Source organism: Xylaria bambusicola (assembly GCF_022495145.1).
Source record: "Xylaria bambusicola strain CBS 139988 unplaced genomic scaffold F5B22scaffold_3, whole genome shotgun sequence".
Classification (NCBI taxonomy): domain Eukaryota; kingdom Fungi; phylum Ascomycota; class Sordariomycetes; order Xylariales; family Xylariaceae; genus Xylaria; species Xylaria bambusicola.
In genome coordinates, this window is record NW_025953556.1 from 36,322 (window position 1) to 171,553 (window position 135,232).

Here is a 135,232-nt window from a genome sequence, read left to right on the forward strand (position 1 = left end):
GGGCCAACGTGGAGAATACGAAGTCTGTTTCCATTCTCCATTGACCGGTCCCATTTAGCTGCTGGCTAATACAATTTTACGTGCTAGTCTGTGTTCAGATACGCGTGTAAGATGGGGGGGAATCGTCTAGTCAACTACTGCGTATACATAGTATAGCAAACTATACGGTGTAGGTAGACACTCCAGGGTAAGCTTTGGGAGGTACTGAAATGGGCTTGCGGTACACAACAACTTTCTGTGTTATACGAGATAAGTGCTCAAGATTTTCGTACTAATATGACGTTATATCTCATTGATGAGAGCGTCAGACAAGCTCAGCTGAATTCTGCTTTTTAGTCTCAAAACATACTGACTTGGTAGGCAGGTTAGAGTCTAGGATGGAGTGATTCCGTACTAAATTATGGCAATGTCAACACTAGAGACCCTGCATGAACATTTCGATGCCCAAGGAGGTTTTATTTGTATGATCTATTGGAGGCTCCTGTGTCCTACCCACTCCCATACGCCTAAGTTAACATATGCCAACGACAACGACGCTAGGCAGAACAAGCAATGATAGTATGCCGTCATGGATTATATCATTTCACGAAGTCGGCTAAAATCAACGATGGCGACGATGATGGTCGGATTTCAAAACATACCATTGCGGCCATTTCCGGTCAATGCCCAATCATGTTGCATGATATTCCATATCTTCGCTTACTAGGGTTATCAATGCTGATGCCGCTTTGACAGTTTCTCAAGAGTGGTTTTTTTTTATCTCCTTGTCGTATCCCCAACACACATATGAAAGACGCGGAAAAGGCCCGTCTTCTGGCCCTTTGTTTTCCCGCAAGTGGTAGTGTAGCATGGCGTAATAGAGGACCGATCCCCCCGAATCGGTGGTAAGGGACCCATTCCTCTCACCGAAATTTCTCTCACCGCCTACATGTGAAACAGGGTCCCAATCACTGTCGACGGCGCCGTCGTCCCGATGGGTTAATAAGCCACATCGGCTCGCCTTACGCGAATTCCTCTTTTTAGTGCCCCCAGTAGGGCAGGGCTAGAGGAGACATAATGCATTGCTGCAGAATGTCAACTCGAGACGCACACACCCTCTACGTCATCACGATGGCGATTCCTGAGTATCATTACCTATCACAGGGGGTTTAGAAGATTGGCTAGGTTTGGAGATATAGTTTATGATGAAAGACGCAGGTCTTTAACCTCTGACTATGCCTAGTATGTACCTGATCTGTCGTCCCGCGCAGAGTCTGTCGCCAGGCCGCCATCGGCATCATGCAACAATGATGAATTAGACGGCTCAGAGCCCCTCATTTCCAATACTTCTTCCCGCTCATCGTCCTGATGATCCCTATCGAACACGTCGCCTTCGGAGTTTTGGCGTTCTTTTTCCTGGAAGGTGAAAGCATCGGACAAATTAACTGCCAAGAAAGTTTTCGGCAGTTTGACCCTGTGGTATCCCGTATAAGCAATCTGGACTTTGAAGCCCCAAGCGAGACTGGAAAGAGAGACACTTACTGGTGGAATTTTGCCCGCAAGGTCTCGATGATTTCCTTCCAGTCGCCATGAGGCGTAAGGCTCCGCCGCGGTGCGCATCCTATACAGTGCTTGCTATCCAGTTGAATATCTAGCGGATCAAAGATATGGCAGCCTGGGCTGATCGTAATTCGAATGCTGTAGTTGAAGGCTGGCTGACCAGGCAGTGGTGCGTCTAATGCGCCTTTGTTCTCAGACTCATACAATTCAAAACAGATCTGGGAAAGATAGTCTAGCTCTGGGATGGTACGACGATTGATCTTTGTCTCGATACCCCCTTCAAGAATACAATTGAGTAATGTGTAGATGTGTGACTCCTTGGTAAAGTAGAAGAATGATTTGGCATCTTCCGAAGCCTGCATCTCTTCGAGGTCTTGGACGATCTCCTTGAGAAGAGGCAACGAAGTTAATAGTCCAATCTCGAGCTGTTCTAAGTTAGTTTCTTGCGGAAGATACGGGTGTGGTAAAGCTGACCTTTTCACTGTCTGAGATACCGTACTCTTGAGGACATATAAAATCAAACATCACCTTCGCCAGCTGATATAACTCTCGAAGGGGCTCGAACCTTGCATCGGTTTTCGCCTTGGTCCGATTATTACCCCTCTGAAGATGGAAATATTCATCAGGCTGCGCAATCTCACTAGGGTGCTTCATCCACGACCTCCGTCTAAAGATTCGCCTCATGGCATTTTGCGCCTCTGATCTCTCCCCCCTCTCTTCAGGCTTGTCGGCTCGCTCATTAGGAGGAGAAGCCCCAAATTGGTTCTTCTCGGACTTGTCGTCGTTTGTCCTGCTGCTTTCATCCCCCTCCTTAAGTACGCTCTTGGTATCGCGGCTGAGTGTGATGCCAAATTCTTCCTCTAGCATGTGTTTCGGCGGCGTGAACACCCATTCGAGAAATTGGCGGTTATGTAATGCATCAAATTTCATGGTATCGTACAACTCGGAAATCTTACTTGGGTCAATTTTCTCGTGATCACAGAACTCGGCAAAAAGCTTCTCCCAGCGTTCTCGGAAAAGCTCAGCATCTTCTCCACAGCACCACCGGGTCTGAATATTGTTAACAGTATTAACCTGTGAGAGTGACGAAGCGATTGAAGCGCTGGAGCTTTCGCCAGGAGCTTTGTCTGAGTTATTGTTGTTGATCGCATTGAGTGAATTCACAGCACCGCTATACAGCTTATTGTAATTATGCTGCATCACATCGCGGTGAAAATTCATCAGCTGAACCACCCTTGTCTGAACCTCAGACGGCTCAGGCATGCCCTCAGGCCAAGCAAACTGCGATGGACGCTCATTACCCTTACGGAGTAATCCCTTCAACTTCTTCTTAACTTTGTCCATTTCATCTTTAGCCGCGTTGGAGTCGTCAAGAAGGTCCTTTCGAATTGTGATAAAATCCTCTGGAAGTTCTTTCTGGTCTAGAAAAGACGTCGCCCATATTTGAGCGCTCGTAGTGACCCGACGCTCCGAACTGCTAAAAACATGAACTTCGTCAAGAATATCTCGATTTAGGAGCATATAATCGTTTCGCATATTCTGTGCTAGCTCCTGGGCTTGATACCGTGCTGAGTGGGTCGGTTCACCACCCCATTTAACGATTAATTGCAGCTTGTCTAGCACAAAACTGTTGTCCGCTGCGGTGAACTTGGACATAGTTACGCCAGACATCGAGTCCTGGCGACGTGGCGCGCTCTGTCGACCCTTATCTTGAGCCTTCGTCTCTTCGTCACCATCTACGTCCTGAAAGCCATGGTCTTTCTCAGAAGAATTTGCCTGAGAAGCTAATTCTCCTTCTTTTCGATGCTGGGGTGCGCTTCCAGCCACTAAATCAGCTTCAACTGCTCCGGGAACACCAGCTGTCGACTCGGGCACCGCCTCTGCTGACTTCTTTTTGCTGAACATTGGCTTGATTTGCACCTTTGTGCCAGCCCATCCTCCCTTCTTGATGAGGACATTCCGTAGAGCTTTGAGTTTGTTACGATCTTCTTTTCCCTGCTTGATGGCCATATCAACTGCGTCGAGGACACTTGCAAGCGCTGCCTCACCGACTAACAAAACTTCTTCTTGGTGGCCCTTGAGGAGATCAATGAAAGGCTGCGTATGAAAGGTAAACTTATACTTTTGTTTCGGTGTACGATCAGCGTGGCGAATGACTGAGACAAGGCCTTTGAGCTTCCAAGAATGCTTTGGTGGTGGAGGAGGTGGAGTAGGTCGAGAGTCCGTTTGCTCCTCCATCTCATGAACCGGAGTAGCTGGGTGTGTTGGCGGGGCAGTCGCAGGAATACTACTCGAAGTTGACCCGCCCGCAGCGAGATGAGCAAGAGGACTGAGAATACCATTTTGCAGTTTCGACGCTATATGAGACATATTCGTATCAGATCTCACTGTAGTGGGGCTTCCTGAAGATTTCTCTTCACCATTCGATTCCTTTGTGGGATCTTCCGGGGCGAGGGTGCTAGTAGTGAGAGGCAATGAAGATTGATGCACTGTTTGTGCAGCTGGAAGCGCTTCTTTCTCTTTAGTTGCTAGGAGTGCCCTCGTAAAGGGGTCGTTCATATCACTAAGCGCCGGGGATGGGAGCGGGGGTGTTGGACCGCCTCGCTTGAGCCTCTCCGTGATGAACATTTCTTTGAGAATGCTGGCGCAGTGGTCGTAGTACGTTTCATTATCCTTGACGAAACTCCAACCATTGACATCAATGACACAGCTCTTGCCTCCGGCGCGGAGCAGGTCAAACCCACAAACTCTTTGACCAAAAGTTCTGGCTATCTTGCTAGCCATTTCCTTCTCTTCCGGACTCAGAGCTGTTACATAGCGAATTTCTTTGCCATGTGTATTGCGTCTGACTATGCCGTCTACGACGGGTGATTTTCTCGTCTCGGCATGGCAGTAGTGAGATCCAACCGTGTAGGCCTTGACATCTTCTGCATTATCCACCTGCATGAATTTTTCATATATGAAGCTGCCATTAGGCTCGGTAATTGCCCGGGGAACGACGAGGTCCTCAACGAACTCGGAACTCTTGTTACCGATTTTTCTGAAAAGCTTCCTAGCGCCGCCGCCGGCTGACCGAGGAAAATAGATGATAATGTTGTGATCCTCTCCACTTGTGGGTTTTTCGACAAAGGGCTTTTTCAGAAGTGCGCCATCAACGCTGAGAATATCACCATCGTCGAGCAACTCGACTTTTCTAGGAGCGCGGTACTGCCCAAAATCTGTGGTTTCTAGCTCAAGGCCTGAAACTTCCCTGGTATGTTTAGCAACCTCGGGAGTGAGTAGATCTGGGCCCCCATCACGATTCACCTCTATTCGCTTTGGTGTTGGAACGTTGATCTTATCTAGCATGCGGAGGCAAAGCCGTCGGTCCCATAAGATTTTTTGCATAGGAACATCGTTGACGCAAAACGGCTTTCGCGCCTTAACGTATGCAATAGCTTTGTCCAACGGGAATCCATCTGAATAGAATGAAATCAGATAGTCACATATCGGCCAGTTCTCCACGCCTATTGAGATGTTAGGTATACAGTTCACTCAACCCGACTTAGCTCACACAGTTCACGTGACATACCTTCATCTAAGATAGTTTTATCTCCGAAAACGACAACGTCAAAGTCACGATTGGCAATGATGCGGTTAAGGATATTCCTGCTAGGTTTGCTGCGTGCTTTCGAATCCAGGGCACAAACACCGATGATTCCCCAGGGCGCTGGCTTTGTGTCTTCCTTCTCTCTGGATTGGGCACCTCGTTCGCTACTTTGGCTGTGACTGCTAGTCGCAGTGCTACCGCTGAAACGACGTTTGGTCCTGCTACGATCTCTATTCGTTTGAGATCTAGCGGTGGGATTAGAAGTCGGTGGAGGAGGATGAGAAGGCACCGGGCTTCGCTTTACTACGTCAAGCGAGTGGGTGTGGTGAGTATTCAACGGCGTGAGCTGCGGGCCACTGCCAGCTTGACCTTGGGGATTAGGACTGGAAGAGGTTGTGACAGTGACATTCGAGACACCGGCTTCCGACTGGCCTAGGATGGGGCTCAGACCCTTACCCGAAGCCATGAGGGCCTGAGCAGACACAGAACGCTGCGCAGTGCCACAGTCAGAATCAGCAGAGGAAGGAGCCGACGCCAGAGACAAGAAGGATGAGATAGAAATGCGCTTGTTACCGTCCGAATCGGAGAATGAAGGACGTTGGCCGAAGTTAGGATCGAGTAACTGGCCGTAGTAGTTTGGGTCTTGGTAGGATGAGAGCCGCTTGGTAGAAAAACTTCCACGGCTTGGTTTCGCGCTTGAATTTGGGTTTGGGTTTGCCTCCATCTTTAAGAAAGAAAAGCTAAACCCAAGACCACTTTTTCCCGATCTTGGTGCTGACTTAGTCCACTTAGTCAGTCACGCGGAGCCCTCTTTAACGCCTATGCCGGCCAGTGCGGCCTGGAGTAACTGGTGAATGTCTCACTACGGACTACGGTGATAAGGTAGAATGTTCAGAGCTGTTGGGCGGTAAAAAGAGAACAGACAACGTCGAGGAGGGGGGAAAGGGAGTAGATTCGATATAGATTCTTGGCTGGATTGTCGTAGAGTCCTTGTACAACTATCAAGATGTTGTTCTATTCTCCAACTGACGCAAAAAGCTGTACTTGCGCTTTCGAGCTCCCTATCCCTAGGTGTCTTAGTTGCAAAGAAAACTAAGACTGGGGCCCTAGGGGCTCTGCATACCTAGCTTCGCAGAAGAAGAAAGGAAGAAAGGACAATTGAGCAGACAAACCAAAATGATGGCAAATTGTGGGTGCTGTATTAGGTGGGATAAGGTACGTGCATTTACAGTGCCTTATAGGGTAATGCCAAAACTGGGGCAAAAGACGTAGATCTACTGGGCTCTTGGAAATATCAGCATCTGACAGGTACGTGTCAGGTGGGAGTTGGCAACGGGCTGTCGTTATCGCCAGTCATCAGCTAAATTTGTTGGGTGTAAACGAGCACATAAGAGTCAAGTAGGTATAGCCGTCGGTGAAGCCATGGAGAAAAGGGGATGTTGTACCGAAAGCTGGGTAAAGTGACTGAGCTAGGCCAGTTCTTCCAGGTCGTGTGACTTGGCCAATAAACAAAGAGAGAAGAGACCTCGGTGAAATGCCTATGGTCATTTTACAACGGCATACTCCTGTGATATTGCGATGGCATTTCTCGCGAATTGGATCGATGTTGGGCTCATGACTGGGCAGAGTGATGCAGGTAACGCCAGGGTGGACAAGATGGCGACTGTTGTTTTCTGGCTACAGCCCGTCACCGCCTCTACACATGGTTTCCCGGTGTCCACCTCGCCAAAACACGTATTGATAGAAGCGCCTCGCGACGGCGGAGGGCCAGACAAGAAAGCGGGCTTGTTTTCCACATGGTCGACTGTCCCAATTGTGTCGTATTTCTTGTATCGTCACGCACGTGCCAGGGCGTCGGGAGCAGGTGCCGTGACGTCTGTATTCGTGTGGGAGGATGTCCCCAACAGGGATTCAGCCATCCATGGATCCTGGGCAGGGTTTAGTGAACAGTTAGCGAACGTGCAAGGCAGCCAATGACAGCGCCATTCCTACCACAAGATAACTGTCGTCTTGTAACTACTCCTGCCTTCATGTAGCTATGTAGGTGCCTATCCGTACCTATCCAAATAAAAAAATATTGTGGGAGACAGTCGTGAGGAAGCTTTCAAGAAGCACAACTCGGCACACTTATATCTCTCTGTATCAGTACTTACTATGTAGGTACCTACGTACTGGGCTACCGGCATACCCACATGAGTTAGCGGTGGCTTGCAGGCGCGGTCCAAATTTATGGGAACTGTGGAGGGGTCAAAAAACTGTGGAATGAAACCGCCTGATTGGCTCAATTGGCGACTCAAAATATTTCCAGCTAAAAAAAAGTTAAGCCATACTCTACTTGCACCCATACACGGCTCCCTCAGTCCCTGTGCTGCCGCCCGAACGAACCAGTGCCGTTGTTGCTTCCAAAGCAATGTATGTGCGCTTTCGAAGAATCTAGCAAGCGCCGACAAGTCAGTCTCTGCGGCAATATACAGACAGACTCGTGAACGACACACGGACCCTCTTCAGCGCCCCTGTCCAAGACCACGATGCCGCATTCCGACCAAGATGGACGCCTTGTCAAGCGCCAAAAGCTAGGCTCTGTTGTCAAGACCAAACCCGAGACTGCCAACAGCTCTCGCATATTCGCTCCCTATCGGGTATGTAGATGGCGTGTCGCTCCCATGAAAACAGGTGCTGACTGATATTTGCAGACTGTAGGCTTAGTCTCCCCAACTGGTGTACCCTTCACCTCGACACCCTTGGGCAAGACCACATTCCAGGTCACCACCTCGGCCGGACGATCTCTCCAGACATACGACTTAAAGCGTGGACTTAATCTTGTGTTTATGACGCGGCCACAGACGCCTTCTGAAATCACCGCCACCTATTCATGGAGAAAAAGGGTCTTTGCAGCATGGGGTGATGTAAGCAGCGGTGCCCCCCAACAGGGCATCTGGATTTTTGAGCGGGGAAGGAAAGTTGGTCACTTGGAGCTGCCCTCCGACCTACAACAGCCCATAAAGCAGATCTTGGTGTTCGGCTCCTGGATAGTGGCTTGTTCGGCAACAAGGATAGAGGTCTGGACGATGGCAACGCTTGAACATTACACTACACTCTTTACAATGGCCACTCGGAAAGGTGATAACGAAATCACTGGGGGTATATGCACAATGCCGACCTACCTCAATAAAATCTTCGCTGGGCGTCGGGATGGCTGGGTAGAAATATGGAACGTGTCGACCGGGAAGCTCATCCATACCCTTCTGCCTCCCTCCTCTAACTGTGGTGCTGTTACTTGTATGCAGCCTTCGCACGCACTGTCGCTTATGGCTATATCATATGCCACAGGATCTCTTACTATCCGGAATATTCTTACCGATAAGACACTCATCCAAGTCGATGCCGGTACAGAGGACGCTCCCGTGACAAGTATCTCATTTCGAACAGACGGCATGGGGGCAGGGCATGACGGTCGTAAGGACGGTGTTGTGGCAACTGCCACAAATACGAGCGGCGACATTACCTTTTGGGACTTAAATGATGGGGGGCGAGTTATGGGAATTTTGAGAAGCGCTCACAACCCACCATCCCGAGACGGCACCAACGTGCGTGGCGGCGTGAGCAAGGTTGAGTTCCTAGCAGGCCAACCTGTTATCGTCACAAGCGGTCGGGATAATTCCCTCAAGACGTGGATATTTGACCAGACGCCGTTCTCGCCCGTACCTAGGATACTGCACACCCGAAGCGGTCATGCAGCGCCTGTCACGTGTCTTCGTTTCTTACCCTCAGACTTTGACGGCGCCGAAGCAGGCAACAAATGGCTTCTTAGCGGAGGTGAAGACAAGAGCTTATGGGGTTGGAGTCTTCGCCGAGATGGCCAAAGTACCGAATTAAGCCAGGGCAATATACGAAAGAAAGCCAAAAAGCACGGGATTTTGACCACAGGCGCCCTCGGTCACGGTCCAACAACGACCCTCGAAGATTTAAAAGCTCCAGAAGTCACTTGTATCGCTTGTTCACTAAATCGAGATGGTGGCATGGGCGCTCTTCCGGGCAAGCAACCGCTGTGGCAAAAATCGCGAGATCCAAAGAAGTCCCTTGATGCTGAGATCAGTGGCATGACTGGTTGGGAAAGTGTCGTCACTGCTCACAAAGACGACTCGTTCGCTCGCACGTGGTTCTGGGGACGAAAGCGTGCAGGCAGGTGGGCGTTCCAAACCGGCGACGGCACAAACGTATCGACGGTTACTATGAGCTCCTGTGGAACCTTTGCTGTTGTTGGGTCCGTTGGTGGGTCGATTGATATGTTCAACTTACAGTCAGGGCTACATAGGCAGAGGTTCCCATCTAAGTTAACACCCGCGCAAGCTAGACAGGTCAAGATGCAGCAAGCGAGGCAAGCAGACACAGTTCTCCAGCTACAAGCTCGCACATCTTCCAAGTTCCTTCCCGGAACAGGCAAGCATGTAAAGGCCGTTACTGGTATTGTCGTCGACTCCATGAACCACCTCGTGATAAGCTGTTCTCTCGATGGCCGAGTCAAATTTTGGGAGTTTCTAACGGGGAATCTAGTTCATGAGATCAATTGGGCTCCAATGACTGCGATTACTGGATGCCGCTACCACTCTGCAAGTGATCTCATAGCCTTCTCCTGCGACGATGGGTCTATTCGCGTGGTAGATATAGAAACTAGACACATCATTCGCGAATTCTGGGGCTGTCAGGGCAAAATCAATGATTTTACTTTCTCGAACGATGGACGTTGGATAGTGGCCGCATCTCAAGACTCCATAATACGGGTCTGGGACCTACCTACAAGTCATCTAATTGACGCAATCCGGCTCGAAAGACCTTGCACTGCTCTGGCATTTTCAACCACGGGTGAATACCTTGCTGCTGCATCTGAGGGCGAACTGGGCGTTCAGATTTGGAATAACAAGAGCCTTTTCACACATGTTCCAACAAAACAGATATCTGAGAGTGCTATATCACAAATCTCTGGACCTACGGCCTCGGGAGAAGGTGGCCAGGGGTTGCTAGAAGCAGCATTCGAGGATGAGTCGGTGGACGATGAGGATCAAGTCGCTGCACCCAGCTTAGACCAACTCAGCGTTGACATGATGACTCTCAGCTTGGTTCCTAGGAGTAGATGGCAAACTCTGTTACATCTTGACTTGATCAAGAAGAGAAATAAGCCCAAAGAAGCACCCAAAGCTCCGGAAAAGGCACCTTTCTTCTTGCCATCCACAACTGGGGCGGCGTCGTCAACTCTGATTGCTCCCGAGACAAAAGCAAACGACAACCCGAACGAGTCGAGACTTACGAAATATGACCAAAGCAGGATGGAACAAGCATTCACGGGCAGCTTGCGGGCTGGAGCTGCCAGCGGGAACTGTAAGATACCCTATTTTAACTCCACTTACTCATGACATGCACTAATTTCTCCTATAGACGACGATTTCATTGAACATCTGAAGGCTCTTGCTCCAGCGACCGCAGATCTTGAATTGCGGTCTCTTTCGTCAGATGGAGACGAAGAGTCTAATGAGTTGCTACAATTTATCCGAGCTCTTACAAGTCGTCTCAGGGCAAGGCGAGACTATGAGCTTACCCAGGCGTGGATGACAGTCTTTTTGCGGCTACACTTTGATTTGATCATTGAAAGCGATACCCTCATGAACGCACTCGGGGAGTGGAAGCAGAGCCAGGCCAAGGAATGCGAGAGATTAGACAGCCTCGTAGGGTATTGTGGCGGTGTGGTTAGCTTTTTAAGAAGCCCAAGAACATGATACTAGTCTTCTACCTCAACAGATAGGATATGTAATACTGAGTTGTAGAGTGTGGTGCTCCATACCATGATCCCATGTGCTCCATTTCACATGTCATTAAGTGCGCAAGTCGCCACAGACGCGAATCTCGATGTCGATCACATGTATCTCACCAAGCCTACCGTCAGAGATGTCACGGAAAAGAAAAAAGATAAGTACTTGTATGTATGGGACGTCAATGCGACTCTCGTATTCAGGTCTGTAGGCTTATGGCTCAGTCTTGAATCAGTGCGTTGTCCCACGCAATACGTCACGATGGCTACCAGGCTTTAGACAACCCACCAATCCGAATTTTTGGGGTCGGATAGTGATGAGTAATAGAAGCACTCATTGTGTTCCCCAACTCATATCGGTGGCGCCGAGAAGGCTTTTTGCATTGCGGCGCCTACAATGCTCGACCTAACCATCTATTTCTCACGAGATGTCCGGGGATTCAATAGCAGTTTGGAGATGCTGAGGAGAGACAAGCTAGACGGTTAGATACTACATACCCCTCAGCAACCTCCGTCGTGTTCCCCGGCTTCTTTCATACCACTGATCCAGATCTTGGTACAACCAATTTTTGGCATCAGCTATATATGAGTTCCCATTGTCTACGTCAATCGACGATAACAAATTCCATCATCAAGGACTTCTCTTCTCATACTGCGGAATGAATAAACACGGTTCCGGTGGTAGATTAAACATTCTTCGCTAATTCGACATGGTGTCTCCAAGCCTCATCTACACATTCGTCAATGCTTTGCATATACTTCATTACAATGGCGTGCTCGACGCCTACGGCCACCTATCAATGCGGAACCCAGACAACTCATCAACCTTCCTCATGGCCCGCGGCGGCATAGCGCCCGCTCTTGTGTCTTCTTCCGAAGACATCATAGAATTCCTTATAGCGGATGCATCACCGGTCGACCCCAATGCTCCAAAGCCCGTTATGGAGCGTCATATTCATTCCGAGATCTATAAGCGTTTCTCGGGGATCAACAGCGTCGTGCATAGTCATTCACCAGCCGTGCTTCCATACGCCATCTCCAACGTCCCTCTAAGAGCGGCAATCCACATGGCAGGGTTCGTGGGTACGTTGTCTTTAGCCCACTTAAACTCAATGGGTTTAATTAGTTTACATCGGACAGCTAAGCTCTGATAATAATCTAGGCGAAGAGGTGCCCGTCTTCGACATATCTAAATACTATAGCAACAACGACACCCAGGACCTTCTTGTGACCAACGTACGCCTAGGCGCAGCTCTTGCGGCCGAATTCTCGGCCAACAGCAGCCAGGCAACGGCTCTGCCTAATCACTCTATCGTGCTAATGCAGAGCCATGGTTTCGCTGGTTGTGCTGCTGATATCAAAACCGTAGTGTACCAGGCGATATACACACAACGCAATGCACAAGTTCTGTCGGACGCGTTGAACCTCGAGCACGCATTCGGTGGGAGCACAAATGACATCATCTATCTGACACCCCAAGAGGCTATAGACAGTTACGCAACGATTGGCCAAAATTTCGAACGACCTTGGTCTCTCTGGGTCCGTGAAGTCGAGGTATCGCCATTATATGAGAATTCTGTAAACCCGTAATAGCCACAGCAGGCACTGGAATACCAAGCGAAAGAAGCATCTGATCTATGATTGGGAACATTTCTACAGCTAGGGAATGAGTTAGTAGGCAACACTGTGCACATATTTTAATTACGCTCCATTTTTACCATACTATTGGTTATATTCAATCTATCCTAATTCCCAACTTAACACTCTCTCTCGCATCTTTAAATTTGTACTAAGGTATGAAACAGAGAGGAAAATGAGGCTAGTCAGTTTCAAAGCGTGTAGACCGGGTATGTGATTTAAGCATGTGTTGATGTATGAACCGATGGGCCTAATCCTTGATGTTTTGTTAGGTTTCTATTTCTCCTCCGACTTGGTTATAGACTAAATTGTCTAAGGTTAGCAATATAAAGTAATGACACTTCCGTAATCTTCCTCCAAGGTAAAAGGACATTTCCACCGTTAGTCATATGTAACCCTGCTCATTACGCGGCTCATTTAAAAGCTGCTTCAAATTAGCCAGTTTAATATCTGGAGCCAATTTGTTCGGTCGAATGTTTAATATATCTGGAATAGTATCATCACAAGAAACCCGAGAGTCGGTTGGCCGGAATTATAGCAAAGCAACCTGTTACTACACTATAATTGTGGCAGACGGTGTGTTCAAATGCCTTACCATGATGCGTTGGCTCGAACCTATGATTAATTAAGAGCGAAGCTATATCTGCAGTCAGTCCCATACTATATCTGCAATTGTAGGACCGTTCCCATCGTGCATCATCTGTCAGCATAGTTTAATTATATGCTATAATTATATATATATATAGTGTGGGGTTGACTGCAGAGTAAGCTCTGTTGCAACAATCAAATATTACACTTTTTCTCATCCGAGACCTAAGCTCGACATAATTTAAAACTACTCATTTCCTTTCCTTTTCTACTTCCTTCTTTTATAACAGGGGCAGAGATACTGGGCTTGGAACCGAGCAATTCAGATTATAATGAACAACTAGGGCTGCATGAGTCCTTGACCAACCAACCCCTTCTTGGCTGTTGGTGTCTTGACTCGACTCTATATACAACTGGTCTGCTAGCCCAAACTGCCTAGGTCTCTGAGGTCTATTTCAAGAAGCGAAGTCTGTATAACCTGACTTTCTAATATTGCCCAATATTGCCTGCATGTCTCTGAGAGATCATGAACAGGCTGTAATGGCCTTTCGTACGGCCGAAGTGCAAGGTGAACTGTATGTTCAGCTGGCACAGCGTTTGCACGTGTGACATCTTTCGTTCTTTATTTCTTTATTTCATCTTTCTTTTTCTAAGAGGTATATGATATGGAGGCCTTTCTTTGCTGTATAAATTTTTGGGGGTGCTTCAATTTCAAATTCAGAAACCTGAATATCTAAGACAACAAACACCTCACCTTTTTTTTAGCCCTGTCTACCATTAACTTCCAAACAAGTGATCTTCCCACATGTGGCGGTGGCTCTAGTTACGTCACGTTTTTAGTCGCCGATCATCTTTGCCTAACGATCTGTTCCATTCATTGGGCTGTTGCCGTCCGGTATTGGTTTAAAAGAGCCCAGGATGAAACAATAAATACACGAAGTTGCTGGCAGGTGACCTTGCACTGATAAGAGAATACATGTGGTGGCACAAGGGAGAGGGAGGGGCGAGGCGGGGGGCTGAGCTATCCCTAGATTTGGATGAAACTGTTAGGAGAAAGTGGACGGGGAGAGTAGGACCCAACAGCAAATGTTGTTGTTGTTGTTGTTGTTTCTTTACTATATAACATCAGGGGGAGTACGCTGCGCTTCGTATGGGACCTCCCGAAGGATAGGTGGGACGTGTTAAGCTAGGAATCACTCTTCATTAGAACCCTATTTAGTAACCTAAGCAGCAGGGTAGCCGTGAAGCTATTCGTATTGCCCTACATTCCTCTGTCTAAAGGGCGTGAGCAATAGTGTTGATTTCTATAGAATCATGCCTTAATTATACCGCTCTTCTTAACTCTCTTGAATGTTCACGTTACGGGCTAACCTCCTTTATCTAGGCTTGTACGTTCTAATAATAATGGACCATATAATAAATCAAGTGATGATATCGATGACAGTTTGTTATACAAACTGCCTCCCTTCACTCATGCTCGAGACTAACGAGACCGACGTATATTGATTGGAGGCATAGATAACGATCAAAGGATGACGATGAACAATTCCCTCTGGCTTGATCACATGGACATCAAGCTACAACGCCCTCTAAAAGACCAATTTGGAATGAGGTCATGATATCAGGCCAACGCAAATATCTGAAACGGCTTATTGACAATCTTTATTTCCGGATGGAGTATTTCTATTTGATTAGCTGCTAGTGAGTATCCCCGTCTTTAGAGGCAGCCAAGGTATCATGATGACTTGTGCGCCTTTCGCCTTGCCCTTCTGACAGCCCGTGAAACAGACGCGTCATGGTGTTAGACAGAATGACTTCTACATAAACAGGTGAAATCCTCGTCCCCGGGTCTCAAGAAGTCTCTACTGTCATTTAACCACCACCTCATTCACTAATAGCAAATACAAACACGAAAGAGGCTTTGAATTGGACCAATGCTGAGAATCAGAGAGATTAGGGAGTACAAAGGAAAGCCTCGTACGATTTCCAGCTCCACCACCCGCGTCGGTAAATATCATGAAGCTGATGATGCCGCTTACATGTTTGTTATTTTCTGATTTCCTGGTTCCTCGCCATACTCTAACGAATTAATAAAGGCAGTCTAGCTCCGGCTATGGAACACCTTCAAGTCAATACGACAATTATACGCATGGCGGCTCTACGATAAGGCAACATCTTCGATCTTCGGACAAGCACTCTTACCCTACTCACAGAGAATATTCCGACAAAGAAAGATATGAAAGTGAGAAACCCTCGGTCAGCAAAGAAGACAAGCTCTTAAGGGAAGGGCACAGCTTGCAAAAGGTCTCAAAATTGAAATGGAAAACACAGGACCGAGCAAGACAGAAAATTCAAGATGAGTGGAATCGGGACCATCAAGAGGAAGACGATTATCCAGAGGCAGAGGAGCGCTGGTGGGATGAAGGCGCAGCACAGCTCCGCCGAGCTCCGGACCCAGAAACGAGAGAGGTTCGAAGAACAGTTAACCGATCTGTGACTGTAAGCGAGCGGGATGATCGCGGACAATCTAGTCATTATGGATACTCCGCAACAGCACACTACCCCCACCACTATGGAACACAACTTGCCGGAAGATCTACCTGGTACTACTTTGAGGGTAACGACGATCGCGATAGTCACCGGCACAGATATCATTGATGACCACTATCGATCCCGAAAAGGCTGTCACTCGTTTAGCTGCTCTCATTCCTGTTCACCGCCATATCTCCTCTCTTTCAATGAAGTTCTAGCCTTAGTATGCCGCTGTGCATACTAAAGGCACTCTTCATGGTTTAACTGACACTTCGTATAACTCACTGGAAGCTTTCTAGGTAGAAGAAACAATCTTTCATCAATAGCTGCTTATTTATTATTGCTGTGAGACCTGACGGCTCAAAGTTGCTCTGATTGATCAGACCCAGATTGGGCCATCAATCAGTAGGCGTATACTTAAAGAAATCTGTCCAATGTATCCTACCGAGGCTAAATATGAACAAGTTTGATGTAGTACATATGAATGCAGCCCGCCTTACACCTTAGGTACAGCCAGTACTTATCACCAATCGTATATTAGCCCAGTAGCCAGTCGTATGGTCAAATATTAGGGTAGGTTATCCATCCTGTGTTTGCCATAACGCAAGGGATAAGGTCCCCTGTTACCAGAGATGGTAACATAAAACGGTAGGAAAGGGGACAGGGTAGTCAGTATAGCTTGGATATTATTAAGCATAGGCGTCATAAGCCCGGAGACACACACTCTCACAAGCCCAGTAGACACGGTCATGGGCAAATCAGCAAACGATAGGCACGACCAACGGCACCGGCACCTACATGAGAGAGCTGAGAAACTAAAGACCTTATTAAAAGTTACTAAGAAGCAAAAAAGGAAAAGGGGGGGAGGAGGGTAGCGAAAACGAGAGGTAGAAAAATTAAACATTCCGGAATTGAGTTTCAATGCCCAGTTGTACGTATCTGAGTCCCCATTGAACTCGATGCCCACTATCGAAAATTTGAGGGAACACGCATGCATGCAATAGCATGAGGCATACCGAAGACAATTGAAACGTATAGATATGAACTTCCTACTCGTATGTTGTATGCCAGAGTAAAAAGGATGGGCCTACCTAAAATAAGCCGGCCGACTTTTTTTTATCGTACACTTAAATCACACCCCTCTCTATCCTTTCCTAACCTGATTGAGGCAGAACAAGTTCTACAATTTCCCACCCTTCGAGCCATCCACCAACTCAGCAGCGGCACCAGAAATGGCGAGTTTGCCCGTTTCCTTGACCTTGGCCTGGAAGATGACCTTACCACTTCCTTCCTTCCACATCTCCGTCACGAGCGTTTGGCCAGGGAACACAGAGCCGGCGAATCGGACCTTGACGTTCTTGTAAGGACCGAAGCTTTCGTAGACGGCCTTGCCGGCAATTCCCATGAAGCATAGTCCATGTAGGATGGGTTCCTTGAATCCGCCCATCTTCGCAAAGCTCGGATCGATGTGAAGAGGGCTACAATAAATTCATTGTTAGTCGATGAAACAAATATACTTTCATAGCAGCTGTCATAGCAGTAGGTGAGGCCAAAAAAAAAAGGCCAGGAATGGGGATACTCACTTGTAGTCACCACTCAAGCGGTAGATGGCAGCCTGCTCAGGCGTTGTTTTTGATTCGACAACGACATCAGGGGCCCGTTTGGGAGGAATGTTGGTGGCGGTGGCGGGACCACGGTCAGCGGGCTTCTTTTGGCCACCAAACCCACCGCATCCTCGGAGAAATACTGTTGATTCATTGTAGAAGAGCTCTTCTCCATTTTCAGCATTGACGGTGGTAACGCCGCTCTTTAGGATGGCGGCAGAGCCCTTATCGACCACCTCGATTAACTTGCCAATGTTCTTTGTTCTTGCCGCTGTGGGAATGGGATATTTCTTGACTTCAAGATACTGTTCGCCGTGGAGCAGCATCATAGGTGAAAAGTTAGGGACCACATCGTCGAAGCTGAAGGGCATGTTTGTATCGAACTGTGGAATAACACCATATGTTGGGAGCACTTGAAAGTCCTCATGGCCCTCAAAGACATAACGAAGATCGGTGCGCTTGGCGCCAATTCCCAGATTATACAACATTGAATCACGGTCTGTGTAGCTGAACTCGGTTGGCTCAGATTTCGCCTTCTTGGCCTTCTCCTGCGCTTCGAGATATTGGTTGCTCTCGCTAGATTGCTAAATTGAGAAAATATTATATCAACATCTGCATAATTCGAGCTATTCTAGTGTAATATTTATATATACAGTAGAAGGAGGCATCGAGGAAAAAGAACAGCTCATACCTTAGATTTTCCTCGCTTGTTATTTAGGTTTGCCATAACCTTCTCTATTGAAGACGATGTCTTTTCAGGATTATCTGCCCGGCCATCGTCGAATTCGACGATCTTAGACCAAGTTTTAAGGACTTCCTCGGGCTCTAGCTTCACATCAAGAGGGAAACCAACACCGCCGGAACGCTGCCACCTAGTCCGTCCACACCAACCGGAACCAACTTCGTATAGGCCGCCAGTGGGGTTTTCGGGGATCTTGTCGCTAGAAAGAGCAAGGACAAGAGGGGCTATGTAGTCAGGTTTGAAAGCTTGTACTAGGTCTGGTGGTAGAATTGTGGCTGTCATTGCCGTTCCAGCGTTGGGTGCGATGGTATTAACATAAATGTTATACTTGGCACCTTCAAGCGCGAGAGCTCGGGACAAGCCTAGAATACCTAATTTCTAAAGCAAATGATTAGCACCTAACATTGAAAAATGTCTTGTATTCAACTCACAGCTGCAGCATAGTTCGCCTGGCCGAAGTTACCATAGATGCCACTTGTCGAGGTGGTATTGATGATGCGTCCGTATTTCTGTTTAAGGAAGTAGGGCCAAGCAGCTTTGGTGACCTTGTAAGTACCTCGGAGATGTACGTTCAGAACCGGGTCCCATAGACTGTCGTCCATATTGGCGAATGCCTTGTCTCGTAGTATGCCAGCATTGTTAACAACAATGTCGAGTCGGCCAAAGGTATCAATAGCACCCTTGACGACCTTGTCGCCATCTTCGGAAGAAGCCTTGACACCAGCCGCCTTGCCGCCCATCTTCTTAATCTCCTCCACAACAGTATCCGGGTTCACAAGATCATTGACGACAACTGACGCACCAGCCTTGGCAAAGGCGAGACAGTAGGCACGGCCAATACCTGCCCCACCACCAGTTACCAAAGCTACGCGCCCTGTGAAGTCAATCTTCTCCCCTTGAGGGCTGGGACCTAGCTTCATGGATTCCTCCAGAAGACCTACGAAGTCATTGACCCCAGAAGGATATTGGGGATTTGAGAAGTCGGACACTTTGCTCCACTGCTTGATTATGGCGCTGGCTGTGTAACTCTCGTCGGCCTTGAGCAGCAGACCACTTGAACGCTCCCATCTGAATTTGGCAACGTGGCCACCACCGGCCTCGAAGATGGAGCCATTCTCGCTGGTGTTGTCCTTATGTACTAAGACAGCGACGAGGGGCACAACCCAATCTGGTTTTAAGTTCTCCAACATCTCCGGAGGCATAACAGTCTCAGTCATGCGGCTGGCAGCAATAGGTGCAATGACATTGCAAACAATGTTATACTTAGCGCCCTCCTTAGCGAGGGTCTCTGTGAAACCAACCATGGCCAGCTTGCCGGCGGAGTAATTGGCCTGGCCGAAGTTGCCGAATAGACCGGCAGCAGAGGCGGTGTTGATGACACGGCCGTACTTCTGCTTCCGGAAGTGAGGCCAGGCAGCGCGGGCACACTTGTAGGCACCCTTGACGTGCACAGTCATAATTAAATCCCAGTCGGCATCTGTCATATTCTTAAAGCTGACATCGCGTAGGATGCCGGCATTGTTGATGAGGATGTCAATGCGGCCGAACGCCTTGATAGCGGTTTCGATGATCTTGTCGCCGTCTGCCACGCTGTCGTAGTTGGCTACGGCCTCGCCGCCGGCGGCCTTGATTTCGTTAACGACTACATCGGCGGCCTAGGAAACCATGATTGTGTTAGCCGAGAAGCATTGAATAACTCCCAAGGGGAAAAGCAATGTGTACAGTACCTTTGTCGAGTTACCCTCACCCTTGAAGGAGCCACCGAGGTCGTTGACAACGACCTTAGCTCCTCTCGAGGCGAAGAATGTGGCATATGCTTTCCCCAAACCACCACCGGCGCCAGTGATGACGGCGACCTGGCCGTCGTAGCGCAACTGACCCGACATGGTGTAGCTTTAGCTTGCGAGGCTGGGTATCAACAGAACACAGAAGACAAGATGGAGATAATAACTAGGACAAAGAGAGGAAGATGGGGGAGAAGCGACAGTAATGCTGAGTGGTGAGAGGACGAGGAAGATGATGAGAGCGACGAATGGTTGTTGCGGTTGTAGCCGGATAAAGTATTGGCTGATGCAGACAGACAGACAGCTGAGCTAGGTACGCAACTGGTGGCCGAGTGAACATTGCCGCACTCCGCTGCAGGAATCAGCCGAGGCAGCTTTGGGAGCTGTGGTTGGAATGCCGAGGGCCCCATCCATATTCAGTTGTCCAACGGCCGAAGTACGCGGCACCTGGGTCATGCCCGATCCGGCTAGCCGCTGACCCCCCGGATTCACATGTCAGCAGCTTCAGCAACTTCTGGGGCAAGAAGGAAGGATGAGGTCATGCACGCGACTCGTTATTTTTTTGCAGCTGGGAGACATGGAAGTATTGTGCCGTTGCCGCAGTTTTCTAGACGACACAAGCCAATGAGGACGTTTCCTTCTCAGACATGGCTAAGCACCATTGGCAATTGAGGCTTCGGTGGCTTTGGCGCAGCACAAATGATTGTCATCGTGAATGAGTGATAGTAGGTACAGAGTACCTAAGCATCTATCCCCACATTCTGGGCCTATTTATTCCCCGCAACGTGACACTGACAGAAGTTAAGAGTCTGCTAAGAGCATAGGTATCATCCATGTGCGTGCTACGAGTCTGCTACGAGGTATCAATACCTACGAAGGATACCTACCTATGTACCTACTCGCCTACTTACCTACATAGTTGATACTCATATATTCAGGCATATCTAGATGGTAGGTAGGTCGTTGGTCCATGGCTAGTGCCGCGAAGACGACGACTCTTCCTTCAATGCTCCGCATCATTGTGCGACCAGTCTGTGGATATGGTCCTCAACTCAAAGACCCCTCGGCTACCAGAACTACCAACAGCAACCTGAGCTGGGCAACCAGGAGCTGAGGGCTGAGTCAGTCTAGTCGTCTCTTACCGAGGCTCACTAGGTAGGTCCCTGAAATAGAAAACTGGCATAGAAGTCGTGTGGTTGTGTCAATATAGCCAAAGATGAAGATTATATGCCTCGCCTAGAAGGTATTATACATTTAGAGTCTACGGCGTACTTGTGCTAGAGTCTTCACTTTAATCATAACCATTTCGGCATCTAACATACTGCTACAAAGCCCAATAGTGACGTGACGATAGGAAGACCATAGCCATCTGGACTTCTTTTCTCACAACTTTCATTCACTATACGTGGTGCGGGAAGGAGATGCAAATTGGCCCAGTTATACCTGACGATGTCATTAGGTAAGTAGGTATGTATGTATGTAGACGGTCCACGGAAAAGAATATCCACAACGACCAACAGCAAGTCTCGCCACCAACAAGAGCGCCCACGTCATTAGTAAAAATAGAATAGCAGCAGCAGCAAAACCTAATCTCCCTCAGGCGCGCAATTCGTCTCAAAAGTTAAAACAAATGGCTTCCGCCGCTGGCGCCGAGATACTCGATGACAAAAGCCAGATTTGCATCCCCTTCATACTGGAGCGGCTGCAATCGCACCTGCAGTCGGGGTCCACGCGGCCCTTCATCATCGGTTTGAACGGCGTGCAAGGCGTCGGTAAGACGACGCTGGTTAGTAGGCTCGCCGAGGCATTGCGCCAGGATGAGGGTCTTGAGACCTTGGTATGCAGCATTGACGACTTTTACCTGGCGCACGACGATCAGGTCGCGCTCGCAGAGTCCATGCCGGACAACGCGCTGGTACAGGTCAGGGGCGAACCGGGTACGTCTGTATAAACTCGCATCAGCATCATCTTTGTAGCTGTTCTTCGGTATCGTTCCTGATAGCTCAGGCTCCAAGTCACTTGCTATATTGGTCCCTGCAGTTTTTTGCATCCCGCGCTGGGGTTTGCATAGGCTGACCATCTGCAGGGACTCATGATATGAATTTGGCCAAGGACTTCTTCGCGGCAATCCTAAGCGGCAGCCCTACGCGGGTTCCTCAATATGACAAGTCTCTATTCTCAGGGCAGGGGGACCGTCTACCGCGCTCCAGCTGGCCTGAGGTTAATGCTCCGGGGCAGCCCAAAGTACAAGTCGCCATCTTCGAAGGCTGGTGCGTCGGGTTCCGCTCGCTCTCACCCACTGAGGTGGGCGTCAAGTATAACGGGCCATCACGGACCCTCAAGTCCCACGACCCAATGCACTTGCAGTTCATCAATGCGAAGCTGGGAGCGTACGATGGCATTACTAATCTGTTCGATGCCTTCATTCACATCGATGCCGAGAATATAGAGTATGTCTACGACTGGCGATTGGAGCAAGAGGTCATGTTGCGGGCGCAGCGTGGCACTGGCATGAGCAACGAACAAGTTATACGCTTTGTCGATGCCTATTATCCTGCATATGAGTTGTTTACGGATAAATTGCGCAGCGGTGTGTTCGCTGACAAGCTGCGGTGTCAGCTAAGACTGGTGGTTGGTAAGGATAGACGCGTAATGGAAACAATCATCATCTGAATTTGGAAAGTTACTTTCCACCTCTTCAGAACATCGCTCGATTCCTCCTGTTATTCCTTTAAACTGCTCGTAAGGACCACGAAGGTATATCTAGACTGTGGTACAGTAGCATATTGGGAGCCAAACAAAGCCGGCTAGCCACCTCCATATGATGCCATCTAGCACAACAATCCCTATAACAAGCTGCCATGCAAAGCAGTAGTAGAAGCAAACTCCGAAACGCCGGCTCATGCAGTCGTAAATCGTAATAACATTATATAGTCCCAACCCAAGTTGCTTTGTGATTACTTCACCTCACGGTACTTTCTGATTGTTGTTTTTGTACAATTAGTTTAGTAACATCCGTGGTCGTAGATTTGCGCACACCAGATATGTCTTCTAGGGTCAGATCTCAGTAGAGCTCCTTCCCACAATACTCTCGCCCTCACTCTTCAAATCGGCCAAAGTCTGACCAATCCCGTGGATCTTGTTTCGTACCGCTTCCTCTCGCTCGGCGATCTCGTCTTCGAATGCTCTTACCATTTCCCGTTTTTCCTTGCGGGCCACTTTTAGTCGAGACATAACATCTCCAAATTTCTCGAGGATCCAGTCCCCCGACTCCTCCCAGTCATTGATAGACATCTTTGTGAAGAATTCTGCTTGATTCACTTCGTCTTTGGCCAGAAAGTGCTCTAGTTTTTCGGATAAAGTACCCCGAGGCGGCTCATAAACTGATCGCGCTTCAGCCTGAGCTGGATCAAAATCAAATTCTTCTAGCTTTAGCATCTCATAGTTCATGGCTGCCAATGCTCCATCATCGTAATCTAGCTCGTAGGGGCGTTTATTCGTGGCAGACAGACGTTTCTCTGTCGACGATCGAGGCATAGCACTTTCGCGCAGACTAGCTTTGCCTTTGCTAGATCGAGTAAAAAGCTGCCGGTTCACTTGAGCCTTCGCCTTCGCGATAGTCTTTGCGGGAGGCATAGGCGTCGGTTCTCGCTCAACACTTGCAACTTCTGATTCGTCCTTGTTACTAACCATGGGGGTATCGGTGTCAGCAAAAATAGTTGACCGATGTGGCTGGTGTTCCGGTACTTGCAGTCTGGGTAAGTGCTCCGACTGTGCTTGCACTAGTTGGGCGACTTGCGCGGCTTGGTCGGGCTCTTTATGGCTCGGGTTCACATATACTTGAGGCTTAGTAGGCTGTGGTATTACAACAACATCACCGTCTGAGTGACCGTTACGTTCAGGGTAGGACCCGCGCCTAGTTGGTCGAAGCGGTATAGTCCTTGAATGCTGGAGCCTTTTCCCAGATGGTGTCTTTTCTGGGGACCCATTATATGAGCTTTCGTCGGTATATGGGTCACGACCATTGTCAGAGATGATTTCCTTAAAGCCACCACGCTGACTCTTAGCGTCGGGGGTTGAAGCACTCCTAGTGAGGCCATTTCCATTTTCGTTTCCCATCACATTAATCAAGCCATCAGCACCCACAATGAACGGAGGCGGCTGATCTAGCCGGTCGAACTGTCTCGCAGCAGCGCGATGACGTGTACTTTCATGCTGTTGGTAGCTTAAAGCAGGATGTGCCTGGGCGGGCATTTGACGATAGGCAAACGATGCATTAGAATCATTGTTACTAGCAGTGTCACTAAACGCAGAGCCTTCTATCGTTGACCCCTCCCAGAAGGGTGCTGGCCGCTTAGATTGCTCGGAGGAGATCGTCTTGCTGCGTGTAAGGTTCGTGGGCCCATCTCGGGTAGGGGCATGGATAGATCGAGAGGACAAGGGGATTCGCGCAGCTGTAACTGCGGCGGCGCGTTGAGAATTCGCATGGACTATAGGAGAACGGGAACGGCCTGGTGAGACTTGCTGTGTCGTCGAAATCTTCGGTTGGGGTATGTTTACGTGGCGCATCGGTGCGAGAGCCTGAGCCTGTGCCTGTGTCTGCACCTGAGTCTGAGGCTGAGATTGAGACTCCGGTGGTGTTTGGTTTCGGCCCGGAGTAGGATCGTAGGTCGTCGCAGGAGCAGAAGTGGCAACACCGGGCTGGCTATGGCCAAGACCCGGGTTGTTAGTCACCCATGCCTGCATCTTGTTCCTGGACTGCTTGAAGAAGGAGGCAGTAGCTGGCGGCATATGGACACAAGAGGGGGCGGATTTCGATGACCACGGTGGCGCAGGCAGATAAGATGTCAACACGACACGACACGACGGTCTTGCTTGCTTAGTTGGGTGTGGTAAGGTCTAGACTATGCATTCATGCGATCATTGATAGGAGTACGTGTACGTTCACGACAAGTAACATGTTCATGTGTGTAGATCTGCTATTGGGACTCATGGGGCTTATAGGTGGTCGATTCGAAATGGGTGGATGAGAGAGGTTCAAGCGCAGTAGTTATGTATCATATTCCCATCCTGCCCAATTCGACGACGAGGTTGGGTCGCAACGTGAACGGTCGGCAGTCTGGATAGACCTGGAAGAACGACTGTGTGTCCGGAGAGTCTGATCAAGCTCGGGTGTGGGATGCGGGATGCGGGATGCGGGATGTTCGAATGGCGGGGAGTTGTTTGAGGAAGAAAGCCTCGCACACGGAGGTCTACACTACGCGCGTTGTCAACCTGTCAATTCGCATTGTCAGTCTGGGGAAGTACGGGACCCCTGTTCGCTCTAGGTAGTGCATACCTCCTACGTACCGGTAGAGGGGTCTGGAGGGGGGCATTACAGAGGAATGTGCGCTGTAACAGGCCTAGTCAGAAGCCTACCTACAGTAGGGGTAGGTGCGCCTCCTCAACTACCTACCTAGGTACCTAGTGTAGCGCAGACGTGTTCCACTGTACAAAAGGTAGTACCTACATACAGTACTTACGGTATGCCTAGGCCAACTACGTAAGTCCTTATACCTAGGTAGTATATGTAGGTACCTCCCTACATGTACATAGGTACTTACTTAGGTAGGTGTGTGGCGTATCCACCGGGCCCGTTTTCGGTGGTGGGCGATGGTGGGGCGCACGGCGGACCCTGGCGAGCCCTGGGACATCTCCAATCTCCAACCTCGCCGACTGCTGCATTTCCTACAGGCTCATGAAATGCGATCCAGCAACCTCTCTCCAAACGCCTCATCCTACTCATCGAACCGTGTCAAGTGATAGCCTCAATCTGTGTGCTTGTCTCATTGGCTCTCACACCTTCATGTTTGATGAGTTGTCCTGCATAAGCCACCCGACCGCGTGCTTCGTCGAGCCATTGACATTCCACCTGGCGTCTATCTTATTCTTCAGCCCACGTTGCAACCCTTCCTGGACGTTTCATTCGCGCTTGTAACCCTTGGTCGACATGTCACGTCGATGAGGTGCATTATGGTCTCAACGAGAAGCCGTCATACATCATCTCAATTGCGACCGGAAATATTCAAGATAACTTACTATTGTGCACCTTAGCTTCGTTGGTTCTATCCAGCTCCTCCCGGCTCTCCCCACCATCCCGCTACCTACTCTACTGCGCTCCATATCTTGTCCAATTCGCCCATCCTAGAGCTTACCCAGCTCGTTCAAAAAGACTTCCAATTTTCTCTTATTGGTCTATGTGTTGCTTAAGCCTGGGGTGGCACATTTTGTGTCCTCTCCGTTAATTCTTTTTTTCATATAAGAAACCCGTAGCTGGATGTTGCGTCCATCTGGAGCTTGGTAAGTATAACCATGCCCTTGTCTATATGTCTCGTATCCCTGACGAGCATACCATTCTTCCTTGGACGTCTGTGAACATGTTAATACCTTTCCGCATTACTTGCATGCCATTTCACTTACCACCGGTACGATGTTTCCCATTCCTACGTCAATGGTCATGCTGCCCATCTCCGCCGGCACCTCCTTTGCTAGAGTGTCCAATGCCATCCATTTCCCGTTCATTGGTTCTTGCGCTGCTATGGATTCAACTTTAGCCATGGTAGCAGCGCCATATCCGCCGCCCTGTAGCGCATTTGATATGAAAAGCTGGTGCACCCAAACTGTGCCTGCCGGAAGCCCTAACTTTGCATCCTCCTCAGGGTCATGGACGTCAAGCGCCACATGACCGACAGGCAGGAAGTCTCTGCCCGTTGGCTCCCGTTTTGCGAGCCGTACCTCTTGAGCCGTATCTCGAAGAGGCTCTGCTTCCTGTAGGACTTGAGCAAAAATGCCCCAACCTGCTCACAGGGGGCTTATGAACCTTGGGTTGTGTCGCAATATGCTGTGCTAGTAGCTCGTTCCGATTCGGAACATCTTCCGCCAAAACCTAAGTGTTGTTCTTTGTTTTTAGAATTGCGCCAGTGCCGAAGAACTTCAAATTGACATACAGCCCAGTAAAACATCTTCCCTCCCCTCTTCGCGGACTCTATCCACTCCGGAACTTCATCTGCTCGCCATCCGCAAGCGACTCGTTGGTCATGCATACGCTGTACGTGGTCGGGGCTTGAGTGGTCCCATGGGATGACCTGCTCGGAATTTTGTTATCTTGAGACGATCGCAGTTGAAACACAGGTTGCATGTCCGTAGAGTTCCAAGCATCCATGTTGGATTTCAAAGCCTACCTCGATTTTGCAAATGTGCTTTGACGTCATCACGAACAATTATTGTGTTGGTATTCTTGACAGGAGTTTCGTTCGATCGCCTTTCTTTTCCTCGTCCTACCCCGTCTCTTTTATCAACCTCGGTAATCATAATCGAAACATGCTAGCCACCGGTTTTCGGCCTCATTACGAGCCTACCAATCTACGCAATCGACGGCATTTGATCAACAAATCTTGAAGCGATGCGGTAGCAATTCCGCACCGGGCTTTCAGGGATAGCTTTCCTCAGGTCAACTCATCCCTCCGCTTCTAAGCACCGCCATGTACTACTGTGGATGTATATAATTTCAAGGTTTTGCTCTAAACCCCGATAGATTGAAGCGGGCCGAAAATCGGCAATCGCGTAGCTGAGGTGTGCTATGGTCGATTTACCGAGCTTCGCATCTACTTCGTACTTAGGTGCAGCATGTAACATGCCTGTCTAATTATATCAAATGTACCTAGGTATGATTGCATTTTCTCAAAGTCACTAGACTTTCTTGTGACGTCTACTCGTATGTCTCGGCTATCATCGCCTCCTTGGGGGTTATAGAGATCCCCGTTGTTGACTTGGATCTGCCGTGACGTCCGGTGCAATACCGAGGTTTTCATTTTCCTCCCTAATCACTATTTTCGGTGCGTTTCCTTGCGTGCCCAGTCTAATAAAGGGCGAAATCACGACTCCAGCTGCAGCCAATGCCACCGTAGTCTGGAAGGTCCTGACGTACTTGAGCATTGGATCTGCAATTCCAGCCGGTGTTGACTCGACGGAGCTAAATACCGCTGTTGAGATTCCTAGGACAACCGTGTTCGATAATCGTATTACCACGTTAAATATCCCTCCTGCCAAAGACTGCTGATGACTTGGAAGCGATTGCAAGACGTACATCTATGAGATATCAATGTGACGTTTGAAACAACGACAGTAATGGAAGAAAAGCAACTCACATTGGCGATATTGAACTGCAGATCTGCACCCGCAACATTTAGGACCAGGGCAGGGAAGATAAACGCCCAATAACTACTGTCGTCTTCCATGAAGGAAAATAATAGAGCAGCCGCTAGATAGCTGACGGCACCGAAGATCATCAAAAGTGTATTATTAATCTTATGAAGAATTCGGCCTGCCAGTATATTCCATAGCAAGCCGGCAATGGCCATTGGTAGCAGACGCACAGCTACATTCAAGGTTGACAATCTCTGGACTTGTTGCATGAAGAATGCAAGCCAGAACCCCGTGGCTTGAAAACTCATATTACCGAAGACAACGACGACGATAATCTGACAACAGTTAGCAATCGTAGAACCGGGCTTGACTTAGAGACTCACCAAGCTGAAATTACGGTCTCTCCAGATATGCGGCGGCATCAGGGGTGTTGGGAAATTTCTCTCCCAGAAGACGAAGACTAATACTATATTAGTGCCGTTAGCTATCGTTATATCGAACGTGTCTCATTTACGTTCAAGAGGAACAAAAGATCTCGGAGAATTGGATCTATCCAAAGAGGGACCTATACGATCCCAAGGCAGCTATGATGGGAAGAAGGAACCACGGATATTACTTACGAAGCACAATACCTACCACAATAAGCGCGATCACATGAGCATGTGACCAGCCATCTTGAGGACCAAGTCTATAAATATTAAGCACACAATCGGTGACACAACAAGATGACACGTACGTGAGACCAGCACTAAACATCCCGGTTCCGAGAATCGTGAGGATTGTCCCTACATAGTCAAATTGTCTCAACATACCCAATCTCTGTCTCAATGGGGCCCGCTCGAAGGTCTCAACGTTGGGCACAGCCCAGAACGCAAAGACAGTGAATACGGCCCAGATAATCGACAACAGAAGGAACGCGGCGCGCCAGTTGAAGAGTTGTGTGGCAATGCCGCACAAGATAGTGCCGAACACGAACCCTAGCGGATTGCCAGCACTGAAGCACGAGAAGGCTGCGTTTTTGCGTTTCGAAGGGGCTCCGTAGGCCGCGCCCAGGATCCCGATCGCAGGCGGTACAACCATTGCACTCGGGATGCCAAGGATGCCGGACACAATCAGCATCCAGTACGGATTCTGTGCGAATGCGATGAGGAGCGCGAATAGGCTAAAGCCCGCCATGCCTGCGATGAACATTGGCTTCCGGCCGAGCAAATCGGCTAGCTGACCGAGCGCAAGCTGAAATGCTCCTGCAACCAACCTGATATAAATCACATCTGTCAGCAAGCTTTTTTGCGACAGATGACAATTATACGCATATTTCCCAGAGAGTTGAGCAGGAGGCGAGGAGCACATACGAAGTTGAAGCGCTAATCCAAGAAATCTGCCCCTGCGTCATGTGCAAGTCCAACGACACAGGAACCGTGATAATGAGTGCTGTGCCGGCAAGAAAAGCAGAAGAAGCCATCGCCACCGTCGCCTGTGCCACGAAGGCAATCTCCTGCAGCGTGTTCTTGAAGCATTCCGGCCGTGCCCCAAAGCCCGTCGTGATCCTTTCGACCTGCGACATGGCGGACTCCTGCTTGTTATCTGCCACTCCGCCGGCTCCAATTTCCACAGCGGTCACTTTTACGTCTTCCACTTTCAAGTTAGAGCTCGCCGCCGAGCTTTGCGTCGTTTCTCTGTCCATTGCCCGCTGTTTTTGTGCCATTCTCTGTGGATTCGAATTATTGCTTTTTGCTCTTCGTCGTCGCCCACTGGTTCCCAGCGACGACAGTCACTTGTAATCCCAATGGGCGGTCAGGCATACCGACTGCCGCTGCTAACCCCGATAGTCGCGGAAAGGGCGACTAAAAGGCCAATCATTCCGGCCATGCAGAAGAGACATGCAGAAAGAAAAAAGTATCTGCTGATGCAATGCATAGAGGAGTCGCGCGCTCAAGCTTTATAAGGCTTACCGATCACATCAACGGCGTGGGATCCATCGACATTCTAGATTCATTCACATCTCCTTACAACTCAGGTTAGAGCCTGCTCTAACCGTGGGGGTTCGACAACAGGGTAGGTAACATGAGATATACTACATGTAAAGAATCTGAGGAGGGCATCTATTGTCCTGTAATGTAGTGGGTAGCCAGGTAGGCAAAGCAAAGCTGGATACGGAGTACCCCACAAACTCCTCCAACTATGAGTTTACGCCTACTTTAGATAGGTACTATGCAATTTTATATGTATTATTCACTTGTGAACATCGGGAAACAAGCTTTCAAATAAATCAAAAAGTACCAAGACCAGCCAGTTCCGAACGTAAGGAAACATTACTCCATTCGTTCTCTCAGGTTAGCATATCCTTTCTACGGATTGTAGGAGCTTGATAATCAGCCAGATAAGGCACCATTTTGCTTATTAACTTGAGGACGATCCTAGATAATTCATACGCGGCAATGACCTAGAACCCTAGCACGCCCTTTGCCCGACATTCTCGGAATTAAGACGAACAGTGCAATATATTTGACGTACACGTACTTGCAAGCGTCGTGGCCCAGAGAACACACTTACAGGATTATTGAACATATGGAGCGAGATAAGTTGCCACCATAGGAGCTACTCCTACATTACAATCATGTATAAGATATGGATAGATGCTGCATGCATAATGCTGCTCTGGCTGCCTGGGATCGTCTGTGTTACATTCATAAACACATAGGGGTTACCTAACCTAGGTGCTTACATCGTACGTAGTTTGATCCAAACCATACCAGACCATCCTCTGAATCTTGTCATGAAGAACCAAAATAATGACAAAGCGTTCTTCTTGGGTATACTCCAATCTGCCAACGCCCAACCAATGCAATGCAATGTGTATACCACAGCTTCCATCTAACAGGATAATGAATAATAAGGAAATGGTGTCCTGTGGACTGAGTATTAGCCCCAGATAAACAAACCCCAGTCTCGCCTGGCTACTGTAAACCCCATAACATGTCTCACGACACAACTAAGCGACGAAGTTGTCAACAACGAAATCACAAATCTCTTCCAGGGTCGGAATTCTGCAACCAGAAAGGCCAGAGCCAAGAACCCCCTTCTCTCTGCCAGCAAAGCTCAGCCCATTACCGTGGCCGGCGCCACTTTCGAGGTACGCCTTCTCCGCATTTGAAAGTTCGCGGCGTTCTGTCTTCTTCCATCTCCGCTCTGCATCCGCCTTGGCTTGTCGCAAGATAGCGTCCGTATTCTCTGTTTCCCAGAGATTGCATCTGTCGCACTGCGTACACTTCCTACCATCCCCCTCAGGCCGAAAGTGTTGACAAAAGTGTCGGTAGCCCTCATTCGGAGCTCCAATATCCTTGCGGCATACATAACACATTTTGTAACCACAGGGACAAGTCAACTTGTTGCATCCTTCTGTTTTCACGAAGCACGTGTTGCAGCGCGGACACACACGCTTGATTGCCATGGACATGGCCTGTTCAACTTGCGTGCGCAAGGCGATGAGAGATGACTCGTGACATAGGTGAATGTCTACCCACGCTTTTGAACATGACATACAGGACGCACGCCCACAGTCTGGGTTTTGGCAAACAAATCTCGGCCCACGACGCCGGCGGTGAGAACGACTCAGAGCTGCGGCGAACTGTTGAGAAACGAACAATCTGAACGAACCATTCAGGGCTAGAAATAGAGAGATCAGAATGGCGCTAAGTAACAACACCGAGACCGGGGAGAAGAGAACAACGAGCACGATAGCGGTCGCATTCGGAAGCCCGGTCAAACGAAACCTGGGAGGGCGGGTATTAGCTGGCATATATAGTTCATCGACTTCCGCATAATTGCAGAAGGGACACCGAATTAACGGTAATCCACTGGCGAGAAGGCAATGCTCCGCTAGGCGTTGATCGAGTTTCTCTACTATCTCAGCCCCCTTCTCAGTTCCGTCCATTGCTCGCCGAATGTGATCCGAAGAGATACAACCTTCACAGAAAGTGGAGCAGACAGCAGGACATCGCAATGCGCCTGTATCCTTATGTATACTACGTTGCCAACCTTGACCGAAGACAGCCTCTGTTATAGACTGCTGAACGCAGCGGAAGCAGACCATGTGACCCTCAGCACTACAAGTTGTCATCTCCTCAAAGACGACATCCGTGTAACAACAGGCACATTCATACGTAGCTTCACAGGCCTCGGCTTCTTTTGTCTGTAAAGACAATGCCAGAGCACGATCGGTCTTTTCCCTTGTATCTTTTTCAAGCGTCTTAAGGGGTAATATGAGCTCATCAAATAACTCTCGATCGAGCTCGGCATTCCCCGTCGCTCTCACTGAAGGCACTAGCGAACCATCCTCGGATGTTCTCCAAGAAATTAAGGGATGTGTTTTGGCCTCAGATGATGTCACAGGCTTCCGGCCAAGTATTAGGGACGAGAAGGTAAATTTCCATGATTTCGACGAAATGTCCACCAGGGTTGGACGTGCGTCAAGGTAAGAGTAGTTCGATTCGGAAAGCACGGCGTTGATGGTCGACCTAGATAAGCCTTTGAATTCTCGGAAGGCTAACCTTTGAACGGCGGTCTTGTATTCAGACGTCCTGAAGGCTTCGGTTTTGGGGATTGAGGACTTCTGTTCTGTTTGCTGATCCACGGTGCGCCGGCGGCCTTTGACATAGAGATGGGGATTCTTTAGCAGCATGTCTGTAATTACGAACAATTTTGACTCGTCGGATAGTTGGGAGAGCATCTCGCGGAATACTTCTATTTGTATGTCTGGAAACAGAGATGATAACCTCTCCAGGTCGTTATTCAAGCTAAGGATATCGTGCGGTAGCGGAGCTATTGGCTCAATTTGGGACTCATCAACGATATACCTCGACTTCTGGGGGCTGTCGTATGACTGTAAGTGTGACTGCGACTGCGACGGCAACTCTGACGATGATTCTTCTGATGTCGATAACGAGGGTGACGACTGCCTCGGGTTGCGATTTTTGGAAGACGTTGTCTTTTGTCTCAGAGACCTCGAAGAGGCTCCAAACAGGCCGGAAAGGAACATGTCTGCTGGTCGGTCTGTAATCGAAGCACTTCCGCAAACACCATGGTCGCGTTAGATGGAGGGAGCTCGAGGCAGAAGGGGACAAGGGAAGAGAAACGTGAACAAGGATGAGATTATCGAGCTATATTCCGGCGATGTTCGGGGTCAGCCATCACGCTGTACCATATCGGAACGACTTAAGAAGAGGAGCTAAAGATCACCAATAGACCCCAAAAGGTCGATGGGAAGTGTACGTATTCACATGTGAAAAGTGGTCAAGACGGCCCGCGTTGAGCAAAAGAGATTATTTGAACAGAAATCCGGGCAAGGGTCCATCTACCTACCTACTGTAGTCAGGATTCCGTTCCGCGGGCTGCGACATGCGCATGCTAAATTCAGTACCAGTATAGAGGATAGAGTGTGCTTGGTAGGTACCAGAACCTTGACCAGACTTGACCTTCCCAGCATAAACCCGGTGGATAGTAGGTCCCTATAAGTACCTAGGTACTAATTGCCGCTAGTATTCTACCTAGCTTTACCTAAGTACTTAGTAGGTAGGTAGTGTAGGTACCTGTGGGATCTGCTGTGGGTATTCGCGACCCCCATGACTTCTGCCATGATTGATGTACTATGTATGTACCTGGTAACGTGATGTCTGCAATCATAGAATGGCCAAGGAAGAAAGAAGGTATTATCTACATAAGGTAGCTTTCTATCATGCTTTTCCAGTGAGGAATCTCTCTAGATCTTCAAACTCTCCACTATGTCTCATCATGTCATAAAACTGCCCCTTCGCTTCGTACAAGTCCTTAGGACTGCCCACCCTGCGCAGCAGAAAGAATCATGGTCAGCAACGTATTTCTCTGGAGTTCATGGGTAAGGGTTAGGTTTCCGAACATACTCTAGAACCGAGCCAGCGCTCATAACTACCACGCGATCATAGTCAACAATAGTTTTCAGTCTGTGGGCAATAGTAACAAGCGTCCTGTCGCCTCCGTGTTCCTTTAGCTCTTTCCGCAATACCTCCTGGATGCCTTGATCAGTCTCGTAGTCCATGCTCGCGGTTGCTTCGTCAAGCAGCATCAGCTTGCTTTTACGAACGAGGGCTCTACACAGGGATAAAACCTGGCGCTGACCGTGGGAGAAGTTCTCGCCCTTGGCCTTCACAGTTGTAGATAAAGTAATGCCAGGGCCATGTGGAGCAGAGCTGCCGTTTCCATCCTCGTCGCGGTGGAATTGGAAGGATGCAATCCCGCCGCAGTATTCAAGGGCTTTTTCAACCATCTCCTTGGGGACTTTGTTCGTCGGATCGAGGTTCGAGCCGACGTCTCCGTTGAACAGCACCGCTTCCTGTGGGATGATGGTAATAGCTTCACGGAGCCTCTTTCGCGGAAAGCTCGTTATATCAATACCATCAAAGAATATTTGACCTGACACAATATTGGTAAAGCGAAGTAAAGATAAAACCAGCTAGAACAACGAATCAGCTGTGTTCATTCCAGACAGATAGATTGATATTTGCTTACTGTACTTTTCCCCGAGCCGGTCCGTCCAACTACGGCTACTCTTTCGCCGGCTGCGAATTTAAGGTTGACGTTTTTCAATATTTCCGGCCCGTCCTCGTCATATTTGATGGTGACATTGCGGAACTCGATTTCGCCGCTTCTTGGCCAATTCTTTGGCAGAACTATCGATGGGTCATCCGAGTAAGCGCCTTGTTGCTTATAATCTTCCGGCTTTTCTTCAGGTTCAACCTTGGCGTATTCGTTCACACGATGATACTATACATACCATGTCAGTTTATCTGAAACATTAAGTGATATTTATGGCAAGGCCTACGCTTTGGAGCTCAACCTCGACTTCATTCATTGCTCGAACCAAGATAACAATCAGTGTGTTCAGTGTCTAAGCAGAGTAAGATTAGTAGAGCGAACAGTGATATTTGAAGAGATCACTTACCGTTGCATTCGACAGAGAGAAGCCAACTATACCAGCAGCAACAACACCAGCTTTAGACACAGCAATGGCCCCTGCAGCAACAGTGACAAGAGTCGTCATCATGTCGATCCTGAGCGCTATCCAGCGATTGCAGTTGAATTGAGCCTCCATAGCCTGCTCAAGTACTCGTAGCTTCTCTGCGAGCTGATTTCCAAAAGTCTCTGGCATACCGGCACGAGCCCTGATAACCTGGAGTCCGGCAAGACTGTCTGCGAAATGCGCGAAAACAGGTGACTGTGCAGAGGACACTAATCGCTTGATGGCCACTGCTGTCCTAGTATATATCTCTCCCGCAATAACACCCACGAAGCAACACGCAGCAACTGGGAACATGAAGACCGGTAGAACAGCGCTGACTGCAAAACTTTGGAAACAAAGGCGAACGGCGTTCTCGATGGTCATCCGCAGCATGCCTATGATATTCGTGTCGAGGGAGGCCATGTCCCGCGAAAAACGATTGACGATGCGGCCAACTGGCGTTGTCTTGAACCAAGACAAAGGCACATTCACAATAGCCCGCATGAAGTTATTATGTAAGGTGCGCGCCGCGCGCCAGCCACCCAGCTCGTAACATACGTAGGTCAAGCCATTGAAGAATGTATCACCAAAAGTCCATAGAGCATATATACCTAGATAGAAAGCGACATCATAGGCATCGTCCTTTTCATACGCGTCTACCCAGACTGCAAGCCATAGCGTAGTTCCCACGAAAGACGCATTGCTTAATACGCTCATCATAATAGCCAATAAGGCGTGGAGAGGGCTTCCAAATAACCGCATATAAGAGAAGACTAGAACTAAATTAATATCGAAAAAAGACGAGCATGGAGCAGGGAAAGAGAAGAAAACACTGACATTGTAGGCGCGCAGTTTGACCTGTCTTTAACGCTTCTTGGGTGACTTCATCTTGCCGCTTAGACGCAGCAGACTTGACATGACCATTTAGGCCATTGCCGTTGAGGCTCGTCTCGTTCGCTTCGGCGGTATTGGTAGCAGCCACTTCCACTGTAGCATCCATATTGCTTTGATCGAGTGCAACCTCATCTATACTTACTGTGTGGCGAGTGATTCCTATATTATGTTGCAGATCTTTGACCTGTCCATTCTCCAAGACGATTGTGAGATCTGCTTGGGGCGCGATCCAGGGCAACTGGGTAATGAGCACGACAGTCCGCCCTCTTAGAAAATCGCCGCAGAACGCTTCCTTCCAAAGCATTGCCGATGTCTTTGCGTCTAAGGCGGAGAAGATATCGTCAAGAAGGATAACTGGCGCTTTCGAGTACAGAGCGCGGGCTAGGGCCACTCGTGATTTTTGACCACCCGATAGCGAAGCGCCGTTTTCACCAACTTCTGTCCCATCTCTTTCGGGAAACTCATCCATGCTAAGACACAGAAGGTTAGTAATTTTAATTCAGGGCGTAATTGATGAGCGATTTGGAACCGCTGAAAGCTTGTAAGGAACGATTTCGGCCAGGAAAGAAGTTCTCATTCTCTAAGCAGGGGGAAACCTGAGAGCAGGATTGGCGCATGATTCCGCTACAGGCCAAGAGAATGGCTCCTAGGGTTACTCACTCAACAGTCAGGCCACATGCTTCTATAACGCGGTCATATCTTACTTGCTCAAAAGGGCTATTGAACAAAATGTTTCCGCGGATCGTCTCGTTTTGTAACCACGGGCTCTGGGACGCATAGGCGATATCTCTGGGACAGGTAATCGAGCCGTTTTCAAGTAGAGTTTCGCCCAAAATTGCCAGAAGCAAAGTTGATTTTCCACTCCCGCTAGGACCAGTGATCACGTTCAAGCCTCCTTCGACGAAATTAATAGAAATATCTTTCAGGGAGAAAGTAGCCCTTTTGTGACGCCTCAGTGAAGCATTTGTGATTTTCAGAGGGCCATCGGGGTGGTGCAGTATAGGCGTGACGTTGTCAAAATAACGATCTATACGTCTTAGAGATACTAGCGCTCCCGTGAAATGCCTTGAATATTGTGCGGCCATAGATAGATTGCGCCGTAGCGTCCTGACTAGGCTGATGGATGTGAAAGCAATCTCGTGAAACTAGTTAGTGGACACTGTTCGCAATCTCTTGAGATGGGTAGAATACTCACCTCGGCCGTCAGCTTTTCCTCCCGTACCACAGTATGAAGTCCGAACATGAGTAACAGCGCTAAAGTAGGGATACATTCAGTGAGCTGTCCCAAGCATATGAACCTATACGATCGATTAGTCTTGCCGATGAGTTGTTGGTGTGAGGAGTTAGTAAGACTGACAGTACATTCAGACCCCATATCTTCTTTTGCTCGCCTCGTCGGATTGCCTCGATTTTTTCAATAATTGCATCTTCCCAAGCGAAGTATTTGATGACCCTAATAGAAGAGAGGTACTCGGATACGGCTGAAATGCGGGAGTCCTGTATCTGCTTCATCTCTCGTTGGTAACCCATCATTTTTCGGGAGATGAGTAGCGGAAGCGGCGTCAGAGCAAGCATAGCCGCAGCACCAACGAGCGCTGGCCATCCCATCAGCTTGTATAGCCCAATCAAGACGAATACCGTGCCAGTAGGGACTCCGAAGAACACCATCATGATGTCTCTGCCATACGTGATCGCGTCAACATCAGAGCTCATGAGATTAGCAAGACGACCTGAGGCCGTTGCAGCCTGCAGTCTCCTCGACTTGCCATTATCGCTCCCTGAAGCTGCAATTTCCATGAAGACTTCATCGTCTAGTTCCATAGATCCCATCGCTTTATAGTAGAGTTCCTGAGTTAGAGCGGCTTTTATTCGAACAATCACACGGGTTCCTACGAAAATGTATTGCTGGAAAGCGACGGTACGAGAAAACGGCCCGATAGACAGCATGATTAGCCATAGCCAAGGTCTCACACTAGCAGCTTCGGGGTTGCCTATGTATCCTAATAATTTATACATGGCGAAGGGGGTTAAAAGTTCCACGGTAAAGGATAAGATGGCGAGTATAGCCATCGAGGTTAATTCTGTCCTTAGATACCGCAATATCGTAGAAAAACTCCGGCTTGACTTGGCCCGCGCCACGAGGATCCTCGACAGGAGTACAAAAGGCTCATCGTACCATGGGAGCTTCGGCAACTCTTCTATCGTCATCTGACGGCGGAATCCTCTGAGTAAAAGAGGAGTAAGCCATTCATAGGTAGCATAATATCCAATCCAGCTGCAAGTTTCTTCAGGAGAAGGCTCTCGAGTGGGGATTCTGTCAGAGAGGTCTAAGCTTATGGATGGGGGAACCCATTCTCTCGGTGTGCTTGCGGCGACAATAACAGCGGCAGCCAATATGGCTATGCTGCCTATGAGGACAGCATTTGGGAGGAGGTTGTACGTGACATCCACATATGGGAGTAACTCTCCCGCAACGATGACAAGCAATGCAGTCACAAGAAGAAAGTTCACGTGATGTAATGCGACGTGTCTCCATTCCAGATCGTTAAAGAGCCGTAGGAGGCCTAGGGAAAAGGCATACGTGATGACACCGACATTGGTCCATTTGCCGCCTATCTGAACAGCAGCAACAGCCATCAAAGCCAATGATGTGGCCCGCAAGATTTGGCTACATAACTCATATGGCAAAAGAATGGCAGACGCGTGGGTTTCGGGTAAAGATATCTTTGAATATGATCTCTGAAGTAAATATCTGATAAGAAACAGGAATGAAATAACGATGATAGTCAGCTGCAGATAACCAGTCTGCGCAAACTGCGCGACTTTATGTACCCATTGGACATCCGCGGCGCTACGACAGTGTTAGAGCTCGCTCTTTTCCGCTGTAAGAGATCTGATGAACATAGGGCTTGCTTACTCATGTAGACCGAGACTGAACCATCTGGATTGACGGGTTTCGGGATAATAGCTTTGGAGGTGGAGGGGCGACACCCAGTCACTGCTAGCAAGGAAAAACGAATACATGAGGTAGCATGCCGAGACAACAGAGGAAGCAGACAGGTATAGAGGCGTCTATCTACACGACCCGGTCTATGAGCGAAAAGATGAGAGAAGTAAGCAGGTCAACAAGGCGGTGGCCACTGGTCGCGGCACCGGAGCAATTCCTGCAAGTTGCCTACCTAAAGTGCAATTCCTACCAACTGCAATCTATGACCCCTGCCAAGCCCTATTTGGTAGGACTCCATCTTGATGATGTGCGAATTAGCCTAAGACGACAGACAGCACATCTTTGAGGCGGAAAGTGTAAATACCACGACGGCGGCCAATCATGTTCATCCGCACCTTAATTGCCCACACTGAACACGTGAATGAGAGCTATACCAACCATCTGAGTGTGCTGAAGACGATTTTTCGAGGTGCTCACAGTCAATTACTCTTGCATGCGGAGCTAATTTGCCCTTTTTAAGCAGCAAGGCTAACCTGAATCTTTATCGGATACGATGTCGGGCATTGCGTGATTAGGTGGACAGCCGTGTGTAATCCGCTTCTACAAAAAGAGCACTGTATTACGCAAATGGCCGACCATTTGCTCTGGCTTTTTATATATTGTGCCATTTTCCCTTTGATTGAGGGTCGCACACCTCACATCCCATGCGCGCTATTTCGACCAGCAGGAGAAGCAAGTGGTAATCTCTCTAGCTAGTCCAGGCCACGCTTAGAACATCACAAAAGATCATAAACATTCGTTTAAATAGCGCTTAACAACCACGTTTCTCGTGGAATAGCTAAATATGGTTCGCAAATATTAAGACCTTATTACGCCGTTTCCCAAGACGAATTCTAAATCCAGTGTCGCTGATAAGTAGTCGTTGCAAGCATAGTCTAAACAAGTCCCGAATGCAAGTCCAGAAATCCTCGTCATGATTTCATTCACCTTGGTGCCATCTATATAAAGTGTCTATTTTCCATTAACGCCGTTTGTCCCATTTGTACCGTTCGCAGCCGATAGGACTGCTCTTTCTAGTGCTTGCTGTATGTCATGGACCAGATCCTCAGGTTCCTCGATGCCATTGCTAATACGGACGAGATCGTCAAACACGCCGACAGCCTCTCGTTGCTCCTTTGGTATGCCGGCGTGGGTCATGGCGCTTGGAACCTCAACCAGACTTTCGATACCACCTAAGCTCTCGGCAAGGGTGTAGATCTTGGTGAGTTGGCAAAAGCGCTCGGCTGCGACCCGACCGCCCTTTATGCGGAAGGAAAGCATTCCTCCACCCATTCCGTCCCGGTGCTGCCGTAGTGCAATTGCGCGGTGAGGGTGAGAATCCAAGCCAGGGTAATTAACGGCAATCACATGAGGGCTTGCTTCCAGAGCCTGAGCGACAGCCAGCGCATTTGTGGAGGATTGGCGGGCACGGAGATGAAGTGTCTTGAGCCCTCTATGGGCTAACCATGAATCAAATGGCGAAGGTACGGCGCCACCAGCGTTTAACAAGAAGGCTAGTCTGTCCCGCATATCTTCCGAGTTGCACGCGGCTACTCCCATAACCACATCGCTGTGGCCGTTGATGTACTTGGTGACACTGTGCACGACGATATCGGCGCCGTGGTCTAGTGGGTTTTGGACGTATGGGCTCAGGAATGTGTTGTCAACAACGACGGCGACGCCCCGGGCGTGTGCGACACTGGCCACGGCTCGGATATCGACAAGCCTTAGCGTAGGATTGCTAGGCGACTCGATCCAAATCAGCTTCGTGTCGTCCCTGATATGCTCTGCAATGTCGACCTCGATCTGCGGGGTAAATGTGACTGTAACACCATGCGCCTTTGCAACGCGGGTGAAGTATCTGTGCGTTCCACCGTAAACATCGCTGACGCTGATCACATGTGACCCGGATGCTAAGCTTTGGAGAATGGTGGCTGTAGCAGCACTACCACTTCCAAATGCAACAGCATATTTGGCGTGCTCCAGTGCGGCGACGGCCTTTTCGAAATTGTCTCGGTTTGGATTCGCGCTTCTCGAGTATTCATATATACCTACGGGCTTGCCAACAGCGGTCTGCTCAAACGTTGTGGAAAGGGAGATGGGCTCGATGACGGCGCCAGTGGTGGGGTCGTGTGGCGACCCGGCGTGGACAGCGAGCGTTCCAAAACCATGTAGTGGCGTCGGTGCTCGTGGGGGAGTCTCAATGGATGAGTCGATCGAGACAGTCATTGTGTAGGTTGGATTCTACGGTTTGGAACGGTTGAGAAGTTGTATGTATTCGATGAAGTGAACGAGTGGGTAATAGCTCTGCTTGTCGTGTATTTAAGTGAGGCTATATAGGACAGGGAGCGTGATCGGAGTGCGCGAATAAATCGTCCGAGGCAAGATGAGGCCGAAGTTAAGTAGTCAAAGAAAGGAGATCAAAGGACCAGAAATGAACGGCGGGCGGCGTAGTTCAAATAGTATTCGACATGTACCCTGCTTGTGTACTCGGCGAAAAGCTTATGAATTCGGTAGGTAAGTATTACGCGAGGACTGAGTTGAACCGAGCGGACTGCCACAGAATAAGTACAAACAGACAAACACATGGAACGAGCAAGACGCCAAAAAAAAATTATTTTTGTTTGTCATCAGCAGCCTACTCGCCTACTTGTAACTTATCCTTTAGCGCTAATCAACCTACGTAATGGCGTCATTTCTGACTCAATGAGGCCATTATCGACATCGTTACTCCTGTGCTTATATATCATTTTCCCTATCACACTCAAAAGGGTCAAATAATTCTATCTGTGACACGAAGAATTCACTTACTACATATATGTGACTTACTTATATGTACCTACAGGTCGGCAGTGTAGGATGAGGTCATCTATCAACTCTACCATAATCTCCATTGGAGCTCTATAGCTTCTTTGAATCAACCTTGAAGTATCTTAAAATTCCAACACAGCGGTGGGTTTTTTTCTTTCATAGAGAAAGTTGTTAGTCTGGTATGTATAACTACTTATGGTTACTATCTACATTTCCTCTTCCTAGAAGCGTGTGAGGCAGGGAGATAAGGTGGCCTGCCCCTCCTTGCCCCTCCAGCCCCTCTCTCCTATGCTTATCAATCCCCTCTCCGCCCTCGGAATCCCCTCTATCCCCAGATCCCGCGATATCCACGCCCCCGGCTGCGCTATATTAGCGTGCATTTATAATAGGTACGCACTGCTACTGTATTAAGTAAGCACTTCTAGAGCATGCCGCCAATGCCCGTCGCTTTCCGCAAATTGTAGGGCGCTCCCAGCCTGCGTCTCAAACATCGCTTACCTCTTAGAATACAATCCAAAATGGCCCGAAGAACTGTATGTATCTACAGAGCTAGATACAATATAGCGATGAAGTATTAATATCGTAAAGTATGTAAGCTAGGAATCCAGTGTGAAGGAGATATGGCCGTGCCCCTGCCGCGCCTGCACCTGCATCTTTTTATAGAAGTGTGAAGACACTCGGATACAAGGAAAATGGCAAATCGTGCAAAGGTACGTAAGGTTAGTTACATAAACACGCCAGCAGAATTTCCCAGGGTGCACATCTTGGTAGGTAGATCTCTGCGGATCTCTGCTGCAGTCAAACCAGGATTGAATAATACAATGTAACCCATTCTACAGGAACTTCCGCAAAGGGAAATTCTGAGTTGGGATACGGAGAAGAAAGGAGCGAGTAGAAAGCGACCTCAGCTCAGGTCCGTTAATCTTTTAGGTAAATTCTCCCCCCTTCGTGCTTTTTTCTGCGGTTCACATGGTCTCGAAACGATCCACCTCTTCTAATAATATCACACCTTATCACATGCCGCGGTACGCACACTACGCTCATGACTAAGAAGGATAACTATGGCACGGTATAGCACTTCGTGGATACAAAACTTTACCTGGTTAAAGGTAGTTTGGTGCGGGAGCTTCGAGGCCTCGTGTCCCGTAACGTATATATATCCAGCAAACAATGTTGATTGAGCTACATACTCCTGTCTTCACCGCTTCGTTTACGTATCCTCTATCCTTGGCGTGTGTATTGACGTAACGTAGCTCTGTCTTCGTCATATCAAACCAGGAGAACGAGCTATCCAGGTGCTGTTGTGTTTAAACATTCACCGCTGGCGGGATGTTTGCTGGAGGTTTGACTTCCTTCACTGTCAGCACCTTACCTTTATTCGGGGGCCCCTGGAAATCGCCAGATTTGCATGCATCCTGAATCTCGTAACACCTCTTCTCCAGCTACAGCACTTAGAGTCAGTGAGATGTCGTTTCACTCAAAAGTTCTTGAGCTTGGGATATAAGGAGTTCTTAGAGTGTAGTTCCGGCCCGAGGAAGGTAGAGTTTCTACTTCGAAGTAACCAAATGTGAATCTTATCGGGGGTTACTCACCGCGACACAGCCAGCATCTCCTGTGGGAGGCGCTTCATTGTAGCACGTCCCGACTTGTTTCCAGCAATTCTCCGAGGCTGCCCAGCAACCACCCTCATCCGTATAATCCGGAACTTCCATGCCAATCCAGTTGGCATTTTTGACGATGTAATTGGGAGGGACGACGCCCTGCGTCTGCTTCGGTACCGACGGGCCAGTGGTATCAATGTGACCGTTCTTTGGTAGCGGGACCGCGAAAGCCTTAGGTCCCGGAAGCGGGTATGGGAAAGAAGGAGCGTAGATATTGAAGGTAAGACCAACTTCATTTGCACGGACGTGCCCTGGAATACTCACTCTTTGGTCGCCAGGCACTTCGAGAGGAGCTGTGTTGCTGCTTTTGACGAAAATCTGCACACATCCGACGTAGAATTGCGGATCACCCTTGTTAGCCTCGTGGAGGGCGAGCAATTCGGGCCTGAAGATCCAGTAGCCTGACGGCAAACCCTTAGGCACCTCAAAAGACAAGAGACCGTTATTGTCGATAAGCTTCTCGGTACACCATTTCTTGGTAACTGCATCGTAGCCTTCATCCCATAGCTTGATCCAGCCTGGCCCGGCGGCCTCATCGTTGGCGATGTCGTGGACTTGCTTTGCGTATATCGCGCAGGGCCCTGTTGGATTCTTAGCTATTGCTCCTCGCACCGGGGATATGAAGGTGCTGGCCTACCTTTGTGTGAGCTATCAAGGGCACTGGGTAGCACAGCGTTGGCCCATTCTCGGAACTGGAAAGTGAGCTTGCTACCAGCCGGAGCAGGGCAAGTCAAGGCGACTGGCGTCTGACCATCGACCCCTAAATGTCTTAATCAGCTTCCTAACTTTCCACATTGCTATACCATCTTCGCTCACCGCAGGCCATATCATTGCTAGCGATGCTCTCCACGGGAGAAGTGCAGCTTCCTGGGTCCATAGGCATGCGAACGCAGGTACCCTCTCCCTGCTTGACATCGTCGATAAACAATGTCGTCAAGACAGTATGGGCACCCGCAGTGGCCGTGAGACCAGCTATCACGGCAAAAACGATAGACAATTGTCTCCTCATTTAGTTATTCGACGAATATGTCCCTGAAAAGTTGTAGAGAAATGGGAAGAGATTTCCTACACAGTAGCTTGCGTGAGAAGGGAGCAGCTAAGTCCGGAGAATCACAGGTGGTGAGACGAAGGGCCAGGTTATGATGATACGAACGAGAGGAAAGCCTCACTAAAGATACTCAAAGAATGAATGCGCCAAAATGGACACAAGAAAACGATTGTGATGTAGATGGCAGGATATCAAGTGGTATCTAATGGTCATGCCTGCTTTAAAGTGGAACAATGGGAGTCAGGGCCCCTTTCTTTTCATCCATAGCAAGGCACAAACAAATCCAGGGGAGGGAAGCAAACGCAGTACGACAAGGAATGAAACGCGTAGGTAATGAATAGATTAAGCATACAACAATATCAGAAGTCGAAAAGCCGCGGCATTTCTAGAGCCCATGTCCGGATCATCCTACCTAGCCTCACCAAGTGCTTGCATACCATTCGGTATTGACAAACAACTTTCGTCCCCTTTCTAACTCAAGCCCCTGGCGCAAAGAAGCCGGGGACATTATTCTACATTAGTGTAGCCTTACACGACAGCTACGACACAGCCGAGCGGACCCAATAAGTCAAGTTCGTCCAGCGCCTCAAAGGAGCGAACATACTAGGTATTCTCTCCAATAGAAATATGTTGATGAGGTAGCTGCCGAAGGTGCTTTATTTCAAGATATTCCATTGGTGGAAACTGCACTTGGCTGTTTCTCACTACAAAAATACATACTATGTATGCCCATGCAAACGTACAACCTATGGAGGACAAGGTCAGCCGCCTACCCCTTATTTTCATCATCCGATTGAGCTATCATATGTTTGACTTGGTCGAAGTCAACCTTGAGATCCCCTTCAATTTGACGCTGTTATTTGTCTTACTCTGTACCTCTAGTCCTACGCGCATTTGATTGCTTTTCTGAGCCGGGCAGAGGCCACAAATGATGGCTAGTGACCAACTATCGAGCAACAGTAAACCGGATCCCAAGAACATTACCCCAGATTTCGAGACGCCCCGGTCGTCGGATAGAGTGCATCAGGTGGAGTCGAAGGAAACAGGTCATATGGAGCGCATTAAGGCTACTCTGCAGCGAGTAATGCAACCGAGGGCGGATGAGCGCATTGAGTAGTAGTATCGACTTGTATCCAGATAGAAGAAGCTCCTCATGATTTGTCTGATAGTGCGTATGTAGGGGGCCGATGGCTTGAGCATGTCATGATCCTCCATTGATATCAGATAGGACGAGTAGCTAAAACAAGTCCTGTGTGAACATAATGTCAAATGATATTGACATGGTGATACAGAGCGGCATTGTTGCATGTTATTGACACGGTACCTGCTGCTTTCGTGTCAAGGACATGGATCTAAGATTCATGATATGACAATCGACGAAGTGAGGGTCAGATGAACTCGTGCTGAGAGGCAATCTTTATACTTTTAGTTTATACCTCACCATCTAGCTTACGGTTAAGTCTATCTCTACAAGTACAGAGATAATCCAAAGACAGGTGTATCAATATCAACAATGAGTGAACGCCACCAGTGCGTCATACACAGGTCCTTGATTTGGAGAGAGCAGAGATAGATTCTGATTGTGTTACTGGCCCAGAGCTATATACAAGGCTCCTGACCAGGGATGAGTGTCAAGTACTCTGGTCCCTGTCAAATGTCTTCTCCCCTTGTCCTCCCCCTTCATCTGCGTATTATTGTCATATCTTGGCAAAGAAGACTTTCTTCGACCTCATGCTAGGGCGCGACCATGTTTTTTAGACTCATTTATTCGTTGTTGTACAAGATAATATGGTACATCGTTTTGGCATGACATTCTCGTGAATTCGTGGCTTGACAGTTGCGTGTATTAAATTTTATTTACTCGTTAATCTTGGCCAAAATTCTGAGGTTGCAAGTGTCAGTCAAGCGCAAAAGAGAGGGGATAGATTACCATGTCACATATGACGGGCCGTAAGAATAGAAAACAAGAATACATAAAGGAGGGAAATATTGGAAAAACTTACTCGCTATCGCGGAAGAGGTGGTACTCATCATCGCCAACCTTGACAGGTGAGCCGCCGAACTGTATTGTACAGAGTTAGCAGTTTATTTCGAAACTCGTAGAGCATTGCCTTTTTGTTTGCGGCGAATGAACCGCGCAAGCTCAATCCACGCAATAACCCAACACCCATAACCCAGGTCAAGCCTTACCTGGGGAATCAACACGCGGTCGCCTTGAGTGACACCCATGGGCACACGTTGTCCATCTTTGCTCAGGGCTCCAGGGCCAACGGCAAGAACTTTGGCCTCGTTGAGCTCCTTGACACTCGACTCGGGTAGGAAGATGCCGCCGGCAGTCTTAGTCTCAGCCTTGATGCGCTGGACTAGTACGCGGTCCAGCAGAGGGACTAGGGACTTGATGGATCGAATAGATGTAGCCTGCTCGAGGTGGAAAGCCTCACATCAGCGACAATTCTATCAAATACAGTGGGGAGGGTGTGATTTGCCCAAGCTTGGTATTACAAGTGCTGCTAACCGAGCAACTTGAGAAGAGCTTCTCTTTTTAGGGATACATCATGCTGGGTATGTGAGACTCACCATTTTGTTTGATTGTAGATAGAATGTGTCGATCGGCCAAGGTGGGAGGAACACTGGTGTGCTTTATACTAGAAGAAAGAAAATATGAAGCTATCACGAAGAATAGATGTCTCGGGAAAGCTTTAGAAGCTCCCATGCGACCGGTCCAGACTTTTTCTTCGCCGTAGTTTTTCCGGTCGCAAGTGGATCCTTCTCCAACCAACTTTACCTTTACAATCCCAACCACTTACACGCAAGTAAGGTAACTTGATATCCCAGTCTGGTCGAGGTTTTGTATTAAGGCACACAGCTTTATAGGACCTGATTGAAATCAACGATGATAATCTCGATCATACATCTCGTACTGGTTCCAATGACGTCCGAGTCACGGTAAATGGGCCCCGCATCTTTTGACAGCCCCTCTGTCTAAGTACCTAAGTACCTAGGTAGATATCTAGGTACCGATTTACTTGTAAGATATCAAACACCCCTATGAGACGGCTGTACTGATGGTGTCAACAACTACTTGAGAACTAAATCCTACCATCACGTCTCCTTTTAAGGAAGGCTTTAGCCGCTTGACCTCAGCTGCTTCAGATAGGCACAGAATCCTTTGTCTTGGGGTGCATATGGAGGCAAGAGGCCGAAATTGTTATTTGTCACTGCATTCTTGGGATGGTTCGAATGCCTAGCTGCAGGGATAAATTGCCTGCTACACCACCTGTACATACAAGCATCGGGGTGGAGGAGATATCTGATATTGGTATTGTGACGACTATCGCTGCCTATATCTTACGTTGATACAGAGTAATGATGCTGGCAAATCCAAGGATTATTTCCCATGCTTGAATACTAGATGAAATGGTTTCGTTCAAAAGTCGAGAACCAGCGACTGAGCCTCAGCAAATTACCAAGCGTTGAACCCTATCTATCTTATTTATGGAGAGTGGTAAAATGTAGAACTTGCGGACCTACTGGGTTTGATTGTTCACGGAAAACATTATCTCGCTTCCAATGCTCTAATTCGTGGTGCCAGCTTCATGATCATGAAGCGTCTATAAAACAATATCGAGACAGACCGCCAGTCTACCCAGCCATCTCTTGATCTATACCTGTATCAATAACCCTGTGGATTTGCATTGCTGTGCGCTTTGTATTGGACGCACACGGGCGTTATAGCGCGTACCATTTACCGCCTGAAGAACGCCCCTGTGTAAAAATACACAGCCATTCAACCCAATCCCATGAACCTAAAATGAAAGACCACATGGCGATCTTAAAACTCCCACCTGATCATTTCTCTCTATTTGGATGGAGCAGGTGCGGGAGGCTCAAGAACGTGCTCATGGTCTTCAGCTTTCTCAATCATTCCGGGGCCAACCTGTCTACATATAACTGTATCTGATACCCATGGTTCGTCAAGTATTTCAGCCATGTCGGCTCGTTTCCTTGGATCAATAGTCAACATTCGACCTATGATGTGTCTAGACTCCCTCGGAAGCAGACGCAACAACCGCCATGGCCCTTTGATTACTTCTTTCCGGTCAGGATCTTTGTTATCCGTCTGCGTTGTCGTAGATAACTCGGGTTTGCTCTGTCTCGGACTCTTGGGCGACTCATAAGAAGTGACATCCTGTGAAGAGGTCTCTGTGGAGTTATTTGTAAGTCTTGACGGGAGAATCAGTTGCTTAGGGTCATGACCAGGTGTCGGTGATGACGCAAAAAGTCGGTAAGAATTGTCGGTCATTCGTGGTATCTTCCACGGGAACCGTCGTAATGACATACAGCAAAATATTATGGCCAAGGACCAAATATCAACGGCCTGAGGGTCGTACTTTCGTTCATCATACACCTCGGGGGCCAAATACGGGTCAGACCCAACAATACCTAAATTGTGTCAAAATATCGCCCAATATTATTGGGGCACATGCCACTCACCACTTGCGAGTACTATCTCGCTCTCGAAAGGATATTTAAAAACATGTGCGCTGCCAAAATCAATGATTTTCATAATGCCATGCTCGCTGACGACAACATTGTCCAACTTGAGATCGCGGTGGGCGAGACCAGAACCATGAAGGTAGGTTACACCGCTGAGAATTTGTAAAAAGCAGCAGTTGATTTCCGCTTTGCTCATTCTTCCGGTCATCACTATTGCAAATAGATCGTATGGGGCGTACTCCATGACTTCGTACCATTTTCCTTTCTCCTGAACGATGTCCAATGTTTCGATTATGTTACCGTGGTGGAGAGCCGATCCAAAGCAGAACTCAGCCGTTAGTTTTTTGGTGTATTCCTTTTCAGTTTCGTAAGAATGTCGAGGTCGGAACTCTTTCACCGCGAAAACAGTGTTGTCCTCACTTCGTTTCATAAGCTTGACCGAGCCACCGGCTCCAGACCCAAGCACCCGACCTATTTTACCATACTTTGAAGAAAGACCATGATCGTCGGCAAAGGGAAGGTGGCTTGGACGTGAACCTGCCCCAGAGGCTGGTCCAGCGGGCGAGTGAGGAAGCTTCTTAGGTTTATGACTTCCGCCAACCTTGAAAAACCTCCGAAGATCAGACATCGAGCTCTGGTGGTGATGGTGGTGTGCACTAGAATTAGTCCCCGAGGAGGGGAGATCACCGGATTTATTTCTACCACCAAGGAAGCCGGAATGACGCTTATCAGATTTGTCAGATCGCAAGCTTGTAGTGGAGCTTGTTGGGGACTGCTTGTTTTTCCTCGAGAAGACAAATCGTTGGTCGATGGTGCCAGTATTCTTGGATTGTGCTGGTCGTTTGCTGGCAGCATAAGGATCATTTGCATCACCCTGAGGGGTGAAAGGCCGCGTATAAAATTGGGAAGCGGCATTCCTCGATGGACTTGATTCTCTAGATACGGGGAGTGATTGCCCTCCTTTGTCGGGACCAAACATGCCTCTTCGATGCGACCGAGAGGCACCACGGTCGTCAACGGCTGTAGTTCTCTGAGAGAGATTATCTGAAGACGCCGGTCTGTGTGGCAACCCCAAGCGGGAGACCGGCCTTGAATCTTGGCTTGAGTCTTGAGGAGTGACCTCATAAGAGGGAAAGCCTCCATCGGAGCCGCCGTGTCGCAATGTCCTCTGGTGAGCTTGCTCAGCCGATGTTCCAGCAGGTGTTAATGGAGGCGTGAGACCTGAGCTGCTGGGGCCAAAATGCGGCGAGCGAGGTGCCATAGGACTATGGCTATGCTGAGGGGTTGCGCTAGGCGTAGTCTCGTTGGAGGGTATCTACGAATGGCCAATGGTTAGCCACCAACAGATCTGCCGAATTGCCTCAGGAACCAATTGCCACATATGGTCGAGCCATGTCTCACAGATCTCCACTGGTGAAGTGTGAGAGCGGCCCAGAAACCATTAGTCTGCTATAAGAAAAGAACTATCCGTATTTCTCAGATGCTAAGATCGAACGACTTTTGACGTACTCTGGAGGGTGGAAGCGACATAGGCTGGAAAGCGTAATTCTGAGCGCGTTGCTCTTGAAGATGTGTGCCGTTCAAACACTCTGTCAAGGCTTGGAGTTGCTCGGGCGTCGCTGAGGAATCATTGCGCGGCTTGTCCTCAATGGGCGGACCAATCTCGTCCACATTGCTCGCGAACCGGACGGCATGCGCGCGCTGGGGGGGCGGTTTGGGAGCATCGCGGGAAGATTCTAGCGATCCTCGCACAGCTTTAGTCAACACAATCAAACGGGTGTGACATCAACATATACTTCATGGGGAAATGCAAGGTGGGGATATAGGATTCAGACGATGACGGCGATGACATGGAATTTTCGTACCTTGTGGCGGCTCACCACGTTCTGCCGGGCCCTTGGCCTCAGCGCCCCGTGGTTCCATGGTGTATAATTGATACAACTGCGTAGAGGAAATTGTCGCACCAACGCCGGCACCGGTACAAAAAGGTCTCTGTGGGTGCGATGACGATGACGTGCCGATAGTCCGATAATCCGATAATAAATGGAAAATGAGGGAGGGGTAGGCAAGCAGCGAACAACGCCCGTAAGTGAGCGCGGACAAGTGTTGTCGAGCCCGGAGAGGACAATGGCTGTGGAGGAGAAAGAAAGGTGCAAATATTGGGCAGGCTCATAAGAGCCCACTGATGACGGTTGGGATGAAAAGTTCAAAGTTCTAACCCGAGGGCGTGAACGAGATGTGACAGCAGCAGATACCGTAGGCAGGTAGGTATTGATAGAGCATGGTGGGGCTTTCTGCACTAACGATACAGTCGAGCTAGCTATCCAGGACCTTGCCTGTTTCGAGCTGTGCTTCCATGTACCTACCTAGGTAGATGACGGGTTGGCATCATGGACTTACTTGACATCTACATGTATATACATCATTCCTCAAGAGCCTGTGAAGAAAAATAAGACTTGAGCTACTGGGGATCGTTATCGACATCGACATCGACTGCGGTATTATGGAAAATACTTGTGCGGAATTACATTTTTTTTGTTTGCTTTTTTTGGTTATTAATAACCAGTCTCTCACTTTCCTATAGTACGACCGCCAATTTCTCAGTATTTCATCTTAATAACATCCACAACCCTGAGTCAGGCCTCCATGTTCCCCCAGAATTCAGGATAGAGCCAGAGAAAAGACTACTTAAGTGCCTAACAACAATGCAAGGTGCCTATGGGTGAAGGCTGGGCCCGGGACTGTATATGTAGATGCCGTACCAACGCTTGGGTATGTATGTCTCCCACCCTCTTTTCCATATATCCATCAATATCGCCGAGATGGGATGGTGGGGCTGATTCACTTGTTCGAGTCCGGTGTTGCCCGCGATGGGCACTAGGTTTGCGCCGCTTGTCAGGACCACTCATGACATCCCATCCGACCTTTCCGGGTCAACGATAATACCTAAAATCTCTTTACTGTCGTCTATTTGGAGTCGGGGTGATTTTGCCGCCAGAGTCACGATGTTGGCCGTGGTGCCACGTGCCAAGTGCCAATGATCATACACCAGATTCATTTGTTTATTCCAATATGTGAAACCTGCCACTGAGCCGAGAATTCTAGCGCACTATTTAATGGACTGTTGAACGATTGGATTGGCAAGGGGTTATATTGATGTTATTGAGTTGAAGTTCTAGTCACTGAAGGAATCTACTGTGAGGGGTAATATAGCCACGCCCACCGTACCCGCCAACAGGACAGGAAGTAGGTAAGTAGTCGAGTCTAGATCTTAACCGTGGTCTATTACAACTCAACTCCACCGTTGAAACCCATCTGTAGACCCCTGCTCCAGACTACTTATTCGTTACTTCACGAAAGTTGTTCTGCGACCGGAGTGTTTTTATCTTCTCTCTTATTCAATCTCTTCGACACACCTCAAGGATAAGTGAGATTCCCCAGATCCATAGTAGTCATTCACTACGAACATCATCGATAATAATTTACCAGCTCCCTCCCTATCTTGACTATGCATAGACAAACCTATATGAAAGGTTGAGCGAAAGCATGTTTCTCTCATAAACGTCTTTTAGTACATTTTTCAGCAATTGCCTCCAACCTGACACCCGAAGTATTGCTAACTGTAAGAGAAACTCGCCGAGCTTCCTAGACTTTAAGGCTAGGGCTGTTCATCACTAAGCCGAAGGTAAGAGTTGAGTCTGCGATGCGATCGACCGAAACGATGAACAACAAGACCCTGCCTGCCAAAAAGAGCTTTAGACAAACCAGTTCACTCCCGCTTGATATACAATTCAGTTGGATAATGTGTACACGCTTATATACAGATCGTAAGGGCGCGGGCTAGCCCTAGTTTGAAGCACTCGGGCCCATGCTCATAGGGCCTCTGTCGTCCGGCCAAGCCCGCTGTTGAGTTGAGTTATGCGACAACCGTGATGCCTATGGATTTGGCTTGAAAAATTACCGACTTGCAAAGCCCTTCTAAGGATAGGCCAGACAGTCGCAATTCTGATTGCTTGATTTTGGCGATTTCGTAAACGTGCTTTAGGCTGATCGTGCCCACTATTTCATGGCCCGGTCTGCTCGCTCCTTTCCGTTTGCCTTTCTTCCCTAATGGCAGATCTGCTGCGTTTCGTAGAAGCCAGGAGGTTTGAGGCGTCCGAACGTCGAAGTGGAATGTGCGGTCGCCGCGTACAGTCACCCGGGTGGGCATAGGAGTGCCCTGTGCTATGTGCGCCGTTCGGGCGTTGAACTCCTAAGTCAACATGAGCACAAGATGTTACTTCAACAGAAACGTAACATAATAGTAGCACTGACCTTGCAAAAGTCCATCGACTTAATACCCTTGCTACCCAATGCAGGACCAACGGGTGGACTTGGGCTGGCTTGCCCGGCTCCCACGATCAATTTGACAATCTGATCGGCAGCCGCCGAGGCGCCACGTTTCGACATATTGTTCGGAGATGATTCCTGGCGGTTGATCGGGAGTCGTAGGTAGTATAAAGCCCGGGGCTTCGCGGCTAGATGGATCGAAGACGAAATCCAGAAACCCGTCTTTTCGCAAATCCACACTAGCCACAACAAGCAGACTACAGAGCTTGAGTGGGCATGTCTTGGCAGTGACCAATGCCTATCTCATACTTTATCGATAGATGACGCCACAGCGCCAAAACACCCCGCCAAAGACCACTGCTCTCCCTACTCCTGCATAACCATTGCCAGCCAGACATACAGCTAAGCTTAGGTAGTTCAAGGTCGTAGCCAAAAACTACTTATCTCCCAACACTACATCTCTTCACAGCCAAAGACGTCGGAAAAACTCGCAAAATCTTGCATGACTTGTCATTTCTCCTATCGTCAACTGCACTTATTTCATAGCAGTATCTATCCCTTTAAGCTCCAAATTCGATAACCATGTTCAACTGGGCAAAGCAAACGTTAGCGGGCACCCCCATATTGGTCCCTCGCTTATCCCTTTGCTAATATAATGGTCCAGTTTGGCAAACGTCGTAGGCACTGAAGAGCCGATATACGGCCCGTCAGCTATCAAATCCGTTGCCGAAGATGCCAAGTCCACACCATACACCGAAATATCCAGGGATGACCTGAAATGGACTGCTTTAGATCAGACATCGGTTGAGACGCAGGTGTTTTACTTCACGGCCGATAGCGGGCATGTTGGGCTCGCTCAGATCATATATAGTAATGTAGCGTACGGTTGCTCCGGGCTATCTATCTGTCTACTACCGTTCACAACTAACATGTAGTATCTATCTAAAGTGGTATTCGCACCACAGTTCAGTTCAACTCCAAGGTCTTCTACACCGACAGGTCTAAACCACACCTCTGGTGCTCCAACCCATTGACCGACTATACCTTCAGTGATGACAAGACCTCATTTTACGCCAAAGACTGCGCAGTCGAGTTATCAGAGGATGGCAAATCGTACACGATCAAGTCGATAAACGATGAGCGATCCATTGTCAACCTCAAGTTGACTAGGACAGCTCCCGGCTTCGTGGCCGGCAAGGATGGCAAGACCCTGTACGGCACTGACTTGGCGAACCCTTGGGGGTCGATGAGGCATGCCTTTTGGCCAAGGTGTGAGGGAGAGGGAAGTATTGTGACACCAGATGGTCCTATTGACTTCAAGGGAAAGGCCGTTTTCATCATGTGTCTTCAGGGCATGAAGCCCCACCATGCGGCTGCCCAGTGGAATTTCCTAGACTTTCAAGGTCCGAACTACTCCGCGATTCTTATGGAGTTTACAACACCTCCTTCCTACGGGACTACAGTGGTAGATGTCGGCGGAATAGTCAAGGATGGCGAAATTGTCACAGCTGGTACTACCTGCCGCGCGACGCACACTCAGACAAAGCAGGATACTGTAAACGGCTGGCCTGAGCCGACGGCGGCAAAATACACTTGGTCAGGCACGACCAAAGATGGAAAAGATATCGAAGCTGCGATCGAGGGCCCAACTGAAAGGCAGGATTGTGTAGATGTTATGGCAGAGGTTCCAGGTTTTGTCAAGACTATCGTTGCTAACGCAGCAGGGACTAAGCCGTATATTTACCAGGTAAATAAACGGCCCATATAATCGGCCTTCGCACAGGTTTGCTAATCTCTGGTAATAGTTCGCTTCGTCCAAGCCTGTCACGCTGAAATTGAAAATTGGTGATGAGGAGATCGCAGAAGAGGGTCGCACATTTTCAGAGGCCACATTTATATCTTCTATTGAAGAGGCGAAGTAATATAATCATGCTAGGGCTATGCCACTACATGGGAATTGTTGATGCCCATGTGTCATGCGAATTAGCAGATGTCTTCAACATCTAATGCTGCGGGCCGTCTCTCATGCTAGGCTATTCTGGAAAACGGCACAGTTGATACAAGAGACGCATCCCTATGGCGTTCAGCAATCATCCAGACCTGCATTAACCACTCGTTACTAGAGGATCGATAAAATTTACAGGCATAAACTTGGCATATTTATTGAATATATTCCATGATACATTGTTGCCCTCACCTAATTGGGTTCGTTCCACTAGGTAATTTTGGCTTGAAATGAGTTCGCAGTGCATATCAACATTAGAATATAACATAACACCATCAAGCACACAATGGCAAGCGACCCCAGAGACTATTACATGCAGCTCGTGTCTAGCATTTTGTAATACATTCACTGACATTCCTACACACGCTACCTATAGCCTGTGCTGCTATTATCACCCTATGAAACGCGGACAGCGATTCATTGCCGACCGTATACCGAATCGGAAACTTTGCCCAACAACAACAACAACGATAACGACAAGTAGCTACTAAGGTAGCAGCACAAACCAATCAATCAGAGAGCATTGATCTGATTAAAAAGGCTCGATTAAATCTCGGAGTCGCCTTTGCATCAATGTAACCGCGCGAGACCTCATTTCTCCCCTATCTAGTCTGTAACGTCATCCCACAATATACCGTAACCCCCCCGTCCCGGCTGAGGAGCCAATGGGGAATCAAACATGATCTCATCAGCCTTAGCGTCTATCGCGTAGCGTGGCCGTACAGGGCTCGGCTGAAGGCCCGGGTGTTGGGCATGTACCGGTACTTCATGTCTGGAGGTGGTCGGGTTGTTATGGGGGCGGCGTAAGCTGACCACTCGCCGTTTTTTGTTTACCCCGGCTTGGGCGAGAGAGACGCTGACTGCTTGCGTGCTTGCTTGCTTGCGTGCAGGAGCTGGGGTAATACAGCGCTAATGCGGCGGGCGCACCGTTGGCTTGGGAGAGGTTGGTGGGCTGGGCTGGGCTGAGATGAGACGGCATGGATGGAGTGGATGGCGTCGTCGTTGCGGCTGGATGCAAATGTGTAGGCAGGTACTGTAGCTACTTATGTATGCACGGTACCTTATTCACACCTACCTACTTTGTATAAGAGGCTTCGTTTCAAATCAGCAGATTGCTCTCGAATTAGATACCGGGCGGTTCTTTGCCTACTGCGTGGCTACACGTGTAGGATGTTATGTAGCCGTCGGAAAATCAAATTAGGAGTCCTCACTCTTCTTTCATTTGGCGGGGGGTGACATACTGGTATGGTTAGGCTAGGATTCCAAGGTGACGCCTTGGTTCGAAACGGATCATGAAAGCGCATTCATCGCTTCACTGCAAATCAAATATCCATGTCAATCTTTAGGATGTGCATACATGTATAATGCAATGCATGGAATATTCTTCAAGTTCCATTGCACCTCGGCGTGGACAGCTACTACCTGTCCAACGTAAGTACCTCAACACCGCCATTCACTTATGAAGTCTCGCGTATGCCTTCCATAAGTTGGTAGGTGTAGTTAGCTGACCAAATCAGTAGCCTATTACAGTAAATACCCGGAATAAAAAGCGCTAGGGATGCTACTCGTCCCAGCAGCTATTGTAAGATGTCACTCAGGTTGTTTACCGTATTTGCTTACCTTCTCGTCAGCCGTGGCTGACTTTCAAAACAATTCTCCGAGGTGCAGGGACCATTGCTCCTTATCGGAGGTATTATGTGGCGAGCCCGAGCGGACATGTGTAAGTCTTACAGTACCGGTACTGGCCTGAGCTCATCCTTAGTGTACGCTATGAAATGAGCCTCATGCACATCTGGTGAAAATCCTAAATGGGAGATATCCTTATATGTTGTCTCAGCTATATGGACTACCTAGACAGAATCCTACTCTAAACCATGCGCGGGTATGATGGGAGCTCCAGGAATGGCTAACCTCGCCCATGAAAACTCGCAGGCAGAAGATAAGAGAAGATTGAAGGATCTCCGACTTTACAGGCACGCCTGCGCAAGATGGTGTATCTATGTACGGGCGTTGACAACCTAATCGCAGGCGTAAACAACAAGTTGCACACCAAGAATTTAGCTAAATGGGTTACCGCAATGCCATGCTCCCAATGTACTACAATGTACTAGGGTTTCTTCCTTAACCCCCTCCATCTTCATCTTGGCATTTTCGTCCATGGTTTCCTTTTCTCTTGATGTGAGACGACTGAGCCGTTCCTGATAGTACACGGAGATCTTTGTCAACCAAGACGTTTGAAGGACGAAAATCAGAGGAGTATATCAGATATCTGGATAGACTCTTGCTGTTTTCCTCAGGCTCAGCTTCAGACATAAGTCGCCCGTCAGATGCGAGCTGCCGGAAAAGCTGGCGAGCGACGTATTTGTCCCGAGCATCGTCCTCATCTTCGACCGAAATTGTTGTGCTGGAACATCAGTTGTGCCATATGCATATCAGCTAGAGCAGAATACCAATCGTCGGGGATTTCATACGTTTGTGTTGGAGGCATACCAGTTAATTGGACCAAGCTGTTCATATTTGTGTAAGAGGCCTCTCAGATACGGAAAACTGGCCATCTTCGTGCTCAACCAGAGATCCAATTCTAGAGAATGTTAAGGTAGAAAGCTGCAAGAGAATGTTCGCCATCTGTCCGTAGAGTAGCTCAAGCTTGTGCTCGCTTGCATTGGGATCTAGGATCTGTTCTTCGTCAGCGTTGACGGAATCTGTCAGGGCCTCACCGATCATCGTCTCATGCTCAATATGCTCCATGATGATGAAAGGTCCAGAGTGCCGTGGTGGTAAATCTTGGGGACTGGAATGGTAGTATTCTGCGCTATGTATCGCATTGTGGCTACCTCGTAACGAGCTCTCTCCTCAGGAAATTTGGCAATACCTGCGCCTGTTAGCACCGTCACTCGTGTAAAGGGAATGATATCGGCTGACCGAGTACCCTTTAAAGCGACTCCCGTTCCTGCTGATGGGCCATCTTTACTCTAGACGCCAGAAGACGTCACACCCCCCTTTAATCGGTCGATGGAGTTCGGCGGATTCCCCTGGCCTATATTGCCTGATAAGGCTGACAACTGCATGAAATGTATCTATATTGTTGAGCGACTTTTGCCAGGTCTCCTCCTGCTTGTGACATTCATCCCACGCAGGGCCATTCATTAGCTCTGTTGCACTTCTGAGTTTAGGATTCATGGTGAGATTGAATCGCCTAGATCATACAGATGTCAATTGTTGGAATTCGTGATGAGCTAGGGCAAGATATTCGAACATACGACCTACCTAGGTGAGAAGAGGCTGTGATTAGTACTGGCCGACGCATACAGATTGAAAGGAGAGGTATGGTGGATGGTGATCATATTTACAATAGCGAATAATGAGGCTAAGGCCCTAGAATCAAGTAGGCATAAATATTGACATATATATTTTCCTCGCCTAGCAAAATTCTCTAGACAAGCGCTCGGCAGCTATTTGCCTAGGTAGGCTCAAGGGTCGGGCACATCTTCTTACCCCTATACATTTAATAAATGTGGTATGGGTTCAGGGGATCAACAATCTCGTGCTAGCTAATTAAAATTCAACAGCCATCATCCCTTGTTCTTTGCTCACCCTTTACCTCTTCGTGCTCAGGTAATTTGTAAGATCTCTGGAAAAAGCAACATATATGAACGGAACAGCACGAGAGTGGCTTTTCCCACCGGAGTGAAACCATAAGTCTACCTCTACATAGGTAGGTAGGTCAGAGTAGGTAATTCATTTTTAACCATATACGATCTGTATGTAGATACTCACCTGGATATGTGCTAAGCACTTGAAATATTGTACCTACAGGTAGATGTAGGTACCGTATGTATTTACTCAGGTACAGGCACTTGATGATATGTCATGTACCTCCCATCTGTACCTGCCTAGGTACATGCATACTAGTTAGCTTGTTAGAGGTACTACTACCACTCCGTGCGGTATCCAAGTTACCTAAGTACATATGTAGGTACATTACATATATAGGTACCTAAATGTGCCTCCCCGCATTCCACTCCACTTGTTGCCTGTTACTTTCAATAAACCAGGCCACCTAGGTTGGCAGCACATGCAAACTACAGTGGCCGCCACCTTACCTAAACGGGAGAGACTAGACATAAATTAGGTATAAGCTACCTAATGCTTAGGTCTTCCATATATCTCTAAGTACTACCTTTAATACTATAACTGTATACCTACCTACCTATAAAGGTAAAAATTTAATATATATATATATATAAGTAGAAAATATAACTACTTAAAGGGTAAAGGTATAATAAATGTTGTTGTAAATTTAAAGTATGTATAATATGTATGTATAGTTAGATACTTAGAGAATATATGGATAGTACGGGTGGCCAACGTAGGGTGCATGTGAAGCCAACCTAGGTGGCCTGCAATAAACAATCCAAACTCCAATCGTTATCAACAGTTGGTAGCCTACCTACTTACTTACTCACTAGCGTCGCCGGGCATCACCTTCAATTGCTTCAAAGTTACCCAGGGAGTTATCGAACAGCTAGTAACCGCCACTTTAACTAAATCACCATGTCCGGTGGCAAGGTTCACCCTCGCGGTGGGAAGGGCGCCAAGGGTATCGGTAAAGGGCTTGGTGGGAAGGGCGTAAGTTGCACTATTTCTGTGGCTCAGAATGAGCTCACTTGACCGTGAACTTGTCACGCCGCTGACGTGCGCCGCACTACGAATAGGGCTTGAAACGGCACCGGTATAGCTTCCAATTTAAAGACTCATGTTGCGACGGCAATTACTAAATGAATGTCTGACAGCAAAATTCTTCGGGACAACATCCGAGGCATCAGTGAGTGCGCTCCAATCAGAGGAGGAGCAGAAGATTCACAAATTTGCTTGCACTCGAAAAGTGAAAGTGCTAATGTGTATCACTTTTAGCCAAACCAGCGATCAGGTACGCAACTCTCGCTCTTGACAGAGGACAAGCTATTGTCTTGTCCTCTTGATGCCCCCGCTTTGCATCTTTCGTGCTCCCGGCATAAATCCCGGTCGAAAGGTCAAGGTACGCGTTGTATTCGGTATTGACGCTTAGGGTAACAGACGTCTCGCCCGCCGAGGTGGCGTGAAGAGAATCTCTGCCGGAATCTACGAGGATGCTCGAACGGCCCTCAAAGAAAGACTTGAACAGGTATGGCCCTAACAACTCAACTATCAAGACTGGGCGGAACTCTCGTGTTTGCTAATCTGCATCTTCTCACTAGACCATACGCGATTGCGTCACATACTGCGAGTATCGCCAAGCCAAAACTATTACTATCAACGATGTGAGATTCTCTTCCCCATGCCATTATCTTATATCATCTTCATGCCCCTCATATAATAAAGCTTTCGTGTGAATTAGCGCTGACCGGAGACCGATATAGGTACTTCATTCGTTGAGGCGTCAAGGTCGTCCCATATACGGCTTCGATGACATTAAAGTCGGCATCCCTACGAAGAAGTAGCGTCAAAGTATAAAGCTCACTCTTCTGATTTCGCTTGTACAAACGCACTTCGCCCACCAAGGCGCGGTCTTGTCCTGGTTTCCATCAAGTTGTATTTGCCGACTTGGGGTTTCAGTAAATGCATGGCACGAGATAAATGATTCGTTTAGCCAATATCGCTTTACCATGTTACATACATAAGTTAATAACCGGGGAAATGATTGGAGGAACACCTCTGTGAGAGGGATTGTTTCCTAAATGGAAATTGCACTTTGTGGTTGAACAGTTAATTGATACCCATTGTACCTACACGGACTTCATCACTCTAGGTGCAACTAGAACGTGAAACGTCTACAAATTTATATCTTAACGGTGATGATGAATTCTATTGTCCAACAATGGTAGTAAATTATAGTGAAGGTTTGAAGTCCCACAACGACCGTTGATGCTTGGACCTAGGCATATGAGAGGTGTGGGTATTGATAGGATATCTAAACTAATCTCCGTATAATAAACGAGAGAACACGGGTATTTTGATAAAATCATATCGCTCTACGCAAGCCTATGCAACCGAAAATTCCCAGTCCCCAAACGCCGCCGCCGTCAGAGACGGTGAAGAAAGATGGGTAGAAAAGCCGACTTGGTACTTCTCCGACGCCTCCCCTGATGTCTGATACTGGTCTTATCGTTAAGGCCTCACCTTACCATCGATTGATTTTTGAACAACAAGTGCTGAACTGTTGCTGTACCTTTCGAGCTAGTTTGTTCTTGCTTTTGTTCTTGGGTTTCACGAGTTCACAACTTCCTCCTCCTCCTCGCGCCTTCCCAGTCCGCTAAAACTTTTTCGAGACTTTTAGCAGCCTTGCGCTCGCTACGCCTGAACGGCGTGTTGAACGCTTCCGGCAGAATCATTTTGCTGTTCGCGTGCTCGGCGGCAAACCCGACCTCAGCATCACGACCGCAGCGTTCGCGGGTGAGTCGCACGGCTTCGTGCAATAGGTCTCTAGCGACACCCTGGCCGCGATATTTCAGTTTGACCGTCCAGGCGCGAATAACACCGCGGCCTCCGCGAAGCAGCGAAGTCCGAGAGCGGCGTCTGCCGCCCCCGCCCGATGTATGCGTCGACGACGGCGATGGCTCGAGACGCAAAACTAGAGCTCCGATTAACTGCTCGCCAAAGCGCACGCCTAGGATAAGGTCCTGCTCCGATGGTGACGGGTCTGGAGACGAGGAGGGGCTTAGCCACGACCAGCGGAGCTCTTCTGCCGCTTGGATGTATCCTCCCGTACAGTACCGGATTCCCAGAAGGTAGGTCATGATTACACCGCATACTGTTATTAGTGAGGTTCCGAAATCCTCTCGGTACGTCCACGAATATCGGTACGTGCCCGCCAAGACCGCTATCAAAGGCGGAAGAAGAAAGGGATGAAATATTAGATAATAAGATGATGTTTGGCGTTGCTGCGCGATGGAGTCGGCAATAAGGCGCATGGCATCCTCTTTTTGGGATTGGACCTCTAGGATGCCCGTCGTCAATGGAGGTATGTCGTCGGGTATAGTTTTTATGGAAGGGTCAGCCACTGCGAGGGGTGAAGATGGTGGTGATGACGAGGTGGTCGAGGAGATCGGGTCCATAATGGGATCCATCATGGGTGATGACAGTCCAGAGGAGCTGGCGACAAGGTTGGCTCTCAAGAAGATGAAGAAAGCTAGTTGCAGTTTGCGGCGTTAGGCTCGTAGTCATCAAAAGCAACCTCGTTAATACGAAATAGTCGAGTAGCTTAAGAAACTATATTGACAGTGCTGAGGTATACTACTTAGCAGTACCTTGGTGGTAACTGGGTTTGGTTTACTTCTACCCTTGCGGCTAGGTGGAATGAAACTTAATTGAGCACATAGGGACTGTGAGAGCTTGAGATTGGGGGAAACAATGATATAATAGTACCAGTCAATTCAGAACAATGGCAAGTGTGAAGAATGAAAATGTGGGAATTACAAAATAAACCATCAGTAAATAAATATATATATATAAACTTACCAGTACTAGTCTTCAGACCAGGCACTGCGCTCACCCGTTGTATTATGGTATCATGGCGGCAATAGGCATTTAGATCTAGCTCGCGAACCACGTGGGCCATGCCGGCATAATGACTGGCGAGCCAGTCTGGAAGCGTCACGGTGTGTGCAAGTGGGCGCGGTCAAACGGCCAACCGCTATTGAACGCCGTGTTGCGCTGATGGGGTTGTAGTGCACCCCTCCCCCCTAAAAAATACCAAAAAAAAAATTAAACCCTTGACGCCGACGGTGGGGTTTAACGAGAATTATCGTAGCAGCGCAATTAGTAGCCGAATTGTTGAAATTTGCACCCCAGCTTACGCTAAAGACTGCAACGGGCGAGCCAGCCACGAGACAGCCGCAAAAGGCCCTGGAGTAGAATTTGCGCCCGCAGACTGGGTATTATTATATGTAGAAACAACCACGAGCCCGATTGCGGATGGCGGGGTGGTGGATGTGCCGAAAATCTTGATGTTGATGCGATCAACGCGAAATAGGATTTGAGTAATGGCAATCAATGATGAATAGAATAAATATTTGGATTAGGAGGGGAAAAAATTGTTGAAAGCGGGATGGGAGAAAAAGGGAAGTGGTTAAGAAAAGATGGTGATCGACGAGGAGGGCCCGTTGCCGTGATTATATGGCCGTCTTAAGAATGGTGTTGCTGCTGCTGAGACAATCCTGCAGACGAGCAGAAGATAACCCTGGGAACCACTGATATGAAGAACCTAGCGCCAACGATACCAGACCACTGATTCCATAATCCTGGGGTGGCCGGGCACGAAGACGACAGACAAGATGACGAAAGGAGGGCGAGATAACCTCAGGGTTGGGTTAGGCTTAGCTAGATAGATAGGTATCTGCTAGATAAGAGACGTGGGAGCGAATAGGATGGCGATGATTCGTCGTCCCCTCCCATACGACACCTGCGATTTGCGTCTCGTTGGCGCTTTGCTTTACCGGACTCTTGGAAGGTGTCGCGTGAGACGGAAGCTGAATTCGTCGAATCATCCAGTCCGTCCTATTTCTTTTTAGTCGAGAGTCTCGATCGTTCTGTGGTTGTAATCTATTCCAGGCGCAGGAACCCTATGTACTACTGTATGTAAGAAGCCAGGAAGGCTGCAGCACACAGACTACACGAAAATCAAAGTGGAAAGGATGTCAACGATGCTGTATATGTACTGCGCTATGGTAATGAGGGCCCTTCAGTCCAAGCCTGTCGTCTATCTAGGCAGGTAGGCATATATATATATATGTAGGTATATATTCGTTCAAACACCTCGGAGGGGCAATCAACTTCGTCCCCGAACCGTTCCCTTCATACTTATGCCTCCCAATTCCGGGGAACTCTGGGCAAGTTGACTGAACTAAGTATCGCATTGCCGAAGATGGTAGGAGAAGGGGTTGGGGCCCCTTGTTGGCCATGGGCCATGGGCCGATCACGGTATTACCTAGGCTAGGGTTCTATCTAGGGTTCTATCTAGGGGTCCTGTGTCGTCCGTCTCTTAATACGATCAACAGCAGTGGTAACAGGATATTTGTTATTTGTTCTTGCTCCTTCGTCGATCTTCCGGCCCTCTCTTGACACTTGCCAGAAGTACCGGTAGAGGTTGAGCAAGCGAGTTAGGAGACGGAAGGGAACTTTGCACAGGATTCTACACAGGATTTCGTCCCTCTGGTCACAAAGCAGCAGATCAATGCCATTGGAATGCTGCTTGGCAATACCACCCATTCGAGCTGTTGCGCCAGACGCGGCCGCGGGGTTGGAAGGGTGAGGATCCTGCTGTGGGCAACGCAGCCAATTGAGAGACCCCGTCGTATCAACTTGAAACAACCATTCCAACACATGACGGACAGGTTTGAAACAGCCCCAACGCGGACCAACGTAAGATTCTGCTCGTCAGAACATCCATGCGTGCGTGGGTAGGGGAGTTGGAGTTGGCTCTGAGCCGAGATTGGTCGGCGGCCACTCTAGCGCGTCTGCACTGTGGTTTACTGGCTTAATGCACTAATGCAAGTATTTCCGTCATGGCAGCCGACGCGATGACAGCTGCTGGCATCTGCCATCCATTCTAGTATCTATACCTACGTAGGTAACTAACCATAAGCGTCATTTATAATTGTATACAGTCGCAAGAAGGAAAGTGATATAAGAGATTCAGAACCACAGAGCGTGTTACAGTCATTTGCCATGGTGAGTGTCACGCTGCAATGATTACACACCAAGTCAGCTGACGGGGTACCTACTACCTATGTGAGTACCTAGGTAGGTAGGATGGACATGCATCATGCCTTGATAAGCTTGAATCCCTATCCCCGCACCATGCTCGCCGTTGATAACGAGGTCTTGTCGGTTCGGTATGTTTGATAGCTATGGTATGTAGGTATGTTGGGTCTATGTAGATAGGCTTTGAACGAGTGCCGTATGTGCAATATGCTCAATTTCTTTGTAATGTCGTAGGTCGGTGACTCTTTCTTACACCAGGTAGTTAGGTGCCGTATGCTATACCTACCCCGCAATCTCAAGCTACCTACAATAATCAGAGTAGGTACCTAGTAATAGGCTGTGAAGATATTGTTGAGACAGCAAGTCCGGATTAAACGTATCTAGTATGTACGGAGATACGACCTTTGTCTTTTATAGCCAAAATAATAGTAGAAAATAGTGTTTTTATTTCTCTATTTAAAGCATATCATTGCTAGTTAGTTACCAATAGGAACGGAACCAATACACCGGAACACTTCGCTTCTGCATGGATTAAAACAAAGTTTTGCCAGGTTCTAATCCTCTGGCGTTATGAGATACTTAAGACTTGGCAGTAGAACTCCTTTACAATACTACTTTTCATGAGCAGGCCAACAACTATGATTTGTCCAGCCTTAGGTAAGGCGAGATAAGACAAGCGCAAAGTCACAGTACATGAGGAGGATGAAGGGGAGATCTTGAATGCGATTATATTCCCTGGTATTCTTAAATTTAAGACCTAAATGAGTAGTTGTGTCTCGGTAGCGTCGGTAACGTAATGGTTTAGGTGTACCGAAAAGGCGTCCTGCCCTCCGAGTGACGTGGTTTTCCACCCTTACATAGTTGGACAGCTTTCGATAGTAGCGAAGAAGACGACTGACTTGCGAGTTTCGTCCAAGTTGCCTCCGCGTTATCGTGTCATCCTTTCACATATCCGGTGTGTAGTATATATAGAGTACCTCTAAACGCAAGATGTAGTTGGTTTGAAGTTGCGGGGTGGGAATGGAGTCGGGTCCCTCCATGATTGAGGGGCCATCGATACTTAAGTGTGTGCCTCTTACCGCGCTAATTCCCTGGTCGCATCTCATGATCCCACACGCTTCTGCACAAGTCCTACCAAGCCTCATGTATTCACACCCGTAGTTGCACCTATACAGTACCAGTACACTAGGAATGCATCACGGATTACCTTCCTAGCACTGCTGAATGGAATGTTCTATGCTTATCGACTCATGATTGGCTGCGGCAGGCTCTATTCGGTCATAAGCGAGCTGTCTTGAAATGCGGCAGAGAGGCGTTCCCAGTACAGTGGTTGGTCAAGCCAGACGAAAGCAATCTCCTACTAACCTGTCCAAGCACTGCTACGTTGCCAGTTCACCACTTACTTACCTGCCTAGTAGTGCCTACCTCCTACTTCGTAGCTATACCTACTTACCAAATGTGTTCTACTTTGGGCTGACCTTGAGGGACTATCTACTTACGAGTTTAGATGTACTAAGTAGGTACTTGCAGGTACTACAACACTATCCACACGATACCTACCTCCCAATAGCACCAATTCAACACCTACCAGAACTCCTCCTCTTCAACCTGGCATTCTCATGAATTCTTTACCTCATCGCCAGTTTCGCTTTGCGGAGGGTTGAATTGCTCATCTGCAACAAGTAACCAGCAGAAATCGTATTGCTGGTTTTATCCTTGTTGTCTATTGTTACTCACCGAGCCCACGTGCGTGACGGCTTGCTACACTTAAGAGCACGGAGACTCTAGCCGTTTCCAAACGAGAATACCTCCCAAACCACCGTTGACTCCGAGATCGAGGTCCGTCACCACTTGGAGTGACGGGCTTCGAAAAACGATCCTGAATAGGGGTGACGATGCTGAGTTTCATCTCCTGCATCAATGCCTGCTAAGCCGTCGTCTTCTCCGGCTAGATAGCAATGGAGTGCGCGCTCTCTAGGCTCTCGCCAGCGTGCAATACGTCCAAAGCCGAACGACTCATTTCAGGACTGGATATCAATTTCACAGGACGTCGAATAGCTTCGAGTTCTGCGCTCTCGGTTGTATTCGCTCCGGAACCACCAGTATGGGGACTTTCTGCTGTGATTGGACAAAGCCCGAGTCCTGCAGTCAGCAACGAGTTGCTGCCACTCAGCTCGGCGACAAGGCGCAATGAGCGACCCCTGTCTGCCTTGTTGCCTACCCCTGTCCGCGTACCTCACCGAGTCACTTTGGACCCCAACTCCACAGCTTGCTCATCCTATGCATCATGGTGCGCCGCGAACGACTGTTGTAGGGCATTGCCGACCACAGCGCACGGGATCTAGTCCAGAGGGAGCCAGCTCACCCAATGGCTGTCAATCCTAACCTGCGGTCATTGCCGCGGGTCCTATGTACAGGTACCATTGAACCGTGTTCTTAAGTCCTACATCGTCATCCCCCATAGACTCGGTAGCTACTCCAGATCTTTAAGATAAAGACATGGGTGGGTGGCGATCTACTTACCCGTAAGCTTCTTTTCTCTCTTCAAGCCTTAGTCTGTGCTTTGCCATATCTCTCTCCAATATGCAGCCAGAGAAGAGCCTTGCCACCGGGGCCGAGCCAAAGCCCGTAGAAGATGAGCCTGTTGACACCGACCCACGGCCGGGTCGGCCATCCACCGCACATTCGAATAGGTCGTCACGTATGAGAAGACACTCAGAGGCGAGCGTGCGGTCCGAGTCTTGCACTCGTGCTCCCATATCATGCGTGTGAGTCCATCCCTAGACTCATTTGTAATCTGGAAAACCATACACATAAATTGCTAATGTTCTTAGCTCCCGGGGAAGCATATCTGGAGACGATTGTGCCCGACAGAGATTCATCGTATGGGCTGCTGTGAAGCGAAATAGATCTACCCGCATGGCAGTTAGCGAGCGGCTGCGCTGTCCCCTTCTACGTTGTGGTCAACATTTCGAGTGTCATGAAGAGATGTTAAGGCATCTAGCAGATTGCCAACACCTTGCGACAGGTGAATATGTCTGCTATGACTGCATGAAAGTCGAGCGCTTCAACGATAAGAAATGCACGTGCTGCTTCGGACAGCCCACGAAAAGAAGACGTATCATCAACATGGCTAAGAATTTTTTCTCGAACATCGGCAGCGCTAAAGGACGGTGGGAGAGTCTTAATCCATCTACTAATATACCTCAGTCCTCTCGTCCTGTCCATGAAGCTCTCGTCAGAGATACTCAAGGCCAGTTCAGTCAAGCGCAGATGGGAGAGTCAATACCACAAGAAGAAAGTGTCACAGCCAGTGAGCAGTTGGCATCTGAGCAACCCCAGCTTGAGTTGAATGGCGCTGAACTACTTGAGTTGGACTCGACACCAGTACTACCCACGGCGGAGCTCGATGCCGTTACCTGCAACACACTTCGCAGCGGCATGTTAGATTCGTTGGATTCGTATGCTGAGACGCGATCGACGCCACTATCTCCAATACCTAACCTTGTGCCGAAACCTCTAGGGTCACAAGGTGTTTCTACAATGCTTCGAATACAAACAGGAACTTCGGGCAACGGACGACGACCATCATTAGCTCTCAACACTCAAGTTGACCACTTCAGAACCAAACCGCGTACAACGTACTTATCTCCAAGCTCGCCACTTCGAACTAGTTCTAATGGTATATCTCCGGTAACCCCTTGGAGCACGATTTCAAAGTCTTCGGCTATATGGTCCGCGGACTCCGGTCGAGAAAATATGTTAGCTTCGCCAATAACACCGCTCAGCGCTAACCCACAGCCGACAATACTGCAAGAAGGCCGCATGTTCAGGACCGAAAAGGATATGGATATGCTTGCCTGTTCAGAAGACCCTTGTTGTTATACACAGGGAAATGGTCCGGAATTGCCGGGGAATAGTCAGCTTTCCTCCTCCATACCCCGACTATTATCAGATCCTCTCTTGTTTCCATATGGTCCGAATGATAGTCATTCGTGGTTCTCCTCCATGAATACGGAAATATCGCTCAGCACTTCTGTCAACATGATGTTCACGGATCAGGACGCTAAGCCAACCATATCTCGAGACTTTATAGGACCCCAGATCTCGGGTTCAGAAGCCAAGGCGCTTGTCGAACAGGTGTGGCTTGCTCTAGGCCAACACTTCTCTAACTCAATATCAGAGCTTAGTAGACTTCAGCATAATCCACTTGCCGACAACTTCAGAGTATATACCCCTAGAGCAGTAGCTTCTGAGGGCCTCGCAAGATTCAGGAAGACATTGAGCCACCAGTATTCTGCCCACCCAGACCCTCTTGAATATCTCTGTTTTGTTCATCTAATCTATGCCATATCATTGATCACGTACGAAGAAAGTCTTCTCGCACGATCAAATAAGCTTTATGAGCAAGCTATAGCTTACAGTTCACTATTTGATGGGCCTCAGCGTGATAATTACCTACAGATTGTGACCACTATTTGGCACCAAAATTCTCCAGAATCATCATCACGAGGGCAAATTCGAGATTCTACGAATAGAACCACAGTAGACAAGGGTAAAGAACCAGATTACCAAACTAGGTCGATACCTGTTGCGAATCCTGATCCCCTAGTGATCACGGGTCAAAACTTCTTGGATGGTTAGTAATTGTCATGCCAAAACACGGTACCATGTATTGGAGATCCAGGCTAACCAGAAACAGAACTGGAGAGGATCATGGTAAATGGCAACATCCAGCAACCTCTCGAAGTCCTTAGCTCAGAGCTTTGGTCATCTCATCTTACATCGAATCAGCCTAACTTACAGGGGCCCAATCCTCTGACCATCGCATCCACATTCCTTGTTCAAGATTTGTGCCGCAGGTACCATGACGCTGAAGACTTCCTACCGAAATTAACAGCGATTGGACACAATGCTCGGGCAGGGTATTATGTCACAATTCGCAAGCTTGAACTTGACCTCATACAAACAGGAAAGGTAGGGAAATCGATAATCTCTATTTACTGCGTTGTACATCGGATGCCTTTTATTGAAGATCTAATGCCCCGACAAGACATCCTTCGTTCCCTCCAGACTTATAGGTTTATGCTGACTCTTCCCTAAAAGGACTATTTTACATCAAACGACTCCCTGGACCAGTTTACCTTTCAAGTTCGGCATTCATGTGATCAAATATATTCTCAATCTGGAACTCGGTCGCGATCAGAGTATCATCTGCTCGGTATATCTCTTGTTGATAGTCTGGTTCGAAGTGTTGCTCGTGAGCCTCAGCAGCCTCAACAAGGACAGCCGGAATACCCAATTATGTCGTATCCATACGAGGACGAGTTCTTACGAGAGTTCAAGACGTTTGATTGGAACTACTCAATGATACCTACAACACAGCAGCCGGGAGGAGTGGCAGATTATACTCCACTGGATCTAAGCACACTTCATTCTGTTACTGCAGACACAAGCCATCTACCCATGAGGAGTGACGCCTCCGAGACCCCTAGCGACACTTATACAGTCTCTTCAGCCCCGTTATCGGATGCACCACCAGACATTCCCACCCCTAAGACTTTTAGACCAACACCACCCGCAATGGCTCAGGGCGAGGGCAGCGAGACCTTACGCCATTCTACACTGGCCTCATCTGGGCAAAAGGTAGAGGCAAATGAGCGCTGCGAGATTTGTGGTTATAGGCCGAAAGGGGATCCCCAGTGGTTTAAAGGAAGCATGGCGAAACACAAAAAAATGCAGCATTCGACCAATCCCCCCATTATCTACAAGTGCCCATTCCCGGGCTGTAATTCAGAATACAAAAACCGACGGGACAACTTACGGCAGCACCAAATCGAAAAGAATCACTTTGTTGGCGACGAACGGCAGATTCGCAGAAAAAGGAAAGAACGCTCCTAGACGGCGGTAACTCGCGTGTGTACACAGTTTTCGACTTGAGTGTATTTTTCTACAACGACGTGCAGGTTCAGCGTCGCTCCTAAGATTTAATTTGTTTTTTGCCTCCTAGCGAGACCTAATCTCTAGACTATCGCACCTGCATCTAGCTTTGCGAATTTCTACCTCGGCTACAGAAAATGGGAGTTTCTTCTCGCCCAGGCTATATCTCCATTCACCGCCTCCAATTATGATTTGCAGGTGTCATTGCATAGAGGGACGGTACAGTAGAAGGCACTTAGAGATATCTTCAGAATAGACGTGGGTGGGTGTGGCGGAGTACAGGCTGGGCGCACTTAACGACGAGACAACGACTGGTAGCTAGGACCGACTCTATGCCGGCACACATTTTTTAGAAGAGGTAATCAAGCAGTTGATACTATTCCGGGCCTCCTCTCTGCAGTGTTCGTAGAGCGGACAATTAGAGATAGCCAGATTCGCTTGATTGTATGGGTACATGCAGGGGGGCCGAACCGAATCCCCACCTGTGATCATGACGAGACACAGGCAAGGTCTCAACATTGACCACTTACCTAGTCCTCTTCACCTACAGTAGGGATCTCTATCCTCCCCTGCTCCCTACAGTATGCACTACTGTTGCTTAGCTTCACCGCCTCCTCGGTCCCTGTCTTGTCTTGACTTATCTGGTTGGATCTGCTCTGCGATTTCCGCAATACTAGTATGGCATGGCATGGCAACATATCTATCTATCCCAAGAGAATATCCCACCCCTGTCGCCAGCGACTTCCACAAAAAAAAGAGCCGGGACGAAGGAGAAGAAAACGGTGTACAAAGGTACGTATCTACATATATGTACAACAACCCGGAGTCGAGCCCGCAGAAGATAAAAAAGAGCCGCGGACGGCGCAGTATTACAGTGGCACACTTTTGCCAGGTCTCCGGAATGGGGAGCACAAGAAAGGTCCTTGCAGAGTCCTTGCATGCCAACTGTTTCCACACGGCGGTGGGACGGTAGGTAGTGTATGGTGTAAAATACGCGTCGACAATAGAGACCATACTTACATAGGTAGTAGTAGGCGCTTGTACTACCAACATTGGCGCTTAGATGGTGGAAAGGGGGTTTCGAGACTAGGAACTGCACTGTTCGTAGACCACTTGGCGTAAATGGCAGCGCATTGTTTAGTAAAAGTGAGAGAGAAAGAGAGAAAGAGAGGGGGGGGGGGGAGGGAGAGGCAAGTTGGGTAGGTAGGTAGTTTCTCGTAGGGCTGGGTTTTCCAGACAGAGACAGGGGAGGTTGCATGTTGTTGCATTGGATGTCACGGTACCTCGACCGTCTAAAATGGAAAATGGTACCTATGCTGGACGCCAAGCAAACCAAACAGGGGCTTATCCTGCGGTTGGCTAACAGGCTTGGCGCAATCCTTCGCAGAGAGGGGCCAGCCCTACAGGGCAGAAGAGGGCAGGCCGGGGGATGGTGGGATGATAGGATGATAATAGGATGGGATGATGGGAGGGGGGAGGGATAGGTCTGGATAGGGATAGGGGAGGCAATATTTAGTTTACTTAGCGACGCGCATTTTCGGGATTCACAAATCGGAGGTATTTCAAGGCTTGACTTTAAACCCGGCACAACAACCTTCTTTTTACCTACCGCCGACCGGTACTGAAGGCCCTACATGCATATAATAATGGCATGAGAAATCATCGTTCTCATATTCATAAGTTTGTACTAGGTAGGTAGTAGAACACAGTAGGCTAGCTAGCAAGATCTCCGGGGGTAAGAAAGAGAGGTGACTATGAGGGTTAATTAATATCGCACCGTTATTTGCTCATTTGACCGCTGCGTTTACGTGTAAGTAATAGTTTCCTTCCATTGCTTTCCCTCTTCCCCTGCTCTGTTTCTCGCTTACCCCTACGTACGTACGGCTAACCGACTATAGTACATCTTGCGCGATGTCGGAAAAGAGTGACATGGAATACTGAATACCTAAGTAGGTGGTGGACACAATTTCAGGTCGATCTTTACTGAGACATGATATCATTTGGTTGTCTTACTCCCTCTACTTCGTACCTAGCATATAAGCGAGGATCTGATGAGGCTCCATGTTATGCTATATCAAATCCCCTTTTTTTCCTACTTACATACATGTATGTACCTAATTAGTCTCTTCTGTTCTTCTTTCCTTTCCCGGGCTTCTGGCGCCTGTTTGTAAGGCTATATATACTTACTAAGTATGCAAGTAGCTGCCCATCGTGTACTACCTAGGTTGAGTTAGCACGGGACTTTGCAATCCAGGGTGGATTCTAGATTCTACCACCAGCCTAGCTGGCCGAGCTGGCGTCCATGGACGTTACTCAGCACTTCCACCGTTTTATATCAATTCTACTACTATGTCGTGCTATATCGTAGCCATGCTTTTTGATTTGTCTAATAGTGCCTAGTTATACGTTGATAATCACTTGGTTAGCGACACTACCGTAATAATAGCATTCCGAACTCCTGCTAATTCTTTGATTTCGTATGGAGCGAGCATTGAAGATCCGCACCATGCAACCGGCATTGACGGTTGGCGCCGTTCCCGTTGCGTCAAATCACCTGTCGCATGTCTCGTGCGACTGCGTTACGGTATCCGCGCAGCTATGAGGCTGTTCAGTGTACTACTACGTATGTAATGCTAGCATTGCTTGTGACGTGCTGAGAGGCGTTTGAGAAGGATCGCATTGCAGGGCGGAGCGGAGCTACATTATAGTACACGGACATGGCGGGAGGCACAGCGAGCGGGCTAGGGCATCTGTAGCTCGTACCTACACCGTACCTAAGTGGGTAGGGAGCGCAGATAGCGCGCCTAGCTTTCAAGAACAGTTTGGTTTGTGGAACGACACTCGACGGACAGTCTCGACAGTCTCGACAGTCAGACAGTTAGACACGTACTACGTAAGTGAGCGAGCGGGTAGGCAGGCAATAAGGGTTATGCACGATGAAGATCCGGTGCACACCTATCTACCCCATGCACTCTCGCACGTAGGTGGCTGCTAGGAATGCGACTCAAGACTGCCCTTAACGCCATCCGGAGAACTAAAACATTCCATTTCTCGAAGCTTTACGAAACGGGTCGGACTTTTGAGCCTCGCCACGCGCGGCTCGCTCTCCGAATACTTGGTAACTACTTAGGAGAAAGAACTTGTTGTGAGTCTTGAGACTGCACTCCTTACCTCGGTAACAGCAGGACGTCCCGCATACATAGGTACTACACACGGCGGGACACGGCACATACACTACCTACCTAGTATACCACGCACATATCTTTGCGGTGTGGTGTAATCCGCCGACCTTCCTACACGACGTGCATAGGGGAAAGGAGGGGAGAATTGAGCGCCATTGATCGGCAGTCTGTCATTCCGGAGCTCGAACCGGGTGTGGAATAAGGCAATATTAATAATGCGGAAGATATCTCGGCTCGTAGTCCATCAAATAATAGATAAGCAGCAGCCCAGTGGCAAAGGAAGCCAACGAAGTTTACCTTATACTCATCTACCTTGGGTGTCTATGCGCGCTTACTCGCTCACTAATAGACATCTCATACAGTTTACTCTATGAAAACCCCCTCTTTCGTCTTCCTCTGCTAAAGCAAATTGATAAAAGCCAGACTGGAATACCAACGTACCTTCTGTAGTAGTCAAGAATCGAGCCAAGTTCTGTCGATATTGTACGTAAGAATCGCTGGTTACCGATAGAGCAGGAAGGAGTGTAAAGTCATGTCGTAAACAGATACGGCGCAGCAAAGTAAGACGTCCGAGTACACCAGCCCAGATGCTCCTGGGGACGCGAAGATACATAATATAACGCAGGGTAAGATGAGAATAGCCCGTACATTGATTCTGTCTGGCTCGGCCATGCCGGCTGCTACCCTGTTTCTTGCGCATTGATACCTTTACCGTAACTATCATTCGTTCCACTCCTCCAGGTGCTTCTACCATCTATGCGATATGCAGTAGGTAGTATGTAGTCGGTGAAGAAGGGGTCTATACGCAACAGTAGTAGCGGGCTATGTGTGGTATAGTATAGTATAGATTATGTCGGCACTGAAGGAAGAGAGAAACCTCAGACGACCAGATAACAACCCGTCGAGCTATTTTGGCTGGCTGAATATTGACGCGGAGCAGAATTGAAACCTTCATTGTTGCGAATACCGTAAAACCTCTCCCGTTCTTTCATTAGCTACCTACTCGTGTGGAGTATGCTCGCTGCGTCTTATGCCTCTCTCCTGGTGTGTGACACAAAGTCCATGGATGATGCCGACATAAATCATTTCGGGTGAATAATTCTGACATCACGTAATAACGGAGACCACAACAGCCGAGCGGTGAGCGTCACGCAGCTCATAAAGTAAGCTTAATGTTTCTATCCGATACGTGCCTTTGATTTGCGAAGTAGCTAACTTGCTAGCTATGAATTCATCCGTCCCTTCCGTTCACTTGAATTTAGTATTCATCATGTGTTTGACTGTAAGTCATAGCCGCAGCTACTGCTAGCGCCTATTTGATCGAGACATTTTTACTGTATCATTGTGAACTTACAACCGGACGAAATGTAATTACATGTTGACTTCCTTCATAATAACCGACCTTAATAGAACTAGGTTGAGATATCTTGATGTTCCCCTTGCTGGTTCAGCTTGCACGTGCATGCCTGAAGTACAACAACAGACCACGAGATATATCTTAGATAGAACGGGCTGGATGTCGACAGCCACCAGTTGTTTGAATCCATTGCCTTCTCCGCTTGAAACTCTCCCTTGAGCCCCGTTACTTCCTTACCAACCGAAGTTCATATCCACTCCAACACACTTCCTTGCCATATATTGGGGTCTGGATGTTTGCGAATAAGAGGGTCTATATCATGTTAATCATAGTAGTGTCTGCATTCTCTAGCTACATAACTTACTTCGGAAGCCACACTTATAAGCATAATTGCGGTCAATGACCCAATGCTCGTATTGGACCAAATCTGGTTTGGAACCATAGTGGAATGCGAATTTGTCAATCTATTGAGGAGTATCAACGGCTAGATACCGGCACCTTCCGACGAGGAGCTAGTTGTTCAAAGGACAGATGAAAAAGAAAAACACTTACCATATTCACAATCTCGATGTAATTCCTCAATTCGAAGTCCCAAAGCGTCTCGTTGTCGATATTGCTTACTTTCATCATGACATTCATGCGAATCAGAGAGTTCCGCCCACACATTGCCCTCAGCACGTTCTCCAAGACCTGGAACCAAACGCGGCCGCTGGAATACCTCTCGCCTTCGCCGAGAGATAGCCTGATTTCCATGAAGCGGACATTCTGGAGTGTGGCCCTACTTATCAAGTAAGTAAGAGGTAGTGGTCTCGGGCTGCCCATAATCCACGGTGGAATTCGATCGATAACGAAAGGGCGTAGCCGGAGGACACTTAATGTCTCCCGTGTAATTTGCTTGCAGAGGAGGAGTACAGTTGGCGTAGAGAGCCCCAGTGTGAATCTATTTGGTACGCTATTGAGTTTTCGCGCTCTGGAGGCATCTATTTGGTTGTAATAGGCGTCACAAAGCTGCCGACACGTAGGGTAATCGATGGCATATTCGTATATGGCGTTGCGGACCTCTGCTGGGAAGCTACTCAAGAAAGAAAACCCATGCACCTTGTCCGCTGATAAGCACGTCGGTGTTGCGGCTGGGCTACAATAAGCTGGGAAGCAACTCAAGGCTGGTTGAACTTCATCATGTCGCGGCCGGAGCAGCATAGGACTCGGAGGTAGTATCTCAGCTTGGAGCCTCGCTCTGGCGTTGGGGTCTTTGGACGCCTTATCGACGCGTTGCCTGCCCCGACGCTGCATGGTAGTCCAATTATCATAATCGTAATCAGCCTGGTCGTCGCGCATAGCTGCTATTCTACCACGCTAGCAACCGAGAGAGTTCCTATCGGAGGGTTAAGAAAAGAAGCGAAGGTTGGTTCGTGCAGGAGCACGAGAGGCGATAAGATGGCCACTCAACAAGGTAATGACCACCTCTCAACACAGACGTAGCTTCTAAGCCAGCATTCCAAGCCGAACTTGATATGACTACCCAGATAGGTGAGTGCGTTATATCTACCATCGCCTAGATGTATGGCCTTGTCCTGTACCTAGAGTTCTTGGTAGAATCGTAATGCATAGGTGCACACGGCGCTATTTCTCGCAACGCGATTGCCTGTAAGCTACAGACAGGCAAGTAGTACCAGAACAGCTTGATGGCATATGCTAAGCTTCTCTTTCTCAAAAGGTACACTGAACTCATGAAAACTGTTCAGGAAGCCCGAGTGGAAATGATAATCGACGAGAGTTACTGCGGTTGAACACGATAGACAAGCGTTTCTTCAGCTTGAGAAATTCTAGCACTGATTCTGAATGATTGGGAGACTTGTCGCTACCAGGATAGAGTAATATCAAAGGGGATACTCAAGGCTTCCGGTTATCTACCTCCCTCAGCCAGATAACACGAAACCAGTAGTTTCTGATAGAAATATAAGCATGAGGGACGAAATGAGCATTGAGCAGCGAACTAACGAATTCAACTTTGGGATAGCTAGACTTGGGTCAGGTCAAACGTCTAAGATAGAACGGGCGGCAAACCATACTGAGGGAAGGTCAAAGAGACAACGGGGGATTTAGCAGTATATCAGCACTTCTCCGGCAGGTCTCAGGCGTCCAACAACATAGGAATGCCTATCGTGCCGGCCCAGAATGAGGGCGACGATGAATGGTATGGTGCATGCCGCCTTCTATTGACGTGCAAACAGTTTCCCTGGCCTGAGCTCAGGTGTATGCCGGCTCTACTAGGCACGAGCTTGGAGGTCCAATGATGACGGAAACTTCAAGTCTCGAGTGGAGGGCTTCCGCCTCCACCACTTGTTATCCTGTCACACCTACCTTTCCGAGACCAATAAAAGCCACTCATCGTTTGATATGTGGCTGGTCGGCTGTGGCCATGGCCATGGCCATGCTCTCGTATCCATGCGCAACTGACACGATTCTTGTCTGGTACTTTAATCGGACATTATAGACAATTATACCATATTCAAATAATGGCAAATGAAATGGACATGGGCAGCTTCTTTCAAAAGCAGTCAGTGTCCTCAGCTCTGTAACTGATGATAGGTATAAATTGTAAGTCCAACAGTTAGTACAAGACATGCCCGCATGGCTAGGTAGACTATATATAAGACCCATGACTAGTAGGTAGTAACTTAGGAAGTACCTATGTCTCCTTGATATGAACAAGCACCCTGGTTCGCACCGGGGTGAGCTTGTGATTCAATTTGCTGGCACCAAAGTGTCAGCGGAAGAAGTAACCGTGTTGTACATACCTAGGAAGTAGAACCAAGAAGGCTCTACTGGGGCCTTGCTAGAGAGGGGCATATTATTTATATCTATTTCTAGGTATTCTATCTTAACTTACCGCTTTGTTAAGATATAATAGGTGTTTCATAAATTATGCCTTTGTATGATTGGCAGGGCAGTGATGGCGTTGAAACAGCATACATGCCTTAAATACTTGAAATAACTGATACCAGATTGATAGCTACCTACGTAGCAGCATTAGGATGCATTAGATATGATAACGTATCCCAAGTCGTACTTAAAGGGATATGGATCTACCATACACTACCTACGTATACCATGTGGAATACCGGTAGGTATACATTATCTTCTTTCAGCTCTTGGAAGAGGTCCAGTTTCCCGTTCCACATACAAGGTGGGTACCTAAGCAGTATACTTAATTCTACAGCTTTTGAAGGCCCTGTGTAGGTACCTAGAGATTCAATTGCTAGGTATAGAGGTATATATGTAGTAGCCTGAAAGCTAACAAAATTCTACCTACCTCTATATTTAATAGCAGGTAGGAACCTATAACTACACATACCTAGCATCTCATACTACTATGTACCTACCTAGGTTAGGTAGTTATGTAGAGACCTACTGCGGGCAGCCAGCGGCTGGAACCGCTAAAAATAAAATACAAGATTAGCTGGCAGGCGGGATCGCCCACCCAGAGACCGCCCACCCTACTACCTGACCTTTGAACTAGTCTAGCAGCCCACTCTAGGTAGGGAATTCCCACCCTTCTCTCTTTTCCCACACCACCACCCACCCACACTGACCAGCCCGCAAACCCCCCCCTTGGAGCTCTGCTGTTGTTAGGGTGTGCAGATATCACGATCGATCAACCTTTCACGTCTGCCCAACCACCGGCTGATGGTTGACATCACATCCATCGTCGAATCTTTGCATTCCCATACCGACCCGGCCGCGTTGCTGTTGCCATCGCCGCCTTCGTTGCTGTTGGTGTTGTTGTTGTTGCTGTTGCTGTTGTCGTCGTTGTCGTTGCCGTTGCCGTTGTTGCGTATCTACCCTGCCTTTTCTGTAGTATATTGTGCTCTGGCATGGTTCCTGTGCCGTTCCGCCTCTATCGCGTGTCAGGTACATGTCTCCAGCTTGCCAGGCCTAGCTTCTTTTGAATCCTGCCCGTCTTGGTCAACTCCGGCTCCGCGCACCATTATTACCCGTTTCCGCCGCCTCCGCCGCCGCCGTCTCTACTTCACCGATCCTCGCGTCATGTCGAGCCTCGGCCAGCCGGGCTCCAGTACCCATGCAGGCCTCAGTTTCCCTCAAGTCAATGGACTTCGACGTAGCTATCACTCTTCCACGCCGCCGAAACCTTCCGTGACCCCTCCTTACCAGCAACAGCCCCAGCAATATACATCACAACAGCCGGCTCAAGCATATCCCCACCATCTATTCTCGAATAACACACCATCCCCTGTCCCGAATGTTGCGAGCGTCTCGAATCTATCGAATGGGGCATCCAGACATACTCCGGTAGTGGCCCAGCATGCTCAAGCTGCTGTTCAGGTAGCGAGGCAGCAGCATCAGCATCAACACCAACGTGGCAATCAACAACGTCAAATGCCGCCGCAACCGGGCCCTGCCTCGTCTATGGCCTACCTTCAGCAGGCCATGAACCAACAGCCCGTTCAACAAGTCCCACAACAAGTTGCGCCGCCTGTACAGCAGTTACCCCATAACCAAGCTATACAACAGCAAGTTCAGCCAGTCCAACCGGTCCAACCGCAGCCAGTCCAACAAGTTCAACAAGCTCAGCAGGTTCAGGTCCAGCAGAACGAAGGCAATCTGATGCCTCCCAATCAGCCGCATCATCAAGCACATCAGCAGCCACGACCGCAGCCTTCGCAGCACCAGCACCAGCAGACGCACTCGCAAACCCATCATCCAACTCATCAACAACCTGGGACGCTGCAGCCGCAGTCGACTCCTCAGCCACCAGCCCAACCGCTACCCCCTCCACAATCCGAGGCTAACGTCCCGCCGCAACACGGTCACCAAGAAGATGATATGGAGGTAGACAGTCCTGGAGAGTCGGGAGAAGGAGATGATCGCCTGACTCCTAAGCTTCTAGATGGCACACCATTTGTACCTCGATCTCCTATGGGTACAATGATGTCGGCTCCGCCAGAAGGTGGCAGTTTTGCAAGCCTCGAAACCATACACAGATACGTACTCGAGTATTGCACTTCAGTTGGGTATGCTGTGGTTATAGGACGGTCGAAGAAAACGGTACCGGGCTTAAAAAAGGTTCTCTTCGTCTGTGATCGTGCCGGCAAACCGCCAAGCCGAGTCAGCCCAGAACAAAGGAAACGAAAAACCTCTTCTCGAAAATGTAATTGTCCGTTCGGATTCTTTGCCATCGAACAACGGACCCAGTGGACAATTCGTTATCGGCCAGACCAATCGCACCTACAACATAATCATGGCCCAAGCGAGAGTCCTTTGTTACATCCGGCTGCAAGGAAGCTCGACAGCAAAATGGTTGCTGCGGTGAAGAGTTTGAAGGAGTCAGGTATTTCCCGCATTCAACAGACTCTCAATGTAGTAATATGGTGGTGTTAACGATGGCAATAGGAATCGGGGTTACTCAAACGCTTGAGATCCTACAACAACAGAATCCTCACGTGCCCCTACTTCCAAGGGACATATATAATGCTCGGGCTGCGATCAATCGCAACCCCCAGAAGGTTGAAGCAGGTATTGCCGAGCAACGTCCTGCAATTTACAGTAAACCACCACCAACCGCCGAGGAGCGCATACGGTCTGACTTACGCAAAGAGCTGGCCCGGGCACGGGAAGAACTGGCCAAGGTTAGAGAAGATAGCAAAAAGGAGATTGACGAGCTCAAGGAGAAGATTCGAGAAAAGGACAAGATGATCCAAAGGTTTGAAATGTTTATTGATATTTGCAACGAGCGTGTGATGGTACAAAGAGAGCGGTTGAATGACACAAGCGGGCCGAGCCACAACAATGGCGTGCCTACGGCAAACTGAGCTTGACGATGGAGGGAAGAACATGCATTGATTAGAGCTGGGTAGGAAAACTTGAGTGAAAGCGGAATGGGCTACGGATCATCTACAGCAGCACAGGCGTTCCGGGAAACCAATTGATAAAAGCCGATAAAAGTGGTTGATCTATGTAAGCGGTTTGGCGTTGGGATTATTGGGTTCAGGGATGGCATGGGACTGGTAAATAAAAAAGTACAGAGATGATGGATCGTACACGATTTGATGATAATTGGCTAGGCGTATGGAAAAGGCCGGATACAAAAACATACCGTATAGAACACCAGCTACTTTATTGCTAAGAACGAAATGATGCTCAGATATCTTGTTATTAACGAGGGATTGGATTCGTGATGACGAGCATCTTTCCAAGAAAGGATGGCTTTCCAATTCAAAACGGAGCGAGTCACCGGGGGCCATACAATAGCCTCAAAGGCCATTCTATAAGTTGGCAAATGCAAAGTCCGGGAGGGCATTCGTGATAATGGCCAAAGCCGTGAATGAACCCTCTCATGAGACGCTGGTGCATGAATGAGGGCTGGGAATATACCTACCTATGGTGTTGTAAATCATGTGAAATAACATGTGGTGAAATGTACATGTATGTACATAGTAGTACCGGTAGTATCACGGCGCATTCAGGTACATGATAGAAGTACATAGTATCCAGACCTACAGTTTTGGAGGTACCTAATGGACGGAGGAAGATACCTATAGGTACTTACCTAATCTATTTGCAAATCTATGGGTCTCAGGTACCAATGCCCCACTCAGTCACCACAATTGAAACAGTGAACCAATTGGAGCGCGACACGGGAAGAGACCCCCTTGCTAGAGACGTCGCACCCTGTCTGTCATGCCAGGCATGCCAGGTCGCGACAGCCCGCTGTTCATCGCGTTAGTGTACCGTACCTACCTAAGTGTACAACATTTAGGTAGGCATTACTACACTTTTCGACTGATATCACAACCTCAACACATTTCCATATCTCCTGGGCGACCGTGCTAGCCGACAACATCACTCTTTTGCGCCTCGATCTTTCCTCTCTCTAATTATTACCGCCTTTCTAATCGTCTCCATTCTCTATTCCCCTTCGGCGGCGTCCTGGTTTTAATCTGATACCCCGGCCTGTTATCCTAGATATTGCGAGATATGCCACCCGCTTGTAAACCAACACAATAACTCCTTCAGTCTTCACCTTGCGCCAGGATGGAACCCGTGGTATCGCCTCTTAGTTCCGAAGGCGCTGGCGCAAACGGCGTCCCCCCGCCTCCTTTCAATATCATCGACCCCAAAGTCATAGTCGATCATCTTGCCTCAGTCATTAGTATCGCTCTTGGAGCTACCCGTGCCGAACTTGAGCGGCCTGGGAGCCTTCTTTCTAGCGATAATTACACGGACACCATTCATCGGTGTAGCCGTTTTGCGACCGACACCCAAGTCGTTCTATACATACAAAAAGATGCTGAGCCCCTGGATGACATTCCAGATGGACCAGCCGATAATGGTGGGTTGTCGCTCCTATTGTACAATGTTCCACTCTCACGTGGTCAACGCTAACTTCTGGAATATAGTCCCCGTCTCTTACACGTATACGATTACTTCTGAGATCTCCTCGTCCCCGACTACTATTGCCTACCTTGCGCTGTTAAAGCGTCCTCAAGCCATCGACCCTTTACTCCCTTTAACCTCGCAAATCCAGATCCAGACTCTCCCGGGTACCGCCTCCCTAGCTAGCCTTGTTGCTGAGCAAGGTCCTTCTGCTTCTCCATTCGAGATCCTCCACTCTATTGTTCATAATGCGCTGGCGCCTTATTTTGATGCCAATACCAAGATCCCTCAGACTGTTAATGGAGTTAGAAACCGAGCAGACGTGGACGCAAAGACGGGCATCCCTATTACCAAGAAGCGGATGACCGAACTCGAGCTGAGTTTGCTACACCTCCAACAGAATGTGGAGATCCCGGAGCTATCCCTCTCCTTCCACCCGATCGTGCAAACCGCTTTAGATGATGCTGTAGCTCGTGGCGTACGACCGTCGACCGACTTGATCTCAAATCGTCTGCTTGGTGATAGCACTTTTATGAATAATTTGCAATCGACCGTCAACAGTTGGATCAAATCCATCCAATCTATCACAAAGCTGACCCGCGATCCCGTGACCAGGACGGCGACACAAGAAATCAATTTCTGGTTGTCAATGGAATCTGCATTAGAGGGCATTGAGGCTCAACTGAGAAGTGAAGGTGTCATGTTAACCTTGGAAATTCTCAAGCATGCCAAGCGTTTCCAGGCAACTGTCAGCTTTACAGCTGACACTGGATTAAAGGAAGCAATGGAAATGGTACAGAAATACAACCAGCTAATGCGTGATTTTCCACTTGATGAGCTTCTCTCCGCGACGTCATTACCCAAAATTCAAGATGCTGTTGCGCAGATATTTAGCCATATGAACAAGAAAATGAGGTTCAGCAACTACCCCATTGCTAGAACGCTGCATCTGGTTGAAGCCATTTCTGCCGATTTGGAAGACGTTATGCACCGACTTCTTCCAGGATCCGAGTTAGTCGATTTGGACTACAAGGATTTCAAGGGGCTCATGGCTACCGCAGATGAGATTTTCAAATCATGGGATACTCAGATCAAAGAATTTACGAATATAGCTCGAGACACCACACGTCGAAGGCAAGAGAGGTTCATTCCTATCAAGGTCATGCCTAAGCATAGCGAGTTGCAGGCACGCTTGAAATATATCGACAATTTCAGGGATAATCATGAGCAACTCCAGAGGACCATCATCAATGTCCTGGGTCCAGGCTCAACAACCAATGGGCTAGGTGAAGAGATTACAGCAAACGGTGTTGCTCTTGTCGAAGAAATAGGCGATGTCGATGCAGTTGGAGAGGTCAAACAAGCATGGGAGGCATTGAAAAATGTCGATCTACTTGATGTATCTCCTGAAGGCACACAGAGATGGGTCAAGGCGGAAAACACCTACAACGAGCGGACCTCAAGGGTAGAGAATTCTATCATTGCGCGATTGCGCGATCGGTTAGCAACAGCGAAGAACGCGAATGAGATGTTCCGTGTTTTCTCTCAATTTAATGCTCTCTTTGTTAGACCTAAGATTCGAGGAGCTATTGCTGAATACCAAAATCAGCTCATAGAGAATGTCAAACAAGCCATAGCAGGTCTCCACGAGCGATTTAAACAACAGTATGGCCACTCAGAAGCGCATGCGATGGCACAGCTGCATGATTTGCCCCCAGTTTCCGGTGCCATCATCTGGGCACGCCAGATTGAGCGACAACTTGACGGATATATGAAAAAGGTTGAAGACATCTTGGGGTCAGATTGGGCCCTACATAGCGAGGGGCAAAAGCTTCAGACGGAAAGCGAGCTATTCAGGAAGAAATTGAACACGCAAGCGATCTACAAGGCATGGGTTGAAGACGTACAACGAAAACATATTTCGATCTCTGGCCGACTTTTCAATATTAACAAGATCAGGGCTGCCAACAATGCCTTGGAACTGTCTGTGAACTTTGACGCGCAGATAATTGCGTTATTCAAGGAGACTCGAAACCTTGGTTGGCAAAACTTCAATGTTCCCCATGCCGTCAACAACGTCGCAAAAGAAGCTAAGCGGGTTTATCCTTACGCTGTTAGTCTAATGGAGAGCGTAAGAACTTTTGCTCAGACAACCAAGCAGATCTCAGATATGTCTGAAGTTTCCATTTTACTCAGCGGCTACCAGAGTGATGTTCATGTCCTAATCGCTAAAGGCATCCCCCTCAAATGGGAAACGTTTGTCAATACGTGGGAGGCATATCAGAAGCCGACGTTGCTGCCAAACGGTGCTATTGAGCACTCTGGAGGTCGGGGAACTGAGAGCAAGCACGTTCTGTTTGTCCGAGAATTTGCGGCAGCCGCCTCTTTGTTGCAGTCCAAGACTGTGACGCTCATTAATATCCATATAAATGTCCAGAAAGCCTTGGCAGAGTTGGCCAGTTGCCCATATGAAGCGTCTGAGTTTGAGTCGCGATTGCAAATTATCCAAGCTGCTGTTGACCAACTGAATCTTGAGCAATACGTGAACTTAGGCTTCTGGGTTGAAAGAATGAATGAACGGATCAAGAGGACGCTCCTGACTCGCTTACAACATGCCGTCTCCAGCTGGATAGAAGCATTCCAGGATGACACTCCTGTTAAACAAATCGAGGCTCATCGTCGAAAGCAGCTAGCCCCTACAGGAGAACCACTCTTGTCAGGTAAGCCCTCGATGGCACCATTGATCCATGAAATCACCATGCGTAACCAAGTAATCTACTTGGACCCTCCTCTAGAGCAGGCCAGGGCCAGTTGGTTCTCACAACTACACGACTATATTGGCATCGTATGCAACCTACCCAAGATCAAGGCATCCCGGTACCAAATGAGCCTGACGCTAAGCACTGTTGTGCTCGAAGAAGCGCGCTTCAATGATCTCCCAAGCGACTGCACTGATATATTGGGCAGAGTCTATACCTCGATCGAGACCAAGCTGCAGGGAATCAGTGAATATGTGGACAAGTGGCTTCAGTTCCAGTCACTATGGGACTTGCAATCTGAACAAGTCTACGAGCTATTGGGCGATGGGCTTTCTAAATGGCTGCAGTTGTTACAAGAGATTCGAAAATCTCGTGCAACTTTTGACACGTCGGAAGTTAGTCGCACATTTGGTCATATTACCATTGATTACGGGCAAGTACAGGACAAAGTCAATGCGAAGTATGATCAGTGGCAACACGAGATCCTGCTCAAGTTTGCTGGACGCCTTGGCACTCGCATGCGGGAGGTGTATGCTGAAATTGAGAAGGCGCGGCGTGACTTGGAGACAAAAGGCCTTGATGCCACTTCGACTGCGCAGGCTGTGCAGTTCATTACTATTGTGCAAGCTTGTAAGAGGCAGGTCAAGGCTTGGGCCCCCGAGGTTGAGACTTTTCGCCAGGGACAATCAACTCTGGTTCGAAATAGATACAATTTACCCAGTGATTGGGTAGATGTCCAACAGGTCGATTCACAATGGGACGCTCTCAATGAGATTCTCGCCAAAAAGGCCAAAGTAGTACAAGACCAAACAGATGCTCTCAAGGCGAAGATCTTGGCTGAGGATCAGGTAGTGACGGACAAAATTGCCGAAATCGGTGTTCAATGGAATAAAGAAAAGCCTGTCTCAGGCACAATTGCCCCTGATGTTGCATCCGCTACGCTCGCCTCGTTTGAGACTCATATCACACGACTTCAAGAAGATTTTGAAATGGTTTCCAAAGCGAAAGAGGCTCTCGATCTTCCCCCAAGCCCCGAATCATCTCTCGCCATGATTCTAGAAGAGGTTCATGATTTCAAATCTGTGTGGGCTGCGCTCTCCACCATCTGGAAGAGCCTTAACGAGCTTCGGGAGACACTCTGGACTAGTGTGCAGCCTAGAAAGATACGTGGTTCAATTGATAATCTTATCAAGATGACGAAGGAGATGCCTAGTAGAATGCGACAATATGCTGCATTTGAACATATCCAAAACATTCTTCGCCAGCATTTGAAAGTGAACAGTCTTCTGGGCGACTTGAAATCAGAGGCTATTCGAGATCGTCATTGGACGAAGATCTGGAAAGACATCAAACCTGGACGACGTTATTCGCCTGTCTCCATGACTCTTGGAGATGTCTGGGATCTTAATTTGGTTGCTACTGAGGTCATTGTCAGAGATATTATCACACAAGCACAAGGCGAAATGGCACTGGAAGAATTCCTGAAGCAGGTCAAGGAGACGTGGAACAACTATCAGCTTGACCTAGTTGCTTATCAGAACAAGTGTCGTCTCATCCGTGGCTGGGATGATCTATTCGCGAAATGTAGTGAAAACTTGAACTCCTTACAAGCGATGAAACACTCGCCATATTACAAGGAGTTTGAAGAAGAAGCCTCCACTTGGGAGGACAAGCTAAATCGCGTGCACGTATTGTTCGACGTCTGGATCGATGTGCAACGCCAATGGGTTTATCTAGAGGGTGTGTTTACAGGTAACGCCGACATCAAACACCTCTTACCCATTGAGTCCTCCAGGTTTCAGAATATCAACAGTGAATTTATGACGGTGATGAAAAAGGTCTACAAACAACCAATGGTAATGGATGTGCTAAGCATCACTGGCGTCCAAAAGTCATTAGAGCGTTTAGCTGAGCTGCTAAACAAGATTCAAAAGGCTCTTGGAGAGTATCTTGAGAAAGAACGCGTTTCATTTCCGCGCTTCTATTTCGTTGGTGATGAGGACCTTTTGGAGATGATTGGTAATAGCAATGATACATTGCGCATTGCCAAACACTTCAAGAAGATGTTTGCTGGTCTCACGGGTCTCGTTATGGATGAAGAGTCCATTATCTCCGGCTTCACCTCGAAAGAAGGCGAGGTTGTCCGACTCAAAAAGGAAATCTCTCTTGCCAAGGTGCCTAAAATCAATGACTGGCTGGCTCTACTAGAAAGCGGTATGAAATATTCTCTAGCCGAACTCCTAGCTGAAGCGGTTGAGGCATACACGCCGATCTTTGAATCCGACAACATCGATCACGCAGCAGTTGATGAGTTCATGAATACATACCCTAGTCAAATAGTTGTACTAGCAACACAGGTTGTGTGGACTACCGCAGTTGAGACTACGTTAGCCGCTGGGGGTAGTGGTCTCCAGCCTCTGTTTGAACGAGAAGTTCAGATCCTTAAGCTTCTAGCAGAGACCGTCCTGGGAGACCTCGAAGTCATTCAGCGAAAGAAGTGCGAGGCTCTTATCACAGAGTGTGTTCACCAGCGTGACGTAATTGAAAAGCTCGTCAAACTCAATGCGACTTCAACGACACATTACTTTTGGCTGCTGCAAATGCGATACGTCTACGTGCCAGAGGGAGATTTCATGCAACGCCTCCATATCAAGATGGCCAATGCGAGACTCAACTATGGGTTTGAATACCTCGGTGTTCCTGATCGGCTGGTGAGAACACCTCTGACGGACCGTTGCTTTGGTACTCTCACCCAAGCCCTTGAGCAGAGACTTGGTGGATCACCATATGGACCGGCTGGTACTGGCAAGACGGAATCTGTCAAAGCACTAGGTGTTCAGCTCGGTCGTTTTACCCTCGTATTTTGTTGTGATGATACTTTTGACTTTCAAGCCATGGGTCGCATCTTCCTGGGTATTTGCCAAGTAGGTGCATGGGGTTGCTTTGATGAGTTCAACCGTCTTGAGGAGAGAATTCTCTCTGCTGTGTCGCAGCAAATACAAAACATTCAACTCGGTCTTAAGCAAGGCGCTGAAAATGACACGGCCCAGATTGAACTTGTTGGGCGCCAGCTTCGTGTCAATGCAAACACGGGTATTTTCATAACCATGAACCCTGGCTACGCCGGTCGTTCCAATCTACCTGACAATCTTAAGAAACTATTCCGTAGCGTTGCTATGTCAAAGCCGGACAAAGAACTTATCGCAGAGGTTATGCTTTACTCTCAAGGTTTCAATCAGGCTAAACAACTATCGAAGCAAACTGTGCCTTTTTTCGACCAATGTTCTGCGAAATTGTCCAAGCAAGCCCACTACGACTTCGGACTTCGGGCCTTGAAGAGTGTGCTTGTAAGCTCGGGTGGTCTCAAACGTGCCCGTCTCCTAGACAGCGACGGACTTATTGGCAAAGAGGAAGTCGTAGAGCCCGAGATCATCGTTCAGAGCATCAGAGAAACTATTGCACCTAAACTCATTCGGAAAGACGTCGAGATTATGGCTGATATTGAGTCAAATTGCTTCCCTGGTGTCCAGTACGTACCAGCTAACCTACTGCAACTCGAACAAGCTATTCGCCGCCTTGCATCAGAGAGACACCTGGTCGTCACAGACACTTGGATGACCAAAGTTCTTCAGCTCTATCAGATTCAAAATATCCATCATGGAGTTATGATGGTAGGCAGCTCCGGGACCGGCAAGTCTGCTGCTTGGCGGTTGCTGTTAGATGCATTGCAGCAGGTTGAAAGCGTTGAGGGCATTTCCCACGTCATCGACTCCAAGGTCATGTCAAAGGAAGCTCTATATGGTAATCTTGACTCAACTACTCGGGAGTGGACTGATGGTTTGTTCACCAGCATACTCCGCAAGATAGTTGATAATCTACGTGGGGAAGATTCTAAACGACACTGGATCGTCTTCGATGGTGACGTTGATCCGGAATGGGTTGAAAATCTGAATAGTGTGTTGGACGACAACAAACTTCTCACACTTCCCAATGGTGAACGTCTCAACTTACCACCGAATGTCCGTATTATGTTTGAAGTAGAGACGCTGAAGTATGCGACCCTAGCCACGGTCAGTCGATGCGGTATGGTATGGTATAGCGAAGATACCGTTACACCTAGCATGCTTGTTGCTCATTACCTTGACACCCTAAGATCTGTACCTTTCGAAGATTTGGATGAAGACACCGCCGCCGCAGGACAAAGTCCAGCTAAGACGTTACAAATCCAAAGCCAAGTTGCTGATTTGTTGAATACCTACTTGATGACCGATGACTTCATTATTGAAGCTCTCAAACAGGCTGAAGCATTCAATCATATCATGGAGTTTACTGTCGCTCGTGTCCTGACCACTCTATTCTCGTTGCTCAACAAGGCAGTTAGAGATATGATTGAATATAACGCATCACATATCGATTTCCCCTTGGATCCTGAGCAAATTGAAGTCTATGTATCGAAGAAGCTTCTACTCGCTCTTGTTTGGGCTCTCACAGGCGATTGTCCACTCAATGATCGGAAGACATTTGGCGACAAAGTCGGGACTCTCGCAAGTTTTGGATCACCTCCCTTGGATGGGACCAGCTCTCTTATTGATTTTGATGTTTCTCTACCTCAAGCCGAGTGGACGTCATGGCAGAACCAAGTTCCAGCAATCGAAGTTAATACTCATTCTATCACCCAAACTGATGTGGTTATTCCTACCTTAGACACGGTCCGGCATGAAGACGTGCTTTACTCCTGGCTTGCGGAACATAAACCACTCCTTCTGTGTGGCCCCCCCGGTTCAGGCAAGACTATGACTCTATTTAGCGCTCTTCGCAAGCTTCCCAATATGGAAGTTGTTGGACTCAATTTTTCTAGTGCTACGACTCCGGATCTCTTGATCAAGACTTTCGAGCAGTATTGCGAGTACAAGAAGACCCTTAATGGCGTTATGCTATCACCGACGCAAATTGGTCGCTGGCTTGTCATCTTTTGCGACGAGATCAACCTTCCTGCTCCAGACAAGTATGGCACCCAGCGAGCTATCTCATTTCTTCGACAACTCGTTGAACATAACGGCTTCTGGCGCACTTCTGATAAATCCTGGGTGACTCTTGATCGAATACAATTTGTTGGGGCATGCAATCCTCCAACCGATGCCGGGCGGACACCTATGGGTGCTCGTTTCCTTCGTCATGCCCCGCTCATCATGGTCGATTATCCTGGTGAATTATCTCTACTTCAAATCTATGGCACTTTCAACTCGGCAGTTCTTAAGATAATATCTTCATTACGAGGATACGCTGACGCACTTACACAAGCTATGGTTCGTTTCTATCTTGAGTCTCAGCAGCGCTTCACGCCCCAAATCCAGCCTCACTATGTCTATAGTCCCCGTGAATTAACGCGGTGGGTTCGTGGTGTATATGAAGCTATCCGTCCCCTTGAGACCCTTTCGGTTGAAGGACTTGTTAGAATCTGGGCTCACGAGGCACTTCGGCTTTTCCAAGATCGTCTAGTTGCCGAGGAGGAGCGACAGTGGACAGAACAAGCCGTTCACAGAATTGCGCTGGAATACTTCCCCAATATGGACCAATCTAAGGCGCTGGGTGGCCCCATCCTATTTTCTAATTGGCTGTCGAAGAATTACGTCCCTGTCGATCGCGAGCAGCTTCGTGATTTTGTGAAAGCTCGCCTGAAGACATTTTGCGAAGAAGAAGTTGATGTTCCTCTTATCCTTTTTAACGATGTGCTCGAGCATGTTTTGCGCATTGACCGTGTCTTCCGGCAACCCCAGGGGCATTTGATTCTAATAGGTGTCAGTGGTAGTGGGAAAACTACATTGTCGAGATTTGTTGCTTGGATGAATGGTCTCAAAGTCTTCCAAATCAAAGTACATGGCAAATACTCAGCAGAAGATTTTGATGATGACCTTCGAGAGGTGTTGCGTCGTTGTGGCTGTAAGGGAGAGAAGATCTGCTTTATCATGGACGAGTCAAATGTCCTCGACTCAGGCTTCCTAGAACGGATGAACACCTTGCTGGCTAATGCTGAAGTTCCTGGCCTTTTCGAAGGTGACGACTTTGCTGCACTAATGACAGCTTGTAAAGAAGGCGCTCAACGACAAGGCCTTTTATTGGACTCCCAAGAGGAGCTATACAAGTGGTTCACACAGCAAATTGTCAAAAATTTACATGTGGTCTTTACCATGAATCCTCCTGAGGACGGATTATCCTCGAAGGCCGCTACTAGTCCAGCCCTGTTCAACCGCTGTGTATTGAATTGGTTTGGTGACTGGTCTGATCAAGCACTCTTCCAGGTGGGCAATGAGTTAACCCACTCTGTCGACCTGGACAAACCAAACTTTGTGGCTCCTGATAGTATACCTGTGGCCTATCGCGGCCTCAATCTGCCACCCTCACACAGAGAAACCATTATCAATTCCATGGTATATATTCATTACTCTTTGCAACGATTCAACACCAAACTCCAGAAACAGCAAGGCAAAGTCACGTTCCTCACCCCACGCCACTTCTTGGACTTCGTTGCACAATATGTCAAACTTTACAACGAGAAACGGGAAGATCTCGAGGAGCAGCAGCGACATCTCAATGTTGGTCTAGACAAGCTCAGAGATACAGTCGAAAAAGTTCGCGACCTGCGGGTTAGTCTTGCTGAGAAGAAAACACAATTGGAGGCAAAAGATGCGGAGGCCAACGAAAAGCTTCAGCGCATGGTTGCTGACCAACGTGAAGCCGAACAACGCAAGAACACATCACTAGAGATTCAGGCGGCCCTCGAAAAACAAGAAGCAGAAGTAGCAACCCGAAAGGAGGTTGTCTTGAGTGATCTCGCCAGAGCTGAACCAGCTGTTGAGGAAGCTAAAGCCAGTGTCAGTAACATCAAGCGGCAGCATTTGACAGAAGTTCGATCTATGGGTTCACCTCCGCAGGGTGTGAAGCTCGCCATGGAGTCTGTGTGCACCTTGCTGGGTCATAAGATAACAGACTGGAAGAGTATCCAAGGTATAGTTCGACGGGATGATTTCATTGCAAGCATTGTCAATTTTGACAACGAAAAACAAATGACCAAGTCTATGAGGACAAAAATGCGATCCGGCTACCTGAACAATTCCGAGTTCACATTCGAGAAGGTCAACCGTGCCAGTAAGGCCTGTGGCCCTTTGGTTCAGTGGGTAGAAGCCCAGGTCAATTATTCTGAGATCCTCGACCGCGTTGGGCCATTGCGAGATGAAGTCGAACAGCTTGAGGAGCAAGCCCTCCAGACTAAGGCTGAGGCCAAGGCTGTGGAAAACACGATTACCAGTCTAGAAGAGAGCATCGCTACGTACAAGACAGAGTACGCCGCTCTCATTAGCGAGACTCAAGCCATCAAAACTGAAATGTCTCGCGTACAGTTCAAGGTGGACCGAAGTGTGCGATTATTGGATAGTCTGTCATCAGAGCGAACTCGATGGGAAGAAGGTAGCAAGTCATTTGAAACCCAGATCAGCACATTAGTTGGTGATGTTTTGGTCGCTGCCGCCTTCCTCGCTTATAGTGGCCTGTATGACCAAACATTCCGTAAGTCAATGATGGAGGATTGGCTGCACCAGCTTCATCTTTCAGGTGTCAGCTTCAAGCCCCACAATCCCATGACCGAATACTTGTCCACTGCGGATGAACGACTATCATGGCAAGAAAATACACTACCAGTGGATGATCTTTGTACAGAGAATGCGATCATTCTCAAGCGTTTCAACAGATACCCTCTCATCATTGATCCGTCCGGCCGAGTAACCGAGTTCCTGCAGCGAGAATGTCAAGACCGCCGATTGACAGTCACTAGTTTCTTGGATGACTCCTTTACGAAGCAACTTGAGAGCGCACTACGATTCGGCAACCCAATTCTCATACAGGATGCAGAACACCTGGATCCTATCCTTAACCACGTTCTTAACAAAGAGTATCAGAAAACGGGAGGTCGTGTTCTCATCCAGCTTGGCAAGCAGCAAATTGATTTCTCCCCTGCTTTCAAAATATTTCTATCCACCCGCGATCCTTCTGCTACATTCCCACCAGATATCTGCAGCCGCACAACATTCGTCAATTTCACGGTAACTCAGAGTAGTCTCCAGACTCAGTCGCTTAATGACGTCCTGAAATCCGAGAGACCAGATGTTGATGAGCGACGATCCAATCTTATCAAACTACAAGGTGAATTCAAAGTACATCTTCGACAATTGGAGAAACGCCTCCTACAGGCTCTGAACGAGTCTCGTGGCAACATACTTGATGACGATAATGTTATTGAGACACTAGAGACACTGAAAACCGAAGCTGGGGAGATCACTGCTAAGATGAGCAATACCGAAGGTGTCATGGCCGAGGTGGATGAAATCACGCAGCAGTACAGTATCATCGCACGATCTTGCAGTGCTGTATTCGCCGTTCTTGAACAACTTCATTATCTCAACCACTTCTACCAATTCTCGCTTCAATATTTCCTCGATATCTTCCATTCTGTTCTCCACGGTAACAAGAACCTTGCCAACGAAACCAACCACAATATTCGAAGAGATATAATCATCCGAGATCTCTTCGTGACTACTTTCAAGAGAACCGCACTCGGTCTAATCCAGAAGGACCGAATTACTTTGGCCATGTTGCTCGCCCAAGCGTCCCCATACAAGATGGACAAGGGACTCATCGATGTTATTCTGGATGACAGGATTGACGGCAGGGATTTGTCGACTGATATAACTGAGAGAGAATCCACCTTTGCCCAAGCAAAGAGGCTTAGTGTCTTAAAAGACAAACTTGACTTGGCGCCCCCCGATGCCTGGGAAAAGTTCTTCTCTGAAGAATTGGCCGAGAACGTTGTCCCCCAGATTTGGCAAGCTGACAGTGAGCCATTTGATCAGGGCCTGTTGTCACTACTCTTGATCAGGGTGTTCCGTCTTGATCGCTTTGTACCCGCTGCTGAACGCTTCGTCACGTCGGTCTTTGGCCCTGAGCTGTTTGACATTGTTGAGGATTTGAAGGGAACTGTTGAACAAGTATCATCAACACATCCCATCTCACTCGTTTCAAGTCCTGGCTTTGATGCCAGTTATAAAGTCGACAACTTGGTAGAACGAATGCATACCAGGTGTACCAACATCGCCATGGGATCGAATGAAAGTCTTGCCAGCGCCGATAAGGCTGTAAGCAATGCAGCACAAGTTGGAAACTGGGTCCTCATCAAGAATGTCCATCTTGCACCCACCTGGCTTCAGTCTCTTGAGAAACGCATGGAATCTCTCAACCCGCACTCCGATTTCAGGCTGTTTCTATCCATGGAATCAAGTCCCAAGATTCCTGTCAACTTGCTCCGTGCGTCTCGGGTCCTCATGTATGAGCAGCCAGCTGGTGTTAGAGCGAATATGAAAGACTCAATGTCCTCACTCGCTACTCGAGCGACAAAGAGCCCTGTCGAACGTACTAGGCTATATCTACTTCTTTCGTTTCTACACGCCGTGGTTCAGGAGCGACTACGATATGCACCCAACCTTGGATGGAAAGGCTTTTGGGAGTTCAATGACAGTGATGTAAGTTGTGTAATCATTTCAGCATAAGAGTTATTTCTAACATATGACCAGTATGAATGTTCAGCGTTCATTATCGATACATGGCTTGATTTTGTGGCACAGAACCGTTCGAACATAGCCCCACAGAATATACCATGGGAAATGATCTGCTACCTCGTCCGCGAGACATATGGCGGCAAGATTGACGACGAGGGCGATTTCAAACAGCTGACAACCTTGGTCAACCAGATCCTGACGCCGTCGGCCTATGATATCGGGCACAAACTGGTGGAAGGATCTGAGAAAGACGGGCAGGAATCCAGCTTGGTGGTCCCGTCAGGCACGTCACTACAAGAATTTATGGACTGGATTCAGAAGCTCCCAGAACGCGAACCGCCAACGTATCTAGGCCTCCCCGCCAATGCGGAGAAACTCCTCCTCGTCGGATTAGGCCAAAGCCTGATCCAGAACTTGAAGAAGGTGACAGAGCTGCTAGATGAGGGAGAGCAGCTCGTGACAGAATCTGGAGAGAGCAATTAAGCGTACCAGAAATGACGGAAGAAATGACATCGCCGCCACAATGATGCTGCCATTATTTTTCTTTGTTTACCCATTTTTGTTTGCTCTAAATGTTAGCTTATTTTAGATGCTGTACCAAGGCCAATAAATATCAATGCTAACTGTATATACAATGTGTACCGCGACCTAGGCCTCGTCAATTAAGTACCTAGCTGCAAACCTTCGATTCACTACCTACTTGCTATTTGATTAGTAATATCTACTGTATTCGCTTAATATCTTATAATACATTATACTTACAGTACATACGTTCGCTGTTCCGGATCGCTTCCGGTCTCCATAACCGTACATGTTATATCATAGATATCGACTATTCTGACCAATTGAAGCCGGCCCGATGGTCAGAAATCCTTTTTTTAATAGTTACATGTACAAGTACGCGCTAGAGAGCACATCGACGATGCTACCTACTGGTGCTGCTACTTGCTAGTGCCGGACTGATGAGGTGGAGAAGCAACAGGACTGGGGAGGATCATGATAGGCAGAGAGGCAGTATAACCTGTGTACAACAACTCGATTCGGGGCTTACCGTACTATAGGTAGGTACATGGCAGATACACGGCATCCACTGTCTCTGCACTACCCACCTGGGCATGCTTGGTATGGATGCATGGCTTCACAAACCAGGGGTCTTGTGGATGCGATGTCCACAATGAGTCCGCCGACGGACCAATAGGAGGGAATGTAATAATAATCATGGTGAGATCAATCACACAACCGATCCCGGACTGATGCCACCATGATTATCTACTCAGCATCTACATCTGCCAAGCCCACTCTCATTTGCCTAACCTGGATCTGCCTAGACACGCAACTGGGGGACGAGCAAGGCGGGAGAAGAAGACAGACATAGGTAGTCAAGCGAGAAAGAAAGAAGAAAAGAAGGAAAGTAAGAAAGAAAGAAAGAAACAGAATACCATGACCGTGCTGATGGGCTGACGGACTGACGGACTGACCTACAATATCTTGACACCTACTGACCACACGGGCTGTTGTCCATGTTCATGCCAATCCCCAAATTGCACTCTGTCTGTATCTACAGGTACCTGCTGTAACTCATAACTTTCCCTCCATCTGCCAGGGCTAGGTAGTCGGGCCCGTGACAAGAGATAACGTACCGACGAGCATTGAGCGGTGACCTGCTCGCTCGCTGACACCACCAGACTCGTCAAGCCACACACACACACACACATACGCGCGCGCACACACATCCCACCATCCTGCCACTATCAACCTCGAACATACTTACCACAGTAGGCAGAACATCTAGTAGGCCCGCGTCTTTCCATCCAGTGTCGTATGTTGATCGTCCATCTCTCGGCACCCCGCGAACCCACACTGCCCTACCTACCGGCCCTGCCCGTGCTTGGCCTTCCTCGGCCACTGATCCATCTCTAATCGACCTTTGACACCTACTCCGGGGCATCATCGCCGTTGTTGTCATCATCATCATCCGCTGAATTTCTCCACCGCCTCGGCACGACCGGTTACACTACCAGCCGGTGGAACCAACTGCTAAGCTCTCTCAACTCTGCGCTGCACCTCGCTCCTTTCTTTTCTTTCTACGACGAACATCCAGCCACACGTGTATCAAAGAGCGAAAGCGAGTGTGGATGTCCATTACGAGACGAGGCAAGTAAATAGTCCAGCTATACTTTCCTCCCCCCCTCCTCTAACACAGTGGTTCTATATCACTAATATCTCCCTTCCCTGATATGCACTCTCCTTTCACAATAAAGAAGTCTTGCCGTGCTGGTTGTTGCTTGTCATTTCTGGCTCGAATACAGCGAGCCATATGCGCATATCATGCTTCGTGGTTAGGCGGGAGAGACAATGCATTGGCACAATCGTGGATGACTGTATATGGGGAAGATATTGTATCCCTCTTCGATGACTGAAGAGTTAGCTCCGAGGTTTTCTAAATCCGAGCTGAGTCCTTCGTATATACTCTTCGCTCATACTGCCATAATTCTCGCATTTGCTGTTAAAAACTTCAACTCACGACAAAAGCATAGGTTATACCCGTTGCAATCTCGCCTTCATCTGCCGCGGTCGACTACCCTAACCTTTAAATCCACGAGGCCTAGATACGGTTGACAGATACTATGATGGAGATTGCGCCGCATTCCCAGCCAAGGCTTACTAAAACCGAACCATCGTCGACAAGGAGGGCCCTTCCTTCACGCCCAACCATATCAAGAGATAATTGTGGTCGGCCTTCCGAACGTGTCGCATTCAAAAGCGCCTCACCTACAGGTTCAACAAGTCCTGCGGCCCAGAGTGTAGGCATATCGTCAGCGGACCCTAGCCCCTCTTTGAACGGCTCAGAGAGGCTGTATTCTAAGAGCCCATCCCCATTCGACGTAACCCGGCAAGAACTTCCTACGGTCACAAGCCCATCTCCGGCCGGAGTGAATCAGGGTGGTCAAGTGTGCAGGTACGGACAGTCACTTTGCTAACACGCTCTCACGGATGCTAATCGAAAGTAGCAATTGTGGGACAACAAGAACACCGCTCTGGAGGCGCTCGCCCCAAGGAGCCACAATCTGTAACGCATGCGGGTTGTATTTAAAGGCCCGAAATTCCGCCCGACCGACAAACCTGAAGCGTCCACCTTCCGTAGTTACAACAACACAGACTAAAGTTTGCGACAAGATTACATCTACAACATGCTCCCAAGGAACCACAGTAAATATGCCAGGCGCCACTTATGTAGCAGCGGACCAGACACCGTCAGGATCATGTCCAGGCGGTGGGCGGTGCAACGGTACTGGTGGTGCGGAAGGTTGCAGTGGCTGTCCAGCCTACAATAATAGGCTTGCCAAGAGCGCCCAACTTCAGAATCAGTCTCCCAACACGAAGATGGATGGTATAGCTGGGGATGGTCCAACACCCATCGATATGAATGTGCAGGAGAATAAAGGGCCTGCTCAAAACACAACCGTGGTGATTGCCTGTCAGAATTGTGGAACAACCATAACCCCATTGTGGCGTCGAGATGAAGCTGGACATACAATCTGTAACGCATGCGGTAAGCCACTACATGCAAAAGGTGTGATTCTCTTCGCTAAACTCTCTAGGGCTATACTACAAACTCCATGGTGTTCATCGGCCTGTGACAATGAAAAAGGCTATCATTAAACGGCGAAAACGGGTGATACCAGCAAGTCAGGAGGAGGTTTCAGTGGACGCAGAAGACTCGATGGTTATGGACTCTGTGGAGCAACAAAGCCAATATGCGGAATCCGAGGTCGAAAGGGGTAGTATGAACGAAGATGGCTCTATAAATCTCGGGCTACGCCGCAAGACTGATCATCATCTTACACTCCTTCCCGAGCCGATTCACACGGGTCAAGGATCCACACCGATACCATCAACGAACCCCACAGCATATCTTACATGTCAAACATTACAACCTTTTGGTGGTCGTGATTTGATGAACGACGAGAACAGACTACCACCATTGGCGTCTATCATGAGTGACCGACAGTCATCTATCTCGCCTGCTTCCTTTCTTGGTCCGTCGAGTCGGAAACGATCGTTTTCAGCAACTGATTCCGATGTCCCAGCCAGCGAGTTCAATCCCGAAAATACCAAGAGACTGTCTTCTATAAAATCAATACTAAATCCAACCAGTGGATCGAGCTCCAACTTTGGCTCGGTAACAGATGATACATCGGATCTGCTACGACTACGTTCTCCCGCCAGTACGTTGATGTCAGCCCCGAGCCCCAGTGGGTTTTCGATCATGTCCAGCATAATTCCAAGTATGCGTTCACGGGAAACAACAGTCGAGGGTGACAGGTCCAAAGCAGACCGACGGGCAACCCTACAACACGAAGCAGAACGTATGCGTGAGATGCTTGCAGCTAAGGAAAGGGAATTGGCCGCGCTTGAAGATTAACAGGTTCTATGGTGGCAACCATCCCAACTAGGACAATTGTTCAACCCATGTACAAAGATTTTATGGGTCTCACGAAAGTTGCAGTGGCGCATCACATATCAAAAGGCAACATCTTCCCTCTCAGTATGACCACGGAGGTAGTTTGACTTGTTCTCATGATAATGGCATTTATAGCGTGGGTGGACTATGCATACACAGGCGTATACGGATTGTATTTATTTCAAAGTCATGAACGTCCTCAAAAGGGGTCAATATAGGTGCCGGATCCTTCTACGATGGCACGGCACAAAACCCAAGAAACAAAATGTAGCGGTATAGCTTTACTACTACTGGGAATTGGCAATTGCATTGCGCTCTCAAATCAATACTGCATTATCTTCTCGCTTTCCGGGGGGTATTTGTTACTGCGGGGTGTTACCAATCAACTTATGATATTAACAAAGTATAGAAACTTGGGTCTAAAGCCGGGTTACCTAACGTCCACAAAGAAGGTTAAGGTAAGGGGGACTTAGGGAGATCCCGAGCTTTCTATAATATAATAACTACTCATCTTGCGGAAATTAGTGTCCAGGAAGCACCTTGAAGGTAATTATAATGTGAAATGGGTTTGTTTCCATGATCGATCTATCATTGCTTCTTGTGAGAAGAGAAGGAGAGCGAGGCAGAGAGGGCTGGAACCAGTTGGCTTATAGATATGGCTAAGGCAAGGTGAAGGATGTAGTGTAAAACCAGACTTCGAACCTTGTTTTAGTACTTTTGTACGGTTGCGTTTAGTTCGGCTTAGCTCTTGAGCAACTCCCGCTCAACTCTTGATTGGTCCCTTGAATCAAGCTATTTAGTCCAACGTTCTATCCCTCACCTCACTCCAGGAGTACTTCAGTAAGGCGTTTAAGAAACCGATATAACAGTTTTAAGCGCCCATGAATATAGAAACAGGTGACCTTGGGCGCCAAGCCTTTCAAATTTACACTGAATACGTAAATTTACAATTAAAGCCGATACAAGGTGAAAATCTTACCATCTACCAAATCCTTTTCATATAAGTCGTTTCCCTGCCCACTCCTCATCGAGCCGAGCCATTACCTCAAGTCCATGTCCCATTTTTTTTACTTCCTTTTGTTTCGGTTGAAAACTGTCTTCAGCCTGAAAGTTTTCGCAACTTGTTGACCTCTGACTTTAAGAAACAAATGCAACCTCTACGCCAGGAGCGAAAGCGCAGCCCCCACTTTACATGCGCGAGTGATAAAAGAACTTTTACCAATACAAGATAGAAACGCAAGTAGGATTAGAGACGGGTCCCTTTTATTTGCTGGGAGTTTAGACTTGCTCGGCACCCCAACCCTGGTCGGCCTCGCGCATGTTGGCAGGGGGCTCGATCGAGGGCACGAATTCCAGAGCCGCGTACACAATGCCCGTAAGTCCGATGACGGAACCAGCTACGTAGCGTGTCCAATGGTCAGAGAGCAAGATGGAGCCAATGAAGATGTAGACTGTGGCTGGTTAGTATAGATCGATCAATTGGGTAATCACAAGTCAGAGCTAGCATGCGCCTCAAGACAATACCATTCGTAAGTGTAAGGGAACTAGGCGGGGGAGGTATACGTACAGATTCCACGGCCGATGAAAGAGAACATGAAGGACGCATAACGCGATACTTGGGGCGGAATCTGGAATTCGAGGAGCCCGACACAGGCGCCAAAGATAATGACGTATACGCCAATGACAATGGAATGGCTAGTATAAATTATTGTCAGCTATATTTCCTGGCTCTCTCCTATCCCTCGCGTATATGTAAGGGAATGCGATCGAGCTGTCGCGAGGAACACGAGCTGGTGCGCGCAAAGCCTAAGATAGAGCTCGCAAAGGTCCAGACTCACATGCTAGCGTTGAAGAACTGCGATATTCCTCCCAGGATCATTACCACACCTACAACGAGGTTGACGATTCGGCTGGGGATGCCAGAGAAGTTAGCGCGAACAACGTTGAAGTCGTGCAAGTTCATGACGCCGAGGTTGGCTGTAGAACGTACAAGGAGTCGGAGAAATCCATATTGCTGATGTGTCTGTCTTCTTCTTTCCGGAGCTAATATCGTGACTCCCTGTCTCTCTGTGTGTGCGTCTCTTGTCCTCTCTCTGTCTTGTCGGCGGTGTGGTGAGACCGGAAAATAGGAGGAAAGGGCTCTTGGCCTGGGTCGCACGAGAGATGTCTCTAGGTGGCTGTGGTCAAGATGTCAAGATAGCTCGGTTTGGCGTTCAGGCTGGCGGGTGAGGGATGTAGGAGGCGCAGATGACGAGGATGATGAGGATGACGAAGATGGTCTTGTCTTTGTCGTGGATTAGGCAGATGCGATCGGGTAGAGCTCGGTTGCTTCGTTGAGAGAGCGCGTGAAAGAGACTGGCTGACTGGCGGGTCTAGCTGGCTACTAGTGCAGCTGGCTGGCTGGCTGTATCCAAGTCATCCAAGTCCAAGCTTTGGCGAAGCTACGCAACCCGACTCTACTCTGTGACAGGGGCTAATGGCCAAGACTGGGGGCGCTTGTCGTCATCTCTGTCGCGCAATGCAAGAGAGAAGCTCCAGGCAGTCGGCAGTAGGTACCTAGGTAGTATCCAGGGGCTGGCTCGCTCCACTGGCTCCACTGTATTGTAGGTACCTACAGTACCTAGATACCTACCTATACCTACCTAACTATAAGCGCACTAGCCACAGTCTGCCACAGCTGTAAGTACGTACCTACCTACAGGTACGTATGTACATAGTAGTAGATAAGGTAAGCTCCGCGTTCCCGGTCGGGTCATACGAAATCGCGAGTAATTTCCGTCTCCCCAAAGTTGTTCTTCAACTTTTTCGCCCTCCTCTCTCCCGATCTACTCTGCTCGAGTGAATGTCCACAGCCACGCGCTCTTTCAGCCTCCACGCGACCCACGCAGAAACAAATCCCTCGTCCGTTCTTCGCTCTTGATCGCCTCGCCCATTGACTGTGCTAGCTGCTATTGCACAGTCACGCCGTCATTACCCCTCGTTTCCTCTACACTACTTTATGCAACTAGACCTTCCCAACACCACCACACGGCCTCAACCACGAACCCCCTCCCAGTCTTCTCAATCCTCCCATCAATATGGCCTCCAGCGCTGTCATGCGAGTCGTTCGCCCCGCGGCTCTCAGCCAGAGCGACATCGCGACATGTCGTCCTCGTCCCGCTCTGTCAGCGATGCCAGCGACACCACCTCGCCCAGCGCCTTTGGGGAGGGTGTCCACGCCGATTACCTCGAAGAACAACTGCTTCGACTGAATCTTCGCCACTCGTCGTCTTCCGAACGACCTCCACTCGCTGGCCACCGCATTGCCGAGTATGAGAATGCATTGACACCCTCTATCCCTAGACAAGCTCTGGGCTTTAAGGTCATCAAACGCGCTGATAACGAGCCAGCCCGTGTCAACATCGACGACTTCCCAAACGGTATGTGCTCGCTTACACGCTCCTACCGTCCCTACCATACTAATTGGATCGCTCAGAAATCTTGACCCATATACTCTCGCATTTACATCCCGACTCGCACGCCTCTGTGGCCTTGGTGTCTAAGCGGTTTTACTCCTTGATTACTAGCCCTCATGCATGGCGCATGGCTTTTCAGCGCTTCTTCCCTGCCCAAGATGCTTTGATCATACCAAACCAACCACAAGGTGTAGCATGGGGCGAAGATGACGATGATATGGTCCGGTCTAACGTTCGTGCTTTTGTCCGCTTAACTCCGCATGCCTCTTGGCGCACCGAATACCTTCTGAGGACCCGTCTCCTCCGTAGTCTTGCTAGAGGCAAGCCCGGAGCAAACTCAGGTGGCATCGGTATGTCCGCGCGTTCTGGTCAGTCCGGCAAAAAGGCTACCGCAGTCTTGACCTACAACACCAAGCTACCTTCTGTCGTCACTCATCTCCATGCCACGTTCACCAATGGAAAAAAGCCACCGAGGGTTATTCATGGCGCTACCGACCTGGGTATTGCCAGCACAAGCGATCCCTCAGTCGGAAAGGTCGAGAAATGGGGCCTAGATGATCCCCTGGCCTTTGCTCAGCTAGATGAGGTAATGCCGCAACTCATTCCCTACGGCATGGGAGAGGGACCTGCAGCCATGCCTAACGTCATGGATGTAAGTCAACCTTATGGTCTAGTTGGCGGCGAAGGGCTTCCCGGTGGGCGTGTCTTCTTCAGTGCATCCGGAGAGTATCGAGGAAAATATCTTGGTCCAGATTCTAGCCTAATTGAGGCATATCCCGATATCCCTAAGATTCCCGAGCTATCTGAGGGCATTTGCTCCGTATGGATTGCTAAGTCTTCCTCGGTACCCACCGTTACCAAGTCCATGGTTGGTATTATGACTGGGTCTTCCTTGGGAGTCGTGACTACATATGCCCTCGGCTATGATCCCTCCGGCCCACGATACACCCCTGGTGAAATAAGCGCGCGTTGGGTGTTGAGCCCTGGCGTACCTATCATCTCACTCAAGGTTGACGATAGTTATAGCCAGAAAAGAAAGGCTCTGAACCGTGTTTGTGCAGTGGCACTCAATGCCTTAGGCGAGATCTACTACTTGACCCTGCCTCCAACTCCTCCCCCTAGCAAGACGAAAGCCGACGATAGTACCAAGCTCGCTTGGCACACTGGTCGCACAACCTATTGGCACCTTGTAGAAGCTACTAGGCGAGAAGCACGTCCTGACGAGTCCGGAAGAAATGCGATCCGAGGTAGCTATTCTCCGAGATCCCCTTCTAACGCGATGGGCTTGACGCGGGATCAAACGATTGCTGAGGCGCGAGAAATTGAAAAATTTCTTCGCTACAAGCCCGCGCATTTCCGAAAGGTTTGCTATGGCTGGGATATGCGTAGAAAGCTAGAGGTCGACTTTGCTAGTGACGACGAACTAGGTGCAGGGGAAAGCGTCTTCATCGTCGGCTGTGCAGTGAATGAAGACGAATCATGGTCCCTGACACGCTTTACACGAAGTATTGCAAGCCAAGCCCCAATAAATCCACAAGGCACCGAGTACTTATCGGACACAGCGCCGAAACGTTCTATATTTGGTGATAGCGGTGTTGGTACTACCTCGCCCAATTCCCCTAGTTCTTTACCTGTGCAAGCCTCGTCTTCTGGCCAGCGTCCGCCATTTTCGATTTCTGCCTCGAAAACTCTTGACGACTGGTTCAAGACTATCTTCTCCTCGAAAGAGATAAGCAATAGTACGGTCAATGCAAGCGCCATTGATATGTCATTAATGGCACTGACCACATCATCCGAGGATCCTTTGAAGGCAATATCTATCCCCTCTTCTAGTAGCCCGGCGACTCCATCTGGACAATCTCCTTCAGATATCCCCGGCCGGAGAGCAAGGCTGATTGGTTTGGGCACCAACACAGGGAAAGTAGTATTGTGGAATATGAGAGCGGGACATACAGGCGATGGCATATTCCCAGTCCGTGTTATCGAAACAGAATCACCCGAAGTTACCTGCTTGGCTCTGTCAGCTCTCTACTTGGTTCACGGCGGTAGTGATGGACTGGTTCAGGCATGGGATCCTTTGGCTTCCACAATGGATCCAATTCGCACACTAAACTCTCGTTCACCAGGTCGCATGCCCCGACACCACGCTCTAAATGCAACTTTGGGTGATGCAAACTACACCGCCATTGGTGCCATCTATCTGGACCCCGATCCAACTGTGCTTCACGGGATCGTAGCATTTGGTACCTTTGTGCGTTATTGGGCTTATAGCTCTTCCAACCATGGTACTGGTCGCAAACGGAAATTACGGCATTCTGATGTCAATGGCCGCCTGATTGGACGACGTCACGGTGGGGGTGTCAAAGGTTACATCGCTGCCGAGGCTGAGGAACTTCGCGATGAGCAGCGTCACAAGGCTCGGGAACAGGCTCGCCTTCGATCTCGTTTCGGGGTGGGGATGAATAACCTGAGCGAAGAAGAAGCTCTTCAATACGCGGAGATGATATCTCAAGAATCTTTTCTGCTCGACGAACAACGGCGAATAAGCGTTAGCGACACTGGCTCAGCTGCAGACCTTGACACAACATCAACATCGGAGAGTATGAACACCATTACCCCCGACCCTAGCGTTGCGGATACGACTCCACCTACTGGGAACACTAGCACTGTCGTTGAGGCTATGAGCGAGAGTGAATACGAACTTCAGATTCAAACTGCTATCCGACTGTCCCTTTTAGAAGGTGTGAATGACCTCGGCCGCTCTCCAAAAGGCTATGATTCGGGCGAACTTGATGTTCCCATCATCTTCAAAGAGAAGAAAACCAAGCGTTCATCCTCTAGTTCACCCTCATCGAGCCGCACATCTATGGTGAAACAGGCTGGGTCATCATCAAGGGTGATGGCTATGCCGACAGTTGCCGATGATGACTTGGAACTTGCCTTGCAGCTAAGCCTGGCCGAGGAAGAGAGCCGAAAGGAGATGGCTGTTTTGGAGACCAGCGAAGAGGAGTTTCCTCCACTTGGTGGAGATGGATGGGGAAAGGGGAAAGGAAAGGCAATATAAGTCTTAATATGGAGAAAGGAGAAGCTTGTGCTTATTAATTTCACTTCGTGTTCTGTTTGTTTGATTCTAACCTTAGGGCATAATGGTCATATCTGACACTTGAAAATACAATTCACAGCATTTTAAAGAAAAATAATCTACCTTCTTAAGACAACAAGTTAACTATAATTGATTAACGTTCTCCACTTGCATTTAACTATATCTACTTTGATTGTAATATGATATATGGACGATTGGTATAGATATATGAAAGCTTTCTTCAGCTGTTCATATAACTTTAAGCTATGAGAGATATAGTTAATTATACAACCTGCGGAACCAATAATAAGGTCTGGTGGTCTAGTGGTATGATTCTCGCTTAGGGTTCACCCTACAGCATTATATGCGAGAGGTCCCGGGTTCAATCCCCGGCCAGACCCGTTAAATTTGTTTAATTGATTCGTTGTATTTTTATGCTCTATTATTAAGGATACCTTCATTGGGAAGTTGTTTTTGCCTTGAACTATATATCTGGCGATAACCTGCTCTAAGCATTAAAATACAACCTTATTTTATTGTCTCTAGTTATAACTTTGCTCTTAAATCCCTATAGTCCCAGGACTATCTAAGTCATGTCTTCTTGGAAGGGACGAAGTCTTCTAACAGGGATTAATTGAAATGAAGGGACGGAGAACCTGCCATAGTATGGTGCCTATCCTTCAATAAATGCCTATTAATGCACACATCTGTAGCAAGACTCGGGGCATATCTCCAAGCTGAGCATGAAGGCAATACGATCAATACCATCTCGTCTCCCTATCCTTGGATAGGTACCTACATGTTGTTGGTACGCTATATATCAAGGGACGCCATATTCTCAACAGAGACACAACTATCTATCTTCTCGCGTGCTATCCGATTAGCTATAGCTCCATAGACACTCTCTCCCCAGGGAAATAAACCTAAAACCACGAGTATATAAACAATGAAATGATTAAGAGGAAGGCGAGCACTATACACTGGCAACTAGGGCTCGTATCTGACTGGCCTTCCCTTTCGGATATTTATGTTGGCGGCGTGAGGGCGCCGTTGGGAAAGAAATAGGTGCGTAATATGGCACCATTCTTCTACCAGACCGCGGACCACGAGTAGAAATGGCGAACTATACTTGCATATAATCTTTTCGGGGGGCTCTTCGATATCGATATCAATCCACTCTGCCGCTGGTTGGACTAATTCAAGTCAACCCAGATCTCATGATCACATATAATGAATAAAACACGGGCAACTATTTGCAACGAAAAAGTGACTCAAGCAAGCGTTATGAATAGTATGTGCCTTCTGTATTCAAGTCAGGAGAGCTTTCTTCTTCCTTTTGCTTCTTGATTTAAGTTTATACACGACTGATCATGTGACCCTTGGCAAATCGGTCTCGCCTACATGCCTCCTTAGCATGTATGGTGCAGTAAACTGCTGAGAGCGGAATCTATCACCACCATCCCTTGCCTTACACGAGTAGACTGTTCGACCTTCCTCCCAACTCAGCTCACCAACAATGAGCTGACGTGTGAACGTTGATTCAAAATACCAGACCCATATACTGACATATCAATCATTATGGCCATTTGGTGGAATCCCGAATGTCCTGTTGGCCGTGCCTCCCTTCCCCCTTCCGGTCCTTTTCTGATTGTTTGCTCATCAACTTCGTGATCTTAGGTCACTTTGTTGAGCAACACTCATTCTGTTTCGAGGTGTCCCCCACCCCTGTCTCTCTTTTAAATGCATGAACTTCAGGTTGAGCCAGAACCGCGAAATGTCACAGGAAATGGCGATTGGTACAATGAGATATCCGAATAGCCGTGAACTCCATCGCTGGCCTACATATCTGTATAGGCATCCCAAGGTATATATATGTATGCGAGAATGAAAAAAACACAGAAAAATATAGACAAAGCAAGAGAATGAAATAGAGAGATGCGTCTAGGGGTAGATTAAAGGACATAGTGCATATAAACTCCGGCATCCGTGGTTTCGAGCGTCGCGCCGAGAATATGCCTTCAGAGGCAATGCTACGCGAGTGGGCATGTAGTTAGTGTCACCGTTCTTCTTCTTCCCAGCTATAACGTCTATGCGCCATCTGGGGAACATGCACAATATCAAAGCCATCTATTCTCCCACAAGCGGCGTCGCCCCGAGTCACTGCTGCTACTCTTGCCTCTTCTTCGAGCGTAAAATTGCTCCCCAATGTGTCAGCAGTAGAGTGCCGTCTTGAAGGGTTTTCAGAGGCAATAGTGGGCATTGTGGGTAAGACGAGATCGTGGTTCTGGGAGCCGGGTGGTCGTTGCACCATCATCTGGTGTGGAAATCGAACATTGTCGGGCAATGGTCCAAGACATACGACATTTGTAGAGTCAATCGGAGTCCTCTGGATCGGCGGCTGTGGAACAGAGACTGTTGCCTGGGATCTAATGGATGTGACTGAGGAGGCTGAGCGCGCAAGCATTGTCGAATCGCTGGCACCTGTTGGTGATGGCGGTGTATAAGCCATAGTGGGGTTTGAAATAGTAGATCTAGATAAGGTTCGGGCTGGAAAGAAGCCAGCTATAGGAGAAGGATAGTCTCCGAAGTAAGTGGAGCCGTCGCTACGAGGTGTTATGGGAGAAGGCATTCTGCTTATGTCATTCTCCTGAGTTGGACTCGATGTAGGTGAAGGGCTATCCCGATATTGCGTGTTAATGGGCGGTGGTACGTGAGCAGCCCTGCTATTGACGCCCGACGATTTCGATTGGTCTTCTGAATCAGCTGGCTGAGTCAACTGAGCCCACTGCTGTGGCCGTTTATAAGAATTTTCGCCAAGGGTGTCTTCTCCAGCGGGGACTGCGAAATATGCACTCGTCGTTGTATCGGTTGCGTCTAGTTCAACAGGCATTTGAGCCGGCATTTCGTAGCGCTCGTGGCTCCAGTCCGCACCTACTTCATGTGCGTCAACAGGGCCCTCAGCCTGAGTTGTCTTCTTCGGGCAACTCTTAGCTCGCGTCTTCATTCGAAACAAAGTCATTGTAGTGGGACTTATGGGGGATTCCGGTTCTGCCGCACAGTATTTCTCCTTGTATTCCTGCGGCTCATTCTCGTTCCCATTGTCCTTAAACGCCCTCTTTCTCCGTCGCACAAGCACTATAGTCGTAACAAGAGCAATTGCTCCTAAGCACAGGCCAACTACAACACCGGCTATTTGGTTCTGCGTAATGCCTTTTGACTCTTCCTTGATAGGGGGTCCAGGATAGGGGCTATTTAGTGAGTGGGCAATGGTAAAAATCGACGTGTTCCTCAGTGGATTATCAGGAAATCGAGCCTTATGGATTGAGAACGTGCTTGTCTCATAGTTGGTTATCATGTAAGCCTCCTGCAAGAATGAGCGTCCTATAGTTAGTTGGCTACTATTCTCGGCTCGTTTTAACGGGAAGTACGGAATTGCTGGTGCGCCGTAGTCTATGTGGTTCATGAATGGATATTGAAGACTTTGTATAAACGCGTTTGCAGAAACCGTAATGTTGACTATGCCAGTCATGTTTGTTGGCGCCCCAAAGTTACCCGTGTTGTCTGCACTTGAGAACGTAAATGTGAACGATAACCCAGGCGCTGATCTATAACTATCCAAGACGTCGTTGTTTGAGAACACGTATAGCCCGAGAGTTTCGTTCCAAGTAAGATTGAGAGCGCTGGCGAAGCGATCGCAAACGTGTGATGGGAGCCACAGGTAGGGAGTTGAGCTATCAATCATAGCCGTGACAGATTCATTGTATGACAACAAAGGCATCGATGCGGTGGACCACTCTGTGGGTGCTTGTTCGACATCTGATACTGATGCTGTGATAGCTCGTACCAGAACCTGAGGCTGTCGTGTGGTAGAGTTCAGACTGAACCGAGTATCGTGAGGTTCGAAACGGTTGGCATCGTAACCGCCTAATGTCAAAGACATTGGGACACCGTTCGCGCCAGCTTTTGTTACATTAGCATCTACTGGCCGATGAGAAGGGTGATCAAATATTTACCATAATAGGCTCCTGGCGTGTACCCGTAGCTATGGCTTGGTATTGTTCCACTCTGTTGTACTAATGATGTAATTGGACCTTGTGCCACGACACCACCGAAGTTTCCTTCTGTTATTCCGAGACCAAAGAAACCTGTATAAGCAGAAGTGTCGTTGATGCCAGCAACAAGTAGTTTGTCAAATGACGTTTGCCATCGCCGAACACTATCGTATACCACAACCGTCTCCTTTGCGTAGTCTCCATTGGCGTGTATGCCAATCGCCTTCAGTCCAAGTTGCCATAGTCCCATGGGCGACCAGCTTGTTGACGCGTTTCTATCGAATACACCTCCCCGAGCATCATTACATAGAGGACCTGAACGAATTAGTCAGCACCTACACATTGAGGAGTTTACTTTGCCGGGTCTTAGAGGTATCTGTCGCCTTTGTTGCACATTGAAACACTTACTTGCACACCCACTATTCTCTACCACCCATATTTCGGATAGACTTGTGCTCACAACAACATCAACTTCCTGAGCAGGCTCGCCGACGAAGAGCGTTGTTGACGACCAATTACCATCGATACCATGCCTATATTACGATTAGCCAACGGGTCCTTTTCGAGTAGATCGGGCTCAACATGCCAGTGCAATGAGGGTTCAAGCCATACTGCGGCAGGCACATCGGCGGCGCGACCAAGACTGGGTATGAGTGACAGCGTCCCGACGACTGCCAGAATAAAATGCCTCCTCGACATTGTCTCGCGGTCGTCGCACCACCCAACGGTCGTACACGAACCCGAGGTCACCACTGGTCCTCCCGATGCTTCATGGGCTGCGCCAAATCCCCGAGTCGTGTGTAGTCCAAATCCATCCGCTCCCAATCCAAGTGCGCAGGGTGCGACGGCAGTCCTGTAATCGTCTGGCTCGGGAACCACAGCTTGCGGCAGTCTACTCCAGGCAAGGTGACGAGTTGATTTCCTTGTTGGAAGTGGTGATGAGGAGTCGAAGATAGGAAGTAGGACGGAATAGAGCAAATACACAGTAGAGCAGCAGTGCAATGGGAGGCAGGGACCGCTAAACTTAGGGACCGCAACTCCAAGCAAGATTTCTGGGGCCAGTACCTGTGCCCCAGAAGTCCCGAAGTACTGTACCACTATGTAACCTTGGTGGCAGTCCCGTTCTTCGGGTGTTCCGCTTTAGGGCATGGGCCAGGACAGGGCCCTCACCTGGGGCTATGAGATAAGTACACCGTGTTTCTCACAGTGCAAGACCAGCTGGCTGGGGTGCGTGTACCTGACCATGTCTACTTAGGTACTCTTCCTTGTGCCAGTACTCTACCTACCAGACCTACTACTGCAAGTGATTATGCTACGTCAGTGCGGGTGGGTATCTCCGCTCCTAAGTACAGGCCCAGCTACTAAGTGCACTACCTACATGTACATGTGCCCTACCTAGGTAGGTACATACCTAGGTAATGGACTTAGAGCCATACATCTGAGTCCTACTGTAGAAGTGGTACCTCGGTCTACTCGGTATACTACCTACCATAACAGATAAGAAAATGGCCTGTGAGCCAACCTGCTATTGCTGCACCAAACGGCTTGAGCAGATCTCGCACGATACAATCGAAGGTACCTCGATGTGTTATGGAGTAGGATCAGGCATATAAGTAAACTATCATGGTCCCGTCGTGTGCCAATGTCTTGTTACCCCGTACTTCCGAGGTGAACCGAAAGCCACCGTGTTCTACATACCTACCACCCATCCATGGTTGACAGAGCAGTGTAGAACACTACTATGTAGGTAATCGGCTGCACATGCCTAGGTACCGGTATATATGTATGTACACCCGTGTATTAGCAGGACTGCAAGCAGACTCGGTACCTAGCGTTAGTTTTGTCTCTCACATACCGGTACTGTAGTACCTTCGAGCTGTCAACTAGGTAGGTAGGTAGGTAGGTAGCCTCTCAAGGTGTCTGAAGACGCAAAACGAAGAGGAAATGGACTCAGTACTCCGCAAAAACCGACTCTTTGAGCATATTCGGGCCCAGCTATCCGGCCGCCATAGCAGTTGTCTACCTGCCTGCCTACCTACCTACCTACCGTACTCTACATGTATGTAATCCTCCTGGATCACCTACATATGCTGAGTGAATCTGTCAATCCATGGTGGAGCAACAGGACTAGACTAGACCGTCTGAGACCTCCAACGGCAACGACTTCCTAGGTACCTATCGTATGGTATCATACACGTACTAAGTCAAGACGGTCGTGACGGTGCCGTTGTGGGGTAGGGTGGTTGGTTCGAGCTTCCAGTGTCAAATCCCAGCTCACGAAGCGACTTGGCGTGAGGCATTCTCTGCCTTGGCTCGCTTATCCAGTAAGCCAGCTAGCTGAAGTAAGTACGCTTCAGTGCTCCTCTCACCTTAGAATTACAGATAATGTAGGCCAATTCTCGCCAGAATACACTAGACTAAGGCCAGCGACATCAGAAAGCTCCATCTTTATCGTCTTTTGGAGGAGTGACAGCAGCGGCCGACCGCCACTCGGCGAGCTACTTGGACGCACGATGAAATAGGCAAGTATAAGCATTACGAGGGTTTGGGACGGACAAAGCGAAGCAATGGCCGTTCATCGACTGATCGAGCATGTTCTCGATTGGAGTAGAAATTGTGATAATCTGGTTCCCATCACGGGATGTAGTGTATTTGATATCTGGATAAATGAGAGCTCGATAGTCCCGGCCGATTTTGCCGGTAGGTAGCGATTGAACAGACCGACTCCAGAGTACTGCCAGAGCACACAGCCCAGCCAGCGTTCCACGGCCCTGCCAGAAACCACGTGAATACTAGCATGCTTTCGAGGCTTTGCTGCAAATCATACCACCCGGAGTCTGTGGCGTCCCCGTTTCGAGATTAGGATATTAGATATCAGCATAACACGAAGCCATGACATGACCGGCGGTTTCAGAAGGGAAAACTCTGAGATGAGGCGCTGACAAAAAGTGGTTGGTGTTAAGACTGAAGAGCTCTCTGCACACCACAATCAATTCTACACACTGTACACTCTACTGTTTAAGATGATGCCCAGGGCGGTAGGCGGTTTTACAGTGGTGGGTAATGCGCTACATATATGCTGTGTACGTACCTCCGAGCACTGATATTTAGTCTAGCACAGTAATTTCTCACGTCTCTTTACTGTAAGGCGCTCAACCTGAGCAGGAAGCATGAGGCCTAAGTACAGTTAGAGATCTGATATGGTACTGGTGATTACAACTACCTTCAACTTGAACTACGCTTGGGTCTACATAGAATACTAGATCGAGCACCAGTCTTGAATCTCATTGGCCCCTAAACGCGATTCGAAGATCGAACCCCGTTGGATACATACGCTTGCCTACTGTAGATTATGTTTCAGCTCACCGATATGTCTTGGTTCAAATCTGCCTACCTACATAAGTAGAGGGAAATCGTGTTTCTACCTAGGTACTACTAAGGTTAGAAGACAGAAAAATAGTGGCGGCTTTCCCGAGCCTGCATTTCACTAAAGGTCCAGCGTGTTAGCTAATGTGCGACTATTGGTTCAACGAGCGTAACTCGAGCTAGTGTAGTGTGTACCAGTTGATTTCGTACGATAGGACTTACATCTCAAAGCGAAGGGAACGACGTCAGTTAATGGATTCGACAGCTTAGCGACTCTTTTATCAGATCTCCATATTGTTGTGCGTGCATTCAATGTTGGTAGGAAATTTCCAAGGAGCCCCGAGTCTGTGCTAGGTACCTATTAAGCCACACGAAATACGTGGCGCACTCTCGCAAGAAGTAGGTAACAGCCACAACATGGTTGTTCATAAAGAAACGGAACTCAGCTAGATGATGCCTTTGCCGAGTTGTTGTCACATGACTTCAATCGCAGAATCTCTGGTGTCGAGATCGTTCTATGCCAAAGTAATGCCTGACAAGGTTCTTATTAGGCGCCTGAGGCTGCATAGATTGGCTCCGAAGGCGAAAACTACCTAGGTAGTAGGGAGACGGCACACGACAGCCACTCTGCGCGTTGCTGCTATGGGTATACTGTGGTCAACGTCTGTAGGTGTCGCACGGGAAGTGTAGTAGATTTGCCGGGTAATAAATCGCTGTTCCCAATACATATCTTCATAAAGATTAATTCCGGGGGGGTTTCCCCTCTGCAGATCACTGAGGTGTGCTGTATCGTATAACACGGATAGCACCCCCCTCAATACCGTCTTCTGGCAAAATCCGCGCGTGGAATCATGATCACAAACATTCCCAATAGTTCGCATGTCTCAAGCCTCGTCTGTATAATTCAAGATGCACAAACAGAGAGATACTGCAGTCTCGATGGGGCGGTCATAGACGCCGATAGCCTTGGGTATTGCGAATACTAGGGCGGTTGAATATCCAATCATTAGAGACGCCATGACCACAGTCAGAATCGCATTTCTTTGGTGTGCGGTGCTTTTGTCTTGCCTTGCACTGCTACATGGTACAGCAGGTCTGCCACGCCTGAATTTTCCTTTTCAAGATATACAGAGATGTGGGAAGATGAGGGCCGCTGACCACTTGTGTAGGTCATCGCGCTGTAGACAAGCCCTACAGAAGGCTCGCAATCAGGAGTAACACGACTATAAGCTTAGGGGACGTGCATCCTTTGGTTACTACCACGAGCAGTTCATCATCCACTCGCACTACGGAGGGCATATTACCGCCGCCTGTGTCATTACATTCACCTTCATATGAAAACCCGTCAAGAAATGGGTCGTTGGTTAGTGAAGGAACTAGATCTACGAAACCGCCGGATGGCAACCATGGGGAACCATCTACAGCCGAATTGCGAAGCAGCGAGGCCAGGATTATCGGGGACACGTTTATAGCCAGTATTACGACGCTTACAAGACCGCCTCTCACAACACCAACAGCCTTGACAAGCCAGACGAGCTCTACTACTCATCGTGTGTTTCCCACGGTTTCGGCGAACACAACCAATCTTACCCATGTAGCAACACCTGGAAGATATACCAACTCTTCTACAGCTGCGCCTACAACTAGCGCGGCAGCATCTGTAGTCACGACGCCCTCTACCAATGAATTCTGCACGACAAGCTCTCATGGTCCCTTCACTACCGTCATAGAATATTCGATTATATATACATGGACGATAACGTGGTATGGTGATCCGGCCGACTACACACCCCCTTTTCCTACTATCAGCACACCTAGAGCATGCACGCCGACAACGAGCGCAACGGGCAGGTTCACCGTCTCGGTGTGTGATAGTTCCGGGCAGTCCTGTTCACTCGTGCATACCACGGATGACCCTAGTGCAGCCGCGCCGTCGAGCATATCGGAGCCATGGTGGGTCACGGATACGTCGGCCATAAGAGGCATGCAACCGACGCTCACTTTCGTGACGACGGACAAAAACCCCGCCGTGGTCTTCTCATCCTCACCACCCCCCGATTACGGCGGTTCCCCTGACCCCATGGGAAATGTGCACAGTGCACCCTACCCAAACCATCTTGGGTCCTCTGACGCGCCTAGCTATGGCGACGGAGCCGCGACAGGCCAGGATATCAGGTCAACGCCGGTTACCACGCCAATTACCACAACATCGCCCATCACTGTCACTGTGAAGCCCAGCGTCGTGGTCATTGACGACCAGACGTTTACCGATGACCCGGCAAAGCCAACATCAACAGTCGTAGTAGACCATAATACTTTTACCATTGACCCAACGCGAATTGTGGGCGCAGGTGCTACGGTGACACGGCCATCTATTAGTCCCAGGGCATCTTCACCGCAGCCTACGAAAATCACCACCATAGGTGACATTCCAGTGGATGTTGAAGGATCAACTGTGATTATCGACCAGACAACTTTCACTATTGGACCCAAGCCGACCACGGTGGTGATAAAGGGGCAAACCGTCACACTAAGGCCGGGCGCCATTATCTTTCCGAGCCAAACACTTGTCATCCCGACGGTACAGGACACAACGCAAGTCGTATTCGGCGCAGAGCTAATCACAGCCATCGGCTCGGACAGGGCTGTTATTGAAGGTAGAACAATAACTTACAGGCCAGGCTCAACAACCGTCACAGAGGAAATTGACGGAGACACGATTCTGATTGGACCATCGGGAATCATCTTACACGGCGAAACATATGGTGGGGGCAAAGCGGCATCGACAGAGGTGGAGTTTGCAGCCGCGGGCGGCGTGACGATCTCACAGATTGGGCCTACGGTGGTCGTGGTGCAGGGCGTCACATACACTCTAAGCCCACTCTCCCCTGGGCAAACTGCTACGACGATAATCCTCGGCGATGAGACAATAACGATAGGATCCGAAGGGGTAGCTATCGAGACATGGACGCTGAAACCCCCTTATATATCGACGACGACCATCACGCCAAGCAACGGCGCGGCTGTGGCGCTGGCTCCGGCCACGGCCACGGCAACGGCAACGGCCATAAATACTAATAATAACAAGAAGAATAGCGGATCGTGCTCAACCCTGACACGGCCGCACTGGGCATTAAGCGCCTATGTAGCGACGATAGCTTGTATTATCCAGCTTGGAATCCTCTACTGGTTTTGATTGGATTGGTCAAAGTTCGACTTGCATGTATTCTATATCTACCTACCTGCGTGGGGAGGGGTATATAAGGGGCTTTCTTCCAAGTTCCGACCTAGACTTGGAGATATTAGTGGCCATCAACAAGCAACCCTTTGTTTTTCGTCTGTGGGAAAAAAAAAACCCCCCAGAGTTTATCCGATATACCCAGGATTTCATGACATAGCTCAGATCCAGAATAAAATAAAGTAACCAACTATCCATAAGTACCTATGCGACAATGTTAGATTATGTCAGAATGCAAGTCAGCCGTCGACCCAGGTACTTTAGATTATGCGTGTCATTATGGGTCGCACCTATACATAGCGTACAGTTACCGTACCTTCGTTGAGCGCCGCATGGCCATTCAACCCATGAGCACCATCGGGCGTCAGCTAAGAGCACCTACCACGTGGTAGTCTCATGTAAACAGAAGTAAGCACAGTAAGTATAGTAAAAGGGATTCGCAGCACTACCACAACTTCTCATTCCTTCGAAACCAAAACTATCGACAGACGCCGCACTACGGTAACAGGATCTCGAGACACGTTTGATTCGATGCTTCTCAGTATGGGCAGTAGGTACAGCCACAGTCGGTCCCGGCGCGCGCGAGGTACTATGTACAGTAAACACGCAGAGACGATCGGCGCTGATCGTGCATTGTGCGACAATCAACGATGATGTACAGTAGCGAGTACCTAGGTAGGTAGGCAGTGCCATGCGCCCTGCGATCTGCGAGCTGAGGAGCGCTGATCGTTGGCTCTCCCACGCCAGACAAACATTCTCAGGAACACCCTAACATGTACAAAGCAAGTACTGTATGTAAGACAGAAGGTAAGGTACATGTATCTAGGTATCTGGGTGACGATGTAACATTGTACCTACAGTAGGTACCTACAGTAGGTAGGTCCCATGACAAAATACCACATCAGTTAGCTACGGTACTTAGGTATTGTAGGTACCAGTAGTGCCGGACAGTACGAGCTGTGCCACCTTCAGAAAAAGGTACATGCTTTTCTGATTCTTGTGATTCCTAAGGCTGTTTAAGGTTATTTGGCGGGTGATTTGGTGCGGATTGGCGGTAGTGTCGGTCTGCGGCGCTGCACTGTGCCTACAAGTAAGTACTTTGCCTGACTTCGTTATCGACTTCGTCTTGGCTGTCTTGGGCGGCCCCCAATCTTGGGGTCCATTACATCCCACTAGACCAGCATAGGGAGGTGAGGTATCCCTACCAACTGCTAAATACCTGTACTGTACAACGTCTGCGACACTATCTACAGTAGTGAGGGGCACGTGGATGGGGTACTGCCCAAGTATTTGAGAAGAGGCTTGTGAAGCTCAAGTCAAAGTCCTGTGCTCCTGACGGTTTGCTCCTTAGAAATGAGATGACAAAGGTACGACTACATGATCTATCTATCAAGGGATGTTATGCGTTTCGGTGTTCCCCTCAAGCCTCCCGAAATGCCGAATTCCTGGAGAAACACGGCATAATATTTCATAGGAGCGCACTATATAGGTACCTAGAGTAAGGATATGTTCGCAGTACGGTAGGTAGGTCGAAGTACCCAAGTAAACCGCTGTCCACGGCGCTGCGCATGTGTAAGCTGGAAGGGATCATCAAACACGATGCTGTACAGTCTCGGTCCCGGGTTGGTCTGTCGGAGGAGGTAATTACTGCTTGGCCAGGTAAGAATGCTCACTGGATAGGTGGAAGGTGAGGTATCGCTGACAACATTACATCGCACAGTTGTAGCCACATACAGACCACATACTACCTTGGTTCCTGACCATCGGGAACACCATATGCGTGGTCCTTCTCTCGCGCTGACCGTTGGGGGCCGTTGGGCTACAAAAGCCTGCCTGTACTACCTCTTACTACATACTTAGTAGGTAAGTTACTTTCCCAGACTCGCCAGAGTGCGGTAGGTACACTCCACGCCGATCAACAGCCACATGAACTTCCATTGTCGTCAATCAGCCAGCCGTACAGGGAACGGAGACGCTCACCTACAGTACTCCTTACTATGTCCTTCGTAGGTGTCTCGTTCCTGGGAAATGTAGGTACAAATTGCATCGTCTATTGACCGTGCCGGGTACTGAGTAAGCCTTGATCTTCTAGGTACCGTAGTGCGGTAGCCATCGGGCGCTAATTTCCGCTCCCATCGTGTCCGGCCGAGACGTTGGCTCTCCTACAAAGCAAGATCCTGTTCGGTATCTACACGGGAATCACATCGCCGTAACATAGGCCCAAAGACGACTTGGTTCCCATCGCGACTCTCGAGTATGGCGATTATGCTCACACTACTTGTGCGTCCCTATGCAAGGGCAGAATAGCACTCTGTAAAGTAGCCATCGTTCAAGAGCCAACCAGGTCACGACACAATAACCGGCCCTCGCACTATCGATGCCAGCGCTAATAATTAGTCTACGCGCAGCCAAAGCAGACCGCTGAAGCTTGCTAAGGGTCTATCGGGAGGGGAGGGCACGATCCTGCGGACCGCTCGCTTTACCCCAAACTTGCGCGGATTTCCTTTATTTTCGCGCGATCAACTGACTCGAGCGTGCGGCCAATGAGCTATCCACTCTAACCGAAACCTCGTCCCTTTCAAGCTTCTGTACAGTACATGTGTGGCCGCCTAGGCAGCGACTAAAACTACTCGGGTGACTGATGATGCAACTGCACATCGACTATCGGATTTCGACATGCAATAGCAACATATATCCGATTTCACTCATACATGCCCGACATGTTAGCTTCTTAGGTTAAAATCTTACATATGTATGCACGCATACATAGTATACCTATACGTCCCTTGGCGTGGAGTTTACTGCTGGGCGTACTGTAGACAGTGATAACCTACCGTTTCTGTAGCGAGCAAATGGTGAGGTGTCCTGGGGCGCACCGTTTGTCCGCTAGGATCCAGTCTATTGGGTTCGATATCAAAAGGGCTTCCATTTGTTCGATCGCCCGCCGTAAGGTCTTGTATTTGCTTACAGTAGCCATTCGCGCCAATTAGTCCCTCAAGCTCCGTGCACGTTCGGACATGTTCATCAGCCACCGTGGACCTACAGAGTGTAATGTGCAATACGGCAGCCATCCTCCTTGCCCAGAACCTGCTCATGCTAGTTGTCGCGTGGTGGATGAGATGTTTGCTTCCTTCATATGGCAAAGCCAAGCGAGCGACAAGCGGTGAACTTAACAACCAGACTAGACACCGCCATTACCTCGCTTGCAGTTCGAAGTCAAAACTGGGAAGCACCCTGTCCCCATATGTATATGTATGCCGGAGTCTTCCCCTCTCCCAACTTTTTGTCTCTTTGCTCTCTGGAGCTCTAATACAGCCTGCCGGCAAGAAAAGCCGAAGAAGCTGGGTAGACGTGACTAAATAAGTTGATACCGCGTCGTAAATAGCCCGCCCTGGTCTCGATTCAAATACTTACAGTGCTGTGTCTAGCGTGGCGTACCTAATCGCAGTTGAAATGAGCAGTAGTGGTGGCCCACCACTTAGTACGCTGGCCTCTTTCGCTCAGCATTAGATAAGTTAAATCGGCTCACTCTCGCCATCATGTCACGGCAGACATGAGATCCGGACCCCTCCAGCCCTCTACATGCCACTCTCGTTACCCATTCAATCGACGAGAAACAATCGGGTGAATCGGCACACGACCTGCGAGACAACTTTTCGCGAGCAGAACGCGGGTCTGGATAGGACTCGATCGTCATCGATGCGACGCTCGTCAATTCCGGCATTTTGGTAGATATATTGACTCCGTGTCGAGGCACCAATATGAATGTCTAGCGCACCCTCCTTGGCTTCCCCTCTCTTCAAATCTAATGGCTCGCCAAGTTGATTCGGTAGATGGTGGTGCCCGCTAGTTCGCGTTGCCCGTGCTCCTTTCGTCTCGAGCCAAGTACCTTGGGCTTCTTGGGTTGCCAGAAGGAGGGGTGGAGAGGGGGATGTCGAATTGGGACAGTCCCTTGGTTACGGCGCGTTGCTTCCGCGGCCGATATTACTCCAAAGAACATGGCAGGCGATGCCGTTCCTCTAGTCAAGTATCATGCTGTTCGCTTCGTTTCGATATCTCAACTCGGTAGCTGTATATTCAGACATGTAGGCAGCCACTTTAGCTCAGGATTCGACGCGCAGAGTGGGTTCCTATTATGGACACGTCCCAAAAATATATCCATACCTACTTCTACTTGTATGTACGTCCCATACCTATGTTCGGAATCACTTCCGAAAGAGTCGTCCTTACAGTACGATACTTGTCGGCTATCCCAGGGACCTATTACAGACAGATCGTGCGAGGTTACTTATGAGACCCGAAGGACTTAACAGGACTGCTACCATACCTACCTAACTCGGCGTTAATAAATTCAACAAAAGTCTAGATCGTAGCTAGTGTACGCAAGCGTCGAAACACTGATGACATGGTCAGGGCGCTATGCCAAGAGATCTACTACAGCCGCCTATCTACATAGCTACTTACAGACCTAACACTTGAAAACAGCAACGCAAGCATGAGAGAGCTGTGCCGCCGTTTCACATACGCACTCAACCCCATAGAAGGAAGAAAAGAGAGACAAAAATACCTACGAACGGTTCTCAGCCTCAAGAATCCTATGCTGACAGGGGTATCCAGGTGGCGGTGATTCCCGTTTCGAGAATCCGAAACAAGGCGTTGCGATGCGCGTTACTATAAGCGCCGGCGACCCTTTTTTTTCCTTCAGCGGAATAGACGCCGGTCTTACTCTGACTACCTCGCAGCAGCTGAAGTAACTACATAAGTTAACTCATTTGGTGACCGCTTACTCACGCCACATACGCGCGTAAAGCCGGACTAACTGACCAACCTAGGAGCTATTTACAAAGCAGAAAACAATACATTCTGGTGTAGCCAGTGTAGAGCGAGTGTGCTCAGTCCTTCATTTGTTATCTGGCTAACTACCTATGAGGTTGGCGGAGTTTGGGGACCTCGGCGTTTATTGACTGGCTTACACATATCCACGAGTATTGCTGATAATGCATGGCGATCCTCCAGTTAATGCTCGTGCGAGTTAGACTACGTTAGCTTCTAACTCGTTGGTAGCAAAACAGACTGGAATAAGTACGATGTCGAAAGTATCTAGACGTCCAATATACGGGTAGCAGCAGCAATCTCATTGCGCTTCAATATAGACTGCTATGTCGATACGATTATTTGGAAGCTCGTGGCCTTCTCGATGGACCATCCGAACGATAGGGCCAGGTTGATCAGTTACGGCGCTTAGCGACGTGTATGTACAGCGCACTAGTCCATAGTTGTAGAATACATCAGATCCCAAAAAGAGTGATAGACATTTTATTTCATTTACTCCAGAGATTCGATAGATACCCAGTAACTGTTCACTTAATGTCAGCGGTGCACATGATGGAGAGTATGATCTGGTTGAGATGAGACTCGATAAAAGCGAACCTTCGAGTTCTAATTTTGAGATGAAAACATAGCATCTTGTCCCATCAACTCTAAGTGCTCGAACGTCGCCATCAATGCTGGATAATTACGAATAACTGAAGCCTCCACGGCGATCGTGAGTGATAGAGTATAGTGGTATATTTAGATTGTTAAAAACAAGCTCAACCTAAGAACCAAGCCGAGGTAAGTCAACCCGTTACTGTCTATTGAGGAAACGGATAATCCAAGAATCATACCATACGTTCCAATACCGCACTAGTTGACGAGTGATTCTATCGAGGCTTGTGAGATGAGAATCGCACGTGGCGATATCAAATATCCAAAGGGCGTAAACGTATGGAAGTATCCATCTATGGCATACAAATATCTCATACGTTCGTGGGATGTTAATCTGCATACGATACAAGTTTCATTAACAAGAAGAGCTGGACAACGAAAAAGCCTACCATCATCTTACAACAGCTAGAACAATACTCTTGGAATTAAAGTAAACCAATACTATCACTTCGGATCACGGACAGGCGCTGAATATAATACACCGTATTGTATGCTGCCCCGAGGCAGCGGCTTCGTATAGCGTAGAATTGCACAGATATAGACGGATGTCTTATATTACACGTGGTGTTTTGTGTGATACCTCGTCCTAAGTACGCCAATATTACAAATTTACTCTCGCCATAGCACTCCTATGAGCCTACCCACGTACAATGCATTTAGATATTCCCATGAGGGTGTTCCTTCCACGATAATCAGAGCATGCCAAGAACTACCTGACCCCGAGAAAGATAGGAATAAATAGAAATCGAATCAGAGTTCCTGTTGTCCCCTTTACTTTATGTGGTGTGACAATAGCCACTAAGATTGTAGGAGGAGCGTGGTAGCCATCTTGTCGCAAAGTGAGCATATGTCTCGCCAGCCTTTGCGCCCAAATAAAACACATCGCTCACCAACTAAACATCAAGCACAAGATCTATTATTTTAGCAGCTGGATATCCAGTAGTTCAACCAACTGGCATTTTCCCCGTGTTAATCGGGACCCAGGATGGTATCTCGCTTATTAATAAACCGTCAAAATTGAGCTACGAGGTCTCTTTTTTTGCTTATATTTCCCCTTTTCAATATTACGCACGAAACATCAATTAAAGTCTTTTGAATGCTATTCAATCTCGTAGTAACTGTTGGCATGCTTCTCTTGATATTATTCAACTTGATATGACTACGAATTAAGGTGAGCAACCAAGTCGATGAAGTTCCGGAAGGATCTATCAGTCTTGAAATCTATTTGGGTAGGGAAGAAGGTAGATACTCTCCAATCTCACTGGACCTCACGTACCAAGGCAATCTGGGTACGTTATATGCTAAACTAGAGTAAAATGGCACCATTGGGGGACCAGTCTTTCTATACATTACAGATACACATGTTCGCATCCGTCTCACTGGCTGCGCTGAAGGTCACTGGACCCAACCAGCCACGCTTTTCAGGTCTAGGAGTAACTCAACCTCTAACATAACGCCTTGCCTTCGTCCCCTTTCTAACCACAGTTATATAGCCCTTACCAAACCTCTTCCCAGAACACAAAGGTTTTGTGAAATTTGCTCTTCGCATCTTCACGATCAGTCGCAAGCTCTCCCTTGACCATACAGTCGTATAAAGCAACCCTGACAGCCTCAGGCATTTTCCCAGAGCTTCCGCATAAGCAAATGGCGCACCCTTTGGCAAGCCACTCACAGACTTGTTTATAATTTTCAAGGAGACGATCCTGGACATATATTTTGGATGTTTGGTCTCTCGAGAATGCTGTGAAAACGTTGGTATCCAGCTTCTTCCAGTCACTCTCGAACAAAAAGTCGGCCGAGCGATTTCTGCCGCCATAAAATAGGATGTCTCTAGTGGTGTCCTCAACTTGGTGTTTCTTAATGATTGCCGCACGGTGGTGAAGAAGAGCACGAATAGGTGCGATGCCCGTGCCTGGGGCAATAGCGAGAAGTGGCGTAAGCGGATTAAGAATTATGCTTGGGACCTTATGGGATATAATTTTAATGTTAATTTTAGTGCCGGGCTTCAAGGAGGCAATGTAGCGAGAGCAAAGGCCTTGCCTGGTCTTGCGCAACACTGTCTTATACTTGACCAAAGCAACTGCTAGGTCTATAACGGTGTCATCGTGGTGCCGATAATCGTTCATTAAATATCCACCACTTGCAATACTGTATTCCCGGCCGCGGATGACGGGGAAGACCGATGGGATGTGTTGGTAAGGGATTCGAACGCTTGGGAAGTCTTGGAGGACCTCAAGTATGGATCGGCGTGGTCGAGACGTATAGTCCCAAAACTCATCAGAATGCCTAGGATCAGCAAACTCTCTGAGCCTTTCTTTGTGCGTTGTGTCTTCCGTGTAGTGAGCGATTTCCATGAAGAACGTACGTCTAGGTATACAGGTGATATCGTAGTTATGGGTCAGAAGATCCCGCAGCGTACTGTGCTTCAGTGGAAAGCAATGCCTGGGTTTTTTGCGGGGGATATCATCACTTTCCGGGATATGTTCAAACGTTCGGTCCGCAAAGTCTCCCCAATCCATGATGTCAATAAGAGTCTGAACATCCTGCGTGAAGTTTTTCGGATAAATGACTGCCACGTCACCAGGTCTATAAACAAGCCTGCCAGTGTCTCTATCTATGTCATAATCGCAAATTTTGCCAGAGCAGTCGTCTTCATCAAGGCGTTCGCTAACCCGTAAGACAACATGTCGAACGTCTTGCCAATGAGAACCAGGAGTCAGTCGGTCATTTGCAGTTACCATGGCCTCCCACGACCTAGGTATGGGGAGTATCGCAGTAGGGGGGCTCTCGTCTAGGCTTGTAGTCGAGTCGTCAAGAGAATATTTCGTTGGAATATCTCTCAATACATTGGGCCTGTCAAGTATGTCTACACCGCCGGGCCAATTCGTTGCCGTTTTATTCGATACACGAGCCATAATGTGCTGCTCTGGCATTCGGCCTTCGACTTCATGCTCATACCTCAGTGTATTGAGACGAGGTAAATGATCCACATGGCTATAAATGGCTGCTTCTCTATCGAGAATTCGGCCATGGTTGTCAATCTCAATCTTAGACCTGGGCATTTTTTCATATTCGGAGTCAGTAACTCTGTCTTCTTCTACTAGCCGAATGGTAAACTTGGGAGTGAGCTGAACATCCAACGGTATTGGCGACAAGCCGAGAGGTAATGGGAAGACCTTTTCAAGATATGTTCGTAGAGTAAGACACCACGCCAAAAAGGTCCCGTCGATGCTTTCAACCTATCAGTATTGTAATACGAATTACTTATTCGGTAAACGGAGCAATTCTTCATATCATGCTACTTCTACTAGGGATGAGATAGTTTGGGATTTCGCTGCTTACCCGTCTTCGTGTCGCTCATCAGCCTCGCCACGAGGCAAGCATTCAACAGCACCAAGTTGTTCAAGGCGCTTGTGGAGTTTTCTTGCAGCCCAATTATACCTGTGGGATTGGAGTCTGATGTTAATTAACTATTAAGAGCGAATAGGATGGCAACTGCAAAGAAAACATGTGAGAAGGAAAGGGAGAATGGCGCGAAAACCAAGATTACGCACTGGAAATATGAGCTATCACCAAGACCAAAAGTGGTGAAGTTGAGCTGGCGAAGACAGTTAGGTGGAAGTCGCTTGCGCAGTAGGCTCTTCCAAAATTTGCGAGCGTTTTTTGGCAGTTCTCCTTGGCCGGTAGTGGAAACAACGAAGACGACGAAGGGGTATTGTAGGAGGTCGCTCTACACAAGATAACAGCGGTTAATGAACATTTCCCTCCCGGTTTCTCAGTGCGGGTCATGGATTGTAGCCTGGGTGACTGGCTGGACACCGAGAAGGCACTGAGGAAATCAAAACTTTGGAGGATGTCGTGTATCACAGCCGATAATAGCTGGGAATAAAAAGACAAGGCAAGTGAAGGGGGGCGAGGTAAGGAAAAGATGCAGAGGAGAGTGGAAGAAGGGACACACAATGCAGTGAACTACTGCTTCCCTTACCTACTACCCGTGCTACTTAGTTGTAGGCAGCGTTGGTTTGCGCTTCCTCCAGGTGGGTTCAACACGGAAATATACATTGCATTCACATACTAGCTCGACGTCGTCCATCTCTTCAAGAACGGTCTGAAAATGGAGCCTCCGCGCGAGACGCTCGATGTCGCCGGCGGACTCTTCACTATTCCCCGTCTCGGATCCATAGAGAATGAGAATCTTTCGATGGCCGAGGGTATGGTCTTCATCGCTCCGGACAATAGTAGGCTCATCCATGGCCATGGGTAGAAACGCAAGATTAGAAGATTCGCAAGGTGGGGTAAGGTAGTCGTGCACTCAAATAACCGCTGGATTTATGAGTAGCCTCGTCTTCCGCATTATCTTCTTCCGTCTGTGGTCTACCTTAAGTAGCTACATGCACTTCTGGATCTTTAGATGTCTCTCGTCCTTGGAACTGGGCAGGCTTATGTCATGGTGCATGCATACTGTACCTACCTAGGTACATATAGGTACCTAGGTAGTCCCATCGGGCAAGCTGTGGCGAAAGCTTATATGCAGTCTGGTGTGGCTAGGTGTGGCTAGGTGTCCAACTGGTCTACCTATGTACCTCTACCTAGGTAACAGATTACCTGGGCACGAAAAAGCCTTTCAGTAGGTACTTAGTGAGCCCAGTCTCTAAAGCGAAGACTTACAGATTAAGGTACATAATAGCCTGATAGTAGGTAGGTCTTGAAGGCTCGTGCTGAAGGCCTTGCTGCGTAGATCAAAAACGAAGATCTGCAGCGAAGGTCTGATCGTGAAGGCTACCTATACTACATGTAATGAGGCTCTCGCGACCCTGCAGACAACCGGTTCTATGTTTTACCAAATGCCAAGCATGCAATGAACTAGGCTTAGCGCACTTGCCGCTTTTTCTCAAGCTCGGCTCAGCCAGTCATCAGTCAGGTGACTGTAGAACGGTCCATATACATTTATGCATTGTTTTATGCAGAAATAAATAAACCTTAAAACGGTTCGAACTCTTAAAACCGTTTTAGCATATTTTAACCGTCAATTAAGGATTAAGCCCATTAATCGATTAGGACAACCTATAGGCGTAGATTTTATAACTAACAATCTTTAGAACTATATCTTCGATAATAAGTTACCCCTATTAAGAAATTTCGCAACTAATAAAAAATTAAATAATTAATTAATTATTAAATATAATTAAATATTTAACTAATTAATAGTAAAAAAGGAATAAAATATTTATCTTTAAATGTTAAATAAAATCTTTATATTATAAAACTTTACTATTTAAACTATTTTATTTATATATATAACTTTTAAAGCTATTTATATTATTAATATATTATTTTTAATATTATTTTAAGTATATTTATTATTTTTAAATATTTTTAAATTAAATAACGTTTTTTATATTTATATCTTTACATTTTAAAATTTATTTTTAATACTTTAAATTATCCTACTTATCTATTATTATTTTTAAATATATAAAGGAATAAAAAAAAAATAAAAAAAAATAATAAATAAAAAAAGCTTAATATATATATAAAATGTTTAATATTTTATATATAAAGCTTATTAATTTATAGCCCTATAATTAAAATACTTTATATTTATAACCTTATAAATTTTAACCTTTAAAATATATCTTTTTATATTATTAAATATAATATTAATTTTATTTAATATAATATAACTTTATAGCATTTATATTTTTTTTATTATAATAAAAAAGAATAATTTAAATTATTTAACTTTAAAGTTATATAATATAACTATTATAATATAATAATATAAATAATTATAGCTTTACTTTAAATTTTACTTTTAATAATATTTATCCTTATATAATCCTTTTTTATATATAAAAATTTAATAAAGTAATTTTTATAAATATAAAGGATATATAAAATTAATAATATTAAAAGATTAATTATATTAAAATTTAATTTTATATTAAATAAATAAAATAATATAAGTTATAATACTTTTAAATTAATATTTATTATATTAATAAATTAAATAATATTAAACTTTAAATAGCTATTAATAATATATTTTAATAATATTATAATATAAAGATATATTATATTTATTTATTTAATATTTTTAACTTTATAATAATTAAGGTATAAAATAGCTTAATAATTTAAAAAATAACCTTTTAAACTAATAAATAATTTATTTATAAATAAATATTTTAAAAATTTATTATTTTTAATATAGTTAAGTTTTATTTTAAAAAAGGTATTTAAATTAATAATAAATAATTTTTAAAGCTTTAATTATATAATATTATAAATATTCCTATAAAAGCTTTTTATAAAGTTCCTTTATTTAACTTTATAATAATAAAATAAAAAGTATAAGCTTATAGTTATTAAATAAAATATAAAAAGAATATAATATATTTACTTTTTAATATATTTAATATTTATATATTATTAATTTATAATAAAGGATAGTAAAATATATAAAAATAATTATAAAAAAAGGTTAAAAAAGTTATTAAAGGTAAATATTATTTTAAAATGTTATATTTTTATAATAAGCTTAAAGCTTATAAAAATAAAAGCTTAATATATAAACTTTTTTATTATATTTAGCTTATTTAATATTTTTAAGATTTAATACTTTATTATAAAAGAAGAAGAATTAATAAAAATATAAAAGAAATTAAAATTAAATAAAAGCTATTATATTATTATTCTTTATAGCTTTAATAATATTAATAAAATATAATTTATAATTATATATATAAAGTAATATAGGGATAATTATTTTATTATATTCTAGTTTAATATTAAAAATAAAACATTTATTTAATAAAGTTTTATTAAAATAGTTAAGTAAATATTATAATAATATTTTAATACTAAATAATTAAATACTTTAAATTTATAATAGGATTATAAAAAGGTAGCTAAAGTTATATAAGTTTAATTGAACTTATTAAATAATATTAAATAGCTTTTTATATATAATAATTATAATAACTTAAAAGTAGGAAATAATATAAATAATAAAGAAATTAATATTAATTAATTTCTTTTTAAAATATATTAAAGTTTAATTATTATTATAATATAATTTTTATAAATTAATTTAAATAATTGCATTTAGGTTAAAAAGCTTATATTAATATATAATAGTTTTTAAATCTTTATAATAACTTTAAGTTATAATTGTTTAATTATAAATATTAATATTAAAAGGTTTATAAAAGAGCTTAATGGACTTCCTTTTACTTTTATTATAGTTAATATATATTTATAGCATATTTTAATTAATTTTATTAATTACCTTTATTTTTATAAAGAATTATAAATAAGATTTTATATAAATATATTAAACTTAAATTTATATTAAAACTATATACTTTATTTAATATAGCAACTTTTATATATATAAATATAAAAATAGTATTTATTTACCGTTTATTTATTTTAATAATAGGTATATTTTAATAATAAAAACATTTAGTTCGAATTATTTTAAATTAATAATATAAATAGTTTAATATAAATATATAAGTTAATTAATAAATTAAACTTTAATTAAATAATTAATATATTATATAATTATAAATTTATTAAACTATATATTTTAACTTTAAATTTAGTTAAATTAATAAGATATAGTATATATATTTATATATACTTTTAAATTATTTTTATATTAAATAAAAACTTAAAAAATAATTTAGCTTAAATAATAGTAATTTATATAATTATAAAAGTTTTATTATATAATAAGTATTAATTTTAATTATTTTAAAATAAGCTTTTATTTTATATTATAAAATGCTTTATTATAAGATTAAATAGTAATAATAGTATAAAATGGGCTTTTTATAATTTTGGGCTCCTTTACTTCAATTAAGGTAAGCTGGTAAAGGTTGAGGCGATATATATACGGGCGTTGCGAGGCTATAAGAAGGCGTAGGGCCTGGAGTATATATTAACGTTTAATATAGTTAACAATTTTAAGCTCCTTTATAACAATTAAGGTAAATTAATAAAAGTTAAAGTAATATATATATAGGTATTATAAAATAAAGAAAAGGTATAGGGCTTAAAGTATATATTAACGTTTAATATAGTTAATAACTTCGGAGCCCTTTATTTTAATTAAGGTAAGTTAGCCAAAGTTAAAGCAATATATATATAGGTATTATAAAGCTATAAAAAGGCAATTAGCCCTTAAAATATTATAAGCTATCGATTAATAATTAATACATTATAAAACTTAAAATTTTTATTATTTATTTAAGGTAAGTAAAACAAAGTTAAAATTTTAATAAAATAAGTTTATATTAACCTTAAAGCATTATTTAACCCTTTATATAAAGATGTTTAATTATTAAAGAATACTTTTTAAAATATAATTTAATTATAATAAGGTAAGTTAATGCTACTTACTTTTATTACTTTAAAAATAATTATTAATAAATAGTATTTTAATACTATATAGGACTTTAAAAGATTTAACGGTAAAATATAATAAAGCATTATTTAATAAACTTACTTAAAAAATAAATATTAAAAAAGCTATAACTATATAAATTTTTATATAAATATAAAAGACCTTTAATCTTTATTCTTTTATTTTTATTACTTTTATTAAAAAGGGTTATAGGGGAATAGGTGAATTTATAGTCTATATTGCCTTTATTTTATACATTTATACTGCTATATTTAAAAATAAGTCTACTATTTTAAAATCTCTTATATTATATTATAACTAAGGCTGGCTAACTAAATATAGGGTTAATTATAAATCTGAAATCCGGTTTCATTTAAATACAATTAAGTCTATTTATAATTTCTACAAAATATATTTATAACTTTATAAAAGGATTATATATTTTATATATATATAGTATATATTTTATATAAGTAATTAAACTTATTATTAAAGCTAAATTATTAATAGGGTTTAATTTAGCACTTTTAATATAATTATATTATTAATAATAGTTTTTAAAAATATAAAGCATTTATTATATTAAGTTAAAGGTATTTAAAATTAAAGCTTATTATAATAGTTATATAACTTAATTTATAATACCTATTTTACCTTTTATTATATATAAACCTTATTAATAAACTATTTAAAAAGATTAAATTATATTTTTTAATTATTATTATTATATTATTTATAAGATTAAATTTATTGGAAACCTATTTTAATTTATATTTAAATATATAAAATTATCTTTATAGGTAGGATATTGCTTTATAGTTATACCTTAACTATCTTTATTATATAAAAATTAATCTTATTTTAGGTTATTATTTTATACCTTTTTTATAGCATCGATAATAGAATAATGCTAATATTTTTTAATATCTTTTTATTTTCCGTTTCGTTATATAAGAATTATTATTTTTTAATTATTTTATAAAAGGTTTAGCTAGTTTATATTATATAACTTTAAATTGGGAGGGCTTAAGATAAAGGTAATAAGGGCTAAGCTTCTACCTATTAGTAGTATCTTTAAAGAAATATTTTTAAGCGCCTTATTTTTCTTATTTAATTAGCGTATCTAGATCCAGCGTTATAATTTATACCAAAGTATTATTATTTTATAACGTACAGCTACCGGCTAATCTTTTATTTTATACTTTTAAATAAAAGCTAATACGGAAACCTATTTAATAGGGTTAGGGTTATTTACATTTTAACCTATTTTATTATCTATATTTAATATTTATTAATTTTATATATTAATATCCTAATTAAAGTTTTTATCCCTATTTATATTTAGTATTTATTAATCCTATATATTAGTACCTTTACTATTTACGTTATACTATTTAATATAGTTAATATAATTAATATTATATTTATTATTATACCTACCTTAAAATATATAAAATATAAACCTCCAAATAAATAAAGATATAATATTAATATCCTTTTTTAAATAATTAATAAAGTTATCTATAATAATATAAAGCTAATTATTAAAATAAGCTTTTAAATATTAATAATTATATTATTTTTTAATTAGCTTCCCTATATATAAGGTAGTAAATATTAAATAAATATCTTTATATATAGCTAACTATACTTAATTAAAGCATTTAACTATAATAACTATTAAGCTATTTAAATTCTATCTATAATTAAACTACTATAAAGGTTAAATATTAAATAATACTTTCCTTATTATTTTTTAATTTAAATTTAAAGAATATAAATAAGCAATTTTATTTAAATTAAACCTTAATTTTTAAGTTTAATATATTAATTAATACTAAGCTCTTTAATTATACGGATATATTATTAGGTCCTTTTTATCGTTTTCTTTTAAAGGGTCCTTACCTAAAAGTTCTACAATGTTTTATATAATAATAAAGTAGAGAACCTTTATATTATTTAAAAAGTATACTATATAATCCAGCTTTTTATTAAATTTATATATATTAAAAACTATTATTTAAATAAAAATAAAAAGTTAATTCTTTTTTAAAATAAACTACTTTATAATATTTATATATTATTATAAGTATTTAAAATCTTATTATAATATATAAATTATTAAAATTAAATAATTAACCTATTATAATTTTTATAAAATTCCCTCTTTTTTAAAATTATTAATAATATTTTTAAATATTATATTTATCTATAATATATTTAAAACGTAAAAATTATTAAAATAAAATATATTTAAAATATAAAACTTAAATTTATAAATTATATTACTATTTATAAGTTTAAATATAACTATAAACCCTATTATATAGCATTATATATTATATATATACTTAAAATAATGGATAACTTTTTAAAAAGTTATAAATTAATAATTAAATGCCTATAATGTTAAGGGAGGTAGGCTAGCATAGAGGGTAGTCTTAGGGTAAATTTAGGACAGGGTATACCTCTACCGTATTTTTTACTATAATCTTCTTTTAAATAGCTAATTAAAGCTTAAAACGTAGGCTTAGGATTTATAATATAAACCTAAAAGTAGGTCCAAATTCCGGATATTTAAATAACCTTTATAATATTTTAAATTTATTTTTATTAAACTTTATTTATTATTAATTTATATTAATTAAGCTTAAAAGGTAATTATATATTTTTATTATTATATACCTATTTAAAAATTAGCCTTTATTAATAAAACTTTTAACTAATAGCTGGATAGCCTTTAATAAAAGATTTAAAGGGTTAGCACTAGGTTAACCCCTTAGTTAAATTTAGTAGCATAACCTACCTATATATAGTTTAACCGTCCATTAAGGAAATAGGTATTTCAATTAGCGAAGTGCCTCAATATAGTACTTCCTATAAAAATAACTAATATACGTACCCTTAAGAAGGCGGAGGATAGGTAATTCAAAGCTATATAGATTAGCTATATTTAAATTAAATTATTATAGTAATATTAAAAGTAGGTTAGCAATAATGTTATTAAAAATAGTATAGCTATCGTTTAAACAATTATATCCTTTTTATTTAAAAATATTAATAAAGCGGTTAATCTTTTCTTTATTTAGCTCCCCTTTTAGGTTAAAGAAAAAATAATCTAAAGCAATTTTAATAATACTTTAAAATTTAAACAATATTTTAATATTAAACTACTATAACCAAACTTCTAGGTTAAAGTATATTATAATAAATTATACATTTTAAATCTTATATATTTATTAAAAGATACCTCTTCCATTATATTTTTCATAAGTAATGTTAAATATAAATAGCCTTTAAACCTTTAATATAGTATATTTAAAAATGGCTACCCTTAACTACCATTTATTTTTATATTTATTTCTATCCTTTTTTTTTATCCCATTTAAAAAAAGATATTACTAATATAGAACAATACCTTAATTTAAGCTGGACTTTTTAAAAATTATAATTTCTTTTATTATTTATTATTAATATAAAATATTAACTATTAACCGGTATATACTTTTTTTTAACAATGCTATATTAGATAATAAATTAAAGTTAGTTATTATTAAGCTAATATTATTAATAAGCTATCCTTTAATAAACTATACGTTAAAGCAATAATGTATAATTAGTTAAGAAACTTAAAAAGATAAGGGTACTATTAAGGCTAAATTAATATTATTATTGTTATTATTTTTATTAACCTGTAATTGATTTCCTATTAAATATATAAATTATAACAATTATATATATTTCGTTTTTATATTTATTAAATCATTATAAAACTATTATAAAAGGAAATATAATATAAAATATAGCTATTTATTTAATATTATTACTTTTTATAATATATTATATTAAAGCTTTATAATTTATACTATTTTTAAAAGCGATATTAAGGAATGTATTTAAATTATTTATTAATTATATTACTTTAACCTGATAGAAAATGTTAAGGTTTATACGTCTTTAGATCCGGGCTATTTTATGATTTCGGAATTTATACCTACATTTTTACTACATCTTTACTATACTTCCATTTATCCTAACGAACCTTAGTTTAATTCCATCTTATATTAAATAAACGTTTTAGCATTTTTATATAGCTTTAATCCCTACTTATACCCTTTAAAGTCCTTATAGGTTTAAAGTTCTTTTTTAATTATAGCTTTTATTATAAATAACTATCTTATATTAATATATTTATTAACTTTATAGGTAAAGTTAAAATTAATAATATCGAAAACTATAAGTAATTAGGCGATATAATAGTGCTTATAATATTGTTCGAAAGATTAACAATAAAGTTAATAAATAAAAAAAGGGCTAAAATAGCATCTTTTAAGTTAAAATACTTAAATAGGTAATTTAATAAAGCTATTAATCTATTTATTTTAATTATAATAATATTTAATATTAAAAAGCTATTAACTTATA

The 135,232-nt window shown here is 46.5% G+C and overlaps 29 protein-coding genes and 1 non-coding gene across 30 annotated transcripts; 13 read left to right on the forward strand and 17 right to left on the reverse strand.

The window, feature by feature from the left end:
• Positions 1-1,124: 1,124 nt before the first annotated feature.
• F5B22DRAFT_250884 (histidine phosphatase superfamily-domain-containing protein) lies at positions 1,125-6,167 on the reverse strand. Its single transcript, XM_047970003.1, has 3 exons — positions 5,111-6,167; positions 2,014-5,045; positions 1,125-1,964 (listed from the first exon to the last, which is right to left on the reverse strand). Exons 1-3 carry the CDS (start codon positions 5,850-5,852, stop codon positions 1,518-1,520), a joined length of 4,221 nt encoding a protein of 1,406 aa, XP_047835098.1. The 5' UTR covers positions 5,853-6,167; the 3' UTR covers positions 1,125-1,517.
• A 1,398-nt stretch (positions 6,168-7,565) lies between these two features.
• F5B22DRAFT_250381 (WD repeat domain-containing protein) lies at positions 7,566-11,051 on the forward strand. The gene is made up of 3 exons (XM_047970002.1): positions 7,566-7,767; positions 7,822-10,504; positions 10,562-11,051. Exons 1-3 carry the CDS (start codon positions 7,657-7,659, stop codon positions 10,897-10,899), a joined length of 3,132 nt encoding a protein of 1,043 aa, XP_047835099.1. The 5' UTR covers positions 7,566-7,656; the 3' UTR covers positions 10,900-11,051.
• Positions 11,052-11,108: 57 nt separating this feature from the next.
• Positions 11,109-12,892, forward strand: F5B22DRAFT_587519 (class II aldolase and Adducin N-terminal domain-containing protein). Its single transcript, XM_047973600.1, has 2 exons — positions 11,109-12,014; positions 12,094-12,892. Exons 1-2 carry the CDS (start codon positions 11,642-11,644, stop codon positions 12,519-12,521), a joined length of 801 nt encoding a protein of 266 aa, XP_047835100.1. The 5' UTR covers positions 11,109-11,641; the 3' UTR covers positions 12,522-12,892.
• Positions 12,893-14,799: 1,907 nt separating this feature from the next.
• Positions 14,800-16,036, forward strand: F5B22DRAFT_250943 (uncharacterized protein). The gene is made up of 4 exons (XM_047970004.1): positions 14,800-14,858; positions 14,946-14,986; positions 15,056-15,198; positions 15,254-16,036. The coding sequence occupies exons 3-4, from the start codon at positions 15,092-15,094 to the stop codon at positions 15,813-15,815; spliced, it is 669 nt and encodes a 222-aa protein (XP_047835101.1). The 5' UTR covers positions 14,800-14,858; positions 14,946-14,986; positions 15,056-15,091; the 3' UTR covers positions 15,816-16,036.
• Positions 16,037-16,869: 833 nt separating this feature from the next.
• On the reverse strand, positions 16,870-19,921 carry F5B22DRAFT_641891 (uncharacterized protein; the record flags this gene model as incomplete). Its single annotated transcript, XM_047978050.1, has 5 exons — positions 16,870-17,167; positions 17,273-17,877; positions 17,985-18,413; positions 18,467-19,690; positions 19,763-19,921. 5 exons carry the CDS (start codon positions 19,919-19,921, stop codon positions 16,870-16,872), a joined length of 2,715 nt encoding a protein of 904 aa, XP_047835102.1.
• A 1,528-nt stretch (positions 19,922-21,449) lies between these two features.
• Positions 21,450-22,492, forward strand: F5B22DRAFT_641892 (putative Uridine/cytidine kinase; the record flags this gene model as incomplete). Its single annotated transcript, XM_047978051.1, has 2 exons — positions 21,450-21,756; positions 21,906-22,492. The coding sequence occupies 2 exons, from the start codon at positions 21,450-21,452 to the stop codon at positions 22,490-22,492; spliced, it is 894 nt and encodes a 297-aa protein (XP_047835103.1).
• Positions 22,493-22,684: 192 nt separating this feature from the next.
• F5B22DRAFT_251021 (extracellular mutant protein 11-domain-containing protein) lies at positions 22,685-24,808 on the reverse strand. Its single transcript, XM_047970005.1, has one exon. It carries the CDS (start codon positions 24,608-24,610, stop codon positions 22,877-22,879), a length of 1,734 nt encoding a protein of 577 aa, XP_047835104.1. The 5' UTR covers positions 24,611-24,808; the 3' UTR covers positions 22,685-22,876.
• A 1,116-nt stretch (positions 24,809-25,924) lies between these two features.
• Positions 25,925-27,336, reverse strand: F5B22DRAFT_251070 (uncharacterized protein). Its single transcript, XM_047970006.1, has 5 exons — positions 27,040-27,336; positions 26,806-26,943; positions 26,679-26,744; positions 26,279-26,626; positions 25,925-26,227 (listed from the first exon to the last, which is right to left on the reverse strand). The coding sequence occupies exons 1-5, from the start codon at positions 27,067-27,069 to the stop codon at positions 26,054-26,056; spliced, it is 756 nt and encodes a 251-aa protein (XP_047835105.1). The 5' UTR covers positions 27,070-27,336; the 3' UTR covers positions 25,925-26,053.
• On the reverse strand, positions 27,337-29,862 carry F5B22DRAFT_251074 (major facilitator superfamily domain-containing protein). The gene is made up of 6 exons (XM_047970007.1): positions 29,356-29,862; positions 28,740-29,258; positions 28,624-28,691; positions 28,387-28,469; positions 28,006-28,338; positions 27,337-27,946 (listed from the first exon to the last, which is right to left on the reverse strand). Exons 1-6 carry the CDS (start codon positions 29,706-29,708, stop codon positions 27,605-27,607), a joined length of 1,698 nt encoding a protein of 565 aa, XP_047835106.1. The 5' UTR covers positions 29,709-29,862; the 3' UTR covers positions 27,337-27,604.
• A 526-nt stretch (positions 29,863-30,388) lies between these two features.
• On the reverse strand, positions 30,389-33,356 carry F5B22DRAFT_587544 (uncharacterized protein). Its single transcript, XM_047973601.1, has one exon. The coding sequence runs from the start codon at positions 33,039-33,041 to the stop codon at positions 30,996-30,998; it is 2,046 nt and encodes a 681-aa protein (XP_047835107.1). The 5' UTR covers positions 33,042-33,356; the 3' UTR covers positions 30,389-30,995.
• Positions 33,357-33,566: 210 nt separating this feature from the next.
• F5B22DRAFT_251166 (ABC transporter) lies at positions 33,567-39,218 on the reverse strand. Its single transcript, XM_047970009.1, has 9 exons — positions 38,848-39,218; positions 37,288-38,781; positions 37,126-37,228; positions 36,591-37,066; positions 35,874-36,400; positions 34,980-35,809; positions 34,860-34,925; positions 34,547-34,801; positions 33,567-34,490 (listed from the first exon to the last, which is right to left on the reverse strand). Exons 1-9 carry the CDS (start codon positions 38,952-38,954, stop codon positions 33,891-33,893), a joined length of 4,458 nt encoding a protein of 1,485 aa, XP_047835108.1. The 5' UTR covers positions 38,955-39,218; the 3' UTR covers positions 33,567-33,890.
• Position 39,219: 1 nt separating this feature from the next.
• Positions 39,220-41,266, reverse strand: F5B22DRAFT_251150 (Cys/Met metabolism PLP-dependent enzyme). Its single transcript, XM_047970008.1, has one exon. The coding sequence runs from the start codon at positions 41,143-41,145 to the stop codon at positions 39,889-39,891; it is 1,257 nt and encodes a 418-aa protein (XP_047835109.1). The 5' UTR covers positions 41,146-41,266; the 3' UTR covers positions 39,220-39,888.
• A 1,768-nt stretch (positions 41,267-43,034) lies between these two features.
• Positions 43,035-44,397, reverse strand: F5B22DRAFT_641899 (family 61 glycoside hydrolase; the record flags this gene model as incomplete). The annotated part of the gene is made up of 4 exons (XM_047978052.1): positions 43,035-43,169; positions 43,320-43,969; positions 44,026-44,148; positions 44,205-44,397. 4 exons carry the CDS (start codon positions 44,395-44,397, stop codon positions 43,035-43,037), a joined length of 1,101 nt encoding a protein of 366 aa, XP_047835110.1.
• A 3,799-nt stretch (positions 44,398-48,196) lies between these two features.
• On the reverse strand, positions 48,197-51,283 carry F5B22DRAFT_251293 (kinase-like domain-containing protein). The gene is made up of 4 exons (XM_047970012.1): positions 50,799-51,283; positions 50,443-50,669; positions 48,931-50,248; positions 48,197-48,879 (listed from the first exon to the last, which is right to left on the reverse strand). The coding sequence occupies exons 1-4, from the start codon at positions 50,854-50,856 to the stop codon at positions 48,296-48,298; spliced, it is 2,187 nt and encodes a 728-aa protein (XP_047835111.1). The 5' UTR covers positions 50,857-51,283; the 3' UTR covers positions 48,197-48,295.
• A 1,079-nt stretch (positions 51,284-52,362) lies between these two features.
• Positions 52,363-53,910, reverse strand: F5B22DRAFT_251291 (ribosomal protein L11). The gene is made up of 2 exons (XM_047970011.1): positions 53,248-53,910; positions 52,363-53,185 (listed from the first exon to the last, which is right to left on the reverse strand). Exons 1-2 carry the CDS (start codon positions 53,380-53,382, stop codon positions 52,850-52,852), a joined length of 471 nt encoding a protein of 156 aa, XP_047835112.1. The 5' UTR covers positions 53,383-53,910; the 3' UTR covers positions 52,363-52,849.
• Positions 53,244-55,341, forward strand: F5B22DRAFT_251280 (survival factor 1). Its single transcript, XM_047970010.1, has 4 exons — positions 53,244-53,867; positions 53,927-54,142; positions 54,211-55,009; positions 55,068-55,341. Exons 1-4 carry the CDS (start codon positions 53,845-53,847, stop codon positions 55,182-55,184), a joined length of 1,155 nt encoding a protein of 384 aa, XP_047835113.1. The 5' UTR covers positions 53,244-53,844; the 3' UTR covers positions 55,185-55,341.
• A 2,047-nt stretch (positions 55,342-57,388) lies between these two features.
• F5B22DRAFT_641903 (uncharacterized protein) lies at positions 57,389-58,015 on the reverse strand (the record flags this gene model as incomplete). Its single annotated transcript, XM_047978053.1, has 2 exons — positions 57,389-57,671; positions 57,816-58,015. 2 exons carry the CDS (start codon positions 58,013-58,015, stop codon positions 57,389-57,391), a joined length of 483 nt encoding a protein of 160 aa, XP_047835114.1.
• Positions 58,016-59,667: 1,652 nt separating this feature from the next.
• Positions 59,668-61,083, forward strand: F5B22DRAFT_587590 (histone-fold-containing protein). Its single transcript, XM_047973602.1, has 7 exons — positions 59,668-59,896; positions 59,983-59,999; positions 60,061-60,092; positions 60,182-60,197; positions 60,344-60,431; positions 60,505-60,567; positions 60,667-61,083. The coding sequence occupies exons 1-7, from the start codon at positions 59,822-59,824 to the stop codon at positions 60,745-60,747; spliced, it is 372 nt and encodes a 123-aa protein (XP_047835115.1). The 5' UTR covers positions 59,668-59,821; the 3' UTR covers positions 60,748-61,083.
• Positions 61,084-61,396: 313 nt separating this feature from the next.
• Positions 61,397-63,299, reverse strand: F5B22DRAFT_251920 (uncharacterized protein). The gene is made up of 3 exons (XM_047970013.1): positions 63,103-63,299; positions 62,765-62,988; positions 61,397-62,435 (listed from the first exon to the last, which is right to left on the reverse strand). The coding sequence occupies exons 2-3, from the start codon at positions 62,862-62,864 to the stop codon at positions 61,522-61,524; spliced, it is 1,014 nt and encodes a 337-aa protein (XP_047835116.1). The 5' UTR covers positions 62,865-62,988; positions 63,103-63,299; the 3' UTR covers positions 61,397-61,521.
• A 4,173-nt stretch (positions 63,300-67,472) lies between these two features.
• Positions 67,473-71,279, forward strand: F5B22DRAFT_251966 (uncharacterized protein). Its single transcript, XM_047970014.1, has 4 exons — positions 67,473-67,776; positions 67,843-69,647; positions 69,711-69,985; positions 70,115-71,279. The coding sequence occupies exons 1-4, from the start codon at positions 67,592-67,594 to the stop codon at positions 70,907-70,909; spliced, it is 3,060 nt and encodes a 1,019-aa protein (XP_047835117.1). The 5' UTR covers positions 67,473-67,591; the 3' UTR covers positions 70,910-71,279.
• A 4,441-nt stretch (positions 71,280-75,720) lies between these two features.
• Positions 75,721-77,328, reverse strand: F5B22DRAFT_252098 (uncharacterized protein). Its single transcript, XM_047970015.1, has 4 exons — positions 77,068-77,328; positions 76,040-77,005; positions 75,852-75,951; positions 75,721-75,799 (listed from the first exon to the last, which is right to left on the reverse strand). Exons 2-4 carry the CDS (start codon positions 76,823-76,825, stop codon positions 75,735-75,737), a joined length of 951 nt encoding a protein of 316 aa, XP_047835118.1. The 5' UTR covers positions 76,826-77,005; positions 77,068-77,328; the 3' UTR covers positions 75,721-75,734.
• A 3,380-nt stretch (positions 77,329-80,708) lies between these two features.
• F5B22DRAFT_252164 (uncharacterized protein) lies at positions 80,709-81,391 on the forward strand. The gene has a single exon (XM_047970016.1). The coding sequence runs from the start codon at positions 80,878-80,880 to the stop codon at positions 81,319-81,321; it is 444 nt and encodes a 147-aa protein (XP_047835119.1). The 5' UTR covers positions 80,709-80,877; the 3' UTR covers positions 81,322-81,391.
• Positions 81,392-82,543: 1,152 nt separating this feature from the next.
• Positions 82,544-95,732, forward strand: F5B22DRAFT_633177 (dynein heavy chain, N-terminal region 1-domain-containing protein; the record flags this gene model as incomplete). Its single annotated transcript, XM_047976802.1, has 3 exons — positions 82,544-82,841; positions 82,909-95,213; positions 95,265-95,732. 3 exons carry the CDS (start codon positions 82,544-82,546, stop codon positions 95,730-95,732), a joined length of 13,071 nt encoding a protein of 4,356 aa, XP_047835120.1.
• A 2,041-nt stretch (positions 95,733-97,773) lies between these two features.
• F5B22DRAFT_252210 (uncharacterized protein) lies at positions 97,774-99,813 on the forward strand. Its single transcript, XM_047970017.1, has 3 exons — positions 97,774-98,208; positions 98,261-98,802; positions 98,852-99,813. Exons 1-3 carry the CDS (start codon positions 97,877-97,879, stop codon positions 99,673-99,675), a joined length of 1,698 nt encoding a protein of 565 aa, XP_047835121.1. The 5' UTR covers positions 97,774-97,876; the 3' UTR covers positions 99,676-99,813.
• A 776-nt stretch (positions 99,814-100,589) lies between these two features.
• On the reverse strand, positions 100,590-102,225 carry F5B22DRAFT_252253 (Golgi apparatus membrane protein TVP15). The gene is made up of 3 exons (XM_047970018.1): positions 101,553-102,225; positions 101,282-101,409; positions 100,590-101,165 (listed from the first exon to the last, which is right to left on the reverse strand). The coding sequence occupies exons 1-3, from the start codon at positions 101,675-101,677 to the stop codon at positions 100,993-100,995; spliced, it is 426 nt and encodes a 141-aa protein (XP_047835122.1). The 5' UTR covers positions 101,678-102,225; the 3' UTR covers positions 100,590-100,992.
• Positions 102,226-102,491: 266 nt separating this feature from the next.
• Positions 102,492-106,576, forward strand: F5B22DRAFT_587624 (uncharacterized protein). Its single transcript, XM_047973603.1, has 2 exons — positions 102,492-103,133; positions 103,190-106,576. Exons 1-2 carry the CDS (start codon positions 102,713-102,715, stop codon positions 106,231-106,233), a joined length of 3,465 nt encoding a protein of 1,154 aa, XP_047835123.1. The 5' UTR covers positions 102,492-102,712; the 3' UTR covers positions 106,234-106,576.
• F5B22DRAFT_t17 lies at positions 106,562-106,652 on the forward strand. The gene has a single exon. It is a non-coding gene; the product is annotated as a tRNA-Pro (tRNA).
• A 1,655-nt stretch (positions 106,653-108,307) lies between these two features.
• F5B22DRAFT_633180 (aspartic peptidase domain-containing protein) lies at positions 108,308-111,002 on the reverse strand (the record flags this gene model as incomplete). The annotated part of the gene is made up of 4 exons (XM_047976803.1): positions 108,308-110,211; positions 110,265-110,618; positions 110,712-110,836; positions 110,890-111,002. The coding sequence occupies 4 exons, from the start codon at positions 111,000-111,002 to the stop codon at positions 108,308-108,310; spliced, it is 2,496 nt and encodes an 831-aa protein (XP_047835124.1).
• A 3,684-nt stretch (positions 111,003-114,686) lies between these two features.
• On the forward strand, positions 114,687-116,865 carry F5B22DRAFT_641914 (uncharacterized protein; the record flags this gene model as incomplete). The annotated part of the gene is made up of 2 exons (XM_047978054.1): positions 114,687-114,717; positions 114,839-116,865. 2 exons carry the CDS (start codon positions 114,687-114,689, stop codon positions 116,863-116,865), a joined length of 2,058 nt encoding a protein of 685 aa, XP_047835125.1.
• Positions 116,866-123,517: 6,652 nt separating this feature from the next.
• F5B22DRAFT_587647 (uncharacterized protein) lies at positions 123,518-127,177 on the reverse strand. The gene is made up of 4 exons (XM_047973604.1): positions 126,470-127,177; positions 125,949-126,124; positions 125,737-125,835; positions 123,518-125,625 (listed from the first exon to the last, which is right to left on the reverse strand). The coding sequence occupies exons 1-4, from the start codon at positions 126,650-126,652 to the stop codon at positions 123,891-123,893; spliced, it is 2,193 nt and encodes a 730-aa protein (XP_047835126.1). The 5' UTR covers positions 126,653-127,177; the 3' UTR covers positions 123,518-123,890.
• Positions 127,178-135,232: the final 8,055 nt, after the last annotated feature.

Coding starts and splice junctions, on each gene's coding strand:
- F5B22DRAFT_251021 (XM_047970005.1), bottom strand. CDS start 24,610: ATGCCGCCAGCTACTGCCTCCTTCTTCAAGCAGTCCAGGAACAAGATG.
- F5B22DRAFT_251920 (XM_047970013.1), bottom strand. CDS start 62,864: ATGGCCCACGTGGTTCGCGAGCTAGATCTAAATGCCTATTGCCGCCAT. Junction 62,436..62,764: donor TGGTCTGAAGACTAGTACTG/GTAAGTTTATAT, acceptor AACTGCAACTAG/CTTTCTTCATCTTCTTGAGA.
- F5B22DRAFT_250381 (XM_047970002.1), top strand. CDS start 7,657: ATGCCGCATTCCGACCAAGATGGACGCCTTGTCAAGCGCCAAAAGCTA. Junction 7,768..7,821: donor GCATATTCGCTCCCTATCGG/GTATGTAGATGG, acceptor TGATATTTGCAG/ACTGTAGGCTTAGTCTCCCC. Junction 10,505..10,561: donor TGGAGCTGCCAGCGGGAACT/GTAAGATACCCT, acceptor TTTCTCCTATAG/ACGACGATTTCATTGAACAT.
- F5B22DRAFT_251166 (XM_047970009.1), bottom strand. CDS start 38,954: ATGTATTCGTTTTTCCTTGCTAGCAGTGACTGGGTGTCGCCCCTCCAC. Junction 38,782..38,847: donor TTCAGTCTCGGTCTACATGA/GTAAGCAAGCCC, acceptor ACACTGTCGTAG/CGCCGCGGATGTCCAATGGG. Junction 34,491..34,546: donor CCGGCTCGGGGAAAAGTACA/GTAAGCAAATAT, acceptor TCGTTGTTCTAG/CTGGTTTTATCTTTACTTCG.
- F5B22DRAFT_252164 (XM_047970016.1), top strand. CDS start 80,878: ATGGTGGTGTTAACGATGGCAATAGGAATCGGGGTTACTCAAACGCTT.
- F5B22DRAFT_251150 (XM_047970008.1), bottom strand. CDS start 41,145: ATGACTGTCTCGATCGACTCATCCATTGAGACTCCCCCACGAGCACCG.
- F5B22DRAFT_587647 (XM_047973604.1), bottom strand. CDS start 126,652: ATGGCCATGGATGAGCCTACTATTGTCCGGAGCGATGAAGACCATACC. Junction 126,125..126,469: donor AGATGGACGACGTCGAGCTA/GTATGTGAATGC, acceptor TATCTTGTGTAG/AGCGACCTCCTACAATACCC. Junction 125,626..125,736: donor GATGAGCGACACGAAGACGG/GTAAGCAGCGAA, acceptor ATAGGTTGAAAG/CATCGACGGGACCTTTTTGG.
- F5B22DRAFT_251280 (XM_047970010.1), top strand. CDS start 53,845: ATGTTCAACTGGGCAAAGCAAAC. Junction 53,868..53,926: donor TTCAACTGGGCAAAGCAAAC/GTTAGCGGGCAC, acceptor ATAATGGTCCAG/TTTGGCAAACGTCGTAGGCA. Junction 54,143..54,210: donor ATCATATATAGTAATGTAGC/GTACGGTTGCTC, acceptor ATCTATCTAAAG/TGGTATTCGCACCACAGTTC.
- F5B22DRAFT_251070 (XM_047970006.1), bottom strand. CDS start 27,069: ATGACGTCAAAGCACATTTGCAAAATCGAG. Junction 26,627..26,678: donor ATATTGCGACACAACCCAAG/GTTCATAAGCCC, acceptor CAAGTCCTACAG/GAAGCAGAGCCTCTTCGAGA. Junction 26,228..26,278: donor TGGGAAACATCGTACCGGTG/GTAAGTGAAATG, acceptor ACATGTTCACAG/ACGTCCAAGGAAGAATGGTA.
- F5B22DRAFT_251074 (XM_047970007.1), bottom strand. CDS start 29,708: ATGGCACAAAAACAGCGGGCAATGGACAGAGAAACGACGCAAAGCTCG. Junction 28,339..28,386: donor GAGACCGTAATTTCAGCTTG/GTGAGTCTCTAA, acceptor AACTGTTGTCAG/ATTATCGTCGTCGTTGTCTT. Junction 27,947..28,005: donor TGCAGTTCAATATCGCCAAT/GTGAGTTGCTTT, acceptor GATATCTCATAG/ATGTACGTCTTGCAATCGCT.
- F5B22DRAFT_252098 (XM_047970015.1), bottom strand. CDS start 76,825: ATGCGCGACGACCAGGCTGATTACGATTATGATAATTGGACTACCATG. Junction 75,952..76,039: donor ACATCGAGATTGTGAATATG/GTAAGTGTTTTT, acceptor ACTCCTCAATAG/ATTGACAAATTCGCATTCCA. Junction 75,800..75,851: donor TTATAAGTGTGGCTTCCGAA/GTAAGTTATGTA, acceptor AACATGATATAG/ACCCTCTTATTCGCAAACAT.
- F5B22DRAFT_251293 (XM_047970012.1), bottom strand. CDS start 50,856: ATGGAACCACGGGGCGCTGAGGCCAAGGGCCCGGCAGAACGTGGTGAG. Junction 50,670..50,798: donor ACGTGGTGAGCCGCCACAAG/GTACGAAAATTC, acceptor GAGGATCGCTAG/AATCTTCCCGCGATGCTCCC. Junction 50,249..50,442: donor TGTCGCTTCCACCCTCCAGA/GTACGTCAAAAG, acceptor GGCCATTCGTAG/ATACCCTCCAACGAGACTAC.
- F5B22DRAFT_587624 (XM_047973603.1), top strand. CDS start 102,713: ATGCAACTAGACCTTCCCAACACCACCACACGGCCTCAACCACGAACC. Junction 103,134..103,189: donor CATCGACGACTTCCCAAACG/GTATGTGCTCGC, acceptor TGGATCGCTCAG/AAATCTTGACCCATATACTC.
- F5B22DRAFT_251966 (XM_047970014.1), top strand. CDS start 67,592: ATGCAGCCAGAGAAGAGCCTTGCCACCGGGGCCGAGCCAAAGCCCGTA. Junction 67,777..67,842: donor CGTGCTCCCATATCATGCGT/GTGAGTCCATCC, acceptor TAATGTTCTTAG/CTCCCGGGGAAGCATATCTG. Junction 69,986..70,114: donor ACCTCATACAAACAGGAAAG/GTAGGGAAATCG, acceptor CTTCCCTAAAAG/GACTATTTTACATCAAACGA.
- F5B22DRAFT_252253 (XM_047970018.1), bottom strand. CDS start 101,677: ATGAACTTGCACGACTTCAACGTTGTTCGCGCTAACTTCTCTGGCATC. Junction 101,410..101,552: donor CAGTTCTTCAACGCTAGCAT/GTGAGTCTGGAC, acceptor AATTTATACTAG/CCATTCCATTGTCATTGGCG. Junction 101,166..101,281: donor TTTCATCGGCCGTGGAATCT/GTACGTATACCT, acceptor AACCAGCCACAG/TCTACATCTTCATTGGCTCC.
- F5B22DRAFT_251291 (XM_047970011.1), bottom strand. CDS start 53,382: ATGTCGAAACGTGGCGCCTCGGCGGCTGCCGATCAGATTGTCAAATTG. Junction 53,186..53,247: donor AGTCGATGGACTTTTGCAAG/GTCAGTGCTACT, acceptor ATGTTGACTTAG/GAGTTCAACGCCCGAACGGC.
- F5B22DRAFT_250884 (XM_047970003.1), bottom strand. CDS start 5,852: ATGGAGGCAAACCCAAACCCAAATTCAAGCGCGAAACCAAGCCGTGGA. Junction 5,046..5,110: donor TAAAACTATCTTAGATGAAG/GTATGTCACGTG, acceptor ACATCTCAATAG/GCGTGGAGAACTGGCCGATA. Junction 1,965..2,013: donor GTATCTCAGACAGTGAAAAG/GTCAGCTTTACC, acceptor AACTTAGAACAG/CTCGAGATTGGACTATTAAC.
- F5B22DRAFT_250943 (XM_047970004.1), top strand. CDS start 15,092: ATGCTGAGAATCAGAGAGATTAGGGAGTACAAAGGAAAGCCTCGTACG. Junction 15,199..15,253: donor GCTGATGATGCCGCTTACAT/GTTTGTTATTTT, acceptor GAATTAATAAAG/GCAGTCTAGCTCCGGCTATG.
- F5B22DRAFT_252210 (XM_047970017.1), top strand. CDS start 97,877: ATGATGGAGATTGCGCCGCATTCCCAGCCAAGGCTTACTAAAACCGAA. Junction 98,209..98,260: donor CAGGGTGGTCAAGTGTGCAG/GTACGGACAGTC, acceptor AATCGAAAGTAG/CAATTGTGGGACAACAAGAA. Junction 98,803..98,851: donor TACAATCTGTAACGCATGCG/GTAAGCCACTAC, acceptor TAAACTCTCTAG/GGCTATACTACAAACTCCAT.
- F5B22DRAFT_587590 (XM_047973602.1), top strand. CDS start 59,822: ATGTCCGGTGGCAAGGTTCACCCTCGCGGTGGGAAGGGCGCCAAGGGT. Junction 60,432..60,504: donor TCAAAGAAAGACTTGAACAG/GTATGGCCCTAA, acceptor TCTTCTCACTAG/ACCATACGCGATTGCGTCAC. Junction 60,568..60,666: donor AAACTATTACTATCAACGAT/GTGAGATTCTCT, acceptor AGACCGATATAG/GTACTTCATTCGTTGAGGCG.
- F5B22DRAFT_587519 (XM_047973600.1), top strand. CDS start 11,642: ATGGTGTCTCCAAGCCTCATCTACACATTCGTCAATGCTTTGCATATA. Junction 12,015..12,093: donor CCACATGGCAGGGTTCGTGG/GTACGTTGTCTT, acceptor ATAATAATCTAG/GCGAAGAGGTGCCCGTCTTC.
- F5B22DRAFT_587544 (XM_047973601.1), bottom strand. CDS start 33,041: ATGTTCCTTTCCGGCCTGTTTGGAGCCTCTTCGAGGTCTCTGAGACAA.